The sequence below is a fragment of the Neofelis nebulosa genome, chromosome X (assembly GCF_028018385.1).
Source record: "Neofelis nebulosa isolate mNeoNeb1 chromosome X, mNeoNeb1.pri, whole genome shotgun sequence".
NCBI lineage: Eukaryota > Metazoa > Chordata > Mammalia > Carnivora > Felidae > Neofelis > Neofelis nebulosa.
Genome location: NC_080800.1, coordinates 96950710 through 97086692, shown reverse-complemented (window position 1 = coordinate 97086692; position 135983 = coordinate 96950710). Strand labels below are relative to the sequence as shown.

The 135983-nt window shown below is 40.4% G+C and overlaps 1 protein-coding gene across 3 annotated transcripts; it reads right to left on the bottom strand.

The window, feature by feature from the left end:
- Positions 1 to 14634: 14634 nt before the first annotated feature.
- On the bottom strand, positions 14635 to 95492 carry WDR44 (WD repeat domain 44). Of its 3 annotated transcripts, none has more exons than XM_058714239.1 (20): positions 94997 to 95492; positions 65394 to 65427; positions 59159 to 59233; positions 54150 to 54786; positions 53530 to 53660; positions 52097 to 52192; positions 49846 to 49982; positions 48427 to 48510; positions 44924 to 45030; positions 43800 to 43951; positions 41383 to 41521; positions 39973 to 40037; positions 30384 to 30497; positions 26451 to 26573; positions 21954 to 22145; positions 21670 to 21771; positions 21089 to 21204; positions 20107 to 20234; positions 18965 to 19099; positions 14635 to 15785 (listed from the first exon to the last, which is right to left on the bottom strand). In XM_058714239.1, exons 1-20 carry the CDS (start codon positions 95071 to 95073, stop codon positions 15691 to 15693), a joined length of 2739 nt encoding a protein of 912 aa, XP_058570222.1. In that variant the 5' UTR covers positions 95074 to 95492; the 3' UTR covers positions 14635 to 15690. The 3 variants fall into 3 exon arrangements, with proteins under 3 accessions (XP_058570222.1, XP_058570223.1, XP_058570221.1); XM_058714240.1 differs by having other exon boundaries at positions 19001 to 19099; XM_058714238.1 differs by lacking the exon at positions 14635 to 15785 and having other exon boundaries at positions 18785 to 19099.
- Between the last annotated feature and the right edge of the window lie 40491 nt (positions 95493 to 135983).

Genomic DNA, 135983 nt, shown 5'->3' with positions numbered 1-135983 from the left:
TGAGCTGTCAGCACAGAGCCTGACGCGGGGCTCGAACTCATGAACTATGAAATCATGACCTGAGCTGAAGTTGGATGCTTAACTGACTGAGCCACCCAGGCGCCCCTGGTTTACATTGCTTCTACTAAACCCTCGGTTTTGCAAATAACTTAGGTTAGTTTCATGGTTCCCTAAGATATACATGAAGTTTGTTTTGGCGTCCAGCAGACTAATGCCGTTCATCCCTGTGTTTCGGTTCCCTCCGTTTGGTCTGGTCCCAGGAGAAGCAAAGCACTGCCATCTGCCCTCTGCTGCGATATTCCTCCCCACCCCCCACCCCCAACTAGGGATGGTGAAAATCTAAGCCTTTGTGTTTGGGGAAAAAACATTAGGGAAAATGCTTCTGATTTGGAGCATCGTCAGTTCTAATTAGAAAACCTAAGGGTAGAACTCGGTCACCGATTGTGCCATTTTGGTGCCCCCGGTCAGAAGTTACAACGTCAGCATGAACATCAAGACACTAAGAACAAAAACCAGTGGATACACAAACCCAAAGCAGAGCCAGACCTATACATACAGAGAGCAAACTGATGGTTGCCAGACGGGGGTGGGGGTGGGGAGGGGTGGGGGGTGGGGGGGTGGAAAGGGTGAAAGCGAGCAGGAGATACAGGTTTCCGGTTATGGAATGAATAAATCACGGGAATAAAAGGCACAGCACAGGGAAGACAGTCAGTGATACTGTAATAGCGATGTAACGGGACAGATGGAAGCTACACTCGTGAACAGAGCATAAGGTACAAACTTGTCAAATCACTGTGTTGTACACCTGAAACTAATGTAATACTGTGTCAACTATACTCAAAAAAAAAAAAAAAGGCATTAACAGCACAAAGCCGGACCTGTCCTGGCAGCTGGGTGAGACAGGCGATGGGCTTTGGCGCAGATGGGATTCCTAGTTGCCATTCCCAGCTCCCACATCTGTTTCCTTTTCTTCCTTCTTGGTATCTTCCAACATTTTCCCAGCGCCCTATTTTTCTTTTTGCTCAACTAAACTAGTTAGTCCTTCCCAGGGTGAAACACCTTAAGACCCAGACAAACGAGGCTATGGAAGTATAACAGGCGGGGGAGTGATATCCCTGGATGAGGCGGCTGACCTCCTAGACATGTGGGGACAGGTGAGCCGATTCTGTCACCCACCCAACTTCTCCCATCAGTCAGTTCTGTTGCCAGGAATCCCATCTTGGGAAACGAGCTCCCAGGGGTGACTTCAACAGACTGTTCACATGGCTGTGACTTTACAGGGGACGTGAACTGTGAGTGCCTTGCATAGCAAAAGTCCTCCATCGTATCTGAGGAGTAAATAAATGAAGGTGGGTAAATCCTTAGGTACAATGCCTCTGATGGATGGAATGTGGACAAGTACATGGACCATTAGAGTTAGAAGGAATCTTAATAATCTAAATACCTCATTTTAGGGGCACCTGGGTGGCTCAGTCGGTTAAGCGGCTGACTCTTGGTTTTGGCTCAGGTCACGATCTGGCTGCTATGTGGGTTCAAGGCCCGAGTCGGGCTCTGTGCTGGCAGCACGGAGCCTGCTTGGGATTCTCTCTGCCCTCCCCTCTCTGCCCCTCCCCCACTTGTGCTCTGTATCTCTCAAAATAAATGAATAAAGCTGAAAAAAATTTAAACACCTCATTTTATTAGGCTCTCAGAGAATTATTGCATTTTTATTTGTTTCCCAAATTTTTATTTAACTTCTAGTTTAGTGAAGATATGGTGTAAAGTGTTTTCAGGAGACTCCGATACAACACCCAGTGCTCATCATAAGTGCCCTCCTCTATCACCCATCTAGCCCATCCCCCTGCCTACCTCTCTCCATCAACCCTCGGTTTGTTCTCTATCCTTAAGAGTCTCATGGTTTGGGGCCCCTGGGTGGCTCAGTCGGTTGAGTGTCCGACTTTGGCTCAGGTCATGATCTCGCCGTTGTGAGTTTGAGCCCTGCATCAGGCTCCCTGCCATCAGGGCAGAGTCCACTTCAGATCCTCTGTCCCCCTCGCTCTCTGCCCCTCCCCCACTCTCTCTCTCTCTCTCTCAAAAACAGATAAACATTAAAGAGAGAGAGAGAGAGAGAGAGAGAGAGAGAGAGAGACTCTCATGGTTTGCTTCCCTTGCTCTCAGAGAATTATCTGACTGTCCTGAAGTTACAAAGCTACCAGAACCAGAACTATAAACTGGGGCTCCCAATCTCTGTGCAGAAGATCGTTGTCATCTATGATACTGCTTATCCTTAAGAGTTCATGTTTTATGTTTTCATTGAAAACATCTACCATCTTAAGTCAATAATTAGAAATTCTGACAAAGATATTTACCTCCATATCTCCCATTGTTACTCATAGTGATAAAATACAGGTAAATCCTGGATGTTGGATAGATTGCTTAACCTGTGTTCGTATGATGGAACATTTACACACCAGGAAAAATGGAAACTGCCTATATGTAGCATGAATATTATTCAAATTATGGTGTATAACTGTATAAGCTCTTAAAAATATATATGCATCAAATTAAATACACCAAAATGTTAGTACTGGTTATCTCTGAATTACGGGATTACAGGTGATTATTTATACTCTTTGGAATAGGTCAGGTTTTCTGCGTTGAGCAAGCATTACAGTAAAATAAATAAAATTTTAAGTTAAAAGGGATTTCTCATAAATTTGTGTCAGCTTACAGATCTGGTATGCCAGCCAGCAGCTGAATCCTCTCTAACGTGTAAACCTGGCTGCTAGTCCCAGCCAGCAATCAGCATATAGACCCCAACTCTGCTCCCACGGACGCTGCTGCCCTGAGGGTAATTGTTTGCATGTAAATAAACCTTTTTTTTTTTTTTGAATTTATTTTTAAACTTTTTTTAAACGTTTATTTATTTTGAGAGAGAGAGAAAGAGCGGAAGAGAGAGAGCCAGTGAGCGAGAGAGAATGAGTGGGGGAGGGCAGAGAGAGAGGGGGACAGGATCAGAAGCAGGCTGGGGCTTGAACTCATGAACCATGAGATCATGACCTGAGCCAAAGTCAGACACTTAACTGACTGAGCCACCCAGGTGCCCCTGCATGTAAATAATCCTTAAGTCATGGCTTCTCTATAGATTTTTACCAAATCCTCCTAAGATTTAGGTTTCCCACAAAACTGAAAGTTGAGTAAATGTGTAACAGATCTTCACGCTGTTTATGCCCTTGCGTTAATCTGAAGAAGCTTTATTAACAATTCTAATAGTGGGAAAGCTTTGTATTAATGAAGGGTGTTCTGGCTGGGACTTTTGATGCCTTATTATCTTTCTATCCTTTACATTACCTAGTATAGTGGGAACTCGGAAACTATGCAGCAAAATGATTGAAGTCATAATTGTAACTCTTTCATGAGTTTCCAAGATCCAAAGTGTATATATTATAAATGGTTCAAGGCAACCCAGGTGATTATCTGAAAATTATTTGCTTTGAAATTTTCCTGTGTTGTTTTAGCCTCAACCAGCTGCTTCAAACTGGGTTCACACAGACTTTTGAAGTTCTGATGAGCCCTTCAGAAATACATCAAAAATATGTTTCGTCAGAGAAATTAGGATTACTTTTCCCATGAAATACCAAAAGTTTCTGCAGAAATCACCAAGCTGATCCTCAAATTTATATGGAAATGCAAGTGACCCAGAACAGCTAAGAGAACTTTGAAAGGGAGAAACAAAGATGGAGGTCTTATAGTTCCCAATTTCAAAAGTTATTACACAGGTGCAGTAATTATGACAGTTCGGTACTGGGAAGTCAAGTGACTTTCGCAAAGGATGTCAAAGCAATTCAATGGGGAAAGAATCTTTTTGGGAAATGATGCCACAACAAGTGGATATCCACATACTCAAGAATCAAATTGGACTCTTTCCTTATAACATACATAAAAATTAAGTGAAAGTGGATCAGAGACCTAAATGTAAGAGGTAAAAAACCGTAAGACTTTTGTAAGAAAACGTAGGAATAAATCTCCAATTGAATTAGATAGTAGTTTGCTAGAATTGGAGAAAATATTTGCAAATCATGTATCTGATAAGGGATTTGTATCCAGAATATATAAAGTACTCTTATGAGTCAATAACAAAAAGAAAAACAATTCAATTTAAAAATGGACAGAGGCGTCTGGGTGGCTCAGTCGGTTAAGAAATCGACTCTTGATTTTAGCTCAGGTCATGATAACTTGGTTGTGGGATTGAGCCCCGTGTCCGGCTGCACACTGAGCAGGGAGCCTGCTTGGGATTCTCTCTCCCTCTCTCTGCCCCTCCCCCGCTTGTGGTTTCTCTCTCTCAAAATAAATAAATAAACATTAAAAAAAAATAATAAAAATGGGCAAATGATTTGAATAGACAGTTTCCCAAAAATCTACAAATGCTGAGCAAGCACATGAAAAGATGCTCAACATGATTAGTCACTAGAGAAATGCAGATCAAAACCACAATGACAATGGACTTCACACCCACTAGAATAGCTATAATTAAAAAAATGGACAATAACCAGTGTTGAGGATGTGGAAAAATTGGAACCCATACACACTGCTAGTAGAAATGCAAACTGATGCAGCCATTGAAGAAAACAGCTTGGCAGTTCCTCAAAAATTAAAAAGAGTACCATATGACCTAGCAATTCTATTCCTAGGTATATATCCAAGAGAACTGAAAACAAATGTCCACACAAAAAGCTGTACACAAATGTTCAACACATTACTACTCATAGTAGCCAAAGATGGGAATGTCCATCAACTGATGCGTAAACTAAATGTAAATGGAATATTATTTAGAAATGGAACGGAGTACTGAAATATGATATAATATGGATGAAAATATTAAGTGAAAAGAGCCAGAGACAAAAGAACACACATTTTAGGATTCCACTTATATGATATGTCTAAAATAAGCAAATCCATGGAGACAGAACTAGATTAGTGGGGCTGAGGCTGTGTGAATGGAACTGGGAAGTGGGGAGCGACTGGTATGGGTACAGGATTTCTTCTGGGCGTGATGAAAATATTCTAAACTTGGTGGTGATGATTACACACCCAAGACTATTGAATTGTACACTAAGTGGGTTTTATGGTATGTGAATTATATACCAATAAAAATGTTTACAGGTGCATGAGAAGGAATGACTTTAGATTTTAGACATTTTAGTATCTGTATATGCGTAAACACCATACACACACACAGTTGACACTTGAACAATGTAGGGGTTAGAGGTGCCAAACCCCCATGTGGTCAAAGATCCACTTACAACTTTTGACTCCCTAACAATTAACTACTAATAGGTTACTATTGGCTGGAAGCCTTACTAATAACATAAATAGTTAATTAACACATATTTTCTAGGGGCACCTGGGTGGCCTAGTCGGTTGAGCATCCAATTCTTGATTTCAGCTCAGGTCATGATCCCAGGGTTGTGAGGTCCAGCTCCACACTGGGCTCCACGCTGGGCATGGAACCTAAACTGCTTGAGATTCTCTCTCTCTCTCTGCCCCTCCCCCCAGCTCACACATGCGCACTCTCTCTAAAACAACAAACAAAAAGGCATTCATAACACATATTTTCTATGTTACACATATTATATACTGTATTCTCTCAATGAAGTAAGCTACAAAAAAGAAAATGTTAAGAAAGTCATAAGGAAAATACATTTATCATACTATATTATATTTACCAAAACAAAACAAAACAAAACAAAAAGTCTGCTTCTATGGGTGCCTGGCTGGCTTGCTTGGTAGAACATGTGACTCTTGATCTCAGGGTTGTGAGTTCGAGCCCCACTTTGCGTGTAGAGGTTACTTAAAAAATTTTTTTTCTTAACGTTTATTATTGAGAGACAGAGAGAGACAAAGCATGAGCATGGGAGGGTCAGAGAGAGGAGGAGACCCAGAATCCGAAGCAGGCTCCAGGCTCTGAGCTGTCAGCACAGAGCCCGACATGGGACTCGAACCCACAAACTACTAGATCACGACCCGAGCTGAAGTCGGACGCTCAACCGACTGAGCCACCCAGGCACCCCTGTACAGATTACTTAAAAAAAAAAGAAAAAAACCTTTAAAGAAGAAAAATCTACTTATAAGTGGACATGCTCAGTTCAAACTTGTGTTCCCATGTTATTCAAGGGCCAACTGTGTGTGCATGTATATATATATACATATATATGTATATATATGTATACATATAAACACATAAGCCCTGATATTCTATTCGACACTGTCAATTTGCTTCATATTTGAGACTGTTTTAGATGGATTTCATGTATAACTCTAAACACAGGGCCTGGGGGCACCTGGGTGGCTCAGTCAGTTAAGCATTCGACTTCAGTTCAGGTCATGATCTTATTGTCCGCGAGTTCGAGCCCCATGTCGGGCTCTGTGCTGACAGTTCAGAGCCTGGAGCCTGCTTCCAATTCTGTGTCTCCCTCTCTCTCTGCCCCTTCCCTGATCACACTCTGGCTCTCTCTCTCTCTCTGAAAAAAAAAACAAACAAAAACAAACAAACAAACAAAAAAAACATTAAAAAATTTTTTTACATAAACACAGGGCCTGGAAAAACAGGCAAGGGCTGTAGTAGTTCTAATTTCCCTGTGTTTCCTCTTGTTACTACAGTTTTATCATTTTTAGATGCATTAAAAAAATTTTTTTTTTAACATTTATTTATTTTTTAGAGACAGAGAGAGACAGAGCATGAGCAGGGGAGGGGCAGAGAGAGAGGGAGACACAGAATCTGAAGCAGGCTCCAGGCTCTGAGCTGTCAGCACAGAGTCCGACGCGGGGCTCGAACTCACGGACCGCGAGATCGTGACCCGAGCCGAAGTTGGACACCTAACCGACTGAGCCACCCAGGCACCCCTAGATTCATTTTAAATAAAATGGCTGTTGTTAGGGCAGTGTTATGGACTGAATTATGTGGCCCCCAAATCTGTATATTGAAGCCCTATCCCCAATACCTTAGAATGTGACTCTATCTGGAGATAGGGCTTTTAAAGAAGTGATGAGGGGGCACTCAGGTGACTCAGTTAAGAGTCAACTCTTGATTTAAGCTCACGTCACGATCTCATGGCTGTTAAGATCGAGCCCCATGCTCTGTGCTGAGGCTGAGTGTGGAGCCTGCTTGGGATTATCTCTCTCTCTCTCTCAAAAATAAACAAATAAATAAAGAGGTGATTAAGTTGAAGTGAGGCCTTAAGGTGAGGCTTAATCCAATTTTACTGGGGTCCTTTTAAGAAGTGGAGATTAGGACATAAAGAGAGACGACAGGGACACATGTGCACAGAGAGATGACCGTGTGAAGAGGCAGCATGAGGGCGGCCATCTGCAAACCAAGGAGAGAGGCCTCAGAAGAAAACAAACCTGCCAACATCTTGACTTTGGACTTCTAGCCTCTAGAACTGTGAGAAAACAAATCTGTGTTGTTTAACGAATGTGTGTTAGGACAGACCTAGCAAATGAATGCAGGCAGAGTCCTTTGCAACTGAATTACGGGCTGTCAGGCTGGCCTCTATGAAGATGCACAGCAAGAATCCCAACAAACAATAGACTCAATTTTTAAAGTGTCCATTACAATGGCTACACTTCCATGTCTTTTCATCAAGAGAGAATGAAGGCATTCATAACTTAGAAAGGACTTTCTTTGAAAGAAAGGCTTTCCTATCTTCTAATGAATTACTAATTCTTCAAGATGACACTAAATTGTATACTGTCAAATGTTTGCTTTTTGATAACTCAGAATACTGCTTACATATATACAAGGTATAATCAATACCTGCTTGCATGTTGAATTAGAGAAGTGGGTTTCTACTTAACCTGACATTCTTTATATAAATGTATTCTTTACACAAAAATTACATATATACAAATATACATATATATATATATCCCCTCTCTCTCCATAAATGGTTTGGGATTGAGGTAAGAAAATCTGAAGATGACCCCTTTAATCATGTAAAGATAGCCTTAACGGAATTATCATTCTTGTCTGTTTCTCCTATTAGACTGCCTCAAGATCTTGACACAGACTAAGCACTCGATGTTTGCCGAATGAGTGAGAAACCCCAGTGCAGTAACAGGATGGAACTGTAAAACTGCTTTAGAAAATGCTAAGCATCTGAAAGCAAGCCAGGAAGTGGTCCACAGGAAAATGCCACTGCTCACTTACTAAGTAAGGATGGCTATGTACATCAACAAACCCCGATAGATTTTATTAGAGGGACAGATAATTTACTCTAATATTTCAAAGATACCGGGGGCGCCTGGGTGCCTGTTGTTGAAGCGTCCGACTTCGGCTCAGGTCATGATCTCGCCGTTCCCGAGTCCCAGCCCTGTGTTGGGCTCCGTGCTGACAGCTCGGAGCCTGGGGCCTCCTTCAGATTCTGTGTCTACCCCCTCTCTCTTTCTCAAAAATAAATAAACTTAAAAAACCAACAAACAAAAAAGATACTGGGGGTGGGGGAAAAAAGGCACTGACCTAAAGAACTTCGGAAAACAGTGTTGTGACCAGTAATTACGACACCAAAGATAAAGAACTATATGTAAAAACTGCACTTCCAGTTGGTAAAGTTGCTTCTCATGGGGCTATGGGCTAGCAATTCTCAAACTGTGGAATGTGTTATGCTGGGATTGAATAAGTAAATGGAGAGTAAATGGTGGGAACCAGGTTCCTCCCGGTTGGAGAAGATTATTGGTAAACAAGAAAACGACAATGATGCATGTATTAATGGATAAGTCAGAGACATCAATAAGAATTCGTATTTAATCAAATATTGACGGTGACACAGAAATATTTCTAGGTATTTGTATATACAGGTATTAGTACACATACATTTATTTCTTTGCTCTGCCAGCTGAGAAAGCCTAAGACAAATGACACCTCGTGGCACTGAGCAAACCTACCACCCAGATCTTGGTTTCTAATATCCCTCTCCAATAAAAGGAACGAGTGCTCCTTGAGAAATATACAAGATGAGCCCAGAGCATCTTGGAGTAACAGAAAGTGCTCAAAAAAAAAGAAAAAAAAAAAGGATGAGATATCAATGGGACACAGAAGCCACCTTGAAAGAATTCTTAATTGCTAAGGCTGGAAGAAGTGGAACAGCAAAATAATATACAGTACTGGTTTGCAACTCAAAGCTTAAATACCCACAAGCTCACGCTAACATAAATAAAGGGTTGGGTACTAAATAAATCGAGGGAGAAGAGACCTACCTCTCACACACAGCAGTGCCCCGTAAGTGGTATAGCTACTTGCCCCTCAAGGAGGTGGGCTTTAACTCCTCCCCACCCTTAGAGTTTGGCCTGTGCTTAGTGATTCATTTCCAAAGAGTAGATTTATAGAAAGAAAAAAAAATTAAGTTGATAGTGGAGAAACCTGCCAAACACTACCTCAGCCAGCTGGTAAGTCAGGCTGATAGTATGTATCCTTAAAGTGATGTAATGAAAATAGCAATTTACCTCCGTGATCTTCCTCCCCGGAAGTCCATACACCGGGTCGAATCAGGAGAAAAACATCGGACAAACCCAAACCCACGGACATTCAACAAAATACTTGACCGGTCCTTCTCAGAACTGTTGAGGTAATCAAAGGCATGAAGAATCTGAAAAACCGTAATAGCCAAGAGGAGCCTAAGAAGACCTGACAGAGACATGTAATATCATATCCTGGATGAGATCCCAGAACAGAAAAAGAACATGAGGTTAAAAACTAGTGAAATCTGGGGCGCCTGGGTGGCGCAGTCGGTTAAGCGTCCGACTTCAGCCAGGTCACGATCTCGCGGCCCGTGAGTTCGAGCCCCGCGTCAGGCTCTGGGCCGATGGCTCGGAGCCTGGAGCCTGTTTCCGATTCTGTGTCTCCCTCTCTCTCTGCCCCTCCCCCGTTCATGCTCTGTCTCTCTCTGTCCCAAAAATAAATAAAAAAAAAAAAACGTTGAAAAAAAAAAAAAACTAGTGAAATCTGAATACAGCATAGAGTTCACAGCATTGTACCAATGTTGGTTTTTTAACGCAAAAAATGCACCACAGTAATGTAAGACGTTGGCAATAGACAAAGTGGTGCAGGAGATACTTGAGAACTCTTGGCAAACTTTTTCTCAAAATCTAAAACTATTCTAATGTTAAACGTTTATTTAAATGAAGAAAGCATAATGTGCCTAAATGCACTATGATATTCTAGATTGGATCTTAGAACTGAAAAAGGACACAGTTACAGTGGAAACACTGTACAGGTTGAATAGTCTGGACTTCACAGTAATGTATGAGAATTGGTTTCTTAGCTTTGACTAACGCGCCATGGTAATTAAGGGAAGACGTTAACGTTAGGGGAAGCTGAGAAAGGAGTACATGGGGATTCTCTATTTTCCTTGCAACTTTTTTGTAAATCTAATTGTCTAGCACAGATGTTCTCATCCTGCCACATCAAGGCCATGATGAAATTTTCACAGGAGAAATTGGAAAAGAAGGGAATATGGTTATTTTTTTTTCAGAAGCTAGGTTTATTCACTTTAATAGATGGTTCACTTCTCCAAGATGAGCAGACTATACTTTAAAGTTATTCCACAATAAAAATTTTATTTAAAATAGTATAAAGGCACCTGGGTGGCTCAGTCAGTTAAGCGTCTGACTTCAGCTCGGGTCATGATCTCACAGTTTGTGGGTTCAAGCCCCACATTGGGTTCTGCACTGACAGAGTAGAGCCTGCTTGGGAGTCTCTTTCTCTCCCTCTCTCCCTCTGCCCCTTCCCTGTTCATGCTCTCTCTCAAAATAAATAAACAAACTTAAAAAAATATAACGCAGGGTAGCTGGAGGCATGAGCAAACTCTATCTGCTTGGACCACCCACTGCATGATGGTATTTGATTTGTTTGGGACTCTGCAATATATCTCTCCCTTCATGTCCCCACTCCTACCCCTCTTGACCCCCCCTTCCCACTGGCCCTGCTGTGTCAATCTGAATGTATTTCATATGCATGAATCTATAGCAGAAAAGTGGCTGTGGTTAACAAGGGGAGCCTGGGTTCCCCAGGAGCATAGATGACTCAAATCTGGACAACAAAACGGAACAAAACAAAACAAAACAGGCAAGGCTTCAGAACTGAAGGGAACAGGAGAGCAGTTGAGGAGAGGGGAGCTATTAAGCAGGAGTTAGCTCAAAGCAGAAGACAGTGAAGATGTCTTGGGAAATAACAGACAAAGATTTTAGGCTGGGAGGAGAGGACTAGAGGCCAGGAAAAATGATGCCATGGAAGTACTCCACTTCTCTGCCTCACCTATGGCTTACTTTTAAACTCTGTTACCCATATTCTCCTCACTGCTCGTAATATTAGGTGAACAAAGATTGGCCTGACATCAACTGGCTGCCACGAGTTACTAGGAGGGGGAGAACAGACAGGGGTTAGGATGAGAAGGGGCATTTCTAGGGCCATAGGCACAAGACACTTCCAAGCCTCTTACTTGTTTCTGTGGGCATCTTCTCCACCAGATCGTGAGCTCTTCTGGCACAGGAATGCTGCCTTATTCTTCTCTAGTCCCAGCAGTGCTCTGCATACAGTAGGTGCTCAGTAAACATCTGCTTAATGAATTAGTAAGTCAGAGAGCTAGAAACCGGCAAAACTGGGCATGTTTTTCTTTTGACAAGTTATGGAAACATTAAATCCCAAACATGTCTTTACCTTGAATCCCCATAGTAATTATTTAAAAATATTCCGATTGGGGCACCTGGGTGGCTCAGTTGGTTAAACGTCTGACACTTGATTCCGGCTCAGGTTATGATCTCACGGGTTCATGGGTTTGAGACCCGTGTTGGGCTCGGCGCTGACAGTGCAGAGCCTGCTTGGGATTCCGTCTCCCTTTCCCTCTTGCCTGCTTGCCTGCTCGCACTCTCTCCCTCTCTCTCAAAATAAATAAATAAATAAAAACTAATAAGATTCTGATGATTTGATTCTTTTTCACAAGTGGGAATATCTGGTCTCTGATTCTCAAAATCATACAACTGAAATTGGAATTTGAGGGATAATATATTAACGTTAAACATGCATTTCAAAGAATAAAAAGTCACTGCCCAGCTGTATAACTTGAAGATCGGAGAAAGTGGTATGCTAAATTATGTTGTCATTCATATTGGAATCCCAATTAAGGTAAACAAGAGAGAGAGAAAAAAAGCTCAATATGACTTTCAAAGAGCTTTTGATAAAATGTGCTTTTAAACTTGTTTGTCTAGCACAGATGTGCTCATTCTGCCACATCAAGGCCATGATGAAATTTTCACAGGAGAAATGGGAAAATAAGGGAATATGGTTGCTTCCTTCAGAAGCTAGGTTTATTCACTTTAAAAGATTGTTCACTGCTCCAAGAAGACTGTACTTAACTTTTTTCTTAGTATTAAAATGTTCTCTTTTCTGAAGAGGTGATGGTAGATGGCTTTTAAAAATGTCAACTTGGCAAAACAAAGAATGTTGGTACCTTATGTCAATCTCTCAAATGCTATGCATCCGTGAACTCTCAATGTTTAGAAAGCGTTTCTATATGCTGTTTTTGGGCCAAGGAGGGTCCAGAGGGCACCCAGGGATTTGGGAAAGACAGTGAGAAATATACATTTGTTGACTACATCTACTGGCTAGACACCAAGCTTTACACATACATGATTTCTCAGCAAATCTTACAATTTCAGTTAAGTGTTCTCATAGTACAGATAAGTAGAAATTAGTACAGGATAAATAACTTATTCAAGGAATGTACTAATAGAGGAAACCAAATCTAAGTTTATCTGAGTCTAGAATCTGTGCTCTTTCCATCTGACTTTGGCTCAGGTCATGATCTGGCAGTTCATGAGTTTGAGCCGCATGTCGCATTCAGTGCTGACAGCTTAGAGCCTGGAGCCTGCTTTGGATTCTGTGTCTCCCTCTCTCTCTCTCTCTCTGCCCTTTCCCCGCTTGTGCCCTGTCTGTCTCTCTCTCTCAAAAATAAACCTTAAAAAAAAATTTTTTTAAAAAGAATCTGTGCTCTTTCTTATACCACACCACTTATTACAGTGAGTTTCTTTTTTTTTTTTTTTTAAATTTTTTTTTTCAACGTTTTTTATTTATTTTTGGGACAGAGAGAGACAGAGCATGAGCGGGGGAGGGTCAGAGAGAGAGGGAGACACAGAATCAGAAACAGGCTCCGAGCCATCAGCCCAGAGCCCGACGCGGGGCTCGAACTCACAGACCGCAAGATCGTGACCTGGCTGAAGTCGGACGCTTAACCGACTGCGCCACCCAGGCAACCCTACAGTGAGTTTCTAATCCTCATTTTAGGGAAAAAGATCATTCAGTTTTTCTTTGTATACATCTTTTTCTTTAAACAAAAAATTTTTTACTGTTTATTTATTTATCTATCTATCTATTTATTTATTTATCTATCTATTGAGAGAGAGCGTGCACGTGAGCACGCACAAGCTGGGGAGGGGCAGAGAGAGGGAGACAGAATTCAAAGCAGCCTCCGCGTTCTGAGCTGTCAGCCCAGAGCCCAACATGGGGCTCGAACTCACGAACTGCGAGATGGTGACCTGAACTTAAGTCAGATGCTCAACAGACTGAGCCACCCAGGCGCCCTAAACAAAAAAATTTTTAAATTTTTATTTATTTTTCAGACAGAGACAGAGAGAGCAAGTGGAGAGGGGCAGAGAGAGAGGAAGACAAAGGATTTGTGCTGCCAAACCAAAGCCCGATGCAGGGCTCGAACTCAAAAACAGTGAGATTATGACCTTAGCCAAAACCAAGAGTCGGATGCTTAGCCAACTGAGCCTCCCAGGCACCCCTCTTTGTATATGTCTTGATTCTGTTTTCAATTTCACTTTGTGATTTGTAAACCTGCAGTGTATTTATGTAGTGATAGCAAACATTCTAAAAACTAAACTGAGCTATGTCAGTGTTACTCTCTCAAACTTGCATCCCAACTATTTTTTGCCTTTTTGCTTCAGAAACCACATAAAACCTACCCGGAAGTATTCATACGGCAACATCCCAATCATCTGCAGTTTTAACGATTAGCACCACAGTAGACTACAAGTCCTCAGGCAGAAGTCAGTGAAAGCCAAGCTGCCTTGAAGAGTTGAAGACATCAAGCTCTTTGAAACACTAGACCGTCCTACTGCCACCTAGATCTGGAGACTAAAGACACTGACTGGTTAGCAAGCCAGTGGGATAACAGCTCCATGTGTCAGGCAGAGTACAGAAGAGTGAGCAGAGAGGGCCGGGAGGGAGGAGAGAATAACTCCGGAAAGAGGAGGAAAGCAGCACGGGGGGCGGGGGGAGTGGAAACCAAGGCAAACTAGAATATCCAGAACACTCCAAGACCATGCTCATTGATAAGGATAGGATCATGGCTCCCTGGCTTCTCACGTAGATACCGAAAACAAATGCAATAACGAACACATAGACGTTCAGATGAACTCTTATTCAGAAATAGAAAAAAACTATTATGTTTCTTAAAGGTATGTAGCCAATGCATTATAACGGGGTCTAAAATCTGAACTTCTGCTTGCTAAAAATCAAAGCATAAAACAAGACCTTGTTTTTCTTACATTGCTCAGTTTGCCAAAGTCATCAGAAAATAAAGTCACATATTTAACAAGTGTTTGGCGACCAACTTTTAATATACATATTTAATTTTCAGAAACATATGCTAACCATCAACAACATGATCAGGGTTCCATTGCCCCAGATGTTATTTCATTGGTACATTATATCAATATTTACAAAGGCTTTCAAATTCAACAACACAAAACAGAACAGCTTAATTTTTAAAACTACAATGCTTTAAAAAAATGTAAACAGTTCATTTTTACATTATTGTAAAAAAGAAGACTCACTCCTTAATGCGGCTTAATTTTTTTAAGTGAGCAAAGCCTGGTGCTCATGGATAAAGAATGAAAAGAATCCTTTACATAGAAACATTGTGCTCCAGTGTGGCAAAAAAAAAAAAAAAAAAAAAAAAAGAAGAAGAAGAAAAAAAAAGAACAAAGAAAAAGAAAGAAAAAGGCAAAAAGAAAAAAAAAAGAAAAAAAGAGAAAGAAAAATTATGTATATATACATACAAAGAAAAGAACTCTAAGTCCACAATTTAGACCACAAAAAAAATCTTGTCTCCAAATTGAGAAATTTATAAAAACCATTTACACATGGTTGTTGACCTATTGAAAACCTGTATAACATTTTCAAAACAGTAACTCAGTCAATACCACTTCTCTGAAAAATGAAATTCTGTGCAAAAGAAATTGTTTAAGCTAGAAACAAGACTCCCCCCCTCCCTGTAAGGGGCCAAAAGGGCCACTGAAATAATTTAACTCTGTTAGATTTAGTGCATGTAACCAAAAGGCACACACATGTGATTAATATATTAATATATTTTCATGCAGAAACCTGTGCATGTTCACAATTATATAACAAAAACACAAATATAACAAAACATAAAGCCTAATGTTTGGCAATGTTATTCTAGCCACATTTCTTTCTAATCTATCAGTCCAGGGTTTAGAGCTCATTAACACTGCCTCTCAAAAAATATATTATATTTGAACAACTTCCAATAAAAATTAAAAAAAAAAATGTTAGCCTGAAACAGTATATTTTTTTCAGTTCTGATACATATAGAAACTTACTGATATGTTTATTTTAAATGTCATTTCAAATTAAGATACATTTTTCCTTTTGTTAATAAACACTTTGATAGCTCCAGTGAAGTCAGCAGAAAGAAGAACTTCTGTATTATCTGTCTTCAGAATACCTTAAAAGCATAAAAAAAAGTTTTTAGTTGATTTTAAAGGAATGTAGAGCCTGCCATTATAAGTGTCACATGCTCATGACCCCACACCTTTTCCCCACGTTTTGTCTTTTTTTTTTTTTCTTCAAGATTTTAAGTAATCTCTTCACCCAACATGGGGCTCGAACTCACAACCCCAAGGATCAAGAGTCACACGCTCTATTGACTAGACCAGCCAGGAGCCCCATGGTCTTTCTTTTCTAGCTCTCTCCTGTAGTCCTTTCACTCTCCTGTACCTCTCCTCCTCTGTGAGGCTCACCTCCCCTTACCATATCTTAGCTGGTCTTTCCCTGGCAGGGGATTACAGTTGCTAGGGGCTGGATGCCTGGACTTACTGCCAGGCAGCAGAGGCTTCGAAACTGCCCACTGCTTCACTTCAGGGCAAGAGGCTACTGTGTGATTCAGCCCCAGAAATGGAACGCTGGCAGCATGGGATCAGCTGGGCAAGTGTGTTGCTAACAGGGGTCTCTAATGAGGTTGACAGTGAGGTTCACTGTCAGGCAGACATACTGAAATCGCCATGAAATGAAGTACGTACGATCGCTCTGGGAATGCTGACAGAGACTTTTTGCCTCTATGGTTTGTACTGGAGAGCTAGGTAGCTATGCTGAATGGCAAAATGCTTACCTCTTATTTGCCGTAAAAAGCATTTAACAAACAAAATTCTCGACTCTACTATGCATAGGCAAAAACCGTAGATTTATGAAGTACTGATTAATAAGGAAGAAAATAATCTAAACTTTAATTGGAAAGTTGTGCACAGAACGAGTTAAGACCAAATGGCTTCATTTAGATTTGCTAAAAACACATCCTAAGCCTGTGAACATTCCTTACCACCCTTTGGCGTATCTCAAAGTTGTCCCATGCGGCAGTAGCAGCAGCAAAGGACTTGAGATATGAGACATGAGAAAGGCTAGAGAAAAAATAATTCGTCATGTACAGATAAATGCTTTATGAGATATGACAATAATGAAGATGACTGGTCTACGCACCAGGCATTTTGCTAGACACTTTATATATTATACATTCTTTTTCGTTTTTATTACAACCTTATAAACTAGGTATTGTCACTATTTTCTACATGAGGAAAAATGAAGTGTAAATTGCCAACTATGTCACAAATAGAGAGGGCAATCAGATCTATTTTATGATTTTATACCACGAGTTTCAGAGTTTATTCTTAGATTTTACCTCAATAGGTACAAAACGGCAAACAAAATCTGAGTATGACACATTAAAAGTTGTGCCTTTTTAGAAAGGACCCAGTGAGTTAACTGAACCTTGTTAATATGGTACAGGGTTTTTTTGGTTTTTTTTTTTAAAGTTGGCTTCATGCTCCCACAGAGCCCAATGCACAGCTTGAACTCATGAACCTGAGGTCAAGACCTGAGCTGAGATCAAGAGTAGGACACTTAAACCAACTGGGCCACCCGGGTGCCCCAATATGGTGCAGTTTTGAAAAGTTTTTTTAAAAACTTTTTCGGGATGCCTGGGTAGTTGCTCAGTCAGTGAAGTGTCAGGACTCTTGATGTGGGCTCAGGTCATGATCTCACGGTTCAGGAGTTTGAGCCCCGTATCAGGCTCTGCGCTGACAGTGCAGAGCCTGCTTGGGATTCTCTCTCTCTGCTCCTATCCTGCCCTCTCTCAACAAATAAACATTAAAAAAAAAAAAAAAAAGCCAGAAATTTCAGTGAAATGTATACAGGAGTTGTATGGAGTTTATATAAAAAGGTATTACTGGGAGAGAAAAAAAAAGAAGAAGAAAAAACCCCAAATGCCTTAAAAGAGAATGCCAGATCTGATTCAGAGAGAAAAAAAAAAGACAAAAGAAAAAGAAAAAAAATATTTTCAAACAGGCGGTTTAGTAAAGGTAATCCTGACTTGGTGTCTTTTTAAATCTTGTGACTGAAGGGAGTACTAGGCTGAAGTTGATCCCTGCTCTTACAGACAGAAGAAATACTGTATCCTGTGCAGTGTACCGTGCAATGACACCACAAGGGAAACCACCTGAGATTAAATGAAGTAAAAATACTTGAGAACTCTGAAGTATTCAAATACTTGAGGAAGCCCCGTTTGTGCACTGTATCTTCTGTTGTGTCTTTGAAAGTCTCTAAAAGGCCTAGTTGTAGGCCGTAGAACAACAAAGGGATTTAATAAACTATTCTGGAACTCGTCTTAATAATACAGATTTGTTAACAACTAGTCCAAATTTAAACGGTCTCACCATACACTTAAGGACTAGCAGGGACCATTTTTATTTAATGGGCACCTAATACTACTTGTTGGTGGTTTCTTTTCACTTCCTAATCTGATCATTTTATATAACTGGAATTACTCCTCATTTCTCTAGGCGTATGCTGCAAATCGCAGGAAAGCAAAGGCTTGTAAATAGCTATGTATCTGAGAAGTTACAAAGCTATAAATTTGTGGCAAGTAGAAAAAGCACTGCTTTCATTTTGGTTTAATTCATTTGTTCAACACGTGCTTATTAGGACCAAGTAGAAGCAGGCAAGCGCTGTGCTAGGCCCCGGCACTCCAACAACACACAGGACATAACAAGTCTCTGTTCTCAGAGAGGACAGTCTACTAGAAGAGGCAGATAATAAAGAAATTTTGTATTTGTATGTCTTGTTAGCATGTCTCCAAGGGAAACAACTGCCCGTAAAAAAAATTACGAACTTTCAAAATTTTCATTTTTAATTCCCAGATAAATTTAACTGAAGTAAAACTTGCAAGCAAGGGGCGCCTGGGTGGCGCAGTCGGTTAAGCGTCCGACTTCAGCCAGGTCACGATCTCGCGGTCCGTGAGTTCGAGCCCCGCGTCAGGCTCCGGGCTGATGGCTCGGAGCCTGGAGCCTGTTTCCGATTCTGTGTCTCCCTCTCTCTCTGCCCTTCCCCCGTTCATGCTCTGTCTCTCTCTGTCCCAAAAATAAAAAAAAAAAAAAAAAAAAAAAAATGTTGAAAAAAAAAAAAACTTGCAAGCAATAGGTTACTGAAATAGTCACAAAGGGATACGACCATCACGTTGTAAATAAGAAGTATTCTCTGTACTCATGAAAACCTCATAATACCCGATGTAGGTCAATGAGACTACTAAATGCTGGCTAGAGAAAACGTAGGACAAACAAAATAGGAGTAACCTACCAGAGGGCGTGGTATCCAAAGCTTCGGCGTCTTCACCTTTTTCGTTCCCTTCTGACTTTTCAGATTGCACATCCAAAGACAACATCAAACTTGGGTTTGGAGCAAAGATGGCCGACGTAACAACTGCATTATGTGCTGGGGAAAATAATTTACTTCAGATTAACTCATAAATTTGATTCTAAACATCAAGACAAAAAGTGTCATATGCAAAAAATATAATAGTGTATGTTTATGTTAATATCCTTTAAAATAAAATATCCCAAAAGTAGGGGTACCTGGGTGGCTCAGTCGGCTAAGCAGCTGACTCTTGATTTCGGATCAGGTCATGATCCCACAGTTCAAGGGATCAAGCCCTGCGTCAGATTCTGCACAGACAGTGTGGAGCCTACTTGGGATTCATTCTCTCCCCCCACCCCCGCCTCTCCCCGCTTGTGCGTGCATGCTCTCTTTCTCTCTCTCTCAAAATAAACATTGAAAAAACAAAACAAAAGGATATTCTAAAAAAAAAAACAAAACCTCATACAAGCGTACCTCAGAGATACTGCAGGTTTTGTTCCAGACGATTGTAATAAAGCAAATATCACAATAAAGCAAGTCAAATGATTTTTTTTGGCTTCCCAGTGCATATAAAAAAATATGTCTACATGTACTTAGTCTATTAACATACAACAGAATTAGGTTTACAAAAACACTGTACATACCTTAATTAAAAAATGCTTAATGCTAAAAAGTAGTAACCATTATCTGAGCTTTCAGTGAGTCATAATCACTGATCAGTTCACCATAGCAAATATAGCAAAAGTTTGAAATATTACAAGAATGACCACAATGTGACAGAGAGACACAAAGTGAGCAAATGCTGTTGAAAAAAACCTCCCAATTTATAAAAAACGCAGTATTGGCGAAGCACAAAAAAATGAGGTATGCCTGTACAAATTCTGAGATTCCATGACCTCCCAAATTTTAGACAAGTATAGGTTCTTCCTTGGTATGGAGAAATCAAACAAAGCCGAATACAAAGCAAAAGCGGTTATAACTGCCAAACTGTCTCTGAAACAATGCCTACACAAATTTACTCAGAGTACACCTCCACTTTAACCTTATTCGCTTAAGAAGTCACACAAAAGTAGGCATTTACTTACCTTTAATACCTTCCCAAAAGTCATTACGGTCTCTCCTGACTGAAGTAAACTTGCTGAGGTCATGGTAAGTACTCCAGATATAAACATACTTATCTTCTGAGCCACTGACAAGGTAGCTAAAATCATGGCTAGATTTGGGAAAGAAAGAAAAAAACCTCAGTTTGGATTTATTTTTTTTAAGTTTCCCTCTATGAGTGCTTCCTCCTTGAAAACACCTAAGCAAACACCCGAGAGAGCTTGTTGAAATATAGACTCCTAGTCTCACTCCAGAGGATCCGAACGTGTAGGTTTGACACGGAGGCCAGAGGCGTGAGGATTTTCGTTAAAGCTCTAGGTAACTGTGCTGCTAGCTAACCCACACTGGGAGAAACGCCCACGTGAGACAGGAAAGAGAGGAGAATGCTTTACCAGTTACATTTCCCGGTAATTACTGGGTAATTCAAGAAGAAAGGAGAACCGTGAAGAAAAGGGCTGAAAGAAAGAGGGCTCTAAGGAAGAAGAGGCAGTTCTTCCAGGAGAGTCTCCAGACCCCAAATTAAGAGTTCAAATAATACTGTCATGCAAAGGCGTAAATACAGGATACTGTACTTTAGGGTGTTAAAATGCTTTATTAGCCTCAGTACCTAAAAGGATAAAGACCATGGGTGGGTGGCAGATAAACTTCCTCTTAAAAAGCTTACATAATAAAGTACAGATGCACAAATTCCAGAGCTGGGAGTCTTCTAATCCTAGCGCTGCCACTAAGCAGTGACTTTAGACCAGTTACTTAATTTTCCGAGTCTGGGTTTCTTTGACAGCAGAATAGGGGCAATTCTAACTGTATCTACTAAACAGGTGGATAAGGTAAGTACTGAATGATAATAACAAGAGACAGCAGTTGTAAAAGTGTGAAGAAACTAAACATAAGGCACAGATCAAAGAAAATATGGGAGCAGGGGAGAAATAGTCTAGCTCTTTTGGGAATTTTTCATTGCCGATTTACCTGAAACTTGCTTTGATCTGGCTGCTACTGTTGACATAACCCTTATACTTCATGGACAGTGACAAATCTCTAAGATCATATAGTCTGATTCTGGAGTCATTTGAGGTTACCAGTATCTAAAAATAAATTAAAGAAAAAGTTAAAAATATCATCTTTTTTTTTTTTTTAAATTTTTTTTTTTTAACGTTTTATTTATTTTTGAGACAGAGAGAGACAGAACATGAACGGGGGAGGGGCAGAGAGAGAGGGAGACCCAGAATCGGAAGCAGGCTCCAGGCTCTGAGCCATCAGCCCAGAGCCCGACGCGGGGCTCGAACTCACGGACCGCGAGATCGTGACCTGAGCCGAAGTCGGACGCCCAACCGACTGAGCCACCCAGGCGCCCCAAAAATATCATCTTTTAATCTACGTTAAGGTATAACCAAACACGGTATTACGTACACATATATAGCGAGAATATACCTCACAACTACAAAATGCTGTATTTCACATGAGAGAAAAGATATTCTTAAGCCCAGGTAGTAAGAGTTTTCAGGAGTCTATATATAGTGTGAAGAGAGATGGTTTTGAATACTTATTACCTTATTTTCTCCGGGTAAAGGTTCAATGCCAGTAATTTTTCTTCCAACTTTGTTGCGTCCTCTGGTAGATCGGACATGTATTTGTGTGTGGTATTTCAAATGCTAAAAAGAAATCACAAATTTAAAACACGAGAATAAGAAGGAACCTCAAAGATCATCTGATCCAACTTGTAGACAGACATGGTGTTATTGGCCCCGATTTATAAAGCCCAGAGAGGATACACCAAGTTTATATAAAACCACTAAGTATTCCATTATGTAATTTATACAAGATAATCATTTACCTCGGTATCATAGAAAATACATCTGCCATCATATGTCCCAATTACTGCGTATTTGCCATTCTGACAGAAATTCGCAGCTGTAATCAATTTTGTTTGACCGTCTACTTCATTCCACAAAGCCACTTTTTTGTCAGGTATGTTCCAAAGGCGGAGCTTTCCATCCAATGACCCACTCAGAAAATACCTGTCATCCTAAAAATGTGGCAAAAGAAAAAGCTTTCGTTTTACCAGATCAAGAAAAATTCATTAGTGAATCAAAACATAAAGCCTATTAGGAAATAATGTTGAAAATATGTAGATCCTGAGGCGCCTGGGTGACTCAGTCGGTTGAGTGTCTGACTTCGTCTCAGGTCATGATCTCATGGTTCCTGAGTTCAAGCCTCGCGTTGGGCTCTCCATTGCCTGCACAGAGCCTGCTTTGGACTTTCTGTCCCCCTTCTCTCTCTGCCCCTCCCCTGCTTGTGCTGTCTCTCTCAAAAATAAATAAACATTAAAAAAAATTATTAAAAAAAATGTAGATCCCATTGAAAAAATATTATTCTTCAAGCATTATTATTATTATTTTAAGATTTTTAAGTAATCTCACTCAACGTAGAGCCTGAATTCAAACCCTGAGGAGATCAAGAGGGCTCGGTTGGTTGAGGGGCACCCAGGTGGCTCATTTGGTTGAGCATCTGACTCTTGATTTCGGCTCAGGTCATGATCTCACAGTTTGTGGGTTCGGGCCCTGCAATGGGTTCTGCGCTGACGGTGTGGAGCCTGCTTGGGATTCTCTCCCTCTCTGTCTCTCTGCCTCTCCCCTGCTCAGGCATGCTCTCTCTCTCTCAAAATAAATAAACTTAAAAAAAAAAAAAAAAAGAGGGCTCAGTTGGTTTGAGCATCCAACTTTTTTTTTTTTTTTTTAAATTTTTTTTTCAACGTTTTTTATTTATTTTTGGGACAGAGAGAGACAGAGCATGAACGGGGGAGGGGCAGAGAGAGAGGGAAACACAGAATCAGAAACAGGCTCCAGGCTCCGAGCCATCAGCCCAGAGCCCGACGCGGGGCTCGAACTCACAGACCGCGAGATCGTGACCTGGCTGAAGTCGGACGCTTAACCGACGGCGCCACCCAGGCGCCCCTAGCATCCAACTCTTGATATCAGCTCAGGTCACGATCCTAGGATTGTGGGATTGGGCTCAGCATGGAACCTGCTTCTCTCTCTCTCTCTTTCTCTCTCTCTCTCTCTCTCTCTCTCTCTCTCCCCCCTGCTTTTTCTCTAAAATTAAAAAAAAAAAAAAAAAGTCATACAGTCCACCGACTGAGACAGCCAGGCGCCCTCAAGCAAACATTATTTTATTCACTAAGAATAACAATTAGAGGGGCGCCTGGGTGGCTCAGTCGGTTAAGCGTCCAACTTCAGCTTGGGTCGTGATCTCGTGGTTCGTGAGTTGGAGCCCCACATCGGGCTCTGTGCTGCCAGCTCAGAGCCTGGAGCCTGCTTCGGATTCTGTGTCTCCCTCTCTCTCTGCCCTTCCCCTGCTCACACTCTGTCTCACTCTCTCTGTCAAAATGAATAGACATTAAAAAATTAAAAAAAAAACAAACCAATTAGAAACTTCAGTATTCGCTTTGGAAATAGGACTTTCTAATTGCTTTATCATATCCTCAAACTGCTTTTCCCAAGGTATGGATGTTAATGGATAATGTGTTTAGAGTGTATATTGTGTAGGAGAATGGTTCAAGTAAGTTTGAGACATTCTGGGTTCCAGAAAGTTAAAGAGGATTCTCAGTTAACATGCGTTCTCAGTCTCCAAAGGAGGGATAAAGTATGTAGTGTTCTCCAATTTATTTAACCAGGGACTTTCCTGGTGGGGGGTGGTGGTTGGGAGGGAGTCAGGCAGGAGCTTCAAGGAGCAGGCCTGGGTAAAAACTATCCTGTAATGATAGTTTGTTCACATCCTCCTCCTCCCTCTGGGATACATGTAAATACTTGGATAGAAGAGTAATGCCGGTTAGCCCACAGAACCAGTTATTTATGTGGGAACTTTGACAGGGTGTCAGTAGGAAATCACTTCAGTATTCAAATTCTCAGTCTCAAAGCAGGGGTTCTCAACAGGGGGCACTTTGGCTCCACAGGGGACAACAAGCAATGTCTGGAGACATTTCTGACTGTCACAACTTGGGGGTGGGGGGCTACTGGCATCTAGTGGGTAGAGGTTAAACATTCTGCGATGCACAGGACTTTCTTCCCTCTACAACAAAGAATTATCCAGCTCAAAATGTCAACAGTGCCGAGGGTGAGAAACCCTGCTCTAAACTAAACCAGGCCTACCACTAAACTAAACTGGTCTAATTTTTGATAACATAAGAATTAAGAGTAAAATAATTGGGATGCCAAAACAAGAAACCTTCCCTTCTCTGCTCAAGGCTATTATTCTTACCCACCCCAGGGCCTGTCAAGAACAATCTACGCAGATTGGACACCTTTATGGCTATGGTAGAGTAGGCTCTGCTCAATGTCTACCAGTAGAAGAGCAGAACAAGTAAAAATACTTCATCTTGGTCTTATAATTCAGAATTTTATTTACATACATGTGTATATGTGTGTGTGTGTGTGTGTGTGTGTGTACATGTGTGTGTGTACATGTGTGTGCATGTGTTATCTTCATTTTACTATTTCTTTTGTAATTCTGCTACCCTCCTTCCAGGTAACGTTACATAAGAGAGTCACATTTCCTAAGAAAATGTCAACACCACACCATCCTTCCCTAGCCCCTCTTAAAAATCCTTCAGATCTGTAGATTTTTAGAATTAGGGCTTTTTAGTTTCCAAAATAGAAACCAAATAAAAGAAGAGAAAAACTACTGGCTAGAGAGGAACCTTAATAAAAAGTACTACATAGATAACCATCACCACCCAATACCTCTCTCTTTCCATCCTGACACATTATAGTTAAAATAGAGGTGAGGGAAGGATTTTGCTCACGGTCGTGGACAGGAATAAAGCCATTCTTTTGTTGCACCTTGGATGACAGGATGGGGGTGTTATTCTGAAAGAAGCCTCAAAAAGCTTGATGGTCAAAACGGATAAGGTATCAACACAGATGAAATATTTTTAATTTGCCAAAGGTCTTAACCAAAGTCTTCTAAGGGTTCAAAATTATTACTGTCTCCATATCATAAACCCGCCCAGGGAGGGAAATTATACTGAGGAAGAAAAAAAGTCCTCTCCTAATCTGGGAAAAAAGGGGAAGAAATGTGAATATATAACCGAAACGTTGCATTAAAATGACAACGGGTGTTAAACATACAGAGATGAGGACGTGACTAGAAATGTTGATTCACACATCTGCGTAGGGGAGGGCAAGTCAGGTCGGCTCAAGGCCTCCATTTAGTTCGATCTAGCTAGTGGAGTGACACCACACAGGACTCCTCTTGTGCTTCTAGTTGCGAAGAGCAAAACGTAATTAAAGCCTTACTCATTTGGTGGCTCTATCCTACAAAAACATAAGATAGGTCAGCAATTCCATGATGAATTTTCCTCCTCTGGTTGAAATCGTACCAAATACTTCCTTTTCAGAGGAAAGATAGGGATTTTCTACACTGAAAATGAATAAGGATGGACCTCAAGATTAACAGTATTTTCAGGGGCGCCTGGGTGGCTCAGTCGGTTGAGCGTCCGACTTCGGCTCAGGTCATGGTCTCATGGTTTGCGAGTCCAAGCCCCACACTGGGCTCTGTGCTGATGGCTCAGAGCCTGGAGCCTACTTCAGTGTCTGTGTCTCCCTCTCTCTCTGCCCCTCCCCTGCTCCTGCTCTGTCTCTCGAAAATAAATAAATGTTAAAAAAAGAAATTTAAAAATAAATTAATTAAAAAAACGATTAACAATATTTCCAGGGAGCCTGGCTGGCTCAGTCGGTAGAGTAATGGGACTCTTGATCTCAGGGTGGTGAGTTCAAGCCCCACATTGGGCGTAGAGCTTACTAAAAAAATAAAAAAACAAAACAAAAAAACACACAAACCCCTCCTGCAAACACACACACACTGTATTTCCAGACATTACACAGGAATTCAGTATATCTTGTAATGAATTTTGGTCTTTGCCTCTTTCAACCTTTTCCTCTTTGTCTCTTCCCACCCTACCGCTCCCACTATTCTTGCCTATATGCTTCCCTCTTATTTATTCACCTGCTGTCTCCTCTTCTTCCTCCGTCTCTAATCTCTCTCACCTTTAATAGGATACTTTAGTTCTTTATTTATACCCTGCATGTCTTATTAAAGATTTGGGATGACTTTTCATTCTTATAGTTGGACCATAACACTTCCAGTTCTTCCAATACAGATTAACAAAATATTTCCTTTCTAAACAAAATGAAACACTAAATTAAGTTGTCCTTAACTATGTGGCTGTTAATAATTTTTTTTTTTCCCTATAGTCCAAATGTCCTCCAGAGAAGCCAGGTTCCCTCACCTTCCTTATAGTACAACAAAAAAAATACATAAAACAATTACTTACTCTTGGATGGAAAGCTATGGCAGTGACAAAATCTATATGTTGAAAACAGCAAAGGCATTCTCTTCTGGAAATGTGCCATAACCTGACTGTTTTATCCATCGAAGAAGAAAGCAGGAAGTAGTTCTATTGAGAAATTGACATTGATCATTTTATCACCCTATGAAAAAATACTACGTACACAATAATAAAAGCAAACTTTTGGTTTTATGTATCTCAATAGTTTTGTTATTGCTATATCTAGCATCAGAAAGAACAAAAAGATTACCCATTTCATTTGGAAGATCCCATTTTTTCCCAGTTAAATACCGTATTCTTTTGATTCTAAGACTTTTCTGTATTACCTGTTCTGAAATTAGAATCTTATGATCTAGGTGAAAAAAAATCTGCTAGGCACTAAGAGAGGATTAAGGTGTATCTTACTTATTATCGTCCGCATATATGGAAACTTAGCTATGAATACAAGGCATCTATTCATTTGATTGTCACTTCAGTTCAGTTACCCTGACATTGGCAACGCTGGCGAATTTTAACTCCCCAGAATTCCCTAATTGTCACTTAAAATGCCTTCAAAAAGATTACCCTATAATGCAGCATGCAAATGAAAAATTACTGTGCACCTGTCACACCACAGGCAAGAAAATGAGAGAAGAGAAATCGTCAAACGTCTCAGAATAGATCACAGAATTTTCAAAGGTAAAAGAGGGTAGTGTAACTGCTTTAGGCATTGTGATGGCCCCATCACCCAGGAACCAAACATTTATCTATCAAATGCTTCAGCTGGCAGAAATTCTTTAACTTTTCAACATAATCTATTTAAGGAGAGAACTATGAGTTATACTGAACGAGGAAACTCAAATGAGACACTATTCTTTGGTATGCCTAAAGGTGCTAAACAAACCAAAGTAATGGTGACATTTATTGAATACTTGCAATGTGCTAAAGACTGTTCTTAACACTATATTATGAGGTAGGTATATGATTATCCCCTTTTACAAATGAGAACACTGAGGCACAGATGCTAAATAATTTGTCGAAGACTACATAGCTCATTGGTGGCAAAACTGAGATTTAAACCTACGTAGTCTGCCCTTAGGTCCAGACTCTAACCACTACACTCTTCTGCAGAGTGCTTAAGTAGAACACATGTTTAAACAAAAAGCCATAAGATGCTTTGTCATCTACTAAAAGTAATAAACAATCTTTAATCTTTGAATGTAAAAAGACTAAGTGCAAATACTGATTTAGATATGTACTGCAATGATAAATAAATGCTATTTGGGGCTAGTTTTAAAAGTGTACACTTTGTGTGATATGCCTGTTTTTAAATAGATCATGAAACATACAATTAAAAAATTGAACTTCGAGGGGTGCCAGTTGGGTAAGCGTCTGACTATTTTGGTTCAGGTCATGATCTCATGGTTCTTAAAAGTTCGAGTCCCGCATCAAGCTCCATGCTGACAGTGCAGAGCCTGCTTAGGATTCTCTCTCTCCCTCTCTCTCTGCCCCTCTGCTGTTCGTGCATGTTCTCTCTCTCAAAATAAATAAATAAACTTTAAAAAAAAGCCCTGGGGCACCTGGGTGGCTCAGTCGATAAAGTGTCCGACATCGGCTCAGGTCGTGATCTCACGGTTCTTGGGTTTGAGCCCTGCGTCGGGCTCTGTGCTGACAGCTCGGAGCCTGAAGCCTGCTTCAGATTGTGCCCCTCCCCTGCTCGTGCTCTCTCTCTCTCAAGAATAAATGAAATATTAAAAAAAAAAATTCCCTAAATCTATGGTTTGCTCATTAAGTTGATTTTATTTGATTCTTGCAATAGTCCATTGCTTTAAGCATATGAAAGAAATATGAAAACATCCCTAAAAGTGAAGACACTAGAGACATGCTAAGACGTGTTTCACTATGCCAAGTTCTGTTCAGTAAATACTTATTGAATAAGTGAAATTAAATAATGTTCTTGAATTTCATGATCTTCAGAAGTCAAAGAAATTAGATTCAAACCTAAGTTCTACCTATAACTAGTTTTGTGGTGTCAGATGGGTCAGAGACCCAGCCTCCTCAACTACAAAATGAAGTACCATAGGGGCACCTGGGTGGCTCAGTCAGTTAAGCGTCTGACTTCAGCTCAGGTCATGATCTCACAGTCTGTGAGTTCGAGCCCTGCATCGGGCTCTGTGCTGATAGCTCAGAGCTTGGAGCCTGCTTCGGATTCTGTGTCTCCCTCTCTCTGCCTCTCCCTCACTCACACTCTGTCTCTCTCTCTCTCTCAAAAATAAACGTGAAAAAAAATTTTTTAAGCAAAATGAAATACCATCTACCTCACAGGTTACTGTAAGAATTAACAAGGTAATTCTCATTACCTGGCACAAAGTAAGTCTTCAACACGTAGAAAACCCACTATAAATACTGATTACGCTAGATCCTGAAGAGAAACAACAGTAAAATAAAATCTGGTCCCTACTCTGGACTGTCTTACAATCCTGTTGTAAATAATACCTAGAAATGTGCATGAGTAAACAGGTAAAAAAGAAAGTTAAAGAGAAGAACATCCAGACAGACAGATGAAGGCCTTAAGAACAAAAAAGTTCCCTGGAAAAGAAATTCTGCCTTATGATCCCAGAGTGACTCCTGCTGAATTTCTAGCCTGCCAGACTGCCCTACAGATTTCAACTTGGCTACACCCACAACTGAGCGATCCAATTCCCTAAAATAAATCTCCTTATGCATATATGTTCTCTTGGGTGTGTGACTCTGGAGAACGCTGACGGATAAGTGGTCAACGGAGATCTAATTTCTTCCAGTCAGCATTACACCCGTACAAAATATTGGGTTGCTTTAAGAAAATAAAAGGAGTGCAAGGTTCCCAATTATGTGCTTTGTACTTCTTATCCCAGATGAATGTGATTATCAGATTAAGGACACTTTAGATTTCCATCTCTGACAACTCAGATTTCACACAGGGTTGGGGAGGAGTATAAAGACACAATCAGGGCTCAGTTTAAAACCAGACTACCAGGTGAGGTCTAAGCTTCTTCTGAGTTAGAGAAAGACATTATGACAGATGGTTTTTGAAAAGCATCCAGAACATGTAAACAAGTATGGCAGGAGTAGCAATTCATAAATGGAGTGATTCAAAGCTGGAGCTCTGAGAAAGCCTGACTTGCCTAAGGAAACCAGCAGTAACTTTGTGGTACGTGAGGTTCTCCTGACACAGTGAAAATATATGGGCAACACTGGTATCTCTAATAGTATTCCGTTTACTCCGTTGACTTTTCTCAGTTTAAGGCTTTTCAATATTCTAAATATATTTTAGATCCTGATTACTGACAAATTTTAATACGAAGGAAGGGTAAGGTATTACGCAAAAATTCAAAACACTGTTTCATGCTTTAAACATGTTCAATAAAATTTGAAGTATCTTTAAATTTTTGCAAAACTGCTCAGATATTTGTTCCGTGGCAAAATAGGCCCTCTACTTCTGAAATACTTTTGCTCTAAGGAAAAAAGAAAACATAAAACGATGCCTTATCAAAGATTCATATATTTGCAAACTTAATGATTTAACAAATATAGCAGATTAGCCAAAGCAGTCCTGATTAGATAAATCAGACTTCACCTTTGCAGCGGAAGTCGAAAAGTCGTATCCATTTTGCAGAGAATACTTTGCAAAATTACTTTGTAAAAGAAGCAAAAAGTACAAGTGTGTAGACAGATCCAGACAGAAACTGTTAAGTAATATAAACATTTTCTTATTTGCCTAATATGATGTTTCTTTCTTTCTTTTTTTTTTTTTTATGTTTCTCCTCTTTTAATCGATAACTTCCAGGAAGTAAATACAATCACTCGACAGTGTGACAATCATACAGATAAAACATTTGTTTTTATCCTAAAGTCATAGTTACATAGGATTCATACACACTTCGACTAAGAATTTCTTACTTTGGACCATGAAAGATCAAGGAGATCAGCAGTGTGTCCTTTGTATTTGCAAAACGGCCGCTGCCGAAATGGTGCATTTTTGTCATCAGGGTCTTCGTCGGCTCCACCGCACACCTATTTAGACACAAAGACAAATGTTATAAGTGGAGAAACAGAGGCTTCGTACTCGTCCCACCCCATCCGTTCTCTCGGCATTCTGTATGCTGCCTGACTGAAATCTCGATCTACCGAAAACAAACTCCCCTTTACGATGAACCTCCTACTGATCGCTTATTCGCCTCCCTGTCCTAATGAAACAGGATCGTCCCTGAAGACACTGTGCTGTCACCATCTTTCCCTCCCTAACAGAGCCCCTGCCTTGTCCTTTTCTGAGCATCTGTTCCCTCAGGAGAGGTGGGAGCCAGCCCCAGGGTGTGAATCATGCTTGGTCTGAGCTAATCACGATGAGCTCATTCCCTTTCCCAGTGAAGACCGGTTTGGGCATGGGCATGCGCTACCATTTTTGTCAATTAGGCAGGAGGGCAAGTTTATTGAGGGGAGTGAGGGGGAAGATAGGGGGACGTTTCTAGAAAGATGTCCTCACTCTTAAAAAGGGCCACACTAAAGGGACGCTCCTGCCTCTGAACACTGCTGTCCGTGTGACACCTGAGACTGTAGTTGCCATCTTACCACCATGAGGGGAACAGACCCAAGAAAGGCAGACCAAGAGCAAAGCAGGAGGACGGTAGAACCCTGGCGACATTACTGAGCTGTGGAATTAGCCAACCCTGGAACCGCCTTACCTCCAGACTTGCTTCCTCATTGTTTAAGCCATTTTCAGTTGGATTTCTGTTATTTGAAGTCAAAAGCATCCTGACAGAGGTAGGTAGAAAATAATGCCATACATGTGTGCCACGCATTTAGTTTACAACATGCTTTTGTATTCATTACCTGAATGAATCCTAATGACTCTGTCAAGGAGGTATATTAACATTATGAAGATGAAGAAATTAAGAAAAAAACCCTGAGGCTCAGAGAGGTCAGGATAACATATTAGAGGACACACAGCCACCTGTAAACAGCAGAACCAAAGCAGAAATACAACTATAAGTTCAGAGATCGCCCCTCAAATGTTGTCGAGGATGTAGCCTGAGCCAAAACATGGAGCTCTTAGCGATAAGCTGTGCGTATTTACGGAAGCGGGCGGGATGACGGGGACGGAGGAAGAGCGTGTGCAGACACGGCGTGGGACTAGAGCGGACAGGTACTCTGGGAACAGACTGTAAAGAGCCTCGGATTTGCGGCTGAAAAGTTCAAACATTCTAAGGCGATGGGGAGAGCCAGCACAGGTTTCTGAAAAGAAAAAAAATCACACGAGGTGACTGGCGCTTCAGAAAGAAGAAGCTGGGCAAGAAGGTAACAGATGGTACGGAGAAAGAGCGGAGGCAGGAAGGGCCGTCGGTAAAGTGTACCTAACACAATGAGGGCTTAAACTAGGACGGTGGCCATGAGAACAGATAAAAACTACCGCTACTGTGTGTCTAGAACTTTACGGTGTATAATAAAAACCTCCTCCTATCCTCTGTGGAGGCAGAGCGGCCGCAACCCCTGCCCTGACCTTCCGCCAGGCACTCCCACTCCTGCAGGACTCCAGCCGCGCCCTCGAACTGTGCTGCCGGCCTAGCGAGCGCGCCTCGAATACAGAACACCCAACGGGCCTGCCCTCTTGCATAAAATTCGGCATTCTGCTTAAGAATCACTTCCATTTCAGGAACTTCTCGGCAGAATCCCTCTAGCAGTGATTCCAGATCTTATTTTTCTCCTCAAATGTCCCTTTTCTTCTCCTTATATTCTGTATGTCTTTCCAAATGACTTAAATAAATTCTTTGACTGTAAATACATGCCCAATAGAGACTGCTGAGAAAGCACGGGAAGTAGAGAAACTAAAATTAAAACAACAATCTGCTAACATTTTGATTGCCTTCATCTTTCCGTTGTAAACAAACACTCACTGAAATCACTGTGCACAAGATTCACTGTCTTCTTTTTATTATACCACGAGCATCCTAGGTATTTCACTCTCTGAAAACATTTACTAGCTGCATATGCATGTGCCATAATTTAATCACGCTCCGACTGGTTGGTCATTTAGACATCTCCAACTTTTCGCTAGCATAAACGGCAATTCAGTGAACTTCCTGGAACATAAACCTTTACCCCGATTTTATTATTTATCTTAATACAAAAGGTATTATGGTCAAAAGGTTTAAACCTGAGACTTTAACAGCATCTTCTGTTATTTGTTTTAATAAAAGCGGGCCTATTTACTAAACAGAATTTTAGAAATACAGAGAAGTATAAGGAATCAAATAAAAATGACCTAAAATCCTACCACCTAGAGATGACTACTAGTAATAATTTAGCATTTTTTTCCCAAAGATTTTATTTTTAAGTAATCTCTACACCTAATGTGGGGCTTGAACTCACAACCCCCAGATCAAGAGTCCTATGTTCTACCGACTAAGTCAGCCACGTACCCCTATCTGGTGATTTCTTTCTGATAGGTTTTTAAAGGTAAAATTATTAATGGTAGAATCACCAAGTAAAATGTATTTTATCTATCTATCTATCTATCTATCTATCTATCTATCTATCTATATCTCTATAGATATCTACACCTAGAGAGAGATTTAGACCTTCTAAATCACCATATATTTATATCTCCATATAAACATATATAAAACTTTATTATGGCCATTTCAAACATACACCGAAACAGAATAATGTAATAAATGGTATAACAAACCCATACATACATCACCTGCTTTAATGATTATCAGTATCTTACTCATGTTGTTTTAGCACTCTCCCACTTTTAAGTTTTGTTTATTTTTGCTGCAACACTTAAAGCAAGACCTAAACACTGTTGTTACCAGTAAATGCTCATGGGCTTTATGTATTTCCAACTAATAAGCGCTCTTTTAAATATAACTACCATGCCATTATCACACCTAAAAAATATCATTCGTATCATCTAATGTCTAATCCATATTCAAATATCCTGGTTATCTAAAAATGTCATTTTAAAGCTGGACTGCTATGAAAACTTGTAAGCCTTTTGATATTTATTACACTGACTATATACCAGATAACTGTGTTAATTATCTGAGATAACAAAATAAGACACTTCTCACCTTCTTATAATCTAGTCTCAGTACTTAAAAGCCAGAAGGAACCTTTTACAATATATCAGATTATGTCATATTCTCTGTTCAAAGACCCTTCACTGGCTTCCATCTTTCTCAGAGTAAAAGACACAGTCTTTGCATTGGCTTGCAAATCGACTGCCCCTCCACACCTCTTGTGACTTCATTTTTTCTTTTCTTTTAATTAAAAAATACATTTTTTAATGTCTATTTTTGAGAGAGATAGAGAGACAGAGTGTGAGCTGGGGAGGGGCAGAGAGAGAAGGAGACACAGAATCCAAAGCAGACTCCAGGCTCTGAGCTGTCAGCACAGAGTGCGATGCGGGGCTAGAACTCACCAAGCTCGAGATCATGACCTGAGCTGAAGTCAGCCGCTCAACCAACTGAGCCACCCAGGCACCCCTGTGACTTCACTTTCTACTACCTTCCCCCCTTGCTCACTAGCTCTGGCTACTCAGGCCTCAATGCTCTTGATGGTTTTTTGTTTTTTTTTTGGCTTAAGTTTTTATTTTAATTCCAGTTAGTTAACATACCGTGTTATATTAGTTTCAGGTGTACAATAATTCAACAGTTCCATACATCACTCGGTGCTCATCACAACAAGTGCACTCCTTTATCCCCATCACCTATTTCACCCATCCCCCATCCCCCCAATAATGCTGTTTCTGGAACACAACAGAACTCATTTGCCATTCCCTCTACCTGGAATGCAAGACAGCCACATGATCACTCCCTCACTTCTTTCAGATTCTGCTCAAATGACCACCTCTGGGTGAAGCTTTGCTCACCCACCTTATTTATTCCCTGTTACCTCACTTTATCTGCTTTATTTTCATCTACGAAACTTACCACTTTCTAATAATCACAAAACTATGTATTTTGTTTCTCTGTCTCCCACCACTAAAATTTAAGCTTCACAAAAGATATTTTTGTCTCTTTTGCTCACTACTATATATCCTCGATTTCCTACAACACTGATGAATACATAGTAAGCCCTCAATAAATATTTATGGACTAAATGAAGACACAGTGCTAGACCTTACAATGACAATCAGTGGAGCATAATGGTTAACAGCATAAGTTTTTCCCAAGACAGGTCAGAGATGGGTTCTAACTCTGACGCGATATACCAACTGTGTGAAACCGGTGAGTTCCTTAACATCTCTCAGCCTTCCTCATCTGTAAAACAGGACTCTTAACAGTACCTCACAACAGTACCAGGGCTATTGTGAGGTTAAACGAGATAAGATATCAACTGCACTTAGCAAAGTGCATGGCACAGAATAAGGGCTCATAAAATGTTAGCTGTTGTTACATAAATTGATGTATTATATAGTGAGTGCCTTTAAAAGAAATATGAGCAAAGTATCATGAGGACAGTGAGGGAGTATATGAATAATTATGCACTGGGCAAAGCAAGAAATGCTCAAGCGAGGAGACTTGACTCTTAAACGAATTGGCCAGGCAAAGGTGAATAGTAAATATACGCAATCAACAAAGGGTTTGACATTTTTGTTGGGGCAACAATGAACAACCGAGTGAGTTCAGAACATAAGGTTTGCGAGAGGGAAGGGTGAAAAATAACAATGACAGCTGAGGTCAGGCTGATCTCTGAAAGACTGAGCCAAACTAAGGAATTTGGACTTAAATCTGTAGGAAAAAAAGAGAGAACTAAAAGCAGTACTTAAACAGGAAAGGAACATGATCAGATGTGTTTTATAGGAAAGTAATTCTGTTAGCAATGAGGATGAAAGACTGGAATCTGGGAGAATAACTATCATGGTCCAAGTAAGAGATAAAGGCCCAGACTATAACAGTGGAAATGAAAGGAATGGCCAGATTCCAAAGACATTTCAGAGATCAAGTGGGCGGGATTTGATGAATGAGCAAACGTTGAAGGGAGAGAAGACTAAACAGTGAACACAGTTTCTAACTCGGGGAAGATACGGGTGTTAATTAACTGACATCAAGTATACTATCAAAGGAGGGGCTATCTAGGGAAAATGATACTTAATTCTGCTTTGGACATATATTATCACCATTGATACCGGTTTTTTGCCACACAGAGCTCCTTGACAGGAACTGTCCATGGCTCCTTTATATTTTCAGTGCCTAACACGCTGTAGAAATGTAATAATTGTTGTTGACTGAACCAAAGCTAAACCAATGCATATTTTTAATAAAGTGCTATACATGTACAATTTCACAAAAATTACCTCTCACCCCCCCTTAATCCAAGTTTTATGTCCAAATAATCTTGAAGGAGATCAGATTGTGTGACCTCAAATATTCCCTTTGCATAAAGATTATTTTGAGCTGAAGGCAACTGAAAAGAAACAGACACAAGAAAAGGTATCTGCTCTCCCCGCTTCTACCTGAAAGCAGAGCATGAAATTCTCTTTGTGACGGTATCTCCCCTTCACCTCTTCTTTGCCAGGAATGGGAGAATAAAGCTTACCTCTGGAGACAGTACTAAATAATCTTCATCTTCCATTAGTGTCCCCCAAGATTTTTACCTGGTCACAATTTACTATACCTAAAGCCCAACCCCTCACCTCCTTTGTGTTGTCACTTCTCCACAAACTTACTGCTTTTGTCAAAATGATGTATGAGCCCCTGGGTCTAATTGCTTCTTTAGGTATTCACTATTCTTCTATGAGGGCCTCCATATGCATGTATAATAAACTGTTTCTCCTACGAATCTGTCTTTTGTCAGGTTATTCACGGATCCTAGCTGCAAAATCCTGGCTGCAGAACCTCAGAGAGTAGAGCGAACTTTTTCCTCCCCTACAATCTCTGAAAAATTCAAAGCAGCAGTTAAATGCTAGAACACCCATACTAATGTTCCACTAATCAAGCACACCAAACATAGATTTAACCCAAGAAAAGCACCCATTTCTAGGTAAACTGCATAGTTACAACACCTAGTGTCGAGGAGAAATTTTACAAAATCTCTAGCATAATGGAGCAAACGAGGCATGCCTTCTTCCTTTCTTCCTTACTTCAACGGAGCTACTTTTGAAAATCAACAGGAATGGACAGCATAAGAGGCAGAATTCTAGGCATGGCATGACCAATGAGCAGGTCCGTGATCTTGGGTGTGCTGGTCTGTATGCCCAACTGTACAATAGGTACTTTTAGGTATTCTATTTTACATGAATGCTAACGAAAATGAGGATGCAGGTGGAAAAATAAATATATCACTATCACGAGAAAAGAGGAAAGAACACACACATCAGGAAAATAAATAAATGAATAAGCTACGCCGTGTATACTGCCCCTCACTGCAGCTAACGCTAGGTTCAAAGATAATAGCAGATACCACACTCCAAAGGCATATGAAGTAGAGGATCCTTCTAACGGTCTCCAAATAGAATGACCAAAGTGAAGGAGCACCAATCTTTTCCTGAAGACAACAGATACAAATGCTACTCCACTACCACAGGAAAAAAGCACAGTACTCCAGGGGTCACTACTTTGGTGTCAAAGAAATACTACACTCCTTATTTAAAAGGACTGTTTTCAAACAAGATCGGGAGTTTACTTAGGTCTTTTGGGGGATGGGGTGCGGTGGATGGACATAGTTAAGGAAGTCTGTCGGTAGGGTTGTTGAAATAAGCATAACACAAGGTGGTGCAAATAGTTCCCGTTTTTAGTGGTCGTCGACGTCTGGAAACCTTATGGGGAATTAAACTAATAAAAGCAAACCCTTTTCCCTAAAGCAAAGTGGTTAAAATCTGTACCGCTACATTAGTCAGGGAAAGCTTCATGAAGGAAGTAGGCCTTGAAGACTGGACAAGCTTTGAATAGAAAGAAGGGAGCACCGCAGGCATCCAGATAAAGGAGGACAGGAACGAAGCACAGAAGCAGGAATCCAACACCGATTCGGACCCACCACAGTAAGGCACCAGGTCAGGTTCCAAGGACACTAAAATCTGGGAAGTACACTTTTTTGCCTTAAATCAGCCTAGAGTCTAACCAGTGACACAAACTGGTAAGTAATAACAGTGTCAAAGGACCTGTAATGTTCTGTCAGAACACAAATCAGGACAATTTTGCCTGCTTGATTCAAGGAAGATAATAAGAGAAGAAGAGAAGAGATTTGAACTGAATCCTTGTGTGTGTGTGTGTGTGTGTGTGTTTGAACTGAATCCCGAAGGATGAGCCGGGCTCAGCCCCATGAGGAAAGGGGGCAGGGAGGGCGCTGCCGGCAAAGCAGACACCAAAGACGAAGGCACGGGAGTGATAGATACCGTAGGGTAAGGACAGACCCACGTTCGGTAAGGCAAGTAGGATACATAGGCACCAGGGAATTAGAGCGGAGTTAAAAAGGTAAGATGAGGCAAGATCAGGAAGGACCTTATCCTGCAGGTGACAAGGAGCCACTGGAAGATTTTAAACCACAAAATGGCATCAGATCTATTATTTTGACAAAAAGCTGGGGACGGCAGAGAAAATGAACTGGGTACAGACCAGAAAAGCAATTAGGAGGCTACAGCAAACATTTAAATGGGTATTCAGGACCTAGATAACGTGAGTGACAATGGGGAACGAGGGGACGGATTCCGTGGGCATTTGTAGGTGGAGGAAGCGTGGATAGAAATTTATAACTAATTTCATATGTGGGTAAGGAAAAAAATAAGTAATGGAGTATTTTCTGACTGAGTTAGAAAAGGAACTTATGGATGGTAATGCCATTAAAGAAGGCTCACAAAGGGCACCTGCGTGGCTCAGTTGGTTAACTGTCTGATTTTGACTCAGGTCATGATCTCACAGTTCGTGGGTTCGAGCCCCATGTTGGGCTCAGTGCTGACAGTGCAGAGCCTGCTTGGGATTCTTTCTCTCTGTCCCTCCCCTGCTTGCTCTCTCTCTCTCAAGAATAAATAAATAAACTTAAAAAGAAAAAAAAAAAGAGATGAAAAACTGAAAAAAAAAAAAAAAAGGCGGCTCAAAAGAGAGAGGCAGGGTTGTGGGTAGGTGATACAAATATCTCCATAAGTGACCATTCAACACCTAGCCAGTTACCCAATCCGGACAGCTGACACTCATCCTCGGCTACCGTCTGCCTCCCCACCTAGTCGGCCACCTAGTGCCAGAGGTCCGACTTCTTTCACATCTCTCAAATTCGGCTCATCTTTATGGTTTCTAGACCCACTGCTTCATAATCGAAGTACTGTTTCTCTCCTGGGTTGGTAACCTCTTAGGTGGTCTCCCTGTCTCTAGCCTGGAGCCCCGATCTAATCAATCCTTTCCAGCGCTACCAGAATGCTCTTTCTGAAACAAAAATCTGAACATTAAAAAAAATTTTTTCAGTGTTTATCTTTGAGAGACAGAGAGCGAGCGAGCGAGCATGGGGGAGGGGCAGAGAGAGAGAGGGAGACACAGAATCCCAAGCAGGCTCCAGGCTCTGAGCTGTCAGCACAGAGCCCGATGCAGGGCTTGAACTCACAACGTGAGATCATGACCTGAGCCGAAGTCGGACGCTTAACCGACTGAGCCACCCAGGCGCCCCAAGATTCTCTATATATTGTTATGTGAAAAGGGCAGCATGCCCAATAAGATCTCATCCTTGTTTAAAAACCATACAGCTATTAAAAGGAAACAGGAATTATGAAGGTAAAGCCAGTTCAGGACTGGAGGCAATGAATGAATATGTCAAATGAGGATGGCCAAGGACACAACCCTGAGAAACAGCAACATTTAAGTGGGAGGAAGAGGAAGAGACAGCATGCATATAGGAAGAGAACGAGGGAAAACAGAACCATAGAAAGCTGAGAAGAGTAAGTTTAGAGTGGGGAATAGTGTCAAATACTACAGAGCCAATGAGACCCCAGGAAAATACTGCTGAGCAGGTGGACATTTTAGGTTCTTTGTTTGTATCATTCCTGTGTAGATCAATACACACGAAGCACAGGGAAGAGCTCAGAATAATAATCCTTCCATTCTGCTTTTTAGGTTTAAAATTGGTTATATTTGACCTTCCAGCTCTGAGACCAAATGAAAATCAAGATATTTTAAAGTACCTGAAAGTGTGATAAAGCATTTATTAAACCAAAAAGGTAGAAGAATCTAAATAGTTTAGTATCTTTTTTTCTTTCCTTAATCGCCCCTTACTCAGTATCCATTATTTTTTTAAATTCTAACATGGATTTGAGGGGAGGGGATTTTGTTTTATTTAAGTTAACATTGGTAGTTTGGTAGCTTGAGTAGTATCATTCACTGTATGACAACTTTTCAATATCACAAATTTTCATTTACTAATTCTAATAGAAAAAAACTTTTGTTTCTAACATATCTTAATTTTACATTAAGTGCTTTCATGAACTACAATTGCTAATAGACGATAAGGTACTTCATGGGAAACAAATCAAATTATATTAGTAACTATTAAATAAAGAACATACCCCTGTATCTGTATCAGACTTTGATGAGTTCAGACTTTCCTGAGAAGGTGATGGAGACACACGTCCTAAAAACAACATAATTATAAAAAGGCATATGTGTATACACACACACACACACACACACACACACAAAACATCAATCAGAAATAATGACGTAGTAACACCTAATTAATAGTTGTAGAATGTAACATTCTGAAAAAACACATTTTTTAAAAATAGGCTCCATGCCTAATGTGGGGCTCGAACTCTCGACCCTGAGATCAAGAGTTGCAGGCTCTACTGACTGAGCCAGCCAGGTGCTCTGAGAAAATACATTTTCAAAATAAATGAAGCATTGACTCGTTAGACACCGAAATATTGTTTTTATCACTTTCAATCAAAAAATCTTTATAAGCCATATTCCCACTTTAATAAAATACTGTTAAATCCTCATTATTCGTAGCGAATACAAAGATGAACAATAAAGGGGCACAAAGGGTCTAGGTTAGTAGAAGTCTCGAGGGCCACTTAGTCTTTCTGTTCCAGGCAGGGCAATAAAAGAAATGTATCGTAAACATAGCTTAACTTTTTGCCAACCCGTTATCATCTTCAATTATGTATCATAACATAATGCAAGCAATACCCACAGGGCTACTAAAGTGTACAGGGCCTCGTTTGCCAGTTTAGTGGATCTCCCTGGGTTTCTATGTTCCTCAAATTGGTGCTTCAAATATACTCTATACTCCAGCCCATGGCCACTGATTCTCCTTTCTCCCATCCCTTAATTTCTTGTTGCAGCCTTAGTTGACTGGGGAAGGGACAGGTTTGTGGAGAAAATGTATTGGAGTTATGTAATTATGAGAAAAGAATCCCATAAACATAAAGCTTCTATTTACATTGATTCAACATACCTTCCTGATAAGTTACCAATATACAGAAAGATTTCACAGTTGTAATCATTGTGTACATACATCACTCTCTGAGGTTTCTCTTTTCCATTTAACCTTTTATCATATACCCTTCGATGTACGACAAATCACATTTACTTTTCATGGCTATGTCTCCTTTATCTTTATTATTGGATGGATATTATTATTGTCATTCTTTTTCTAGAGTTATCAGGTCTTTCATTTTAATCCAGGATAGAACTAAAGGTTGCCAGGGGACACCAAGTAACCTTGTTCCCAATGGTTGATGAAATAAACCCTGCGCTACACCTCAAAAGGGATCAAGTCCAAAACTTTGTGGTAGCGTTTTTCAGGGGATTTAGATGATTTTTCGGTGTTGACTTCTGTCTACTTTTGGGTTTGTGGCTATTATGAAAAGTAGTGATTGCTGCAAATGGTTGCCAGATAAAAGAGCATTATACCTAAAATGTAAAAATACCAGATGTCTCTAGAGTTTTAAAGCCCACAAATAAGTGAAAAATACCTTCAGTATTGTATTTCATTCGCATATTGTTGAAATAGTCAAAAGCATTTTTTAAGGCCCATATTCTCACTACATTGTCTTGTCCAGCTGAGGCAAGTAATCGGCCACAGTGAGAAAATTTCATGGTCCAAACGGCTCCCTATGAAAAGAAAGGAAGGCTCAAAGTTATTACTTTAAAAGTTGAAACGTTATTTTCTTTCAGATTTTATTATTTTTTTTAAGTTTATTTATTTTGGGGGGGGGGGGCAGAGAGAAGAGGGAGACAGAGAATCCCAAGCAGGTTCCACATAGTCAGCACACAGCCAGATGTGGGGCTCAATCCCAAGACCTGATCATGGGTCTCACTCATTCATGGAGTGAGATCACGACCTGAGCCAAAACGAAGAGTTGGGACACTTAACCGAATGAGACACCCAGGCACCCCTCAGGTTTTATTTTTAAGTAATCTCTACACCCAACATAGGGCTTGAACTTACAAACCCGAGATCAAGTTGCATGCTCTACTGACTGAGCCATCCACATGCCCCTAAGAGCTGAAACATTATTTTTAAGCCAAAGTAAGGAATTATGCTAAATTATACATACTAAGGTAAGGCTCACATTACTAACACCATTTAAGGCCAATAGTCCACTGATGCTACAACAGCACAAAGAGGAACTTTTAGGAGAAAGGCGGGATAAAATAGTAATTTACCATAACCTAAACTAACAACTTCAAAGCCCCAAGCCATATCCACATATTAATGGAAATGGAGTTGTGAGGTGGCCACGAATCACTGTAAAAACAAATCCTGGGACGCCTGGGTAGCTCAGTCGGTTAAGCGTCTGACTCTTGATTTTGGCTCAGGTCATGATCTCATGGTTCATAAGATCGAGCCCCATGTTGGGCTCTGGGCTCTCAACGTGGACCCCATGTGGGATATTCTTTCTCTCTCGAAATAAATAAATAAACATTAAAAAAACCCCACAGGTCTTAGTTTGGGATCTCAGTCTCCTAGCTGAACATAAGGGGGAAGTGGGATCGGAAGAGGCAGAGCCCTCAGGCTAGCACTAGCACTCCTGCTCAAGGCTGAGGGAAATGGAAGGGCCACCTTAGCAGGGACCCTCATGGCATTGGGCATTTATAAGTATTGGAATGCTGTGGTCTCATTCCTGTTTTTTTCCCCCCAGAAACAAGGTTTCAGAGTATATGGCTAGAATTCCCTGATACTGCTAACAATAGGGGAGTGTGTGTGAGTGTGTGTGAGTGTGTGTGTGTGTGTGTGTGTGTGTGTGTGTGTGTGTTTGTGTGTTGGGGGGTGGTTAACGAATATAAACCCTTAAATTGGAAAAGCCAAACGCTATTACAAGAAATACTGTTATGTCTACTATTACAACACATACCTATGCAGAACAAAAAGATTATCCAAGTTATGGGGTGCCTGGCTGACTCAGTTGGGAGAGCATGCGACTCTTGGTCTCAGGATTGTGAGTTAGAGCCCCGTGTTGGGTATAAAGATCACTTAATAAATAAACTTAAAAAAAAAAAAAAAAAAGATACTCCTCCCTTTAAAAAAAAAAAAAAAGATTTTCCAAGTTAGAGGCAACAGCTCATTTACTGGAACAACACTGATTTCCACAAAATTCAAGTATATTAAAAAATTTGTAAAAAAAAAAAATTCGTTACTTGGAACCTACTACAATGAGATTTTACTTAAAACTGGAAGTAATGAAAGTGAATTAAAACAGTACAAAAAAATTCATCAGTTCCTTAAGGACATGACTATAATCAAGTCAAACATTTCATATGTAGATTATAAGCACCAAACTTTAAATTCCAATCTGGCTGCCATCTGATAGGTTTATGGTTGCTTCCTTCCAATTAAGCCAAATTTTAGATTTAAAATCTAAATAGATACATAGATTCCCTGATCAAGGAGCCATAGCATCATCTGTCCAATTCTGAGTTCAGTACCACCTTCCCTGTGTTCCTAGCATTTTTAAGGGGTAACTGCAATATCATTGGTACATTTTAACTGATAGAAAACTTGTACCTCTCTCTCCTGGTTTTAGCCGCCATCTTACAAAATACATCAAACTACTGAAATATTTGTTAATTATTTAAAATATACCCAGGGAACATTTTAAATGTCTTCCAAAGTGTGATAGACCACCTTGTAAATTTAACTCTTTCAAATTTGGTACCTTTACATAGCTTTCTTAAAGATACGAGCTTAGAGTTGACTTATTCAATAACGTTCACTTCTTGAACAGTAATTCGGAGAGAGACTCTGAAGTCATCAAATCATGTTAATATCAATTTATTCTTCTTGAGTCAGTTTAGAAAAATTACATATGTAACAAAGGATTGCCTTTATAGAAGCCAAAGTACTCCTCTCAATGAAAACAGAGTCCTGAAAAATATAAACGTTTCTTACCATATGCTCACCACTAAGATCTTGCACCACTTTGATCTGATCAAAATCATAAGGTCCTTTGAAACCATGCGCTGCTTTGAATTTGACTGGTCTCGTGTATGGCATTCCTTCATCATCACTCGATGAAGGATCATCTTGATCAGTATGAAACACTGAATAGAAAAGCAATATAAAAATCATCACTAGCTTACATAGATATATAGTTACTATCATATTTTCATATCCATTGTTTACTAAGAAAATTCATTAAATGGGAAAGCAAAATCTATTACTAAATAGCATATTAGTTAAGAGCATGGAATCTGGTGCCAGATTGTCTAGGTCCAAATCCAGCTTTGTCATTTATCATCTGTATGACCACAGCTATAGCACTAGACCTTTTTGTGCCTCGGTTTTCTCATCTATAAAAGGGGGTAATAACAGTACTTACCTCTTAGGGCTTTTATGAAGATTAAATGAGTTAATATAGGTGAAAATGCTTAGAACACTGGCACAAAATAACTACTATGTTAGTGCTTATTAAATAAAGCAAATGAGTACAACAAAGGCACAGGAAGTTAAGATCTGTGCAATTTAGAAAATTTACCTAATTTTGAAAATGTTTACAAAAACTAAATAGCCTTGGGGCACCTGGGTAGCTCAGTCAGTTGAGCATCTGACTTCAGCTCAGGTAATTATCTCGCGGTTCATGAGTTCGAGCCCCGTATCGGGCTCTGTGCTGATAGCTCAGAGCCTGGAGCCTGCTTTGGATTCTGTGTCTCCCTCTCTCTGCCCCACCCCCGCTCATGCCTCTATCTCTCTTTCACCCTGTCTCAAAAGTAAATAAACATTAAAAAAAATTAAATAGCCTCACATAACTAGTTTACAACTGATTATTACAACTCTTCCAGGTTGCCACAAAGTACGTACAAATTCATGTTTAAGATGCACAAATTTCTTTTTCTTCCTGTTCATAAAATTAAGTGATAGATATCTAGAGTAACATGACTTACTGAAATGCTAAGGTGTTAGCTATAAAGGCTTATTACTTTCAACAAAATAGAATGTTTCTTATAAACTACAGGCTAAATTTGGACAATTACAAATCATTTAAATATTCAGTTGCAATGTTCTATTTCACTTACCTTCGTCTCTAACGCTTTTAACTTTATTTACAGCACGTTCACCATATTCCTCTGCAAGGTGCTTTGCTCTCTTTACTGATTTTCCTAAGAACTTCTTTAGTTGAGTCCTTACCAAAATTACAAAAACAACAAAATTATTTCTTATTAACTAACTGTAAAAATTCAACAATTCACAGATAATCTCATTAGCTGTGACAAGTATGTATTTTGAAATAACTTCTTTTTAACGTAAATAGTAGGTCTTTGAGTTCCTCTATCCCTTGTCTATGGAATAAATATATAGAAGCCAATATGACTACAAAGAAAATACAGACACTTCTTCCCAACGTACAATATCATACTCTAAGAGCACTGGCTTTTCAATGGTGAATAATGAATTGGTGGGGATGGAGTGGGAGGAGAGTGTTTAAAGTGCATGAACTTCAGATCCATCTGTAGATCATCTGATTTAGAGGGTCTGGGGTGAGGCCATGAATCTGCAATGAGAATTGCTTTGAGAAGACAGCTTTAAAGCGTAATCCTTAAAAACACATTTTATCAATAAAAATAAGCTATAAAGAGGTATTTATTTACAGAATAGGATGTTTGGTACCCTCTGATGGCCCTTTGTCTCTTCTCTTTCAGTTTGGGTGTTTGAAAGCAATACAGTCAGGCTGAGCTTTCCCAGGAGGTATTCCCAAACACAATGTAATGCAAGTATGCATCTCACACTTCCATAAATAGGACTTATTTATTGCTTTTTAAATAATCTTGGTCTCAAATTTCATACATTAAGATTATAAAAAACAAAGCACAGTACATAAATGATATCTAAAACCAAAGCAAAATTTACAGGAGTAAATTTTTACCAATTCATGGGAGCTCAGGATATTAAGGACAGTATCTGAAAGACTTGCTAAGCTACATATACAAAGATGTTCACTACAGCATTATTAACAAAGTGTAGAAAGTAGAGATTTCTCACAAAAGCCCTCCTTGACTCTTTAGAGCAGGTTTTCCTGTTTTATACTCCCAGAGTACCCCATACATTTTTTTACTGCAATTACTACAAATGTAGTTAGATTTATCTGTGTAATTATATTTAGTATCTATTTCTCTTATTTAACTGGAAGCTCTATGAGGGCAGAGACTAAGATTGTCTTCTTAACGATGGTGTCTGCAGCACTGAACCCCCATATCTGGCTGATAAAAAGAATACAATAAATTTACGATTGGTACTGATATGAAGATATGTCCATTACATATTAGAGATTTTAAAAAAGCAAGCCAACAGGGGTGCTTGGCTGGCTCAGTCAGTAGCGCATCTCAGGGTCGTGAGTTCAAGCCCCACATTGGGCATGGAGCCTACTTAAAAAAGGGGGGGGGGCAAAAGAAGCAAGCCGACAAACCATACGCACAGTATTATTTCCACTTTTGTGAGGGGAAACATTCTATGGAGAATACACCTAATTATTAACACAGATTATTTCTGGGGGTAAAAGTATGAAAGGCTTTCATTTTCCATTTTCCTCTATTTATTTTTTGAAATGTTTATTTATTTTGAGAGAGAGAGCACAAGCAGGGAAGGGGCAGAGAGAAAGAGAGGAAGAGAGAGAATCCTAAGCAGGCTCCACGCTGCCAGCACAGAGCCTGATGCGGGGCTCAATCTCACTAACTATGAGATCGTGACCTGAGCCAAAATCAGGCATTTAACAGACTGAGCCACCCAGGTACTCCTTGCAATCAAAATACGACCTGACATTCTTTTTTTTTTTTTTTTTTAATGTTTATTTTTGAGAGAGAGAGAGAGAGAGAGAGGCAGAGCACGAGCAGGGGAGGAACAGAGAGAGAGGGAGACACAGAATCCGAAGCAGGCTTCAGGCTCCGAGCTGTCAGCACAGAGTCCTATGTCGGGCTCGAACCCACGAACCGTGAGATCATGACCTGAGCTGAAGTCGGATGCTTAACCGACTGAGCCACCCAGGGACCCCATGACCTGACATTCTTATGTGTCGACTTACCTGCTGTCACAGTTTGCTACTTTTATTTTGCCGGGAGCTCAGACGAACCAGATAACCAGATATTAAAAAATTATGTAAAAAGTAAGTACAGTGGCTTTGAATAAACCTAAGGAGCTTTTCTTTTGGAAAACTAATGAGCTTTGGGGCACTTCTCTCTCAAATAAATAAACATTTTTTAAAAATTAAAAAAAAAAAAGCAAAAAGAAAAATAATGAGCTTAAATGAATGGAGTAAGTGACAGCTCTCCTGGATGTTTACCTATCTCCTTCATAATTCCTAATTTTTCCTATTCCTGTTAGTTGCCATTGCTGACAACCAAGTTCCAGACACCTGAGCTTTCATCCTATCCCTGCACTGTGGGTAAATCTTTTCGAAGAATTCTCAATGCTTTCTTTCCACACTAGGAAAAGATCAGACTAGAGTGGAGAATTTGCTTTGGACCATAGACTGAATTATTGTCAAATAAGTGACTGGTGTATAATGAAGCAAAATCTACATGTCCACCATTGCCTTGACGTTTGCGAGGGAAACAGAGGGATGGCATGATCACAATCCTTTTGCAACATATGATTTAGTTATTTAGCCCCCATTTATCTCGTTTTTTAAAATTAGAAAACAATTTAAAATAAAATAAAGGGGAAATGTAAGTTACGTAGACCGTAGGTGCCACTGAAATTGAGACAAGCAAATTTACTATGAACTGGAGAAGTTAGGAAAAATTGTGTTAGTTGGGTTTAGAAAAACAAATAGGATTTGAGAGCAACTTCAAGGACAATCATGTCCCTCTACGAACACTTCTCATATCTACTGTCAGAAAAATAATCCAGGCATGATGCAAAATTTATTGATCATTTAGCATTTCTCAGATACTATAGAAATGACCAATAATACAGCCCCAAGTAATTCGTCATCCATTGGCTGGGGGTAGGAAGTGGTGGTGGTAGACAGACATATACACTAGATGGAACATAGACTGAAAGCAGTAGGGCAGGGGCGCCCGGGTGGCTCCGTCGGTTAAGTGTCCGACCCTTGATTTCGGCTCAGGTCACGATCTCACAGTTGGGGATGGAGCCCGGTCAGGCTTTGCTCTGTCTGACAGGGAAGAGTCTGCTTGGGATTCTTTCTCTCCCTCTTTCTCTGTCCCTCCCCCCGCTCACGTGTACTCACTCACTCACTCAATAAATAAGCATGGCGATTCTCATAATTTTTATTCTTTTTTTTTTTTTAATTTTTTTTTAAGGTTTTTTATTTATTTTTGAGACAGAGAGAGACAGAGCATGAACGGGGGAGGGGCAGAGAGAGAGAGGGAGACACAGAATCGGAAGCAGGCTCCAGGCTCTGAGCCATCAGCCCAGAGCCCGACGCGGGGCTCGAACTCACGGACCGCGAGATTGTTATCTGAGCCGAAGTCGGACGCTTAACCGACTGAGCCACCCAGGCGCCCCATCTCATAATTTTTAAATAAAAGCTTGGAATAAAGAAAAAGGATGCACTGTAACTCACGTTTTCTGTTTTAACCTTCCACCATCAGTATCTGTTGTTTGAGACTGCAACTTCTCTTCATCATCTGACTGTGCTGCGTCATTACTACAAGAAGGGGAAGAAATCATTGTAAGAGAAGACATTTCCCCATCACCTCAAACGTCTTATGGATACTTACTATATACTCAGATACTCGGAATAAGAAGAAAAAAAAAAAAGACTATGTTAACATACTTTTTGTAAGTTTCATTTAAATGATGATCCTGAGAAGTTAGACTTGAGAGATCAAATAGAATCTTTAAGCATGGTACAATGTACAAAATGCAAGTGAAAGCAATTTAGGAACTCATGGAAAACTTACTACCAATGAGCCCTTTTGCTGGACAAAACCTGCTGCACAGAAATGACAAATTAACTTTCTCCTAACTCTTCAGGCACATCATGTATTACACTTTATTAAGATTTGCTTTCAAAATAATTATTCCTTCGATCTACATATATCGCACAGTAAAGTCAATCCCCTTACTCTGAAGCCATTTTCTGACCTACAAAGATAATACAATTACTTTTATTTTATTTTATTTTATTTTTTTAATTTTTTTTTCAACGTTTTTTATTTATTTTTGGGACAGAGACAGAGACAGACATAGCATGAACGGGGGAGGGGCAGAGAGAGAGGGAGACACAGAATCGGAAACAGGCTCCAGGCTCCGAGCCATCAGCCCAGAGCCTGACGCGGGGCTCGAACTCACGGACCGCGAGATCGTGACCTGGCTGAAGTCGGACGCTTAACCGACTGCGCCACCCAGGCGCCCCAATACAATTACTTTTAAAATCTGTGGCCCTTAAAGCAAGGTTTCAGAACACCAGGTGTTCATTCTGCATGGCTTTTTACCTTCAACATGTTTCAATAATGTCTCTAGTATTATGTACATCATTTTAAAAGAGAAACCAAAAAAATAAAATAAAATAAAATAAAAGAGAAACCAAGGAGCGCCCGAGTGGCTCAGTCAGTTAAGCATCCAACTTGATTTCGGCTCAGGTCACGATCTCACAGTTAGTGAGTTCGAGCCCTGTGTCTGGCTCTGCACTGACAGCACAAAGCCTGCTTGGGATTCTGCGTCTCCTTCTCTCTCTGCCTCTCTCCTGCTGGCGCATGCGCTCTGTCTCTCTCAAAAATAAATAAATCAACATTTAAAAAAATACATAAGAGAAACCAAATACTATGAGATTTAAGATACATACTATTGTCTCTAAATAACTGTATGGTCTTAAGAGAGAACAATGTTGAAGAATACATACATCAACTAACTCTATTTTAATTCCAAATTAAAAAAAAGAAGATTGAATGAAACCACATTAGGGTCTGTTAGAGTTCATAAACAGAGAAATCTTCACCACTCCGAAATACTATGAATAAATAATAACAATAGCCCATACCTTACATATTCCTTAGTTCTTCTCATGATGTGCAGAGTGAGGGGATTAATACCTGTTGGCAGTTTCTCTTCCGCAAGACTCAAAGGGATTTCTTCGCCAGTATCCAGGTTTTTAATCATGACACTGGCTAAAATTTCCTGAGGTAAAGAAGAACACCAAGAGGACCTATAATTTAATTATCTTTTTGAGTCTACGAAATCCTCAAACATTTAAGCTAAGGACTTTCTGGATACCTTCAGTACCGTGTACAATACTTTTCAACTTTTTCAGTGAGATACAATTCACACACTGCAAAACGCACTCATTTAAAGTATATACAGTTCAATGATTCTGAGTAAAATCGGAGTTGTGCAACCATCACCATTATTTAAGTTTAGAGCATTTCCACTACCTCAAAAAGAAACCCCATGCCCATTAGACAGCATACCTCATTCCCCTCTCCTCCCAGCCCCTGGAAACCACCAATCTGATTTTGTCTCCGTGGTTTGCCTATTCCGGACACTTCATATAAATCAAAACATACAGTACGTGGTCTTCTGTGACGGGCTTCTTTCACTTAGGACCATATTTTTAAGGTTCATCCACACTGCAGCATGCTTCAGAACTTCACTCTTTTTAATTGCCAAAAAGAAGTGCCACGTGCCCTTGTTGGGATGAGCACTGGGTGCTACATGTAGGGGATGAATCAATGACTGGATTCTCCTGAGATCATCATCGCACTAGATGCTAACTGACTTGGATGATAATTTTAAAAAAATTAAAAGAAAATAGTCCACATGGATAGGATATACCACATTTTACTTATCCATTCATGAGCGATGAACGTTTGTGTTGCTTCCACACTTTGGCTATTATGAATTTTGTGTGTGGACACAGGTTTTCATTTCTCTTTGGTGTATACAGAGGACTGGAATTGCTGGGTCACGGTAACTCAATGTCTAATATTTTGACCAACTGCCAAACTGCTTTCCAAAGTACAATAGGTTTTTAAAATGTGTTTAAATGAAACGAAAACTGGAGCACCTGGCCGGCTCAGTCAGTGGAGCATGTGGCTCTTGATCTCAGGCTTGTGAGTCTGAGCCCCACGCTGGGTGTAGAGACTACTTAAACTTAAAAATTAAAAAATAAAATCTTCAAAAAGAAGAAAAGAGGGGCGCCTGGGTAGCTCAGTTGGTTAAGCATCTGACTCCTGATTTTAGCTCAGGTCACGATCTCGCGGTTTGTGAATTCGAGCCCCGCATCAGGCGCTGCACTGACAGCAAGGAGCCTGCTTGGGATTCTCTTCCTCGCTGTCTGCCCCCTCCCCCGCACTCTCTCTCTTTCTCAACATAAATAAACCTGAAAAGAAAAGACACACAGACACTAAGATTTTGCTTCAAAACTTCATTCGGAATAAATTGGCCAATAGATGTATACTAAATTTTAATGGTAAGAAGCACTGAGTCTGTACTGTATATTACCTAACAAGTATAAAAACATATAACTATAATTAACATCAAGTTCTTTTTAAGCCCACTTGCTATAAAACTTGAGCCTTGTTTTCAACACATTTATTCTATCATAATTATATAAAAAGGCAAGTTTAAGTTACAGTTGCAAACCCTAGCATATTAAAGAAACAAAAAGGGGGCACCAGTCAGTAGAGGATGTGACTCTTGATCTTGGGGTTGTGAGTTTGAGCCCTATGTTGGGTGTAGAGTTCACTTAAAAATAAACACATCAATAAATAATCTTGTAAACTAAGAAAATCATCATGGGGCGCCTGGGTGGCTCAGTCGGTTAAGCGTCCGACTTCAGCTCAGGTCACGATCTCACAGTTTGTGAGTTTGAGCCCCGCGTCGGGCTCTGTGCCGACAGCTCAGAGCCTGGAGCCTGCTTCGGATTCTGGGTCTGTCCCTCTCCCTCTACCCCTCCTCCCCCCATGCTCTGTCTCTCTGTCTGCCTCAAAAAGAAATAAACATTAACCTAAGAAAATCATCAATTTTCATTTTTTCTTCTACATATGTTTTTGCTTAACGGCAATAAACTTAAAAAAAATTTTAATCCTGGTAAAATACACACAATATAAAATTTAACCATTTTAACCATCGTTGTATAGTCATATAGTTCGCTGTATAGTTCAGTAGCATTAAGCACATTCACAATGCTGTGCAACCATCACCACCATTCATCTCAAGAACTTCTTCAACTTCTCATTATGATTTTTGTATTTTATGTTTTTAAAAACAACAACAAAAAAATCTAATTATACCTCATCAGTAAGCTCTCTCCCAGAGTTGGATCTAGGTCTCTGAGGGCCCATCACTTCACCTGCTATGGTCTGCCCATCAGGTGCTTTTCCATTTTCCTAAAATTATAATTTCATAAATAGAAAGTAGATGGAGTCAATTTCTATAAATACTCAATTATTCATTACCACACACAGTTCTAAAGAATTCCATAATTCAGATAATGGAGGCTACTGAAAATTTAAATGAAACACTCCATTTCAGTCCTTTATTATTCCCAGCATGCTGAAAAACATTAGGTATCAAAACCATTGCTGCCCATGAAATAATGTCTTAGTAGTCTTGAAAGCAAATAGATGTTCTATTTGAACCTGACCCAAAAGCAGTTCTCTACTAGCAGAATGCCAGCACTAACAATGCCATTAATCAGGGCTATCCGTGCGCATATCTCAAAGGCGGGGGCTGGCAAACTTTTTCTGTAAAGAGCCAGATAGTAAATATTTTAGGCTTTTTGCTTCATATGTAGTTTCTGTCACGTATTCTTTTTTTTTTTTTTTTTTTTTTTTTAAACAGCTCTTTAAAAATGTAAAGACTGGAGTCAGTTGAACGTCTGACTCTTGGTTTTGGCTCGTCATGATATCATGGTTTGTGGGTTCGAGCCCCTCGTCGGGCTCCACGCTGTCAGTATGGAGCCTACTTAGAATTCTCTCTCTCCCTCTCTCTCTCTGCCCCTCCTCTGCTCACTCTGTCTCTCTCGAAGTAAATAAACTTAAAAACAAAATGTAAAGACCATTCTCAGTTTGGGGACCCTATTAAAAACAGACGATTGCCAGTCTTTGCTCTAAGGCTACGGCAAGACCGGAGTGCTGTATCTCTGAGTCTGCTAACCTGCCCCAACCACAGCTACCACGTAAGTAAGCCCTGAGTCCCAGAAACCGGCCATGGTAATATACATGCCATCAGGTCCTTTCTATTGCCTCACATATGGATATATAGCCTAGTACATGAAGGTTTTGTTCATGATTATATAAAGGCAATTGTAATTTGACCACAATTATCAATAACTTTGACCACCATAGGTCAGGTAAATGAAGACTGTAGTTGATGGTTATTAGTATTACAGTAATATCACAAAATGCAGCATTCTTTCGTTATTTTAATTGTCTGCTGAATGCCAGGTGCTTGGCCCACATTAGCTCATTTCATCCTTTAAGACACCTTCAGGGAAGGTTTTCCCCTCATCCTATCCATGGGCCATCTGAAACTCAGATGTTAATATAGCTTTGCTAGAATCACCGAGCTATGCAGTAGCAGAGCTGGCAAAGGGACAGAAGAAAGCCAGGTTTAGGGACAAGGAAATAATTTTGCCTGAAGAAAGAAGGCCCAACAAGCAACAAACCAGCCAGCTGCAGAAAGTTGTTAACGCTTATATCAAATACAACATGAATTCACCAACCTGGGCAGTAACTATTTTATCTCCACTGGTAGCACTCGCCAAATCAAGAGAAGGCTGAGAATCCTTGACTGTATTCTCTGAAGCCATGTTCGTACTTAGGAGAGTATCAGATGTAATATTCTCTTTGGGAACTGCAATGATGATGATGATAATAATGATGATGATGACAATGGCAACAACTAGTATTTATACAGGACCTTATATATAGCTTGAAAAGTGCTTTAACCTTTGTCCGATTCTTACGACAATCCCACGAGGAAAGTGGTTTTATAATTCTCATCTTATATATGGGGACACCAGAGTTCAAACAAGTTATTTAAATTCTTCAAAGCTATACAACTTATACATGAAGAGATCTAAGTCTTGAATGCAAATCTTAAGCCCCCAATGGAAACGGATTTCAAAGTTTGAAGTCTGCTGAAATGTTCTGTTCGAGTATAGTAATGTAACTTATGACCAATGTAAAACACTGTCACTTTTAATTACTGAAATAACTTTTAGAACTTGGTCATGGTCATCAACATGGCTGTATATAGTATAAACTGAAATAAAATTGGAAAGTTAAATAGTTTCAACTCCAAAATCTCCCCACCAAAAGTTATTTCTCAGTTAATACTTGCCATCTAGATCAGGTGTTTTAAGGGCCTCAAACTCCAATTCGCTTTTCTTTTTTCTTGGTGGCGGAGCAGGTCGAGATGGAGGTGGGGGTCTAGGAGGTGGGAAATTAGTTGGAGGGGGAGGGCGTGCCGGAACAGGCTTCTTTGTACTAGCCACTATATCGGGTTCCGGAGTAAGTTGTCTTGGGGGTTTGGCAGGAGCCACTTCTTCCATGGCAGCAAAATCTTTAGTAGATAAAGAGTTTGAGGACACAGGTTCTAGAACATCACTTCCTTTGACTTCCACGGCTTCCTTGTTCAATACTTCTGCTTCGCTTTCAGGCACGTTATGCTGCTCAGCTGAACTTATTTCAGTTAACTTCGTGATTTCATCTATTGACTTCTCACAGGTATCATCAGAAGGAAAACATCTATTCGATTCTAATTCAGTTTCTTCTATGGCATTTTGACTGTCTGCCTTTTTGGAATCTTCCTGCAGGACTTGATCTATGGCTAACAGTCCAGGTATGTTGCTAAGATCTGATCCAGCTCCAACAGGACTGGCAGTAGCCTGATCAGAGTGTCCTTTTCCTTTGGAATCCGAAGAGTCATCTTCAAGCTGTAGTACTTTCTGACTCTCCTCAATAATACTTTCAATAATCTGGTGAAAGGTTCAAAAGCAGCTTTTGAAAAATGAAGCTATTTATAAGAACATAATAACAGCTAATCATTTACATAGTACTTAGTATGTGCCAGGGCATGTTCTTAACACTTTACACATTTCAATCTTCACAATAACCATATGAGATAGCACTCTTAATGTCATTATACAAATGAAGGAACAGAGCATAGAGGGATCAAGTGACTTGTCTGGGGTCACAGAGCTAGTAAAGTGATGAAGCTGGCAAAACTCCAGGGACTACAAAAAGGGTTCACACACTCAGCTCACCTTGCTTTTTTCCCTTTTATTTCTTGCCTGTAGCTGAAAAATACAGACAGGGTTTTTATATCTTCTAACATTTGGAAAAAAAGATGTTCTCTATCCAGCCCTGTCATTATTACCACTTAAAAACTCCCAGTCCACTTATCTTTCTACCAGGCCCAACCATGGATGACGTCCGCTTTCTCAATTCCTTGGCTCCGGAAAGTTAACAGAACGTGTCACAGAACCATCCTGATGTGGCGTACCACAAATTCACGCTGACTTCAGCTGGATATGACTGCTGCTCAACAATATTCCTCCCTGATTTCCCAGCACGGTCCACACATTAGTTGGTCTCAACCTTCACATTTTTATCCTCATCTTACCACACTTTTACCAGAGGGATATTAACTAGAGTCCACCTACTTTGTCAATTAGGGGGTTACTGAGCGCTGAGTACCCTAGTGATAACAGAAGCCAGCGGGTTGAAGAAAGAAGAAGAGGTGACAACACAGAGATAGCCAGCACGATGTAGGTTTTCCCAAAGCTTGGCTGTAAGCGGAAGAAGCTGCAAGAAAGTGACCCAGCACTTTTATAAGCTGAGTGGAAGGAGCCAATGGAAAGTAAGATAACAAAGTTCTGGAGAAGAAGGGAAAGAGGGTCTCTTGTGTATTAGACCAGTACACGTATTTTCCATTTAATCATCACATAGGCCTTGACGTAGCTGGATTATCTCCCTTCTACGGAAACAAGAAATAAGAATCTGAGGTAAAGCCATTAAGAATTTTGTCCAACGTCCCACAGCTAGTAAACTACAAAGTCAAAACTGAAATCCAGGTTTTTCTCAAAAATCTAGTGGGTTTTTTTTTTTTAATGTTTATTTTTGAGAGAGAGAGAGAGAGAGAAAAAAAGAGCAAGCACGGGAGGGGCAGAGAGAGAGAGACACACACACAGAATGTGAAGCAGGCTCCGAGCTGTCAGCACAGAGCCCGACGCGGGGCTCGAACTCATGAGCCGTGAGATCATGACCTGAGCCGAAGTCAGACACTTAACCTACTGAGCCACCCAGGCGCCCCCAGGCTTCTCAGTCTCTAATGTGTACATGAAGCAGCTTATCTGCTGAAAGTGAGAAGGATATAAGTGGGCACAGTGAATGTGAGATGACTGTAAAGGTCTGAAATAATCACTATGCATAATGGAAAGACTGACACCAGAAGAGGGGTTAAAACAAGGTTAAAAATCACAGGTCTTCTCTGATCCCTTATATGAGAACAATTTCTCCCTTGACTGAACTCTACCCTTCTTACCGTTCACTACAGTGTGAACTATAATATAAACACAAGGTGGTACATGGGTTAGCTCTATATAAAGACTTTCTCCATGGCAGATAAATAGCTCTTGAAAAATAAAGCCCGTGTTGTCTTCCTCCTGATATGCCCCCATAGCACCTACTACCAGTCCCAAGCTCTGCTTCAGGAGGTAGCAAATAGGGGAAAGACCCAGAGAACAGTGGGGATTAAGACCAACAATGGAGATGATCGTGCTAAGGCAACTGTTGGCTTCCTATCACCTCCCTGCTTCAAAAAACTCACTGCTTTTCCAGTGACTGTACAATAGAAACCAGATGTGTTAGTATGACCTAAGAGGCATTCCCATAATTTGGCCGGAACCTTGGTCTCTATTCTCATCTGCAAACATGCTGCACGTTTCTCCATGCCTTTGGTTATGCCTTTCAACTCCCATCTTTGCCTGCCCAAATCTTATCCATTCATCGAGAACCAGCTCAGATGTTACTTCCTCCATGAAGTCTTCCTCATTCCTATCCTCGAGCAGGAAGTAAGGTCTCCCTTTCTGTTCTTATAATAGTTTGTAAGTCTACTTGAACACTTTTTACATTCAGTTTTGTGTTTATCTAATTTCCTCTACTAAAATGTAAACTACGGGGGACAGGGATTGTGTCGTGCCTGGTGCAGTGTATATCCCACAGCCTTTATCATTCATTTGTGATACCTAAATTGATCGAAAAAACTAGAGCTTAAAAAGTGAGACCGAGTCTTGAGCCTCACTCAACTGCTCCAGTGTTTACTATGTTTTTCAGTTTCTAAACTACTTAAAAATCATTTTTTGGCCACTATTAGTTACCCATTTGCATCCTAAGAAAAAATTCTTAAAAAGGAAAGGAAAAACTCTAGTGGAAAACACAGAAATGTTCCAAGTTTTCAACAATAAAAATGGGCTAGATACATTGTAATATATTTGCTTGATAGAAACTGACACATGAAATAAAAACTGAGTATTGAGACTGTGTGATGAAATATGATGAAAAGTAGTAATGGCAAGAGGAAAAGGTAAAATATAAAATTCTATCTACACTACAATTAGGTAAAAAAAAAAAAAAGGCATGCAAATGGGTGAGAACCAGAAAGGAATGCTGAAAAATTAAGATGGCTGTTTGTTACAATGTAGAACTGTGGACAATTTCTGATTTAAACAGAAAAAAAAGGGTATTGCTCATATCTTACTTATGCTGATACACAATACGTTTCTCCCAAAAAAATTCCTTTTAAGGGGGGAAGTATGATCACTATTGAAATATGGAGTCCATTAAATGTATAAATTCCGTAAGGGTAGAACAATGGAACTTCATTGGGGGGTGATTTTGCCCCCACACTCCTCCCCAGACATTTGGTGATGTCTGTAAGACATTTTTAATTGTTGTGATGGAGTGGGGGTAGGGAGGAATCTATTGATATCTAGTGGGTAGAAGCCAGGAATGCTGCTAAATATCCTACAACGCATAGAATAGTCTCCCCTTCCCTCTGCAACAAAGAATTATTCAGCCTAGGGGCACCTGGGTGGCTTAGGCAGTTAAGCATCTTGATCTCAGCTCAGGTCTTGATCTCAAGGTTGTGAGTTCAAGCCCTGTGTTGGGCTCCACGCTGGGTGTGAAGCCTACTAAAAAAAAAAAAAAAAAATTATTCAGCCCAAAGTGTCACTGTTGAGAAACTCTGGGATAGAGAATGTGTCATTTTGCTGGTCTCCAGAAACCCACTGGCTAGAACGGGGCCAGGGGCACAGAAAATACTCAAAGTAACATAACTGAACAAACACACAGCATCCTTTCTCCTTGGGTTTTATCCTGATACTGTGAACTGCCCGTGGTCAAAACTTTTATCTTGTGTTCTGTCCCTTCTAGTAAACCAAACTCTGAAGCTTTTCTTTTCTTTTCTTTTCTTTTTTTTTTTTTTACTGTTTATTTATTTATGGGAGAGAGACAGAGTACAAGCAGGGAAGGGTAGAGAGAGAGGGAGACACAGAATTGGAAGCAGGCTCCAGCCTGAGCTGTCAGCACAAAGCCTGATGTGGGGCTTGAACTCACAGACTGTGAGATAATGACCTGAGCTGAAGCAAGATGCTCAAGCGACTGAGCCACCCAGGCGCCCCCAAACTCTGAAGCTTTAAAGCATCAATTCTATAAAAGGTATTGAAGGCACTATCAGAGTAATGATTTCTTATAACCTCTAACTCATAAAGACATCAGGATTTGTTGCACTGAGCGTTTCAATACCTTTAACTCTTGGTAGTAACCTCAAGAAGAGCTGTTCTGGGGCGCCTGGGGGGCTCAGTCAGTTAAGCGTCCAACTCTTGATCTCGGCTCAGGTCACGATCTCATGCTTTGTGAGATGGAGCCCTGCGTTGGGCTCTGTGCTGACAGCGCGGGTTCTCTCTCTACCTCACCCTCTGCCCCTCCCCCGATCTCTCTCTCTCTCTCAAAATAAATAAACTTAAAAAAAAAAAAAAGAATAGTTGTTCTGATAATGGCCTCTAAGAACAGCTTATTCTAATACAAATACAAGCATAAAAAATAAAAACACATTACATTTTTCTAAATACTGTTTCAAGGAAAAATTATTGATTAGTTCGATTATCAAATGACCTCTAAAAAGCCTGATGTGTCTTCAATCAGAAACTCAAGATTCAAAGAACATTTACTGAACATCCAGCAAGTACACAGCACTATACTAAAAGAATACAGAAAACTTTTCCACTTTAAATATATCATATAAATAGAATATCTGTTAAACTAATACTGATATTATATCTTACTAACCTTTTTAGACACATCTTGTTTCAATTCTTGTACAGGAGACTCATTTCCAATTTTGTATGCAGTGTTCTCAGTTTCCTATATTAAAAAGAAAAAGCAGAGACCAAATGATGACTTCCTTTCTTTAAAATTCTGTTTAAGGGGCGCCTGAGTGGCTCAGTTGGTTAAGCGGCCAACTTCAGCTCAGGTCATAATCTCACAGTGTGTGGGTTCAAGCCCCACATCGGGCTCTCTGTTCTTTAGCGTGGAGCCCACTTCGGATCGTCTGTCTCCCTCCCTCTCTCTCTCCCTCAAAAATAAATTTAAAAACATTAAAATTCTTTTTAAGATGGGTACAAATTAGAAAATACAGCATTGATAAAGCAAAGGCCCATAGAGCTTAGATGTTTGTATACTGAAGACGGCCGAGATTTTATGTCAACTGGGACAATCTGATTTGTGTAAGGTTACCAATCAGCAATTTTCTATTTTTGTACAGCAATCAGATATTTTCCTTTAAAAGTGCCCCTCTTTTTAACATTAAAAACCATACCGGAAGATAAGAACTACCAAGTACCTCTGTAGCTTAAAAAGATTCAGGATTTAAACAAAGGGTTGAGTCAGAATTGTTCTTTTTCCCAGAGTATTGCTCCATAAATATGCATAAATATAAAAATACATAATGCAGAAAACCACATTCAGAGAATAGTTTTCTTAAAAGCTCTACATGTTTTAGATGAAAGCAATCAAGACAAGAAGTTAAATCAAGTCCCCCCAAACAGTAAGAGATGAAAAACATTAAACCCACCAAAAATACATATATATCTACGTATACATTCATATACACATACGTACATATATATATATATTTGGGAGGTCAGAGACGGTAGAAATGGATACAGTTTTTCTGCTGGAAAAAAATTCTGGTAAAACAAGACAATCGCACATTTGCAAATGTAGCACAGTATTTATCTCCATCCTAAATTGTCACTACATTTACTAAAGTATAGCAATTTGAGTGCTACTAACAACACTAAGAAAAAAAACTTTTCATCGTTTTTATACACAACATAGAGTTAAAAAAGGTCACTATAACTATTTTTGACAGATAAGCAACCTAAGGCACATAAGGATGTGTGTAAGTATCAAGGTAGCACTTATACAAGTATTAGGATATGATCATGATCGGTGCCGTGATAAAATTACTCCAGATCAATATAATGCTGAAGATTTAATGTGCTAGAGAAATTTATGTAGAACTTCTGATATCTTCAAGCTTAAAAGCTGTTTCATGGAATTTTAAGTGTCAGGTAAAACCCAAACTACCACAACCTATGAGGGCCTACATCTTTGCCATCTGTATTTCTCACCTCCCTTGTCCACCACAACCTCACAATTACATTTTGGCCAACTGGATGGTTCTTTACCATCCTTAGAGCGATAGCTCAAGTGCTTTTAGAAAAGGGTGCCTGGGTGGCTCAGTTGGTTAAGCATCTGTCTGACTCTTGATCTCATCTCAGGTCTTGATCTCAGGGTCATGAGTTCAAGCCTTACAGAGGACTCTCTGCGCTGGGTCTGAAGCCTACATTAAAACAAACAAACAAACAAATAAACAAACAAACAAAAAACGCTTTCCCTAACCACCTTAAAATAGCCTTACCTGCTTAACTTTCTATCACATTATCATATTTTCTGTTTCTTCATTGCAGTTATCACCATCTGAAACAACCTTGCTTACTTGTTTATTTATTTTTTTGTCTCTTCCCTGCCCCACTAAAACGTAAGCTGTATGAGAACAGAGACTTTTTCTGTCTACCACTGCACAGCCAGTACCTAAAAGAGTGCTGGGCAAAAGTAACCATTTGCTAAATGAATGCTGAATAACACATGCCTCTGGCTTTTCCTCAGTAAATACACATATCTTAAGTTTACATATCCTTTAATCAAATCCTGGTTTTAAACAAAAAAAGAACAACTCTAATCAAAACCAATTAGTAAGATAATCTTGACAAGACCAGGGAGAGAGAATACTTGAAAGCTGATGGTCATTAAGAACAGTTAATGAATATTAGAGAAACACCTTCAGCTGTCGTATGAATTAAGTATATTTATCCAATTATCCTCCAATAATTGTTCATTAATAGGAAAATCAGAAGCACTGCACAACATAATCCCATGGGTATGTTTCCTAAGTTAACCAAAGCAAAAATACACACTCATAATTCCTGTACCTCGATTTAATTTGTTTTAATTAAGTATTTACAAGGGTCACAGATTAACATTCTCACACTGATCAAAACTGCCAAGCAGTGGGGCACCTGGGTGGCTCAGTTGGTTACGTGTCCGACTTTGGCTCAGGTCATGATCTCAGGTCATGAGTTCTAGTCCTGCATTGGGCTCTCTCCTGTCAATACAGAGCCTGCTTTGGATCCTCTGTCCCCCTCTCTCTCTCTGCTCCACCCCACTCCCAAAAATAAACATAAAAAAAAAAAAAAACTGCCAAGCTAAGCAGCGACTGCACTTCTATCTTACTTGGCTTTAACAAAACTCTCCTGGACTTTGAACCTTTGAAAGGTATCAACCTCTATAAGGTAAACTGTGATTAAGTCACAAGTTTAATGGAGTGATATGGCGCCTACCAGAGGATCTAATCTCCAGAGAAGTTAATCAGAAGATTTCTCAGTAAAACTTAATTTGGGGTTTATATAGTCATCTATGACTCTCAGTGGTGTGTAAGGTCCAGGTCCTTCCCCTAGCATCTTGATCAGGCTTGGGAGATGAAACCATGGAAGCCAAAAATGTGTCTGCAGACAACCAACACCAGCTTAGACTTCACACACTCCTCACTTATCACCTCCTTCTGGAGATGGGCCTGCCCCATTACTAAAGCACAGGGCCTACTAAATCCCAGCTTCCCACCATTAGGCCGTTTCTTGAACCCCTGCCGATCACCTCAGAAACACACGTCCTTAAAAGGTATGGTAGATCATTCAATTTCTAGTCATTCACACCACGGTTTCCCTCCACGTCTGTTGGATATTAGAGAGCTGCGTGGACCCTCCTCACAGTATTCAGTTCTATGACTAGAGCTTTTAATTTTAATAAGCACATCCAACAAAAGACTAATCATTTTCACAAATCATTTGTACAAAAGTAATCTACGCTCAAGGAAATCTTCATTATTATTTACTAAAGAAGAGTAAGCTAAAAATGTTAGTTATTGAGGCATCTGGCTGGCTTAGTTGGTGGAGCATGCAACTCTTGATCTCAGGGCTGTGAGTTCAAGCCCCGTGTTGGGTGTAGAGAATGTTTAAACAAACTTACAAAAATTCTTTAAAAAATAAAATAAAATAAAAATGCTAGTTATTAAAAAATTCAGGTCACTTCTAGTTTTTAGTAGCGAGGAATGGGAAGGTATTAACAGTGACTAAAGTGAAATTTTATTTATTTTTAAAAATTTATTTATTGCCCTTTTTTTTTTTTTTTTTTTTAGTAATTTCTACCCTCAACGTGGGGCTCAACTCAAACTCAAGACCCTGAGATCAAGAGTCCCATGCTCTTCCGACTGAGCCAGCCAGGTGCCCCAAAAATGAAATTTTAAAAAAACGTTTTAGAGATGTGATCTCTACTCTTTTTTGCTGAGAAAAGTTAAAAAACAAAAACAAAAACAAACAAAAAAACAAGAAACAACTCTTAAATAGTGGTCATGTCCATCCACTGATTCCTATCAATGTGATCCCTTTGTCCAAGTCTCAAGTCTTGACATTCTAACTGCCTCTTAACAGCTCTCTGCACTTAGTCTCTTCCCTCCAAACTGTCTCCCACCCTTCCACCACTTATCTTTGCATTAATTCCTCCATAAAAAAAACAAAACAAAAAACAAAACAAAACTCTGAAGAGCACAACTGTAAGACGTATAAAACCTGACTTTTAAAATGTCTTGCTTCAAAATTTTAAAGCCCAGAGTTCTTAACCTGACATTCAAGGTTGATCGAAATCTGGCCCCACTTTACTTCTCCATCATTTTACCACGGAAACGTTTACATGGGTCACGCCAGTCTTTCAATGCTCCCAGCAAATTCTATACCTTTGCATCGTAATGAGCTCATGCTACTGCCTAACATACAATGCTTTCCCAGTTTTTCTCTGCCTATGCAGATTTCTCCCAATTTTCAAAGCCAGGCACAAGTTCTACCTCTTCCCTGAAACTTTTCCCTGATACACCAGGTACCTGTGCTCTCGGGATTGTTCTATCTTCCCTTCCCCTTCCAAACTCGTTGTGGCACTTCAAGTCTATTCTATTCTACAAATCATCAAAAATCATCTATTTTGATTCTACAAATCATCAAAATTTTCTTTGGATTGCTTAAAATATCAATAGGTATGCTGCTATACATGATATGCATTCAATAGTCGGAGAACATTCACACCACAGACTACCATTTAACAATACAAAGGAATAAACCGTTGATAACACGCAACGACTTGGATCTCAATCCTTTGAGCCAATCTCAAAAAGTCACACACTATATGACTGAAGTTATAGGACATTCTCAAATGACAACATTACAGAAATGGAAAAGAGCTTACGGGCTGCCTGAGGTTAGGGATGATTTGAGGTAGATGGCGGGTGTGACTTTTATAAAAGGGTACATAGCTCAAGGGAGAGCTTTGCGGTGATGAAAAAGACCTCCATTCTGTGGTGGTAGTTACACAAATACACATATGTAATAAACTGAAGCAGAACTATACACTCATATTGTACCAATGTCAAATTTCTGGTTTTGATATTGTACTATAATTGAGATATTGTACTATAATTAAGATATAACCACTGGGTGAAATGGGTGAAAGATACACAGGAGTTCTCTGTACTATGTTTGCAGCTTCTTGTATCTATAATTATTTCAAAATGAAAAGTAAAAACGAACACTATCCAACTGCATGTTTATCTCCTAAATATGTATATTTTCTAACTTTATTCAAGTTAAGCACAATCTATAATTACTGAGATAAAGTAAATTTCCCAAACCTGTTTGTTACAACCTAAAAACATCTTAGAGCTAAGTGGCTCTTAAAACCTACAAGCATAAACAGCAATTGTCTCTGGATATGGGGATTGGGAGGTGGATGAGGAATGGGAGGGAAGCTACATTTTCAACCATCTACTTTTTGTACTAGACAAATTTTCACCATGTCCACGCATTATTTTTAAAAATTGTTTTTATCAAATACAAGTAAATTTGTATAAAATAGAAGAACTAACTCTCCTTAAGCATTCAGTTTAAGAAAAAGAACATTACCATTAGCTTCCAATCTCTTAAATACCCTTCTCCATCTTCATTACATTCTCTCTCCCTGAGAGATGACTGATACCTTCAAACTTTGTTTTTATTATTCCCTTGCTGTTCTTTATAGTTTTACTATGTTTGTATCTTTAAGGAATATATTCTTTAATTTTACATGGTTTTGAACTTAATATAAATGGAGTATTACTGTATGTATCTTACTGTGACTTGTTCTTTTCCCCCACTCAACGCTATGGTGCTGAATTCATCCATGGCATTGTACGTAATGAATTCATTCATATCTACTGCTGTAGAGGATGCCACATGAACATGCCACAATTTATCAAAAAGATCGGTAACCAATGTGTATAAATAGAAGGTAAGAATACTGGTAGTAAAAAAAAAAAAATTCGGCACATTTGAGATTATATATACATTCTATACAGACATACACAAACATACACAAACAGTATGTACTCTATTTGACGTAAATAGTTCTGTTGGGTGATGTTCTTGGCCTTAAAATGGCTCTCATTGGCACAGTATCTCATAATGTCTCAACACCAAACTTCTTTGCTTGAATATAAGGCTGGGATTGCTTTTTATATATAATGATGATACCAATGCATGTGCCCATAAGAAGTATCAAAGTGTTTTGGTTATTCCACATTTTTGTCATGCAAGTATTACTTTTTCAATTAACACACACGTATTTTATAGTATTCGTTTATTCTGAACATTATAAAACAAATGGAAATTAGTGGAAATCTAAAAAACGTACAATCCTTTTCCTCATAGCACAATATTTGTCATTTCTAGAGCACCCAACCACACCTAGTAAGATACAGTGACAATACTATTTAACAAAAATAATAAGCAACAGAAAAGCAAGAAAATTTACATAAAATAGAAAAATGAGTGAAAAGTATACACAATTTGTAGAAATAGAATTCTCAGAAAACACAGCTTACCTTTAATGTTGAAATCCCAACCTTTCCTGGAGACCTGTACAGAAATAAAAGGAAGGAGGTATTGAATAGTGGAGGCAAGAAGGGAAATACATCTACACACTTATTAAAGACAAGCCCACATTTTAAAACACTTATATACTTTGTGATTGAAAAAAGTCTTCTGTGCACATAGAAAATGTAGAAAACATAAAAAAGAGAGAAGAAAATTAAAGTGACCTATAATCCTATGATCTAGGGATTTGAGTATGTACCTTTTGTCTTCCCATATACATATGATGTATAATACTATAATAAACATTCTTGTAAATAAAATTGGGGCACCTGGGTGGCTCAGTCGGTTAAGCGTCTCTTGGTTTTGGCTCAGGTAATGATCTTGTGGTTCGTGAGTTCGAGCCCTACATCCAGCTCTGCACAGAGCCCACTTTTGGGATTCTCTCCCTCCCTCCTTCTCTTTCAAAATAAATAAATAAACTTTAAAATAAGCATCCTTCATAAATAAAATTGTGTGCTCTTCCATGATAGTTTTTTTTAAGTGTATTTATTTTGAGAGAGAGAGAATCCCAAGCAGGCTCTATGCCGTCAGCACTGAGCCTGATGATCCCACAGAACTGTGAGATCATGACTGGAGTCGAAATCAAGAGCTGGATGCTTAACCGACTGAGCCACCCAGGTGCCCCCATGATAAATTTCCTTAAAATAAATTTTCTAAAAGTGGAATTGCAGGCCAAAAGTATACATATTTTTCAGCATTTTGAGAAACTTTCAAAGTGCCCTTCAGAACAGTTGTACCAGTTTATACTCTCACTGCTCTGAGTGCCTGTTTCTTAATACCCCCGCCAAAAATGAGTGTTATTTTGAAAACCTTTACAAATTTGACAAGGAAAGTATCTCATTATTATCTTAATTGCAGTTCTTTGATTTGTAGTGTAGATGGAAAGTTTGATACGCATTAGACAGTTACTCTGCTTTTGAAGAGAGGTACCCATTTTTGTTTGTAGCTCATTTATCTACTAGAGCAAAACTATTCCTTTTTTTCAAAAAATTTTTTTAGTGTTTATTTTCGAGAGAGAGACAGAGTGTGAGTGGGGGAGGGGCAGAGAGAGAAGGAGACACAGAATCTGAAGCAGGCTCCAGGCTCTGAGCTGTCAGCACAGAGCCGGATGCGGGGTGAACTTGGGAAGGGCAAGATCATGACCTAGGCCAAAGTCAGACTCTTAACCAACTGAGCCACCCAGGTGCCCCAGTAAGAAACACTTTTAAATGAATATTAATACGTCATTTCTAAAACTTTTTTGTAAAATGTAATGATTACAGATGATACTTTATTTTGAAAGGCATCTTCAACATTATCAAATCAGATCGCCTCTTTTTACAGATAAACAGAGGTGCCCAGAGGTTAAATGAGTTTCCCCAAAGTCATATATTTAGGGGATAAACCAAGAGAAGCATCAAGTTCAACGACCGTGCTCTTCAAATGGCAAACTGAGTAATCCATATTTGCTGTAGCAATCTTGAACTTCTAATCAAAACTTAGTGTGATAAAAAAATTATTTTGGTCACTTAACAGAACATCAACCCCTTTATTCAACAAACACTTATGGAATATCTACTATGTACCAGGGACTACAGATATGAAGATGAATAAAACATAATTCTAGTTTAGGAGGTTTTTAAAGCTCGTTTAAAAAACAAAAAGGTAGTAGGGGCACCTGGGCTGCACAGTCGGTTGAGCATCTGACTCTTTTTTTTTAAAATTTTTTTTTTTCAACGTTTTTTATTTATTTTTGGGACAGAGAGAGACAGAGCATGAACGGGGGAGGGGCAGAGAGAGAGGGAGACACAGAATCGGAAACAGGCTCCAGGCTCCGAGCCATCGGCCCAGAGCCTGACGCGGGGCTCGAACTCACGGACCGCGAGATCGTGACCTGGCTGAAGTCGGACGCTTAACCGACTGCGCCACCCAGGCGCCCCTTCTTTTTTTTTTTTTTTTTTAAATTTTTTTTTTTTTTCAACGTTTTTTATTTAGAGCATCTGACTCTTGATTTCGGCTCAAGTTATAATCCCAGGGTCATGGGATCGAACCCCACATCGAGAGCATAGAGCCTGCTTAAGACTCTTTCACCCTCTGCCCCTCTCCCTGGCTCATGTTCTCTCTAAAACAAAACAAAACAAAACAAAACAAAACAAAACAAAACAAAAAAAAGGTAGCTATAGAAAATAGTGCTGACCATTTAACCGTAGTGCCCAAACAATATAATTTCATGTTGACAAAGGACAATTTGCAGAAATGAAAAATATATTCCCCATTATTTGGCTTCCCTGACATACCTATACAGTACCGCCATGTAACAAAATCCTCTTTATCCAGGGGTGATTAGGACCAAAGCTACTCTGATTTAAAAAAAGAAAAGAAAAAAAAAAAGTGTTTGACTCTTGATTTTGGCTCAGGTCATGATCTCATTTTTTGAGTCTGAGCTCCAGCACTGGGCTCTGCGCCGAAGGTGTGGAGCTGGCTTGAGAGTCTTTCTCTCCCCCTCCCCTGCTCTCTCTCAAAATAAATAAACTTAAAAAAAAAAGAAAAAAAAGAGGGGTGCTTGGGTGGCTCAGTGGGTTGTTTTCAGCTCTTGGTTTAGGCTCAGGTTGTGATATCGCTGTTTATAAGTTCAAGCCCCGCATTGGGCTCTGTGCTGATAGCGCAGAGTCTGCTTTGGATTCTCTTCTCCCGGGCTCACTGCCCCTCTCTCTCCCTCCCTCTCCTTCTCTCTCTTTGGCGCGTGCACACGCACTATCTCTCAAAACTAAGTTAGCATTAAAAAAACTAAAAAAAAGAGAAAAGATTCTACACAAAGGATGTCTAAATGTAAGTGGAAATCAAAAGAACAAAAATAAAAACAAAAAACCTCGAAGGTTATCGAATTTCTACATGGCACATGTTCTGACTGCCAATTAGAAAACACAAATCATCTGCCTCAGAGGTGTAACAGCAAATGGAAATAAGATTAAAAAAACCTTAAGCCCCAGGGCACCTGGGTGGCTCAGTTGGTTAAGCATCTGACTTTGGCTCAGGTCATGATCTTGAGGCTTCTGGGTTCAAGCCCTGCATTGGGCTCTGTTCTGACAGCTTGGAGCCTGCTTAAGAGTCCGTGTCTCCCTCTCTCTCTCTGCCCTTCCCCTGCTTGCACTCTCTCTCAAAAATAAACATTAAAAAAAAAGGGTTTTTTTTAAATGCCTTAAGCCCCATATGAAGTAGACAGTAGAAGAAAAAGAAAATCTGCCTTCCCATGACCCTCATCACTTCAAGAAATCTGACCAGGTTTTTAATTTTTTTTTTAAGTTTATTTATTTATTTTGAGAGAGAGAGAGAGAGAGCACAAGCAGGGAAGGGGCAGAGAGGGAGAGAGAATCCCAAGCAGGTTCCACGCTGTCAGCACAGAGCCTGATGTAGGGCTTGAACTCACGAACCATGAGATCATGACTTGAGCAGAAATCAAGAGTCAGATGCTTGGGGCGCCTGGGTGGCTCAGTCGGTTCAGTGTCCGACTTCGGCCCAGGTCATAATCTCACAGTTCGTGAGTTTGAGCCCAGCGTCAGGCTCTGTGCTGACAGCTTAGAGCCTGGAGCCTGTTCCGGATTTTGTGTCTCCCTCTCTCTCTGTCCCTCCCCTGCTAGCTCTCTGTCAAAATAAAGAAACATTTAAAACTTTAAAAAAAAGAAAAAAGACGCTTAATCAACTGAGCCACTCAGGCGCCCCTAACCAGTTTTTTTTTAGCTGTCAAAAAAAGAAAAACACACACAGAATGGGGAACTACATTTATCTCTTGTATGTAACATTTAATAAAGGGCACTTTTTGGCTATTGATTCACAGGGTCTAAATTATGGACTAATTGTTGACACACATGGAAATATTCCAGATTGGTGCTAACAGGGCTTTACCTATGCGTGTACCAACTATAAAATTTATTATTTTTGAGAGCTAAGGGAACATAGTGAAAAGAGCAAGAGCTTTCAAGCATATGGCCCCCGCTTAAATTAAATATTCTTCCTACCATTTACTCTATGTGTGATCTTGATGAAATCACTTAATTTTTCCAAGCCTCAATCTCCTCTGTAAAACAGGGTAAAAGCACTCTACTTCATAGACCTTTCTGTAAGCATTAAATGAGAGCACATGGGGCACACACAGTAAGTGGTAGTTTCTTCAGCAGCTTCGAATTGCTTCATCGAAATTCACAAATGAGGACCTTCAGCAAGTTTCTCTACGGTACTTTGGCAGTCTGTTGGTAGTGGGGAGACTGAGACCAATTTCTTAAACACAGAAAAGATACCCTACAGGCTGTCAAATTCCAGTCCACCTACCAACAGGGAATACGAGAAAAACCAGATTATATTGAGCTGGTGATTAAAATGGGATCCGGCTTACATTTTGTGATGGCATTAAACAAAAAACTAATAACAAAAGACAGTCATGTTTGAGACATATTTTAAATGTTACAAAGTTGTTATGATCTTGATAGGCAGTAAAACAGCTTCTTCTAGGCTAATCAAGCCTAAAATTGTCTTTAATAGGGGTAGCCTATATGACCAGGATTCTTTTGTGATACATTTTTTTGATCCATTTATAGAACACTGGCATCTAGTAAAAAGTGAAAGCATATTTATAATTTGTAAAGTTGGCTAAAACAACGTGTATGATTTGTATCATGTACCAAGATGAGAAAGGAACAATGCGTTTCACCCTAAGAAACGGTAAATCATAATTTAGTATTCCCACAGGAAGTATTCCTAATGGGGCATTATAATAATAACGAAACAATGGCCATCTTTTATTAAGCATGTGCCCAAAACCTTGCTAAGACTTGACTTAGTTTTAACTTCTTTTGTCCTCACAACTTTCCTATGAGGTAGTGTTATTACGTTCCCTATTATACACAACAAAACGTTTGAGGCTTGGGTCAGATTAGGTCACCTAAACTGCACTGCTAGTAAATTGTAGGGCCAGAATCTGACCCCAGGCAGTCTGACTCTAAGAGCCCACTCTCTCAAATACTTTGCAATATTGCCTCGTTTCCGGGCAAGGTCTTAAAAGATGATGATTATGAAAATACTATAATTGGCACTATGAACACCGAAGTAAAGGCAATTAGTGCTGCTTCTTGGGTTGGACTAGACTAAGTCAAAGGCTCTGAATCCTGATCTGCCTTTAACAACTACAATTAACACCTAATTGATTTGGCACTGCTAGGGAATAAAATAATGAAATGCTCCATATATAAAAGTTCAAGAGTGATGAAGCTTCTCTTTTAGTGCCAAACTTCTGAAAGTATTTTAATTATTTTTGAATTTCCATTTCAAAAGCAGCTTGTAAATAAGTACATTATAGGCTAGGCCTTGCCCTTCCAGTAATCTTTCCCTTGCAAATACCTTCTTAAACAAAGGATATACAATTTTCCCTTTCTTACTGACCTGGAGTAATTATGCTCAAATACCACACTATGTTTTAATATAGTAATGCCCTCCAGAGACATTTATTTGTAGGGAATTTATTTGCCTTCACACTACAGGACCCCAGGCTATTATGCCTGGAATGTCTGTGTTTTACAGTTTTGCATCACTTTCCTCAATTTAAGTGGTCACTTTAATTGGTCACTTCTTCCAGTTGGCCATGTGCCTGTCTTTAAAAGCTTCCCTCCCTTTCTAATTTTTGCTTCTAATCTGCGTTGAGCTGGGAAACCAGGTTTTTAAAAATGGAATTGTACAGTAAAGGAAGAATCCAGAGATTCTCAGTAAAAGTCTCCCGTGAAAAAATTTTTACGCGACTTTACTGTGGACTTCATGGCGCATTGTTTGATTGGTCAGGGGCTGTTTAAGTGATTATTTCTTATTTTCAGCTGTACTGGAGAATCTATTACCAAAGAAGTGGCTGTCAGGTAAGCAAGGTGTCACTAATCTTTGGTATCCCTGGACAACCACTCAAGTCTTCTCTGTTTCTCAGTCTCTGACTTCAAAGTAGAGATAAGAACATTATGCTATTTCAAGGTGATTATGTGCCTAAAGAAAACAACTATTCATGTTCAAGTTTGGAGACAGGAGAAATGGGCATCTAGAGGTCAAGAAAATTAAGTTCTATTCTAGGTTTTCCCAACCAACTAGCTACATGACCTTTAAGCATGAGTTTTTAGACTTCCCATAATTTTGGAAAATTTTAAGACCCTTCATTAGTTTGAGAGTGAAGGTGTTAATTTATACCATGATTAATGATCTAAATTTTATATCCTCTGATATCCCTTAAAATTGAGAAAAATTGTAGGAAACACTGACATAATCCAACACACATACATCCTGAAATGCCCAGTAATACTTTGATACATCTAGTTAAGTAGAAAAATAGTCCTTCAAGATTTCTGTAGATACTAATTATAGCAAATTAGAGCTCCATGTTAAGGTATAGAGCCTACTTTAAAAAAAAAAAAAAAAGAGGAAGAAAAGAAAAGAAACTCTGAAGTAACAGGTAGACATATTTAAGTATTGGTGGTATACCCCACTTAAATAAAACTTAAGAAACCAAAATGAGAGCTTCAAAAGTTCATTTTTTCATTTGAAAAGTTTTTATTGTAGGGTATTTTTAAATGAAATATTTTCAACACATTTAAATATCTGACAAAGCTTAATTCAAATAATAAACGTGCTTCTTATGAAGTTGAGCAAAAATGTAAAGGGCTAAACTTCCTTGATTACCTAATAGTGTAAGAAAAACTTCCAACATATGAATACTAGTTACAAACACAGAAAATCTTTGATTTTTGCAGCAGTTTCTGAAACTGAAAACATGTCTACCAATTGTACTATTAAATTTAAACATGAAAAACAAGCAATTTCTAAAACAGCTTCAAAATACAATCTGCTTTAAAAAAGTATCGGTATTCTGCTAAAAAAAAAAAAAAAAACACCCTATACGGCTTACAGATCAAATATTAAAATTATTTTTAGTGTGGTTTCCACTCAGGTTTTGAATATAAAAGTAATTTTCAAATTTGTACTTCAGTAACTTACAATACAGATAGAATATCTTAATTCATTATACCTTAGTTTCTAAAAGAGTTATTTTCATGTACCCGTTATGTTGAGTTTATACTAACAAAGCTCATGTTTGAATATAAAATAATGTGTGACAGATGCTTTCTCAGAGTCCCTATCCATTTAGCATTTTAATTACAGTTTTCCTTTTGCAGCTAGGGTATTTGTGTTTAGAACCAATTCATTTTAATGTCTGCACAACATTCATTATTTTTAAAATTTACGTGGCTTCAAAACATTGCTTTGTGGATTTTGCAAGACAGTATAGGAATTGTTTTTCTTTTATACACTCTGACCTGATCCAGCGATAGCCTTCACATACCTCAAGCAAAATTTCATTAGAATAATAAATTCACTAATCCAAAGGTAGGTCCTGGATTTGGATCTGATGACAAAAACTGCAACTTACCTAAAAGGTTGCCCACCAAGTTTCCACAGGAAGCACAAAACTCTGACAAAATAATACTGCATTCAATACAATTTCAGTGAACACTAACAAATATGCAAGCCAACACGTTTTATTAACCCTCTTAGCTTGACTTTGGAACTTGCTAAACCTGACTCTCTGGTAATGTCGAGAACAGTACTCATTTACTTTAAAAAAAACAAACTCAATCTCACAGAAAATGCATAGCACTAGGCTATTTTCAAGAGATCTGGATGCACCATAACTGTGGGGTTTTCTGTCACAGGTGTTAGAAGTGAGTATCCTATCTATTGATGTTACCTAGCACCAAAAAAATTTACAGTAATCCCTCTCAAAATTCTAAAAGGACTTTAAAAAATCAGTCAGAAAGGAAAAATAATTTTTTTAAGTGTTTGAAGGAAGCTTAAGAACCATTTAGACCGGGGCACCTGGCTGGCTCAGTGGGTAGAGCATGCGACTCTTGATCTCAGGGTTGTGTAAGTTCAAGTCCCACATTGGGTGTAGAGATTACTTAAAAATAAAATCTTAAAAACAAAAAACCAACCAACCAACCATTTAGACCAACAATCTCATTTCACATGTGAGGAAAAGAAGCTAAATAAGGTTAAATGAATGGTTAAATGAATCCATTCATTTAACCTTTACCTACTGCTTACCATGTACCAGCATTGTGCTAGGCACTACGTGTAATAAAACAGTGAACAAGGCCGACAGGATCCCCACCCTCCTAGAGCTTAAGCTAAGATCAAAGGCCTACTTAGGACTTGGACTCAAGTCTCTTCGGATTTTAACAACTCATGCAGCCTGAGAACTCACCCTAATAATTCTAAAAACCCTTCATGGTTTCACATGGGTAGGTAGCCAATCAAGTAAAACTGGCCATTTATTAAAGCCTTGATTACCTAAAATACCACCACAAATTTCCCAGGGAAGATTTGGGGATCCCAGAGACTGAAAGGGCAACATGACATCAATTTGGAAGTAGAAGGACTATTAAGCTTAGCTACATAGTAAAAAAAAAACCAAACAAAAAAACAAAACAAAACAAAAAAACAAAACAAAACAAAAAAACAAACCAACAACAAAAACTGAGAGCTGGAATCAGGAGATCTGTGTTTTAGTCCTGAATCTGCTAGTAACAAGGACTGTGGCCATAAAAATATATTCTGGGGGAGTTTTTCCAACTTTTAATTGTGGCCATTTCAAACATACACAAAATTGGGAGAATAATATTATGAACCCACATGTACAACATATCAGCCATGTTCAATAATGATCAATATCAATACTCTTCCCTCCACACCCCTGCCATATTATTTTGAAGCAAATCCCAGAAATTGTTTTATTTTTACCCATAAAAATGTCATACATATCTAAAAAAGATATTTTTTAAATTTTTTTAACGTTTATTTATTTTTGAGACAGAGAGAGACAGAGCATGAACGGGGGAGGGTCAGAGAGAGAGAGGGAGACACAGAATTTGAAACAGGCTCCAGGCTCTGAGCTGTCAGCCCAGAGCCCGACGCGGGGCTCGAACCCATGAACCAGGAGATCATGACCTGAGCCGAAGTCGGACGCTTAACTGACTGAGCCACCCAGGCGCCCCTCTAAAAAAGATATTTTTTAAGACATAACCACAACACTATTACCAATTTAACAATACCTTATTATACACAGTCATGATTCATACTTTGATACACAATTCATACTGCCCAGATTGTCTCAAGTATTTTTTACAGTTGGTTCATTTCAATTAATATCCAAATAAGGTTCACATGTTACAATCAGTTGCCACGTCTCTCTCAATCAGTAGGTTCCCCTTCAATCTCTTTTATTTCTTGCTATTCATGTGTTGAAGAACTAGTTTATTCATCCTGAAGAGGATTTTTAGGGCAGTGAAACTATTCAGTATGATACTGTAATGGGGGATACCCGTCATACATTTGTCCAAACCAGTAGAATGTACAACACCAAGTGTGAACCCTATGGCAAACTACGGACTATGTATGGGTGATTATGATGCGTCAATGTAGACTCTTGAATGGGTAACAAGTGTACCACTCTGGCAGAGGATGCTGGTAATGTGGGAGGCTCTGCATGTGTGCATGGGAGGAGGTAAATGGGGAATCTCTGTACCTTCCTTTCAATTTGGCTGCGAACCTGTAACTGCTTTAAAAATAGAGTCTTTAAAAAAACACCCAAACAAACAACAGCAAACAAAGAAATAAGGTCGTCCATCCTGTAGAAATTCTCACGGTCTGAATTTTGTTGGTTGCATCTCCACCATGTCACATCATAAAAAATATTTTAAAGGAAAACCTTCACAAGAGGCTGGAGGGATGGAATGTGCACATACCCAAAGAAAACTGCAAACACCTATAAGAACAATATCAGAAAGACTGGTGCTTAGAATGTGCTCGGATTAAAAAAAATTCCAGACACAGCTTTCCTTTATTTTAATTTATATTCAGAACAAGAACAACAAAAGGTGCGGGTCTGTTTACATGTAGACAAAGAGTATAATATAAAAGGCTGCTCCAATTCTTTTTTTTCTAGTGAAGATTACCGATAGTCAAACCAGAAAAGGAAAAACAAATTGTAATGAGGAAACTGAATCCCAAAGCATTCAAGGAGATAAAAGTACCTAGATAATCTAAATGAGTTCAGTTCTCCCGTCCCAGACAAATTATATCCCAGCATACCCTAAGAATGTACACAGCTTCCTCCCTATCTAAAGCTTTTAAAGAATCAGGTAGGATAGAAGAGGAAAATGAGAAAAACACTCAATAGTCAATAATGGAAAGCAGGTAAATGCTAAAAACTATAAGCAGATTTGCTTGATGTCAATCCCAAGCAAAAAAAAATTTTTTTTTTTTAATGTTTGTTTATTTTTGAGAGAGAGAGACAGACAGAACGTGAGCAGGGTAGGGGCTGAGAGAGAGAGGGAGATGGAGACACAGAATTGGAAGCAGGCTCCAGGTTGTGAGCAGTCAGCACAGAGCCTGATGTGTGGCTTGAACTCACAAACTGCGAGATCATGACCTGAGCCGAAGTTGCACACTTAACAGACTAAGCCACCCAGGCACCCCATTTCCAAGCAAAATTCTTAAGCACACTGTTAAATGGTTTAAGGGCCCTAGGCATGGGTAAGATAATCATTAAGAGTCAGTAAGCATTCAGGACACCTTAGGTGGCTAAGTGGGTTAAGTGTCCACACTCTGGATTTCAGCTCAGGTCATGATCTCACAGTTTCTGAGATCAAGCTCTGTCTCCTTCTCTCCTGCTTGCATATGTGCTCTCTCCCTCAAAATAAATAATAAACAAACCTAAAAAAGAAACAAAAACAAAAACCTAGTTTTAAAAAAAGAGTCAGTAAGCATTCACAGAAAGCCTGTCATACAAGATTAACCTAATTGCCTTTTTTGATAGGGTAACTGGCTTAGAATATAAAGAGAATACTATACACACGTGAAAAAAATTTGGATTTAAGCACTCAATTTTATAATATTCTCACCGATATCCTCTTTAAAAAAGATTTCATATTTATTTATGTATTTATTTATGTATTTATTTATGTATTTATTTTTATTTGTGAGAGAGAGGCAGAGCGTGAGCAGGGGAGGGGCAGAGAGAGAGGGAGACACAGAATCTGAAGTAGGCTCCAGGCTCTGAGCTGTCGGTATGGCGCCCAACACGGGGCTCGAACCCACAAACCGCGAGATCATGACCTGAGCCGAAGTCAAATATTTAACCAATTGAGCCACCCAGGCACCCCAAAGATTTTATTTTTAAGTCATCTCTACACCCAAGTGAGCCTCGAGCTCACAACTTTGAGATCAAGAGTCACATGCTCCACTGACTGAGCCAGCCAGGTCCCTCACAAAAATATCCTTTTAGACAAGGATATTAACAAGGAGATGTTAAGCTAGAATACACTTAGATGGGTTCATAACTGATTGAACATTACTCAAAGTATGCTGATTAATGCATCAATAAAAAACCATAAGGAACTATCAAATAATTTCTACTGTACTCTATCCTACTTATTTTTTTAAGATTTTTTTTTATTTTTTATTTTTAAGTAATCTCTACACCCAATGTGAGGCTCGAACTTATAACTCCAAGATCAAGAGTCACACCCTCTATGACTGAGCCAGTCAGGTGCCCCTATCCTACTTATTCTTATTAATGTCTTGAATGTGGACACTGCTGGCATATCTACCTAATTGGCAGATGACACAAAGTTGGGAAGCATAGAGAATATACTAGCTGACAGCACCCACAAATATTTTAAGAGTTTACAACAATAAGCCAGTCTTAACAGAATGCAATGGAGTGGGGATAAATATAAAATGAATGATTGGGGATATACAACTTAACAGCAAACCATGTAAAAACATTTAGGTATTTCTGCTGATTGCTCAGACACAGCAAAGGCTGTGATATGGCTGCTGAAATAGCTGGTGTAATCTGAGGAACTATTATGGCCAGGGCAAGGGGAGTGGTTCGATTCTGCTCTACTTCTCACCGATAAGAACACATTTGAAGAGGAACACTGATGAAAGAGAACATATCTGCAAGAGAAAAACCAATTTGGTGAATGTTCTAGAAACCAAGTAGAATGATATACAGAACTAAGGATGCTAACCTGATGAAGACAAGGAAGAAATGAATACCTCTTTATTTGGGGGATCTGGGATTTATTTTGGTAAGTACAGGCAGTGAAACTTTGCAGGTAGTCTGATGTTTTCATTGCAACCTATATTTTAACTCTTAAACTGATATTTTATATTTGATATGCAGCACATACATGTAACTATGAAGCATAACAAACAAAATGAACTGTGATTCACCATCTTACCTGACAATGAGAATAGCACGAAGACTAGGACAGCTACTGTGTTGCCCTATTCCATCTGCTGCCTTTCTCTTAAAGGGAACCGGTAGCCCAGATTTGATTTATTGTTCCCTTACTTTATCATTTTAAAAAGATAAGGTATCCCTGAACAATGTATTGTTAAGTTTTGTTATTTCTGAGCTTTGTTTTCACTGATGCACTTCCAAAGAAAAAAGTGTTGGACCCTAAAATAAACATTGCACTCAAAAATCTTAGTATTCCTGTCAGAGTAAAGGCTACCTTTTATCACTGCACACTCCAGTTGTATTTAAGTCTCCTAAGTGTGCCCATACCCACCAGTCTTCTGCTTCTCCCCCACCAAGGGATGCCAGATTTAGCAACCAGAAGTACAGGCTGCCCAGTTAAATTCCAATTTCAGATAAACAACAAATACACTTTCAATATTAAATGTTTATCTAAAACTGGAATTTCACTGGGAGTCCTGTATTTTATCAGGCAACCCTAACCCACACCCAAGTTAATTAAGTGGACAATTAATCCTATGATCTGTTGCTATGTGATAAAGGGACAAAGCGGGAAGAACTGCATGGCCAATGTCATTGTATAAACATTCATCTAAGTATTCAACAGTGTTCACTGACCAGAAAAAAAATAATTTGCACATGTGTGAATTCAAAGCTTTCCCAGACAGTGCGTTCAGTGTGTATGCCCAAATGCAAATACCACTGTATATATGCAGTTAAGTACATTTTTCAAAAACACTCAGTGAAGAATAGGAAGGTATATTAATAGCTTAATTATGTTGGCTTGGATTGCCCCCTCTCCAAAAAACCAAATTCTCTAGATATGTAAATTGACTTATAACCATTATGTAAACATATTCGTATCATTTGTAAGCTGTCCTCAGTATGTTCAAAATGAGGTTAACCTATATAGGTTAAATAAACATCAAGCCAACTTTCTAGATAAATATCAATTAAAACGATGTTGTCATTAAAAAGGGATTCAAGGGGCACCTGGGTAGCTCGGTGGGTGGAGCATGTGATTCTTGATCTAGGGGTCATGAGTTTGAGCCCCATGTTGGGTGCAGAGATTACTTTAAAAAATAAAACCTTTCAAAATACATAAAGAGGGGGGCGCCTGGGTGGCGCAGTCGGTTAAGCGTCCGACTTCAGCCAGGTCACGATCTCACGGTCCGTGAGTTCGAGCCCCGCGTCAGGCTCTGGGCTGATGGCTCGGAGCCTGGAGCCTGTTTCCGATTCTGTGTCTCCCTCTCTCTCTGCCCCTCCCCCGTTCATGCTCTGTCTCTCTCTGTCCCAAAAATAAATTTAAAAAAAAAAAAAAAAGGAAAAAATACATAAAGAGGGGCATTTGGGTAGTTCAGTCGGTTAAGCGTCCCAGTTTGGTTCAGGTCATGATCTAACGGTTTGTGAGTTCAGCCCCGCATCGGGCTCCCTGCTGTCAGCACAGAGCCTGCTTCAGATCCTCATTCTCGCTCTCTCCCTCTCCAAGATAAACATTCAAAAATGTCTTTTAAATAAATAAAGGGATTCAGTTACCATATACACAAAACCACTTTCGGACACGCTTCACTTTACAAAAAGGGATACCAGAAATATTTCAGATGCAATCAATACAGGTGCGTATTAAGAACGTACATGGATTAGATTCCCCAAACGGAAGCTAGTAACATGCACTCTTTTGCCTGGCTTACTAACCACAAAGCTCATCTTTTGGAACCAGGTATTGAAATGTCTGACTGTATAGGAGTCTTGGTTTATCAGAGCTGCAGCAAGTGGTTTCTCTCCAATCACTGGATCACCTTTTCCAATTTTCAACTTAAATCTTCATCACTCATGTGCTATGGCGTTAGGGTAATCAGGCCTTAAAATCACGTAGCAAGGGCTTAAGTCTACTTTAGAAAAGAACACCGCGTTTGTATGGTTTCAAAGAGCCAGATCCCATAAACCATCGTACCTCTAGTGTCTCACCCTTTAGCTACAGACAGATCCTTCTGCCGTTTGGGCTTGGTGTTTCTTTACCTCTTACCTGAGGGTTATCCGAAAAACAAATAAACACAATCTGTAAGCCTTCTGAGAGCAGGCAGGAAGAAGAGGGCAAACTAAACCTACATCTGCCACCTGCTTCACGGTCAACTGAACAACGAGGAGCTCAAAGACCCACCTCCTAAAGTACACAAAGTATTAAAAGCAATCTCACACTTCACATTCGTGTTTCCAGACTTCTTACTGTACTGGGTGAAAAGAATATACCCAAACAATTTGGCGGCACACAGAAAAACAGACGAACAAAGTATTTTTCTGTCAGTAAGAGGACGCACCTTTTTTTAGGCTCTGAGAAAAAAAAGGTGGTTGGCTCTGAAGAAGCCTCTTGTCAGGTTGCAAAATTCCTGACAGGCTCCTAAAGGGTAAAAAGAGGCAACGACATAGAAGGAGGGAGTAGAGTCAGTCAGCTGGAATAAAGCTGGTAGCCTGGAAAACACTGTTCTTCTAGGAAGGTGACTACCAGGGGCCAACAGAGAATTACTCTATAGCTTGATTTTGTTTTTATCCTCCTCTTTTGTTTTTTTTTTTTTTTCCGCCTTTGCCATCAGGAAAACGAAAAAGATGAGCCTCAACAGTTTGTCAAGAAACTGAATCCACAGAACAGAGAACGGCTTTCCTGTACAAAGAAGGTGCTGGAGAATCTAAGGCCCTTGAGGTGAACAGGATATGAGCATAGATAAGGCCTTAGCCAGTCATTAGAGTAAGCAGGTAATCAGAAGAGTTTTGCTTTCTAAAGCCCAGTCAACTGAATAGGAAATAGTTTGCTTAGGGGAAACTGAGATCAACACGAAAGTGCTAAATCTAAATTATGAATCAGAAGGGTTCTGGTGATTAAAACACCCTGACATAAAGATTTTCTACCCACTAAGGCCAGGCAGAAAAACAACATCAAACACAAAGCCAAAAACTACAACAAAACCCAAACCCCAGGTTGAACAAAAATTGAAAACAGTTCAAATTTAGATAAGATACTGTTTTATTTAAAAAAAAATTGTTAACGTTGTTATTTATTTTTGAGACAGAGAGAGACAGAGCATGAACGGGGAGGGGCAGAGAGAGAGGGAGACACAGAATCGGAAGCAGGCTCCAGGCTCTGAGCCGTCAGCCCAGAGCCCGACGCGGGGCTCGAACTCACGGACCGCGAGATCGTGACCTGAGCTGAAGTCGGTCGCTTAACCGACTGAGCCACCCAGGCGCCCCCTGTTTTATTTTTTAAATCTTGCTCTAAGTGCATAGTTTTTAAAATTTGGTATGCAATACTGTTCGTTGGTATTGAAGTGTATTTACGGATTTTATTAGTTACATTCTTATGGGACATTTTATTAATCATATGTGAAGTAATAAAGTCACCCATAGAAAGTGGAAGTCAAGTAACACCTTCAACTAACAACAGTCCTCAAATTAAAGAAATGGGATCTAAGAGAGAATCATTTGCTAGCTTTTCAAAATCAAATCATTTATGAAAGTATCACATCCATTCTCAGAGCTCTATTTTAAGTTGGCTACTACCAAAAGTGACAATCCCAACTAAACCTGAAAAGCCTAGGAATAGCAGGGAAAACATAAGTGCTAGGCAATCACAAACAAGTCTTATTTTCCTAGTATAACCTATCATGTCATGTTTTCACTAGGCAGTTGAAAATAGGACTCATTCATATTTCCCTAGATACATGGTAATACTGACTTATTAACAAGATTAATAAAAAGCCAAGAACATACTTATAATTATCAAATAAGGAATTAACTGAATCCCTCAAGATGTGAATTACTACTTCTAGTATTCTTTGAAAGGCTATTTTATGTTTTAAATACTATGAAAGCCAAGAACAATGTATCTAAAATACCTAATAAGTATTTTGTCAATGACATTAATGGGAATAGATGGTGAAAAATTTGGCACAATGGCTGTTTTTTGAAAGCAGGTTTTGTGGCAATATTTATAAGTGATCTTTAATAAAATAAAACCTCATGAAGAAATATAAATCTAGTCACATATAAAGTAATTACAAACTTTAAAAATAGACTCTTAAGCAACTGTGTGTATTTTGTCTAAAACGACAACTTGATTTTTCAAAATTGATTTACATAATTTATGTAGTTTTATGCCATATTCCTGAAGGAATATCTTGATAATCTATTTACTGACAAAAATAACAGAAAAGCATATCCATTCCCTGGGCCCGCTCAAAAATTCTAAACTAAAAACATTCTACTTTGCACATTTACAGCCATTCAATAAATACCCACATTGAAACAATATCTCCAGAAGAAGACATCTATTTCACAGTGTTCCAATTTGTTAAAGGGGGTTAGTTAAAAATCATATCTATTAATGACTTAAAGTAATTTGTAAAGGGTGCTTGGGTGGCTCAGTCGGTTAAGCATCTGACTCTTGATTTTGGCTCAGATCATGATCTTGCAGTTGTGAGATCAAGCCCTGTGTCAGGCTCCCTCACTGAGTGTGGACCCTGCTTGAAATTCTCTCTCTCTCTGCTTCTGCCCCCCTCCCTTGCTCTCTCTAAATTAAACTAGGAAAAAAAAATAATTTTTAGGGGCGCCTGGGTGGCTTAGTCTGTTAAGCGTCTGACTCTTGATCTCAGCTCATGTCTTGATCTCAGGGTTGTGAGTTCATGCGCTGTGATGGGCTCTATGCCCAGCGTGGAGGCTGCTTAAAAAAAAAAGTAATTTTTAGTAAAATCATAACAGAAACAGGTAACTAAATTTATGACTGCCTGGAGAAGTCAATACTAATGCAGTCATGCTAAATCACTTTTAACTTATTTTTTAAAAAGTAAACAAGAGGTTGGACTACAGGCTGTATCAGAAGTGTTATCAAGTTAATGTGCTAATATGATTCTGTAAATTATCTAAAACACCCTATAGTGTACTAATCTTAAAAAGTAAATGCCCCGGGTGCCTGGCTGGCTCAGTAGGTGGAGCATGGGACTCTTGATCTTGGGGTCATGAGATTGAGTCCCACCTGACTGACTTACTTGGTAGAGCATGTGACTCTTGATCTTGGGGTCATGAGTTCAAGTTGAATGGTGGGCATAGAGCTTACTTAAAAAAAAAAAGTAAATGCCAATAACTTCTAAGGTCACCCTATATAAAAATTAGAGCTCTGAAGAATCTGTCACAACCCCCTCTTTAAAAATTTTACATAAGGGGCGCCTGGGTGGCTCAGTCGGTTGAGCGTCCGACTTCGGCTCAGGTCATGATCTCATGGTCTGTGAGTTCGAGCCCCGCGTCGGGCTCTGGGCTGACAGCTCAGAGCCTGGAGCCTGCTTCAGATTCTGTGTCTCCCTCTCTCTCTGACCCTCCCCCATTCATGCTCTGTCTCTCTCTGTCTCAAAAATAAATAATAAAACATTAAAAAAAATTAAAAAAAACCTTTACATAAATAAATTCTATAATCAGTGAACTGATTACTCAGACTTTGAGATCCTTTGCTTTTCTCCTTCTGAGTTTACTGCTCAACACCAAAGATGGGCAGAGGAACAAAACAAACAAACAAAAAAAATCAAAGCAAACCATTTATTTTTAAAATTAAAAAAAAAATTTACTGCTGTGATAAAAGGTTTGATGGGAAAGGAAGTTGTAAACTAATGACTGAACTGAGGTTTTGGTATAAGTGGTAGCTTTTAATTATTCATGTTCTCCCTCCATATCATGAATAGAAAAATGAACATATTTCTGTACATTTAATATTAAGCATTTTATTTAAAAAATTTTTTTAACATTTATTCACTTTTGAGAGACAGAGAGAGACAGGGTGTGAGTGGGGGAGGGGCAGAGAGAAAGACACAGAATCCAAAGCTGTCAGCAAGCACAGAGCCTGACTTGGGGCTCGAACCCAAGAACCGTGAGATCATGACCTGAGCTGAAGTTGGACGCTTAACCGACTGAGCCAGCCAGGCATCCCAAGCATTTTATTTTATAAATTTGATTACCATGCTTTATGTATCTGAATTTCTACTTCTGCATTCTTTAATGAAATATGTATTAGATACTTGATAAACACTCTAGAAAAATCTCAAATTACCTAGAATGCTTACCTACGTAAAACATTCTGAGTGGCAAGTTTATTATTGATTATAAAAAAGGCTATTCAATCTTATTTATAGCCTAAATAGTAATTACTGACAATGTAGGTTTTGTAATTACTTAGCTACTATGAATGCATTTTTCCCATTAATTTGACAGCCAGAAGAGGTTTGATTAGGTGGAAAATATTAATAACTACCACATGCATTCATTGTGACTGCTAAAACACACCTTTGAAGGGGAAGAAAAACAAAACAAAACATGGTGTTTCCAATTAGTGGCTTGTAGCCAAAACTATGAATCAGTTATACTAAAAAAAAAAAAGGAGAAGAAGAAAAAGAAAGAAAGAAAAGAAAGAAAGCCACAAAACCGTGGCCTAAATAAACAACTGACAACAATCTACAAAACAAATACAGGGAAAAAAAATCCAGGATCAAGACGTTTTGATGAGGCACAGAACACAGAAGCCCCCCATCAGCACTGGCTCACATCTTGAGGGGTTTTCCCTTAGGAACAAAGAACATACCCTTTGAAATGCAGTAGCAGTATCTGGGATTCCAGCGCTTTCAGTAGCAAGGTCATTTTCTGACCTAGCTACTGTACCATAATCAATTCCATCAGCGCTTAAAAAGAACATTAAAAATACTGCTTTTTGGGGCGCCTGGGTGGCTCAGTTGCTTAAGCGTTCGACTCTTGATTTCGGTTCAGGTCATGATCTCCCAATTCATGAGATTGAGCCCCGAGTCAGGCTCTGGGCTGAGCATGGAGCCTGTTTGGGATTCTCTCTCTCCCTGCCCCTCCCATACTGGCTCTTTCTCTCTTTCAAAATAAACAAGTAAACTTAAAATATATATATTGCTTTTGGGGGGACGCCTAGGTGGCTCAGTCAGTTAAGCCTCTAACTCTTGATTTCGGCTCAGGTCATGATTTCCCAGGTGGTGGGATCAAGCTCTGCAGCAGTCTACCTTCTGAGCATGGAGCCTGCTTCAGAGTCTCTCTCTCTGCCCCTCCCCTACTCACACTGGCTCTGTCTCTCTCAAAATAAATAAACATTAAAAATATACTTTGTAGTGGCGCCGGGGTGGCTCAGTCGGTTAAGCATCTGACTTTGGCTCAGGTCGTGGTTTCTGAGTTCGAGGCCCCATCGGGCTCTATGCCTAGGGCTCAGAGCCTGGAGCCTGCTTCTGATTCCGTGTCTCCCTCCCTTTCTGCCCCTCCTCCACTCACACTCTATCTCTCTCAAAAGTAAATAAACATTTAAAAAAATTATATATATACTTTTCATTGTTTTAAATGAATTATACATACCCAAACAGCAGAAGAGTTAGTCTCATCATTCTAATAATTCACATTTAAAACTTAACATCACAAATGTTTATAGTTTAGAAAAGAAAAGTAGGGCAAAACCTAATGTTTTAATATCTTCATTCAAAACCATCATCTTAATTACCACAAAGTGGTAAAGCTCCACTTTTGCTGGCTGGCCCTTATCTACCCAGAGATGAGTTTTATTTGCAAAATTAGGGTAATAATTGTCCTACCTGTCTCACAAAAATTGTCCTTCTGTTTCACAGAACTGCAGGATAATCAGAAGAGATAATGTAACCAAGAGTACTTTGAAAACTAATGCCCAACATTGGTAGAGAGTATGGCATTACCATTCTTTACAAGTAACAGCATAATACTTCTTTCTTGCTGTGAACACATTCATCCCTGGAAGAAACAGTTGGTAACAAGGAATTGATATGGCTATGGGATAACTGGAAACACCTCCCAAGGCTTCACTGTTAACAATTAATATTTGCTGAGTACAGGGCGTCCTCAAGTTACAAGGGTTCCATAAATCCAAACCACTGTCCTTGCCTCAGCCCCCTCCATTTCCTCCCTCTTTGCTCTTAATAGGAACTGGTGTGGGGGTGGGAGTACAGATTTGAGAGAACCAGGAAGTTCAAAAGTAGAAGAAAATGTGAAGAGAAGTGGAACACCACAGAGCATGCCTACTCACCATCCCTATCACCATCTAGACCTTTCTTTCACTACTACACATCAGCTGTGGACATCTCTCTATGCTGGGAAATAAGGCAAAGGTTAGAAGTCAATAGCTAAGAGCTATGACGTGGAACAAAAGAGGGATAGTAAAGTTCACTTAAAGGAAAAACAACTGATCTCAGTCATTAGCCATAATCTCTAAAGCCAATCCAAGAAAGTCAAAATACCAATTGCAAAATATTGACAAACCTACTCGCTTTCACTCACAAAGGTGTTAGTGGGGTTTTTTTTGGTTTATTATTATTATTTTTTAGTAATCTCTACACCCAATGTGGGGCTCAAACTCAGAACCTCAAGATCAAGAGTCGTATGCTCCTCCGACTGAGCCAGCCGGGCACCCCACAAAGGTACTAGTTTTCTCAAGCTACCTATTTATTCATTCTGCTCACCTACCTTCCACTAACCCAATGAACTACCCTCACCTGCGATGCTAACCAATCCCACTTACCAATGTATTTACAATATCCAATTTAACCAACCTTTCCCTTGCTTGTTCTCAAAGATCCACCCATTATATTTCAGCCATCATGGTCCCTTCTCAGTTTTAAGGGACAGACAATAAGTTATTGAATCTCTGTACTGATGACATTGGGTAATCGAGGAAGGAGACAGCTGGGAATAAGTGGAGTAGAATTGAGCCCGCAGAAATGTTCAAACAACCTGCCGTTTCAGTTTGACAGGAGTAGATAAGTGTATTTTAAAGGAGATTTTTTAAAAAACACACAAATTGTTAATAGTACTGCTAATAACCAGAAAGAGGATTCCCTCAGTCTCCCTGAGGATTCTCCTCAGTCAATTTAAACAGACTTTCAGGAACAAATTTAAAAGAGAACTATGGATATTAAGTTCATCCATGGCTAGTTTTTCCAGTTCAAGAGCAATGCCAGAAAAAACACTCCCACCTCTTCTTTTGAGCCTATTTAGTAACCAGTGGGTTTGAATACAGCTCTACATTCTATTTACTGGTTCTCTAGAAAGTCTGACCTGTAAGAATGCCTACAGTTCAATGAATTTGTACTGGAATAGTCTGTGACAATTAGCAGTGGTCAAGTAGGTTTTATACAGGTATGGCTTGCTCTGTACAGGCTGCCTACTGGAAAATATTGTTAAAATTTTCTGTCAGAACCTTCCAAAAATTTTATGCTTCATGCTTGGCCTTTTTAAAAAAAAAACAAAAAAAACAAAACACATTTTCTCTCCCCCCTGCCCACCTCCTTCTTTCTAAAAATGTTAAGGATTGGGGCCCCGTGGACAAAGTAAACCTTTTACTGCCCCTAAATCTATTTGTGCAACTAAAATAAAGTTCTCCTTGGAGCATTAGCAGAATTTAACCACAGTTTTGATTAGGATACACAAGTCTTAAAATGAAACTGTTCTAATCACAATTTCAATAAAAATTCAAACCAGGAAGATTTAATCATTTCATAAACTTACAGTCTTACAAAATAATCTTTTATTTAACAAGATAAACACTTGGGACGTCTGGGTGGCTCAGTAGGTTGAGCGTCCAACTCTTGATTTTGGCTCAGGTCATGATCCCAGGATCATGGGATTGAGCCCAGTGTTGCCTGCTTAAGATTTTCTCTCTCCTCCTCCGTGCACACACACACGCACGCGCACTCTCTCTAAAAAAAAAATAAAAAGATAAACACACTTTGAAAAGTAAAAAAAAAAAAATCTTTTTAAATTAAAAAAAAATTTTTTTTAATGTTTATTTATTTTTGAGACGGAGGGAGAGAGAGAGAGAGAGAGAGAACGCATGAGCGGGGAAGGGGCAGAGAGAGAGGGAGAAATAGAATCCGAAGCAGGCTCCAGGCTCTGACAGAGCCTGACACAGGGCTCGAACTCACTATCTGTGAGACCATGACCTGAGCCAAAGTCGTACACTCAACTGACTGAGCCACCCAGGAGCCACCCCCGCAAAAAAAAAAAAAAAATCTTAAGACTAAAATTCTACTTTGATTTTTAAAAGATTATTTATCGTTATGTATGGAAATGGATACTATTTACTAAATCATAGTGATTATGTCACTTAATGTCAGAGATTAATTGTGCATATTTAGAAGTCACTACTACACCCTACAATATTAACAAGCATGAGCACCAAAGACAAACACTAACACAAATACCAGCAGTTTATATATCCTAAATATTTGTTCAATATATTTTTTTGTTTGTTTATTTTTGTTTTAAGTAGGCTCCATACCCAGCATTGAACCCAGCTCGGGGCTTGAACTCACAACCCTGAGATCAAAACCTGAGCTGAGATCCAGAGTCGGTCGCTCCCCTGACTGAGTCAGCCAGGCACACCCCTCCCCGCTGCTTCTTCTTCTTTTTCAAAGTAAACTCTATGCCCAATGTGGGGCTGGAACTCACGACCCCAAGATTAAGAGTTGCATGCTCTATTGACTGAGCCAACCAGGTGCCCCTTCAATATCCTTATTTTTAGCAAGACAAGTAAAGTCTTATGGTTCAAAACTATTTTATTTTCATGAATTCTGAGGTTTTTAAGAGATAAAAAATGTACTTGTCAAGTAAATATGAAGACTTCTATTATAAAGACCCATATAATAATTCAGTTTTTACCTTTCAGAATTTTCCTGTTTATTCCAAGGCTGCAAAGGAAAGATAACCCTTCCTATTAAATTTCTAAACAATTTTTCTCAAATTAGAATGAATTAATCTAAGGGCTAAACATTCTTTCTACAACGTACAGAAATCATTTTTGTTAGAAGCCAGATTACTTATTTGGTAGCTGCTGATAAATCAAGGTGCTTTTGGGTCACTTCATTTAGTGTGTGATGATACCAAGTCTAAAATCACATTTACAAATACATTTCTTAAATGGTCACTCTTGATCTTGAAATTTATTCTAGCTTGTATCACAAAAGGATGGCCATCGGATGTCAGTTGTGCAATGTACTCAATCTTCAAGACAATGACTAACAATGGAACTGAGAACAGGAGTATGAGGAACGGTTCCCTAAACGCATTCTTGTTAAATTCTGTATGCTTAAAATGTTTGGAGACAAAAAGGTTTTGTGGACTTAAAACTAATTGACCCTGATGGAATGCCAAACTGTAAACTGCCAGACAGCTGCAGCTGGTAATAAAATGCTAAGACCTGAAGAGCTTTAGCAGAACCTGATTATATGGTAATCCTAGTAGCTGAGAGAAGGCAAAAGAGCTAGAAGAATAACTGATAGGCTGGTTGCTATGGTAATCAAGATAAATTTGTATACTGACTGGGGAAAACATTGGGATTGCCATCAGGTATGAGGCCCACACTATGTCTCACGTGCTTTTTCTTCAATTTTGAATCACGAGATGACAAACTAACACAAAGACCGCTCAGTTTGAAGAATAGGCTTCTGCTCTGAAGAGTAAGGAAAGCACCCAATTAAAGGTTTAGCTGTTTAGCTGCATAATTTGACAGACAGCTAGAGGGGAACAGACTTTGTGAACGTTTGTAGAAATCAGTTTAACTCTGGGTAGAAAACAGAAATGTAGGTTATTTATCAGTTCAATTTAGACGTCAGGAGGATATCATAAAGTACCTACAATTTTTGTTACTTTAAATTTTGTTTGAGGTTATTTCTTATGGGATATTAATCTTTTACAAAAAGGATTATTTAATTCCCACTATGTAGGTGTGAATGTAAAACAATAGTAACTGGTGTGCTTTGTTTTATCTCAGTTATCTATACTCCAGGAAGCAGCCTTTTAACTTGGGTCTCTCTTCACCACCTCTACCTCAATCACCACTACCCCCATCAACCAAACCCTTCCTCCACCTACACTACCCCGGAAGTAATTACCAGAATTGTGGGCAGAGTATGAGGAGGAAACAAACAGTGTCTTCAAGGGGCTTTCCTAGCAAATTCACTCGACTTTATCTAAAGTTAAAACAATGAAGAGAACACATGGATGGTTGTGGAGTGTACAGGTGACACACTTAGGTCTCAAATACCAATAATTAGAAATCATTTTCTGTTCTGTAGGGCTACAACTGAATTGTCACCATCCTACAAGTATGTAGGCTTTCAAGATTTTAAAAATCAAATTTTATCTACCCTATTTTATGCAGTTATCACAAGAACGGAGTAAAGTTTTCAGTTAATAGGAGTTTGTACAGATTCAAATTGAGTCCCCAAATTGCCATACTAATACAGACTGTTCTACCTCCATGAGTCACCAATTGATAGTTGGAGGCCACTAAATTTAGAGCCTGAATTTACCTTATATGTAGGTCCCTCTCCCCACCTCCATATAATGTTACGTGGGTGTGATAAACAGCATTTACAAATATATTTCTATCAATCCACAAAGTCAAAAGCAATCAAATATAATCCATGATTTATAAATATAATCTGATTAAATGCCAACCCATGAACAGCCATTTTTAAGGAATCTTTCCTAAAGTAACCCATACTGCACAAATTTTTTTATTGAAACTTGTATCAATTTTCTCTCAGAAAGAAATGTTTCTGATGCTTAAGTAAAGTGAGAAGCTGCGTTTCAACAAAGGCAGCTATGCAACTTGTTGCTTTTAGACTGAACTATTCTTCAGGACAGTTTGATCTCAGTTCTCATCATTTAAAAATCAAGATTTCACCATTACTTCAATCTAAAATGATAGACTGGTGGGGCTCCTGCCTGGTTCAGCTGGTAGAGCATGTAACTCTTGATCCCAGGGTTGTGAGTTCAAGCCCCACATTGGGCAAGGAGCCTACTTTAAAAAAAAAAAAAAAAAAAAAAAAAAAAAAAAGAGGGTCACCTGGGTGGCTCAATTGGTTGAGTGTCCAACTCTTGATTTTGACACAGGTCATGATCCCAGGGTCCTGGGATAGAGCTCTGCATCGGACTCCGAGCTGAGTGTGGAGCCTGCTTAAGATTCTCGCTCTCTCGCTCTCCCCCTCTCCCCTTCACTCTCTCTCTCTCTCTTAAAAAAAAAAAAAAAGAAAAGAAAAAAGATAGACTGGGGTTAATACTAACTAGACTCCTTTTTTTTTTTTCTTTCTTCCTAACTAGACTCCTGAAACTGAACTAAATAACAACCACTGTTCTTAGATCAACCTTTCTGCCACCTGTTTTCATCCTGATTTGGAGAAAATTAGTGGGCAAAAGTTAGAATCCTAGACAGAACAGTCAATATCCTCTGACAGCAGGGCATGAAAAAACAGAATCAAGGTAGACAGACCATCTTAAGATCCCACTAACAGGGTAAGGGCCAGTAACCTAGAGCAGGGATAGCTAGCAGTATTTTCCCTCCTTCCACAGACAAGGCAACATGGTATAAATGAGGAATGAGGAGACTTGGGTTCTAGTTTCAAGTCTGCTACTAATCAGCAATGTGTTGCCTTCCCTCACTGAGCCTCGTTTTCTCTTTCACAGTTAAATGGGAGGGCTGGACTGAATGATCTCTGATCCTTTCCTATTCTAAAAATGTCAACCATTCTATCCTTCCTTCCAAGGCCTCAAAAATATTTTGGTTGCCATTAAAAAAATAAAGAAAGAAAGAATGCTCAAAAGGTCACATTTATTTTCATAACATGTTCTCACTGCCAGCCTTTAGTATGTGTATGTATGTATAATCCACACAAACTAGCAGGAGCATTCATCTTATATATAATTTACCCAGTAAACATTTAACTTAAAATCAATGGGTCTTGAATCATGTACCAAATATCATCAAGTCTGCTAAACTAAAAACTTTTTTAAAAAATCATGGAAAGATTTCCCAAGAACAAAAGCTTATCAATAAAAGCACACTATTAAACCTCAACACGATGACAGACTTTTAGAGTTGGAGGAGTTCTCAGAGTGTAATCTCAATTTAAAGATGAGGAAATGAAATGACTCAGAGTCCAGGGCTTTTTTTCTACTATACCTCACTTCCTCCTCCCTTTCCTGCTTTATCAAAAGACAGCATAGTAGCAAAAAGAACGCTAGACTGTGGGACTGACCTGGATTCCAGTCCTCATTGACATTAATTTGCTGTGGCACCTTGGACAAGTCATTTCCCCTCTTTAGGCTTTGGTTTTCACAATATTTTATATGTAGAAAGTTAACTGTATGCCCCTTCTACCTGTAACATGCTAGGATCTTATTAAATTCTTATCTGATACAACAAAATACACATTCCTGAAAGAGAAAGTGGAAATTTCTAGTCAAGAGAACCAAAAAGCAGGCTGCTGCTTTTAAACAGATGCATCAGTTCAATTTAGCAAGCTGGTCCTAAAGCAATTTACTCCAGAATCTCTTGGAAGAAGATATCCCTGCCCCACCCCTGCCTCTAGACAGACACACACACACACACACACACAATGTGAGGCAGCTATGATATACTGCAAAAAAAAAAAAAAAAAAAAAAAATACTGGACTAGGAGTCTGAAGAACTGGCTTCAAATCCTAGCTGTCACTTACAAAGCTGTGTGTCTCATAGGCCAATTCATTAACCTCTCTGAAGCCTAAGGTTCCTCATATATAAAAACGGAGAGAACAAGGAAATCTGAGCTAAAATATCACTCAAAAGAAAGCTTTACAAATGTGGTGCATATTGCAAAGCTGGGCAAGTGGAGATGATCTGCCACTATGGAAAAGTAGGCTGGACTAGAATGAAGTCTGTCTATTAAAAAGCAGGGCTGATTTTTAACTTACTAAATTTGCTTTCCAAGACTAGAACAACAAAGTTGAAGATACCACTGGAGGGGAACAGAAGAAATAAATCAATTTTAGGAAACGGACTGTGTATTTGGATTCTGATTAACAAAACATATGAGATAACTCTCGACTGTCTAATCAGTTCACTAAATTTCATGAAATGGTCTGTGTACTGTGGCACACCCAACAGCAAGGAACACTTCTTAGTTTGCAAACTCAGTCTGTTAACCTCTTAGAGTTTGCACGGTGTGCCACTCCAATTCCTATCAAGGGACAGAAGGCATTTCTGATAACCAGATATCCAGTGACACCATCTGTTTCCACAAATCAAGATTTCTCACTGCATTTCTAGGTTGTTAGTTACCCGGCCAAATCTCTTCACAGTACGTTATGCAAAAGACAAAACCTGTCACAAAGGGTAGAGGAAATGTTAATGATGCCAACCTTTTTCAGTCCTCCCAGTACTGCTAGTTCTTTTCAGATTCAATTCTCCAGATGAGTCTAATTCTCTTCCAAATTTCCCCCACGAATACAGAATGAAACCGTGAAATTCACAGACTGACACCATAGTTTTATCCATACAGCTCAACACGTTGAATATCTGGACAGGTTATAGAGTCAAAATTAGAAGGGTGGATCCCAAAAGACGTTTTTACTTTTCACCTACTACAGAAGGATCAAAGTGCTTGAGAAGCTCTATTATCCCAAGAGGCAAAAGTGATTCTATTAATTCTATCAAGATGACTCACTGGGTTCAAATAAGTTAAATAGCTCCAAGTTCTGCATACTTCCTCCCAAAGTAAGCACCGTGTGAAGTTAAATTTGTTAACTCCAAGAAAGGAAGAAGGGAATGGACATTTGAGTTCTTCCTCTGTGCCAGGTACTAAGCTAGATAATATACACTCCTGATATAACTGTCCTTCAAAATTAAATGTTTCGTTCATTGAAAAGAAACAATACTCACATATTTCTAAATTGATTACAATCATATACATAGATTGTTATTTCCTCCCCCCACTCCACACACATTCAAAAGGTCTGTCATTTAACCTAAATCAACAGTTCCTTACTTTGAGGGGAAAAGCACAAAAACAGAATTTTGAGGGTATCCAATGTATTTGGAAATCCAAAAGTATTTTCAATCCTCCACCGTCTAGCGATGAGCTTGTTTCAGATACTGAACTGAAGGAGACTCCGTGCCATCTCAAGATTGGCCACTGCCACCCAAAAATCTTTTAATAGTGATAGGAAGGTTGGTGGAAACACATCTGCGACCTACCAATGAACATTTCTGATTTTCGTGCTGTAACTCTTTGGGTATATATCATATATAATATATATTAGGCTTTCGAATGTCTTCTAGAAAGTACAAATAACTTGATTTGCAGCAAACATGATATTTCTTCCATGGGGGTAAGCTTGAGAATTGAAGGCAGATCAACGCCTGTAACCATACAGCGTCTACTGACACTAACATACGAAGTTCACCAATTCTCAAGTTCTTACAGCACGAAAATACATTTCCCTGCCTCTACTTCCACACAAGCCCGCAGAAGAGTTCGGCGAAATAGCTTTAAATCCCGTTTCAACTTTGAGAAGAGGAGGAGTGGGGTAAGAACAAGTCCCAGGCAAGCGGAGCATTCCAACTACTGCACTTCCTTACTCAGAATCTCCCATACTAATCATCACTAAAACATCTTGCAGAATTAGATAAATAACACAAAGCTGTGGCTCTCCTTCCAACCACCAGATTACTCAGCACTTGTTTGTATCTCTGTAGCCGGTTGTGTACAATTGCGTCCGGCTCCCCTTTTAAGACAGCGTCCTCCCGAATGGGAAGGACCTCGTCTTCGATTTCCTTTGCCTCGCCGTAAGGTGCTATTTTAATAAAACACTGTTGATCTAGAGTACATCAGCTAGAGGACTCCCCGAAGTAAATACCCAACCTTCCCCCCCGCTCCTTCTCTTTCTGGGCAACGAAAAGAGGACGGCGAACAGTTACGGCCACCTCTGAAACGAACAGGCAAGTTAGCGGCACCAGAAAAAAACAAACGAGAAATGCAATTTCTCCTTTAATCCGTGGTCCCCAAGGCCAAAACGGATGTTTCAAAGGTAAAGCGCGGAACCCCACCAATACAGATCGCCGGCTCTCGGGCACGTAAACTGTCCCACCTCGAAGAAAGCCGGACGAGACGAGAAAGGGGCTCCGTAGCCCCAGGGACCGCTCGCCCAGGGAATGGAGGGGGTTTGGCCGAGGTGGGCGATTCCCCCTCCCCCGAGTCCCTCTGAAGTGCCCGAGCGAGACACCGAGGAGCAGCGGTGGCGGACACAGCGGGACCCGGGAGGGGTGCGGTGGGGAGGCACGGGGGAAGCCGGGGGACTGGAGCGCCCGGCTTCTGGGCCGTAGCTCCAGTGACTTACCCCACAGGGTCGCCGCCCCCTAGGTGCACATCTTCGGGGGCATCAAAGAATTCCTCGGTGTCGCTTTCCGACGCCATTTATAGGACACACCCGCGGGTGAGGGGGCCGACGCCGCCTGGAGGGAGGGTGACTTTCGTCTCCTCCTCGTCGTCCTCCACCCCGGCGAGACCGTGGGGAGGTGGGTCCCGGGCGAGGACAGGGACGGAGCGGACTATCTAGAGTGAGGAGCCGGTGAGGGGCAAGGGGCCGCCGTCAGCTGCCGGGCTGCGAGGATGACCGGCCGAGCGGCAGCCTGAGTAGGCGGCGGTGGGTCCAGGGACTGTTGCTGCCGCCGCTCCCGGCGATAGGTGTACAAGGAGAGCGAGAGAAGAGGCGGTGGCTCTCTGTGGGGGAGGGCGGGCTCGCCGACGACAGCAGCTCCAATTTCTCCCGCAGCAGCAATTACAGCAGCTGGGAGAGCCAGTTGCCCGCAAAATACGGACGCGCACCTAACCTCGCGAGATTTCGGGAGGGGCCGGTGAAAGCGTGGGCGGGGCGAAGAGAAGGCGGGGGCGGTTCCAGAGCGGCGGCGCTCAGATTTCTTCCACGCGAGAGGCCTATCAAAACGGCGCAAGCGCGTTGAGCGCGTTCGGCGAGGGCCGGAAGTAGCGGAGGGGGGCGGAGAAGAGCCTCCTGAAGGGAGGAGCCGAGAACCTGCGCAGGGGCGGCGTGGTGCCTCGGTTCTGAGAGAGAGCGCCCGGCGTGGGTGGGGTCGTACAGATCGACTCGTCCCCTAACTCGGCAGATGCAAAGACGGGCATCTTCAGAGGGGTGGTGTTGAGTCCTTTTTTTCCCTTGTGAGGAAATGCTGTCGGGAGACGCTGGCATTGTGTCATCAGCATTTACGTCGTCTTAAGGTATCCAAGCCCAGGATATCCCACCACCTCTAGGACATAGGCAAGTCCATCACCTCTAGCGTTTCGGAAATAACCTGCCCTAGGTACTACAAGATTTCTAATTGAGATCCCTAGATACGACCCTGCCGGCCAGAGGGTGGGGTCCATGAGAGCTACTTGGGGAGTGTGCCAGTTTCATGGAGTAATGATGGATTTGTTGCTGGAGCTGCGCCGACGTAAGGCCTCCAGTTACTCTTTCTCTCCGAATATTTGTTGCCACCCACACTTAACGTGAGGGAAATTCTTACAGACTGGCCGAGGTGTGCATCAGTCAAGTGGTAAATCTATATTGAACAGATACCGTTGCAAAGCTAAGAGCTAGTAGCTCCATTCTGACCCTCGATTGCCCAATGTCCAGCGATGAAAATAGAAAAGTATTTTTTCAAAGACCAAGGTGGTCTTTCTTAACGGGTCATTGACCACCAAAGTGAAAACATTGACTTTCTTCTCTAAGAGCGCTGAAACACATTTGTTTCCCATTGATGTCACGACAGGAAGGCTCTCAGACCTGTTAGCACAGGCTCAGCTAACTGCTCAAGATGGCACCCGGGAAAGACCGGATTGGGTCTGGGTGCATGCCCTTAGAGGCTAGAATGGGGTTCTAAATTTCTGTTTGTAATGCAACCAGGAAAAGACCTGGCGTTGCCTGCCTTACTTGAGTAAAACCGAATGCCATACACTGTCACTTCTGTAACGTCCCAGGGAGTTCGGGGGGAACGCTGCATATTCAAATACTGTAATATTTTTTGCCGCAAGCCACGTGATTATTGATACGGGGTAAAGGAATACCGGTAAATAGCCTCATTCAGTTCAGGTCAGATACTACGGCCAAATAAGTTTAGGTTAGATCAATTAGACTATCAAATAAGTTACTAAAACTACAAAACAAAATTTTTAGTTTCCAGAGCTTTTTGGATTTCAGAATTGCAGACAAGGGATTTCTGGGTCCTTGTGAGGATGTGACTTTTGTCACGACCTAGTAATTATTAGCTTTTATGTGTTTTAAACATGTTAATTTCCCGGATAGAAAACTGTATCTCCGAATACTTTTTCTTTTGTTGCTCACTAGGAAAGATACGCTTTTTTCCTTATGGAGTTTGGAAAGATAAAAGTAAATAAACTACCTGAATTTATTCTCTTCCTAGTCATCTAATAGTGAATTTATGTTTGCCTTAAAAATTAAGTTTGGGGGCGCCTGGGTGGCGCAGTCGGTTAAGCGGCCGACTTCAGCCAGGTCACGATCTCGCGGTCTGTGAGTTCGAGCCCCGCGTCGGGCTCTGTGCTGACAGCTCGGAGCCTGGAGCCTGTTTCCAAATCTGTGTCTCCCTTTCTCTCTGCCCCTCCCCCGTTCATGCTCTGTGTCTCTCTGTCCCAAAAATAAATAAAAAACGTTGAAAAAAAAAAAATTAAAAAAAAAAAAAAATTAAGTTTGGCGTTGGGGTGCCTGGTTGGCTCTGTCGGTAGACCATGTGGCTCTTGATCTCAGGGTCATGACTTTGAGCCCCACCTTGGGTGCAGAGATTACTTTAAAAAAAAAAAAAAAGATGACAATTTAGTTCCTGTCTTCCAGGAGCTCACAATCTAGCAAAGGATCCAAATATGGATTCCTAATTTGGTATCTTTTTTCACCACACCGTATTACCATATCACCTCTCTTGGACCTTCTTTTTCTCTCTCTCTCTCTTGGACCTTTTAAGGTACCTTAACATTATACTTAGAAAAAGTCAAGAGTGGAGAAATGATTAGGTGATAACATTCTTAGAGCTATTAAAGTTGTCGGTTTAAATGCTTTTTATCAGTTATGTGAGAAAGTGAATTTCTGGTAACACGAAAACACATGTGTACTGCATGTCACAATATTTTTATAAGATTTGAAGCAATTTCTACACCCAGCTGGGGGCTCCAACTCACCACCTTGAGATCAAGAGTCACACCCTCCACCAACTGAGCCAGCCAAGCCCCTCCCCTCCCCCCCCCCAGCCCCACGTGTCATAATTTTAAGAGATGTTTTGGCTGAATCATCTAAAGTTTTAAAGCAGCAGATTTTAGGTCTAGTACAAGGCAGTAGTTTTAAAGCTTTTCTCCTTATTAGAACTGAAACTTATTTTTTTTTAAGTTTATTTATCCATTTTGGTAGGGGTGGAGGGGCAGAGAGAGAGAGAGAGAGAGGGAGAGAATCCCAAGCAGGCTCTGCTGTCCGCACGAAGCCCAACATGGAACTCCATGTCACAAACCATGAGCTTATGACCTGAGTCGAAATCAAGAGTTGGGCTCTCAACTGACTGAGCCACCCAGGCACTCCTAGAAATGAAACTTTTTCATCAAACTTAATTCCATGCAAAAGTGTACTTCTCATAAAAATAATAACTGCTCCAGTTGAAGCAAGAGTAGTCCAGGTCCCTGCCTGCATGGCCTTCTCTGAGGTGCCAGAGACTGCCCCAAGGAGCCGTTAAAAAAAACTGAAGGCTGTTGGTCCAAAGCAGGAGTTGGCAAATTATGGTACACTGGACAAATCTGTCCCACCGTCTGTTTTTGCAAACACAGCAATTCCCCCTTATCATTATTTCGCTTTCTGCAGCTTCAGTTGCCCGAGATCAACTGTGGTTCAGAAGCAGATGGTCCTCCTGACGTATCTTCTCACGGTACATCAGAATACCTACATCATTTACCTCACTCTATTTCATCACACAGGCATTTTGTCATTTCATGTCACCACAAAAAGGGGTGAGTACAGTACAACAGCATATTTTGAGATAGACCATATTCACATAAGTTTTATTACAGTATGTTGTTACAATTATCCTATTTTATTATTAGTTATTGTTAATATTTTACTGTGCCTAATTTATACTTTTTTAAAGTTTATTTTTACTTATTTTGAGAGAGAGAGAGAGAGAGAGAGCAGGCAGAGGGGAAGCAGAGAGAGAGAGAGAGAGAGAGAGAGAGAGAGAATCCCAAGTAGGCTCCATGCTGTCAGCACAGAGCCTGACATGGGGCTTGAACTCATGATCCGTAAGATCGTGACCTGAGCTGAAATCAAGAGCCAGATGCTTGAGCCACTCAGGTGCCCCTATAAATTGTACTTTTCATAGGCTATGTATGGATAGGGAAAAACATAGTATATATAGGGTTTGGGACTATGTGTAGCTTCAGGCACGGCAGGGTCCAGTTTCACTGGGGGTCTTAGAACATAGCCCCCATGGATAAAGGGGGACTACTGTAAAGTTTTATTGGAACACAGCCAGGCTTATTTGTCTCTGTACTGTCTGTCTGCTTTTAGGGTGGAGTTGAGTAATTGGGACAGAGACTGTATGGCCTACAAAGCCTAAAATATTTCCGATTAGGCTCTTTGCAGAAAATTTTGCCCACCTTTGGTCCATGGGATACTATTTTCTAAGGTACCTCAGAACTGAAAACACACGCATATTAAATGGTTATTTAAATTCGTTTCACGACGGAATTGTATAATGCCACAAAATCGTATATACAGATAAGAATGAGGATAAAACCTTTTCCCACCTGGCTCGTTCCTAGTGACTTTAAAAACTACACAGGCCTAGTGGAAACTTTTCATGCCTCCTTTTCTGTACAGCATAAACTCTACTTAGGAGTTCCAGAGGTGAGAGTTCCAAAACCATTGTATGGAGCACTTTGTCTGTGGGATGCTTACTCTCTTCTCTTGGCAAGAATAATACAAACTGGCAGTGTACTTGGGGCCAATTTTTCTGCAACCTCAAGGGTAATCACTGGGAACATCAGTAACCAGACTGTCATGGGCATAGACTTTTGTTACAAACAAGAGCTAAAGTGATAACTCAGGGAAAAACTTTTTTCCTTTAATTTTTTTTAACATTTCTTTATTATTTTTTAATTAAAAAAATATTGTAATGTTTATTTATTTTTGAGGTTGGGGGGAGACGGAGTGGGGGGGGGGGCAGAGAGAGAGAGAGAGAGAGAGAGAGAGAGACAGATTCTGAAGCAGGCTCCAGGCTCTGAGCTGTCACCACAGAGCCCAACGCGAGACTCAAACCCACAACCAGTTAGCTCATAACCTGAGCTGAAGTCAGATGCTCAACCGACTGAGCCACGCGGGAGCCCCAGGGAAAAACCTTTTATATACAGGGTTAGATGATTTATATACAGGGTTAGATGATTTGAGAAACAATATTGATGTGAACTGATTTAATATTATAATCTCCATGAGAGTTTTTATGGATTTTGAAGTGTCAGAATCCATAAAAGAAAATCATTCTGAAACTGGCCAAAATTTCTCAGGGGCAAGATGAAATTCTGTAATCATCAACCTTCAATTATGTTTGAAAGGTCAACTGTGTTCCAGATTACGATGGTAAATATTAAAAAAAAATTCTATTTGGCTTTGGAATCTTTATATATTTTTTAGGTCCATACCACCTTCTTCATAATGTTTTGTTTGTCTTAATATTAAAATGAATTTTTGACCTCTGAGCACACAAGAACTGAAAGTAGAGAAAGCTGGTCTGAAATTTGTTAAGAGATGCAGAAAAGCCCGTTCGGGATTTAAATTGTGTTATTATTGGGATGCCTGGGTGGCTCAGTCGGTTAAGTGTCCGACTTCGGCTCAGGTCATGATCTCATAGTCCGTGAGTTCGAGCCCCGCGTTGGGCTCTGTGCTGACAGCTCAGAGCCTGGAGCCGGCTTCGGATTCTGTGTCTCCCCCTCTCTCTGACCCTCCCCCGTTCATGCTCTGTCTCTCTCTGTCTCAAAAATAAATAAACATTAAAAAAAAATTAAAAAAAAAAAAATAAATTGTGTTATTATCATGTAATAGAATACTAAGTAGCCATGCATGTATTACTGTTCGGGACGCTGGAATAAAACTAACTGGGGTTATCTGAAACACAAAAAGGGAATTTATTCATTTGCACAATCAAATACAGACTGCTCTTCCACTTGTCTGTTCCTTTGCGATTAATATAGTAGAGAGCAATTTGAGCATAAGGTGAATTTTGCATTTCCTTACGTGTGATTCTGCCAGCCAGAAGCACTAGGCGAAAGCAGAAAACTACACCCAGCTGAATCAAGTCACACAGGAATGCACAAAATACACACACGCATACCTCAGACAACTACCATCTGTTTCGGTTCATCGTATGTGTTTGAGTCCCACCCATCCCTGTCTAAGTGTTATGACTTTCTGTCAGAGTCTGATGTCAGATCACTCTCCTATCACTTCACAAGAACTCACAAGCCCCAACCCATTTCCACACGAAGCAAACTTCAGGCCTTTTTTATTTATTTTATTTTATTATTTTTTTTTAATGTTTATTTATTTTTGAGACAGAGAGAGACAGAGCATGAACGGGGGAGGGGCAGAGAGAGAGGGAGACACAGAATCGGAAGCAGGCTCCAGGCTCTGAGCCGTCGGCCCAGAGCCCGACGCGGGGCTCGAACTCACGGACCGCGAGATCGTGACCTGAGCCGAAGTCGGACGCTCAACCGACTGAGCCACCCAGGCGCCCCTCTTGGTATGGTTTTTAAAAAATTTTTTTGTTTGAATACAGTTGACATACAGTGCTGTGTTAGTTTCAGGTGTACAATATAGTAATTTAACATCTCTATATCTAAAGTTTTTGAATGTTGTGCTCCTAGCCTCATTTTCCACGTAAACCCTGGGGTTTTTATTGAACAACTTTGTGCAGTAAGTGATTGTGAGGAAAGCATATGTCACCGCCTAGCAGCACTAACTAGTCCAGATGAAGTAGCTTTAGGCGTGGCTGGATCCAGGGTCCAATATATCACTTCTCTGTTACGTCCATCTCTCATCTTTGCTGATCTCTGCTGCTTTTTGTGCACTGGCTTCAACTTTCCTGTCGCAGACAGCTTCCTTCTTGAAGCCAGTGAAGAGGGCTGCAGGCAGCTTTGGTTTATAATGTCTTAATAATTGTCAATCCCAAAGGAAGCGAGACTTTCTTTTCCCCTGTGGTCCTGTATTAAATCCGAGAGATGATGTTGATTGGCCTCAGGAGATTCCTCTAGCTAAGGACAAAGAGAACTCTTCTTTGTGAGGCCTGGGTCAGCCAATTCCCTGCTACACACCAAGTGGGGAGAGACTACTGTGAGTATTCCAGGAGACCACATAGAATATGCCATGGTTGTTTTTGTCCAAAAGAGAGTTACCAGCAGACAGGAACAATGTGCTAACCCCAGTTGTTAATGGTTCAGCCTCTGTACTCTTCGACATGACAAAAGCTCACGATGTGTTAAATGAAAACAGATGTTATGAAATACTGCATGTGGAATAATCCCATTTATGTGAAGTCATTTATCTGTGTATATGTGTATATAAGCACAGAATTCTGGAAGAATGTTCACAAATGATTGATGGTGATTGTGTTTGGCTGCTGATTAAAATAATGAGATGTGTGCCTTATTTGTACCTTCATATGATGATTGAGTTTTCTACAGTGAATATGTACTACTTTTTTGTAATTTTTTTATTTTTTTAGATTTTATTTACAAAAAATTTAATGTTTATTTTTGAGAGAGAGACAGAGTGTGAGCGGGAGAGGGGCAGAGAGAGAGGGAGACACAGAATCAGAAGTAGGCTCCAGGCTCTGAGCTGTCAGCACAGAGCCAGACTCAGGGCTCGAACTCACAGACAGTGAGATCATGACCTAAACTGAAGTTGGATGCTTAACCAACTGAGCCACCCAGGTGCCCCTAGATTTTATTTTTAACTAATCTCTATACCCAAAGGGGGGCTTGAACTCACAATCCTGAGATCCAGAGTCACATGCTCCACCAGCTGAGCCAGCCAGGCATCCCATATTACTTTTTAAATGAGAGAGAATAGTAAAAGAAAATATATAACCAATCATATACAAGGTAGACTTAAATACAAAATAAAGACCTGAGATTCATTCCCTATATGGTACATGAGTACGAGTCCTGGGCCTTATTGTTAGCTTCTGGAACATTTCAGTAAGTACCACTAAGGAGCTGAACTTGGACAAAATACCCACAAAGCAAATCTTGAAATGTAGTTAATCTACCAATAAAAAGTACTATTTTTTTGCACTGCAGGCCTGACACACAGAGAATGGTAATGGGAATTTCCAAAGCAACTATGAAATGATGGCCTGATGTGAAGCTTCTAGAGGAAAGGATAATATTAGAGGTTCACTTATGAACTAACCGTGATTTTGTTTTGCAAAACAATAAGCAATATATATGGCCTGATCTAAACAGGGATAAATAAAGACATATGAACTTTATGCTTCAAAAAATTATTTCAGGTCAAAAACTAGAGATATTTTTGTTTTTCTCCTGTGACATTACTTATATTTAAAAAAATTTTTTTAACGTTTATTTTTGAGAGAGACAGAGCATGAGGAGGGAGGGGCAGAGAGAGACACACACACACAGAATCCAAAGCAGGCTCCAGGCTCTGAGCTGTCAGCACAGAGCCCGACTCAGGGCTCGAACTCATGAACCATGAGATCATGAACTGAGCTGAAGTCAGACGCTTAACCAACTGAGCCACCCAGGTGCTCCTTTTACATATATTTTTAATTGCTAACACTGAATTGAATGGCAAACATTTGTATAACAATATCAGTCATCAGGCTAATACACACGTGTGCATGTGCACACACACACTCAACAGCAACAACTAAAATTTCATGGACTCTTATAATTAGAAGGGACTTTAAAGATCATGAGTCCAAACTGCACTTCTGATATATGAATTCCTTTTAGAAGTTTCCCTGATAAATGGTCATTCAGGGACCTGGCGCTTACTATTTACCTGATACGCTTTTTTTTTTTTTTAACTATTGTTTTTACTTTATTTTATTAACTAATCTCTACTGAACATGAGGCTCAAACTCATGACCCCAAGATCAAGAGTTGTACGTTCTACTGACTGAGCTGGCCAGGCACCCCTACCTCATCCGCTTTTTGATGAATGTTAACAAATTTCTTCATTGTATTTAGCCCAAATCTGCATCTGCATTTCTTTTTTTTTTTTTAAGTTTTATTTATTTGAGTAATCTTTATACTCAGCGTGGGGCTCGAACTCACAACCCTGAGATCAAGAGTCGCATGCTCTTCTGACTCAGCCAGCCAGGCGCCCCCCACCCCCACCCCAAATCTGCGTTTGTAATTTACATCCACTGATTATAATTCTGGCTACTAAATCCATATACAACCTTTTAATCTATTTAAAGATGGTTATCAGTCCTCTTTATATTTTTTATTTTGAGAATAGACACTGATGTATTTACACTAAATGTGTTCAGAGACAAAAACAAATGGGAATTTCTTTTTTTTTTTTTTTTTTTTTTTAATTTTTTTTTTTTTTTTTTCTTCAACATTTTTAATTTATTTTTGGGACAGAGAGAGACAGAGCATGAACGGGGGAGGGGCAGAGAGAGAGGGAGACACAGAATCGGAAACAGGCTCCAGGCTCCGAGCCATCAGCCCAGAGCCTGACGCGGGGCTCGAACTCACGGACCGCGAGATCGTGACCTGGCTGAAGTCGGACGCTTAACCGACTGCGCCACCCAGGCGCCCCCAAATGGGAATTTCAAATGCACAAATGTATGTTAATTAAATATGGGATAATAGGTATACATACTAAACATGTCCACCTATATATGGAACACTTGTCTAACGGTATGCTCTTTGTGTGTGTACCTAGTAATAATATATTACATTAGAATAGCTCTTCATACTTTCTGAGACAGCTTCACATCTCTTATATCATTCAATGATAATAAAATAACAATAATTGCTATCATTAAGTTACTGCTAGGTACCTTATTAAGGGCTTTGAATATATTATTTCACTTAATCATTATAATATATGAGGAATATACTATTTTCTAAGCATGGAAACAGGTTTAGACGAGTTGAGCAACTTGCCCAACGTTTCACAGCTCACATTTAGTGCTCAAGATTTGAGTCTAAGGTCACACTTTTATTTTATTCATTATCTCCCCAGAGTTTGCTGTAGTTTTACTACCCTGTAGCAACTGAGCCATGTTAAAGAGTGAAGTGTCTGAAACCATAATATGGCAACAAAAAAATTAAAGCAATTGGTTGACATTTCTTTTCTTTTCTTTTTTTTTTCATTTTGTAATGCTATTCTTAATCGAAATGAGTACGTCTCAACATTGGGAGTTGTAGTAGGCAGAAGTTTAAGATAGACCCGAAGATTTCCTAGCTTCTAGTGTACTCACCGTCCCTCCCAGTTACTCAGTTCAACACTAATCTAGGTGCCGCTGGGAAGGGATTTGGCAGATGTCATTAAAGTCCAAAATCAGTTGACCCTAAGATAGGGGGGATTATACAGGTGGATTTGACCTAATCACATGAGCCCTGTAAAGGCAGAGTTTTCTCTGGCTGGTGGGGAAGAGGAAGTCAGAGAAAGGCACTCGGGCTGCCTGGAGGAAGGCAAACAGGCTGTGAACTGCGTATGAGGTGTGGAATGTGGCCTCTAGGAACTGAGAATGGTCCCCTGCTGATAGTCCGTGAGGAATCCGAGACCTCGGTCTTGTGGTGCAGGGAACTGAACTCTGCCAACAACCGGAATTTGTATTTTTTAAAGCCACTAATTTGTGGGTAATTTGTTATGAAGTAATAAAAACTATCACAGGGAAGGGGCGCCTGGCTGGCTCAGTCGGTGGGGCATGTGACTCGATTTTGGTTGTAAGTTTGAGCCCCACGATTGGGTGTAGAGGTCACTTGAAAATAATATCTTTTTTTTTTTTTTAGTGTTTTTATTTATTTTTGAAGGAGAGAGAGAGAGCATGAGCAGGGGAGGAGCAGAGAGAGAGGGAGACACAGAATTCGAAGCAGGCTCCAGGCTCTGAGCTGTCAGCACAGAGCCCGACGCGGGGCTCGAACTCACAAACTGTGAGATCATGACCTGAGCCGAAGCTGGATGCTCAACTGACTGAGCCACCCAGGCGCCTGAAAATAATATCTTAAAAAAAAAAAAAAAAGGACAGATCTAAGTAGGTCATGGTAAAACAAGTGTAATTCATCAACAGGTGCTTGTTTGCTTTCTGAAAGGCTTGAGTGTACTTGGGAATAAATGTAACACTGGAATGAACATTAAGGTATAATTTAACAGAAGAGAAAAACAGTGAATTTAGAAAAAGTAACTTAACATGCATTTAAAATATGAAAGAAATATCTTGCTTCACATACACTCACAGACAGACCACACCCCAGATTCAACTCCATTTGCAAAATATCCAGAGCCTAGTAATCCTGCTACCCATGTGGCGTTAGGGACTGTCTGATCCCCTGCTTCTCTGGTCTTTTACCATCGCACGAACCTGCTTGCATTCAGAATTTGGGCTTAGTTTCAATGTTACTCTTACTACTGACCTCCCAGTATTGTTATCAGACTTCACTGTGGTTGCTTGATCATCCATTCATTCACTCAACAAGTATTTATTAAGGGCTTACTGTGCACCAGGCATTGTGCCATGTAGTGGGTTAACAATGGTATGGCCTAGTCCTTCTGGGTTGGGCTATTCATCCTGTCATCTACGCTCTTGATCTGAGCTCTGACTTATAGCTTCAGTACCCTGCTCCTGGAATCTGGCATATGTGACCTAGGTCATCTGGGAATGGGGCTTCCCCTGGTCATTGCTCAGCCTCTGAATAACTAAATCTCTAGCTTTTCATTTACGGCTTTTGCTTATGTTCCTTATCTTTGAAGCCTAAACTTCTGGACATCAGTCTTTCCTAGTTTTGGAGAAGCCTTGACCACAGTCTTCCTATGTTCCCTGACTAGTGCTAAGTTATGGACTTCAAGTCTAGCTTGCCCTGCCACATCCTTTCGCCTACTTCAGTTCTCCTGTCCACCTGAGTCTCATTGGCTGGCTGTTCTGGTTTGTCATTATCTCTTCAATCCTTAGACCCAGTTTGCCCACATAGATGTTTAGGTTGAGAAACAGTAGATATAATTTTAGCTTTTCAAATTTTCTAACAAAGTTTTATACCCCAAAAGATCATTTTGTCAAGAGTAGATAATTTTAAACAGGTTATCTGTGGAGCATGCAACTCTTGATCTGAGGGTTGTGAGTGGAAGCTCTATGTTGGGGGTAGAGCTTACATTTAAAAAAAGAAAGAAAAAAAGTAAAAAAAAAAAAAAAAAAAAAAAAAAAAAAAAGACCCACAAAAACTAATCTTTGATCTGGCCTCAGTCTTGGGTAAAAAGTTTGAAAGTCATGACCTAAGAAGAGAAATGGGGGATGAAAAGAGAATAGTCATTTGTTCTGTACCAATATTCTGGCTAGCATTTAACATTTTATCTCAATCATTCAATTTTCCAACCTCCCCACCCACTGTGCTTTTATTTTTATTTTATAGGTGGAGACCTGAAGCACAGTAGCAGGGTCAGAATTTGAACTTAGGTGAAGCTGGCTTTTTTTTTTAAGTTTATTTATTTTTGAGAGAGAGAAAGAGAGAGAGAGTGCACAGGAGGAGCAGAGAGAGGGAGAGAAAGAATCCCAAGCAGGCTCCATGCTGTCACTTTGGAGCCCCGATGCGGGGCTGGAATCTAAGAACTGTGAGATCATGACTTGAGCCTAAATCAAGAGTCGAACACCTAACCGACTGAGCCACCCAGGCACCCCTGAACCTGGCTTTTCAATGTATGCTTTCGCTAGTATATCTCACCAAAATACATACTTTTATTTCTGCTTTTCCTTTTGGAAATTGCAGAGTTAGAATTAACAGAGCTCACCTACCAGATACCACTTCGGACTCTGAAGGAACAGTCACGTTGACTATACATAATCTCAGTTCTAGCATTCTGAAAAAAAGAAAAAACCACAAACACAAACAAACAAACAAAAACACATGAGGCTTATTCAAGCAACTCCACTAATTGTCCTTTGCTCCTTTTGGGGATGAGACATGACTGGGTACCTCACATAGGTAAATGAAGGGTTGGCCTTATCCTATTCAGTTTGGTAGACAGAGGAAGGTTGCTACGTAAATGTGGCCTAAATCTGAGGGTTTGTTTATTTCACTAATTGTGGAATGTGCTCAGCCATTACCTATTATATATTGTCTCTCTTCTGCTTTTTTTTAATCTTTAAAAAATAATCTAAAAAAAAATCTCTATACCCAACGTGGGCCTGAACTCACAACCCCAAGGTCAAGAGTCACATGTTCTACCCACTGAGCAATTCAGGCACACCCTCTCTCTTATTTTCTAATATTTCCTTCTAGGACTCCCATTAGATGCATTTTGGCCCTTCTCGTTATATCCTTTATTTTTTTAAGTCATTTATTTATTTATTTTGAGAGAGACAGAGACAGCATAAGGAAGGGAGGGGAAGAGAGAGAGAGAGAGAGAGAGAAAATCCTAAGGAGGCTCCACACTGTTAGTGCAGAGCCTGACATGGGGCTTGAACTCGGGAACCGTGAGATCATGACCTGAGTTGAAATCAAGAGTCGGACACTTAACCGACTGAGTCACCAAGGCGCCCCTCTCACTATATCCTTTATATGTTTTAACGTGTCCTTCATTTTTGTCCTTGTGTGTATGTGATATTTATTTGTGAGCACACCTTTATTGTAACCTTCTCTTTGGAGATTCTTTGAGATCTGGGTTTGAAGTGAATTCTTCCAGAAAAGAGGTGCACTTACTCCTACTAGTAACTTGGAAATCCATTTGGCCCTTGAACAACGTGGGGGTTAGGGATGCCAACCCCCTCTGCGGTCAAAAATCTGTATGACTTTTGACTCCCCAAAAAGTGAACTAATAACTTGCTGTCAAACAGAAGTCTTACTGATACCATAAACAGCTGATTAACACATATCTCGTATGTTACATGTCTCATATACTGTATTTTACAGTCAAGTAAGGTAGAGAAAAGAAAATGTTAAGGAAATCAGAAGAGAAGCACCTGCCTGGCTCAGTAGGTCGAGCATGTGACTCTTGATCTTGGGGTTGTGAATTCAAGTCCCACATTGGGCATAGAGCTTGCAAAAAGAAAAAAAAAAAAAAAGAAAAAGAAAATCATAAGGAAGAAAAGTACATTTATAGTACTGTACTGTATTTATTGAAGAAATCTGCATGTAAGTGGACCCATGCAATTAACGTTTATTTATTTTGGGGAGAGAGGGAGACAGAGTATGAGCAGGGGAGGGCCAGAGAGAGAGAAGGAGACACAGAACCTGAAGCAGGCTCCAGACTCTCACCTGTCAGTACAGAGCCCAACGCGGGGCTCGAACTCACGGACCATGAGATCATGACCTGAGCTGAAGTCGGTCACTTAACTGAGCCACCCAGGTGCCCCAAGGACCCATGGAATTAAAACCTGTGTTGTTCAAGGGTCAACCATACTGCCAATACAGACCTATTTTAAGCTAAATTTTTTTTTCTTTTTTTAACGTTTATTTATTTTTGAGACAGAGAGAGACAGCGCGTGAACAGGGGAGGGGCAGAGAGAGAGGGAGACACAGAATCCGAAACAGGCTCCAGGCTCCGAGCTGTCAGCACAGAGCCCGACGCGGGGCTCAAACTCACAGACCGCGAGTTCATGACCTGAGCCGAAGTCAGACACTTAACCGACCGAGCCACCCAGGCGCCCCTAAGCTAAATTTTTGGTATGAGGTGTTTTGGCCATATAGGTAATGTGAATTCTGGACCCAAGCATGCCTGAGTACAGGTTTGAGGTTATGATGTCTAAAGGGAATTTCTCTCTCTCTCTCTCTTTTTCTTCTTCTCCTTTTTCTTCTTCGTCTTCTCCTCCTCCTCCTCCCCGTCCCCCTCCCTCTCCCCCTCCCCTCCCCCTCCCCCTCCCCCTCCCCCTTCTCCTTCTTCTTCTCTTTCTTCTTCTCCTTCTCTACCCAGAGCACAAACCAAGACAAGCACATATCTCTATCATCTGCCTCTGGGTAGTGTTTTTTTGGTTTTTTTGTTTTTTGTTTTTTGGTTTTTTTGGCCCTGTTCATCCATTAAAGGCGTCATCTTTAGGGATGTGACTTTGAGCAGAGAAGGAGGGAGATGCTGTGTACCTGATTCAACTTATAACCTAGCCTCGACCCCTGGATTTGTTTCTTTTGTTCCTTGCCCTTGATTGGCCCATTAAAACGATTCCCTAGTGTTGCTAAGAACCAGTAGCTATCCCAAGGTAAATGCCAGCTTTAGAACTTCCTTTTTTTCCCTCCGGATTAGCACTGACATATTCCTACTGGCTCTTGTTTTCCCACCATCTCAACCATCAGCCCTGCATTTAAAAGGAAATTGTCTATCTGTCCCCTCTCTCTTTCTCTCTGTCTCTCTCTCATCTATCATTTTAAATTTTTTTTTTTTTTTTAACATTTTTTATTTATTTTTGGGACAGAGAGAGACAGAGCATGAACGGGGGAGGGGCAGAGAGAGAGGGAGACACAGAATCGGAAACGGGCTCCAGGCTCCGGGCCATCGGCCCAGAGCCTGACGCGGGGCTCGAACTCACGGACCGCGAGATCGTGACCTGGCTGAAGTCGGACGCTTAACCGACTGCGCCACCCAGGCGCCCCTCATCTATCATTTTAAGATGTGCTATACTGGAAGTATTTCTTAGGTCATCTCTGCTGCTATGATACCTCAGTTCAATTCTGCTGCACAGAAAGACAGCGATTTGATGAGGCGCCCGGCTGGCTTTGTCAGTGGAGCACGTGACTCTGGATCTCAGGGTTGTGAGTTCGAGCCCCACTTGGGTGAAGAGATTACTTTAAAAAAATAAATTAAAAAAATTAAAAAAAGAAAGATAGGGATTTGGCTAGGTGGATTAAGTTCTGGTAGAATTGTCATGGAGGCAGTCTTTCAGGCAAAGAGTAAAACTGTACAGGAGCTTTGCCTTTGGGTTTATATTGATAAGGCTATTATATAGTTGTTGCGGTGAATGTGTTGTTACCAGACTTATAGTGTCTTTTTTTTTTAAGTTTATTTATTTATTTTAAGAGAGAGAGTGTGTCAGCAGGGGAGGGGCAGAAAGGGAGAGAGAGAATCCCAAGCAGGCTTCGCACTGTCAGTGCAGGACCTGACGCCAGGCTCGATCCCACAAACCGTGAGATCAGGACCTGAGCAAAAATCAAGAGTGAGACGCTTCACTGACTGAGCTACCCGGGCACCCCCCAGATTTAGAGTGTCTTTGAAAAAAATAAGGATGTTTGAGGTCCTGAATCGGGTAGTGTGTTGTAACTATTACCAACGACAGGTCCTGAAGAGGACGCTTTCTGGACTGGAGAATTCCAGAAAGGGGATCAATCACTGTTTGGGTGGAAAGTGAGCATCCATTCTCCCTGCCTAGCAAGTATGGAGGTTCGATCTGATTGAAACTGATTTTAAAAATAAAAATTTCAGGGGCCCCTTGGTGGCTCAGTCGGTTGAGCGTCCAACTTCGGCTCAGGTCATGATCTTGCGGCCCGCGGGTTCGGGCCCCGCACCGGGCTCTGTGCTGACAGCTCGGAGCCTGGAGCCTGCTTCAGATTCTGTGTCTCCTTCTCTCTCCGCCCCTTCCCTTCTCATGCTCTGTCTCTGTCTCTCTCTCTGCCTCTCAAATATAAATAAAACTTTTTAAAAAATTTAAAAAAAAAAGCTGAGTATAGAATATATGATGGAAACTGGATGGCACAGCAACCAGGGAGTCAGCCTGGAAAGAGAAAACAGACAGAAACTGCAGACCATTTAGGATGCTATAATCCTGAGCTCAGGGATTGGAACAATGTGGGATCAGGGCCTCTGTCACAAGCAGGGAGGAGGAGATAGAAACAGGACATCCTGGGAGCAGCCAGAAGGAAACTAAGCCCTGTGGGTGTTGAAAGGTGGTCAGGAAGTTAGTGCTGTTTCACTCCCAAAGCCCAAAACCATGTCTGTTGAAGGCCAGATAACAAAGGACTTTGCTTCTCAAAACACCAAAGAGCTTATATTGTAATCTGAGATTGGGAGGTGAAAGTAGGGAAAATTAATTAGAAAAACTAGACTGCAAGGTCAGGGTCTACTGACTATTGTGAATCCTCTGGACTCTAGGGAATGTTACCATGACTACTGGAAGGACCTAGTCAGTAGCTCAAGCTGTTGCAAAGTTGAGCAATACTTTTCCATCACTACAAATGTAAATCGCTTTCCCCCTGATCTTCCTCTTAGTGCTTTAAGTTTACTTGTGTCTGGAATAGACCAAGGGAGCTGGTCAGTAGAGAAAGGAGGACCCCAGCTAGAGGGCATCCGGGTGCATTTCATCCCATCAGCAACCCCAGTAGACCTTTCGGTTGAAGAACAAGATGCTCACCCTTTAAGTCCTGAGAAGAGGAAGAATGTTTGCCATTTTTGTCTCCAAGCAGTCCTCCTGAGACTAGAGCTGAAGCAACAATGAGCCTCCAGGCCGTCGGTTGCTTTAGATTATGCTTCTGCGTATATGATGGCCTTATCAAATATTCAGGTCCCTGTTCGCTCGGAAAGGGATAATGGTCCTGGTCCACTAATACCCTATGTATGTCAGGTAAGGTGAAAGGAGTTGAGAGGGCCCTTTAATAGGACACCCCTGTCAATGCAGGGTGCAGATTAAGACCCAGCTCACGTCAGACCTTCACATTTCCCCTTGGCCAGAGACCTCCAAATCATGAGTAGGCACTCCTACCTGGGGTAAAGGCCCAAGTTTTCTGGTATCTTCTTTGTTGTGGAATGACATCAACAGATGTCTTCTATTTCCATGGTCTCTCAACTATCTTCTAATCCCAGAAATATCTTCAGGTTCTTTGGGCTGGGTTGGCTGAGCTGTCCTCGGGACTTTTTAGCTCAGCAGCTGTTGATAAGAATGTGATGGCGTAGTGAAGGCATCTAGGGAAGCTGCTCTGGGGATAAATTGTCCTTGGTCCCAGGATCAAGTTCTATCTAAAAAAGAAAATTTTAGGTGGCTTCATTGCACTCTGTGTCTTGGAATGTTGCTGCATATGCCAGTAGTAAATCTATCCCCACAAAATAGGACTAGCTAGAATTATAAATATCCTCTGAAGAGATTTATTAATTTACCTACAATGGTTTTATAATACATTATTCCAGGGAGCTAGAGTTATTATGGCTCTATCTTTCAGCAGGTTGAGGTAGTTTTTAGTGAGGACAATCACATTCTTTACGCAAGTAACAGTAGTTAGTCCACATCGGCAAGACAATTCTTGCACTCTTACAAGGTAATGTTGCAACATATTTTAAATATATATTTTTAAGTTTGTTTATTTTTGAGAGAGAGAGAGAGCATGAGCAGGGGAAGGGCAGAGAGAGAGAGAGAGGGAGACAGAGAATCCCAAGCAGGCTCTGCACCATCAACGCAGAGCCCAATGTGGGGGTTGGTCCCACAAACCTTGAGATCATGACCTGAGCCAAAGTCAAGAGTTGGACACCTAAGCGACTGAGCCACCCAGGCGCCCCTGCATCATATTTTTACAAAAGAGAACCGTATGTGGTTATAACAAAAATATTAATGGAGGGGATTGGTAGAGCATGCAACTCTATTTTTTTTAATTTTTTATGTTTATTTAGTTTTTGAGAGAGAGAGAGAGAGAGCGAGTGAGCAAGTCGGGGAGGGGCAGAGAGAGAGGGAGAAAGAAATCCCAAGCAGGCTCTGTGAGCCTGACATGGGGCTTGAACTCACAAACCCTGAGATCATGACCTGAGCTGAAACCAAGAGTCGGACGCTCAACCAGCTGAGCCACCCAGGCGCCCCTAGGGCATGTAACTCTTGAACTCAGGGTCATGAGTTCAAGCCCCACGTTGGGAGAGACGCCTACTTAAACAAAAACATTAATGGAAACTTGTGTTTTTACATTCCTGATAAGGCTTATTCACTCATTCATTTATTCTCCATAGGATTAAATTGAGTAAGACATGGTTTATTCCCTCAAAGACCTTAGAGTTTAGAAAGGAGGACAAATACGCAAAAAACTGGTTGAAACACAGAGTAGTGTTAGAGATATCTGGTAGAAGTGGTTCGCAACCTTGGATACAGATCAGAATCACCCGGAGAACCGTGAACAATTCTGATGTCCAGATACCCGGAAAAGAGAGGAAACTCTGTAGCTGAATTTTGAAGAATGAGTAGTTCACCAGGTTGGAAAGAAGAGGAAGGCCTTATAGGCAGAGAAAACAGCACTTGCCAAGGCACAGATAGGGGACCTGCAAGGTTGGAGACGTCAGATCTTAGTGTGTAGAGAAGGGGCTACGAAGGATGTGTTTGAAAAAGGAGGCAAGCACCAGGTCTTAAGAGGCCCTCAAGAGATATTTATTATCCACGGAGCCACTGAAGGGTTTTAAGCAGGGGACTGTCATGATCGTGGTCAGCTTTTTGGTTTTATTATTTTTATTATTATCATTTTTTTTAAATTTATTCATTTATCCTGAGAGAGACTGAGACAGTGCTAATGGGGGAGGGGCAGAAAGAAAGGGGGACAGAGGATCCCAAGCGGGCTCTGTGCTGATATCAGAGAGCCCAATGCGGGGCTCGAACTCACAAACTGCAAGATCATGACCTGATCTGAAACCCAGAGTTGGACGCTTAACTGACTGAGCCACCCAGATGCCCTGCACACACTACATTTTTAAAAAGTGTGTCCAAAAAAAATAAATAAATAAATAAATAAATAAAAAGTGTGTCGCTTCAGGGGTACCTGGGTGGCTCAGTCGGTTAAGCGTCCGACTTCAGCTCAGGTCACGATCTCACGGTCCGTGAGTTCGAGCCCCGCGTCAGGCTCTGGGCTGATGGCTCGGAGCCTGGAGCCTGCTTCCGATTCTGTGTCTCCCTCTCTCTCTGCCCCTCCCCCATTCATGCTCTGTCTCTCTCTGTCCCAAAAATAAATAAACGTCAAAAAAAGTGTGTCGCTTCAATTAATGTGATCGTGAAATGGATATTCAGAACCCTGGTTTGCTCAAAATATTCTCGTAGGAAGATTCCAGTATTAGTGCCTGGTGGTACATCTATGCAGCAAGGGTCTCAGATGGAGCCTGAAGTTATTTGCCCTAATTTGGAAAGAGTCAAAGGACTTGTGGTTTCCTACCAGGAACCTATTTAGATGAGAAATCAGAGGGTCCTCCATGAAAGAATTTATTTTTTATTTTTTTAGTGTTTTTATTTATTTCAGAGAGAGAGAGAGACAGAGCATGAGTGGGAGAGGGGCAGAGAGAGAGGGAGACACAGAATCCAAAGCAGACTCCAGGCTCTGAGCTGTCAGCACAGAGCCCGATGCAGGGCTCGAACCGGTGAACTGCGAGATGATGACCTGAGCCCAAGTCAGACGCTTAACCAACCGAGCCACCCAGGCACCGCGAAATAATTTATTCTACAGCAGCGGTTGTCACCTTTGGCTGCACATCAGAATCACTTGGAGTGCTTAAAAAACAATTCTGATGCCCACGATGCATCCCAGACCAATTAATCAGAAACTGAGGGTGACACCCGGACAGGCGTTGATATTTATTAAACTTCCTCGGGTAATTCTTCATGCAGCCAAGATTGAGAAGTGCTGCCCTGGAGGATGAGAGCATATTGATACACAGGGTTGAGTCAAGAATCTCGGCTGAAGCAGGAGAGGAGGAGCGGTTCTGGGTGCTGGATGCCACATGGGTCTACCAATCAAATTGCCCCTGGGTTCAGCCCCCAGGGAGTCCTACCTATGGCCACGTCTGAATCGCCATACTGGAGACCTGGGTCTAAGGAGCTACAAAAGAGTAAAAGCTAAAATAATAGTGTCCTCTAAAACTCAGTAGGATAGGGGGCACCTGGCTGGTCAGTTGGTAGAGCATGCAACGCTTGATCTTGAGGTTGTAAGTTCGAGCCCCACGTTGGGTGTAGAGAGTACGTAAAAAAATAAAATCTTAGAAAAAAAAAAAAACTCCGTAGGATAGTAAGAACGTGAGGAATTAACAGCTTTGGCACTGGCAACGCCACTGGCAGTACTGGCGATCGTAATTCCTCCAGCAAAATTTTATTGAGAGCCTGTACTAGGAACTAGACACTAGTCTAGGTGCCACGGAAACCGTGGTGAACAGGACTGACAAGGTTCTTTCTCTCTGGGATCATGGATTCTAGTAGTTTTGTCGGTGGGGATGGATTAACAAAATGTCAGGTGGTGAGAAGCACTATGCAAGATATTAAAATAGAGTGGTATAATAGAGAATGAGTGTCTATTTGAGTTGGTAGGTCAGGGAGGTTGCTCTTTGCAGAGGGGACATTTAAAGTAATGTGTGAATGACAAGAAGGAGGCAGCCATATGAAATGCAGGGAGAAGAACATTCTAGGCAGGGGCAATGGCAACTATAATGACCCGAAGGCAGGAGAAGCTTGGCATGTTTGAGGAACAGAAAGGAGGCAGTGTGGCTGGACCAGATTGACTGAGGGCAAGAGTGGCACAAGATGAGGTTCTAATGATAGTCGGGAGCCAGATCATGTACAGTCTAGTCAGCCATAGTAAAGTCTGAATTTTTTTGTTTGTTATTGTTAAGTCTGAATATTTTCTTAAGTTTATTTACTTATTTTGAGAGAGAGAGAGAGAGAGAGGGAGAGAATCCCAAGCTGATCGCACGGAGACCGATGTAGGGCTTGAACTCATGAACCATGAGACCATGACCTGAACAGAAATCAAGAGTTGGACGCTTACGTGGATGGAACTGGAGAGTGTGATGCTAAGTGAAATAAGCCATACAGAGAAAGACAGATACCATATGGTTTCACTCTTATGTGGATCCTGAGAAACTTAACAGAAACCCATGGGGGAGGGGAAGAAAAAAAAAAAAGAGGTTAGAGTGGGAGAGAGCCAAAGCATAAGAGACTCTTAAAAACTGAGAACAAACTGAAGGTTGATGGGGGGTGGGAGGGAGGGGAGGGTGGGTGATGGGTATTGAGGAGGGCCCCTTTTGGGATGAGCACTGGGTGTTGTATGGAAACCAATTTGACAATAAATTTCATATATTGAAGAAAAAAAAAAAAGAGTTGGACGCTTAACCGACTAAGCCACCCAGGTGCCCCTTAAGTCTGAATTTTAATCTAAGCATGATGGAAAGTCACTGAATGGTTATGAGCAAGGAATTGATAAAACCTAACATATATTGTTGTTTTTTTAAAAAATTTATTTATTTTTGAGAGACAGAGCGTAAGCAGAGGAGGGGCAGAGAGAGAGGGGGACACAGAATCTGAAGCAGGTTCGAGGCTCTGAACCGTCAGCCCAGAGCCCAACGTGGGGCTCGAACCCACAAAGCAAGATCATCACCTGAGCTGAAGTCGGATGCTTAACCAGCTGAGCCACCCAGGTGCCCCATAAACCTAATTTATATTTTAAAGGATCATTCTTACTACAGTTGTGGAAAATATGTTGGATTGGCATAAGAATGGAAACAGGGAGACCAGTCAGTAGGGTATTTGCAATAACAGAAATAAAGATACGGTGGTGGCCTGAGTCAGGATAATAATAGTGGACCTGGAAAAAAAAGCCGGCATATTTGAGATTATGTCTTAGAGGTTGAATCCGTATGACTTCTAGACAAATGGGACATAGGGGTGAGGGCAAGAGATGTATCGAGATGATGGCGACGGTGCCAGCGGCATTGGCAGTGACATTCCTGAGGACGGGAGCTCTTTTGGCAACGGTACCGTCAGTGTCTTTGACAACCAGCATAGGGGCCTCCAGCTCAGACATCAACTCATCAGCTCAGACATCAGCCTTCGTGGGCATTCTGAGCACACAAGCCGCTCTTGGGCACGGAAGAAACAGGAGACATCGTTACTGGACAAAAATGGCAGCCACATGGCAGCAAAGCAGACTCATTTACAGAGCATATGTGACATGGCCTCTGGGGATGTACTGCCAGAAGTATCTGGGAAGAACTTAAGAAGGGTTATTTATAACTTCTGCAGAGCAGAGGAAGTGGAGTCAGAGATAATACCATTTTGTGACTGTGAGCCCATGTTATCCACAATCCGCTTTGACAAAACGAATCTGGATTACTCTTGAAAGAGGTCCCGGTCAAAGCTATACTAAATGAAGCATTATCAGATATATGTTTTTGGTAAAAATTTCCCCACCAGCTATGCACACATGAACATTTTATATCACAACTATGCAAGATATCTTCAGATACATGCTTATGAAGATTCAAATCATGCGGAAGTCAAATGTTATAATTGTTAGCCTTCCTCCAGCTGTTCCCTGGTCACCTGCCCCAACAAGAGGGAACCACAACAGTTTACAGTTTCCTTCAAAACAGTTTTATATATGTGTACGTATTTTATTATTATACGTGTACACATAGATGGTTTTTTAATATGTTTTTAGTACCTAAATGCATATATCATATATATGTATTTTATCTTTATACATATATAAAAGCATATAGAAAAGCATATTATTTGTACCTATAGATAAAAGCATAGGAAAATATTTTGAAGGAAAAACATATAGAAAAAAAGCATATGAAAAAGCACCATATATAGGGGGGTGCCCGTGTGGCTCAGTTGGTTAATCATCCGACTGAGATTCAGGTCCTGATCTCACGGTTCGTGGGTTCCAGCCCTGCATCAGGCTCCAAGCTGACACTGCAGAGCCTGCTTGGGATTCTCTCTCTCTCCCTCTCTCCCTGCCCGTCCCCTGCTTGTACTCCCTCTCTCAAAAAAACAAAAAACAAAAAATAAAAAACGGAAAACAATTTAATAAAAGCATACAGAGGGACACCAGGGTGGCTCAGTCAGTTATGCATCCAACTTCGGCTCAGCTCATGATCTCACCCTTCATGAGTCTGAGCCCCGCATATGGCTCTCTGCTGCTAGCAGGGAGCGCACTTGGGATCCTCTGTCTCCCCCTCTCTCTGCCTCTTCCCTGCATGCTCTTTCTTTTTCTCTCTCTCTCAAAAATAAATATTCAAAAAACCATATATTTAACATTTATATACATGTTATTTATTTCTGTCTATAAACAAACATATAGTTTTTAAATTTTTATTTCTTAAGATTTTATTCTTTTAATTGTTTTGTAACGTTTATTTACTTTTGAGAGAGAGAGACACACACACAGAACATGATGAGGGAGGGGCAAAGAGGGAGACAGAATTGGAAGCAGGCACCAGGCTCTGAGCTGTCAGCACAGAGCCTGATGTGGGGCTCGAGCCCACAAATCTCGAGATCATGACCTGAGCCAAAGTTGGACGTTTAACCAACTCAGCCACCCAGGCACCCAGTCTTGAGATTTTATTTTTAAGGAAAAAAATTTTTTAAACTAAAAAAAATAATTACAAAGATTTTATTTTTTGGTAATCTGTACACACAACAAGGGGCTCAAACTCACAACCCCAAGGTCAAGAGTCTCATGCTCTACTGACTGAGCCAGCCAGGTGCCCCTATTTTTTTTAAAATAAATAAAGTCATAGCATTTTTAGTATAATATATGTGCTACTGAAGTGAGCACAAAACCATACCAAAAATACCGTCTGCATGTTGGTTTCTTTTTTTCTTTTTCTTTTCTTTCTTTCTTTCTTTTTTTTTTTTTTTTTAAGATGTTTAGGCTTCAGATCCTCTGTCCCCCTCTCTCTGCCCTTTCCCTGCTTGGGTATGTGCTTTCTCTCTCTCAAAATAAATAAATAAACTTCAAAATAAAAGAGTCCATTTCTCCACACCCTCATCTGTACCACTGAATATTAACAAGCATTTGATTGTTTTCTTTCTTTTCTTTTTTCTTTTTAAAATTTTATTTTCTTTTTTTTTGTTTAATGTTTGTTTATTTTTGAGAAAGAGAAACAGAGCATAAGCAGGGGAGGGACAGAGAGAGAGAGGGAGACACAGAATCCGTAGCAGGCTCCAGGCTCTGAGCTGTCAGCACAGAGCCCGACTCAGGGCTCGAACTCATGAACCACGAGATCATGAACTGAGCTGAAGTTGGATGCTTAACCGACTGAGCCACCCAGGTGCCCCCAAATTTGTTTATTTTCTTTTTTCAAGTTTATTTATTTTGAGAGAGAGAGAGTGAGGAGGAGCAGAAAGAGAGAGAGAGAGAGAGAGAGAGAGAATCCCAATCAGTCTCTGTGCTGTCTAGACAGAGTCCCAGGTGGGGCTTCAAGTCACAAATGGTAAGATCATGGCCTCAGCCAAAATCAAGAGTCAGATGCTTAACTGACTGAGCCACCCAGGTGCCCCTTTTTTGTTTCTTTTTATTCTTTTTAATTTTTTGTAGAGGGAGAGGGCAACTGGGGGACAGGGGCAGAGGGAGAGAGAGAGAATATTAAGTAGGTTCCATGGCCAGCTTGGAGCCCCACGTGGGGCTCAATCTCATGACCTTGAGATCATGACCTGAGCTGAAATCAAGTGTCAGACACTTAACTGATTGAGGCACCCAGGCACCCATTCTCATCTTTGAATTACCTGTTTGACTATTTTCTCTTGGATGATCTTTTCCTATTGCTTTGAGGAAAATATTTTTTAAGTATTTTAATCCTTTAATTTGTAAATATATTTTCTCCCATTTGCATTTATTAGTTTTTTTAATAACAATACTTGATTTTTGTTTATTCTGTCATTTCTTGTAGAATTTTAAATTTGTTTGCAGTCAGACTTATTTAAAAAAACATTTTCTAAATGTAATTTTGACACCCAATGTGGTGCTCAAACTCATGATCCTGAGATCAAGAGCCATATGCTCTACCAACTGACTTACCCAAGAGCCACTATAGGGTTTTTTTGTTGTTGTTGTTCACTTTATAGCCCCTTTGTTAGTTGCATTAGAAAGCTTTTCCTATTTCTCTTTTTTTAATTTAAAAAAACATTTTTTTAACATTTATTCATTTTTGAAAGGCAGAGAGAGACAGAACGTGAATGGGGGAGGGGCAGAGAGAGAGGGAGACACAGAAACAGAAGCAGGCTTCAGGCTCTCTCTGAGCTGTCAGCACAGATCCCGACGTGGGGCTCGAACTCATGGACCGTGAGATCGTGACCTGAGCCGAAGTCGGCCGCTTAAGGGACTGAGCCACCCAGGTGCCCTTTCTTAAAAATTTTTTAATGTTTATTTATATTTGAGAGAGACAGAGAGAGAGAGAGAGAGAGAGAGAGAGAACATGAGCAGGGGAGGGGCAGAAAGACAGAGACAGAATCTGAAGCAGGCACCAGGCTCTGAGCTGTCAGCACAGAGCCGGACATGGGGCTCAAACCCACCAACTGTGAGATCATGACCTGAACCGAAGTCAGATGCTTAACCAACTGAGCTATCCAGGTGCCCCTTTATGGTTTTCTTGATATCTGTGTTGCACAGTTTTTCTAAGCATTTTATAGTTTTGTTATTGTTAGGAATATGTTTTTTCATTGCATTTTCTAGTTGGTTATTATTATACTGAAAGAAATTGATTTTTGTGTATTCATCTTTTATCTTGACTCCTGAAATTTTATTAGTTTTTATGTTGTACTTTTCAAGTTAGGTCATCATATTGTCAACAAATAAGTTGTCTCTTTCTAATATTTAGCACTAATCTTTTTCCTTCTTTTAATTTTTTATTAAGATAAGTGGGGTGGAAATGGATATTTTTTTTCCTTGTCACTTAGTCCTGTTAAGCTTGCATCTCTTGCATTTTATTTTTAAATTATTTTTCTTTATTTAAAAGTATTGAAAATTAATTAGAAATAATAAATTCATAGATTATTATTTATTTATTTACTATAATTTATTGTCAAGTTGGCTAACATACAGCATGTACAGCATGCTCTTGTTTTTGGGGTAGATTCCTGTGGTTCATCGCTTCCATACAACACCCAGTGCTCGTCCCAACAAGTGCCCGCCTCAATGCCCATCACCCATTTCCCCCCTCCCCGCCCCCCCTCCCCATCAGCCTTCAGTTTGTTCTCTGCATTCAAGAGTCTCTTATGGTTTGCCTCCCTCCCTTTCTGTTTGAAACTATTTTTTCCCCTTCCCTTCCCCCATGGTCTTCTGTTCAGTTTCTCAAGATCCACATATGAGTGAAAACATAGGATATCTGTCCTTCTCTGACTAGCTTATTTCACTCAGCATAATACCTTCCGGTTCCATCCACGTTGCTGCAAATGGCCAGATTTCATTCTTTCTCATTGCCAAGTAGTATTCCAATGTATATATAAGCCACATCTTCTTTATCCATTCATCAGTTGATGGACATTTAGGCTCTTTCCATAATTTGGCTACTGTCGAAAGTGCTGCTATAAACATTGGGGTACATGTGCCCCTATGCATCAGCACTCCTGTATCCTTTGGATAAATTCCTAGTAGTGCTATTGCTGGGTTGTAGGGAAGTCCTATTTTTAATTTTTTGAGGTATTTTTATTATTTTTAAATAAATATTTATTTTGAGAGAGAGAGAGAGAGAGAGCACAAGTCAGTGGGAGAGAGGGACAGAGAGAGAGGAGAGAGAAAGAATCCCAAGCAGGCTCCATGCTATCAGTGTGGAGACCGACGTGGGGCTCGATCTCACAAACTGTGTGATCATGACCTCAGCTGAAATCCAGAGTCAGATATTTAACCAACTGAGCCACCCAGATGCCCCTAGTATTATTTTTAAGTAAGCTCTATGCCCATCATGGGCCCTGAGATCAAGTCAGATGCTTAACCACCTGAGCCACCCAGGTGCCCTGGATATTTCCTGGAACCTTGAGCTTAGCATGTCCAAAATCAAAGTACATCCTGATTGCCCAAACCTGCCCAAACCCATCCCTAGCACTCTTTTCTTTATTTCTGTTATTTGGGTTCAAATGACTCAAGTGTTCTAGCCATTCAGGTTCAAAACCTTAATCATCCTCGATTTTCTGCAAACTCCTTTCTTCCCTCTCACTACTTTTGTTCAGAAATTTCTCTTGATTTGGTCTTTACCCATTGTTACAACACATACCTCCTCCTTTCTATTCTTACTGTTATCCCTCCCTTCAATCTAATTTAACAAACTATTGATTAGGGTCTTCAATATTTAGGTATCTAATTGGAGATACAGATGCAAATAAGATGAAGTTCCTGCTCTTGAGGAATTCACAAATAGTGGGTAATGGTTCTTAAATTCAACCAACGACGGTACCATGTAGTAGATGCTATAAGAATGATATGTACAGAGGTGCCTGGCTGACTCAGAGGTGCCAGGCACTCAGTGTATGTGACTCTTGATCTGGGGGTCGTGGGTTCGAGTCCAACGTTGGGGGTAGAGATTACTAAAAACAAGAAATAAACTTAAAATCTTTTTAGATGTTTTTCTTTATTCTTTAGAGAGAGAGAGAGAGAGAGAGAGAGAGAGAGAGACAGAGCATGAGTTGGTGAGGGGCAGAGAGAGAGAGAGGGAGACCCAGAATCTGAAGCAGGCTCCAGGCTCGGAACTGTCAGCACAGAGCCTGATGTGGGGCTTGGACTCGTGAACCATGAGATCATGACCTGAGCCGAAGTTGGACACTTAACCGACTGAGCCATCCAGGCGCCCCAAGAAATAAACTTTAAATAAAAGAACTATATGTACTAAGAAATACGGTAGCTCGGAGGAGGAACTGATTATGTCTGCTTTATGCTGAGTCAGAAAGGTTGACATTTGAGCTAAACTCTGAAGTACAGGTCTAATTTTTTTAGATGGAAAAGGAGAGGGAGAAGAGACATTTCTGGTAGAGGAAACAGCATGAATGTATGTCTTATATATTTATTCAACAAGCATTTATTGAGTGCTTACCATTTGTCAAGCATTTTACTAGGTGTGGAGGCTTAAGCAGCTCAGTCTTGTGGGAGACACAGATACATGAACAGGTAATCACAGTAAGACATTATATAAAATTATGTGATTCTTTTTTTAATATTTATATTTATTTTGAGAGAGAGAGAAGGAGCATGAGGAGGGGTGGGGCAGAGAGAGAGAGACAGAGAGAGAGAGAGAGAGAGAGAGAGAGAATCTCAAGCAGGCTCTGTGCCTGACATGGGGCTCAATCCCAGGAACCAGGAGATCATGACCTGAACCGAAATCCAGAGTCAGCCGCTTCACTGAGCCACCCAGGCACCCCAAGTGATTCTTTATTAGAACAGTCACTTCACTCAGTGAAGATGTCCTTTTGGCCAAATATTTGGGTATAGAAGCTACACATACGCAGTGCCAGAGAGTCTTAACCAAATCTGACAGATTCTTCAAAATGTGTTTGTGACTGAGTTTGTGGCAGATTTTTCCCCTCCCCCAAGGCATTTCTTCAGTGTTAGGTTGGGGCAAGGAGATTGGTTTAGCAAGCAACTGATAGGACATAGTCCATTTCCTTGTTAATTTAATCAGCAAGCGTTTATTGTGCCTATTGTGTACGATATATTGTTAGACTTTGGGGATACGCAGAGGTTAATAACGAGTCCCTCCCTTGAGAGAAAAGTATGACCCAACGGGTTCATTGGCACACAAAAATATAATTAGGATACAATGAACTAAAAACTGTGATGGAGGGGCGCCTGGGTGGCGCAGTCGGTTAAGCGTCCGACTTCAGCCAGGTCACGATCTCGCGGTCCGTGAGTTCGAGCCCCGCATCAGGCTCTGGGCTGACGGCTCGGAGCCTGGAGCCTGCTTCCGATTCTGTGTCTCCCTCTCTCTCTGCCCCTCCCCCGTTCATGCTCTGTCTCTCTCTGTCCCAAAAATAAATAAAAAACGTTGGAAAAAAAAAAAAATTTTAAAAACTGTGATGGAAATTTACATTCTGTGTTAGAGGAGGCTGTATGAGAGGTGCTCGTGTGGAGGTACCAGGGAAGATTTCCGGGAGGTAATGGTATCTGAGCTGAGTCTTAGAGAGCCTGTAGGAATTAGGCCGAGGAAGGGGCTGGGGCTGCCTGCGGCGTTCTTAGGAGAAAAAAAGCACCCGCAAGTCAGAGCGAAAAGTGCAAGTGACAAACTATAGGCAGTTTGGATTGCCAGAGCATGAAATACAAGGCAGAGAGTGGTGAGGAATTTGATTAGAGAAGTCAGAGGAGGCTGGATCATGGATGGCCTTGTGTGCCATGTTCAAGACTGAATGTTATCCTGCAGGTGAACGGGAGCCAGCCGGTGCACATGTAGTCATTATGTTCAGTGTGTTGAGGGTAGAGTTCAATGGAAAAATTAAAACAGTTACACCAACAATAAAAAATTCCCGCCAACAAGATTGGATTGGCATGGAACCTAAAAGTACATGGTATTGAAGGGGTGCTGGATGAGTCACCCCAGAATGTGCCACTTTGGCATAAAGATTATTTTGAGTTAAAAGTAATCAGGGGTACCTGGGTGGCTCAGTCGGTTGAGCATCAGACTCTTGATTTCTGCTCAGGTCATGATCTCACGGTTCGCACACGTGTGCAGGAGCGTGCACACATTCTCTCTCTCTCTCACACTCTCTCTCTCCCACAAAAAAAAAAAAAAAAAAAAAAAAAAAAAAAAAAGAGTAATCAAAGCCCAGACGGTGCAGGAAAAACTCTCTGCCTCCCCCTCAACTGCCTAAATTTACATTGGAAAGGAAAGCCTTACCGGGAAGACTGCTGTTAACTGAGACTGCCCTTTACCTAAGGAGCTTATCTGCATAATAGAGCAACCTTTGTTTGTCCAAATATTTCCTGTCCCCTTATTGCTATCCTCAGGGCCTTACCCCTCTCCTTAGGTCTTGTAAGCTTCGTGTTGCTTAAGTGTCTTACGAATTTCCCTGTCTGTGTGGATTCCCCGTCTGCACGCCTATTAAATTTGATTTTCTCCTATTACTCTGTCTCACGTCAACATGATTCTAAGTCCAGCTAGAAGGACCATAGGGCAGAGGAAGGTCTTCCTCCCTGACAGTATCTTTGGGGAGTAGTTGAGTGGGGGCTAGAGTTATGCATTGGGAGAGATCTGGTGGTAAATGGCAGAATCTGAAAACAAAATAGATTGTGGCCAAATTGTGAAGGACGTTGGTTGTCAAGCTAACCACGGAGCTTGATTTATTTAGTAGGCACCAACAAACTTGAAAAAAATTTGTATCATGATCAGATTTGTGTTTTAGGAAGATGATTCTGCTAACAGCAAGATGAATCATAGCTTTAGGGAGAGCTATGTGATATTACCAATAGAGAGAATTTTCTGGAGCATTTGGAAATTAAGAATAAGTAGGGGAGGGGTGCCTGAGTGGCTCAGTGGGTTAAGTGTCCAACTTCGGCTCAGGTCATGATCTCGCAGTTTGTGAGTTCAAGCCCCACATCAGGTTCTGTGTTGACAGCTCAGAGCCTGGAGCCTGCTTGGGATTCTGTGTCTCCCTCTCTCTCTGCCCCTCCCCTGCTCACAGTCTGTTTCTTTTTCTTTCAAAAATAAATAAGCATTAAAAAACTTAAAAAAAAAAAAAAGAATCTGGACTTGTAATTGGCATCCTGAGTTGGTGGGGGGGTTTGTTGAAACCTCCCAATTTGTATCCTCTTGGTCAGAAGCACAGGGAACAACCTGGGCTCATGGCTGATGTGTGTGTGTGTGTGTGTGTGTGTGTGTGTGTGTGTGTGGTGCAGTCTTGTGGGACTGAACCCTTAACCTGTGAGATCTGATGTCTTCTCCAGATAGACAGTGTCAGAATTGAATTGGCTTGTAGGACATCCAGCTGATGTCCGGAGAATGGCTTCTTGGTGGTGTCGAGGAACACCCCCACCCCCACACACATTAAAATTGGGAGCAGATGGGGCGCCTGGGTGGTTCAGTCGGTTGAGCGTCCTACTTCAGCTCAGGTCATGATCTCACAGCTCATGAGTTCGAGCCCCGCGTCGGGCTCTGTGCTGACAGCTCTGAGCCTGGAGCCTGCTTCCGATTCTGTGTCTCCCTCCCTCTCCGCCCCTCCCCCGCTCATGCTCTGTCTCTCTCTCTCTCTCTCTCTCTCTCTCTCTGTCAAAAATAAATAAACATTAAAAAATTTTTTTTTAATGGGAGCAGAACCCTAAATAGGGCATTTGGGCTTTATGGGTTTATCTTTGTGAATCACAGTAGTATGTCTATAGCGAGAAGAACAGAAATAGTGTTTCCGTACTTCTATTCTTCAGTGAAAGCTAGATTCCTTAAGGTGTAGGTACAGGAATAAGGTAATATATTTTGGAGGAAACATGTGATTAATGCAGCTCTCCATAAAATTGAGGTTGGTTTTATTTTTTATTTTTTGATGTTTATTTTTTTTTTAAGTGATCTCTCCATGTGATGTGGGGCTTGAACTCATGACCCCAAGATCAAGAATCGCATGCTCTTCCAACTGAGCCAGCCAGGTACCCCGAGTTGGAGGTTGGTTTTAATAACTTAGGAGTGTGTTGGGGCAGGTAGGGGAGGCAAGGGTAGACGAGGAGGTAAACAGGGATTTCAGTTGCTGGCATGTTGTGACCGTGGCCAAGGATTAGGTAAAAGCTTTTGTCCTTAAGAAGGTGTGTTAGTGGGGTTACTAGGGTGGTGGTGGAAAACTGGGGGAATTCCTGTAATTGGTTGATGTCCTGAAGAGTTTAGGGGCTTTTCCACTCAGAAGATAATGATACATTGTCTAGCATGCTGAAGATAACTCAGCCCAAAAGAACTTGTCCTTTGCATGTCTCAGCCTTCTAAAATAAGCATCTCTGGATTGGCTCAGGAATGATACGTTGTGACAGCAGAGATACAGGGAGTTCTTCAAGACTATTGAAACTCTGGGCAGGACATCGTGAGGAATCCCAGTGATTGGTCTTTGGAGAATGGTCAGGGTGTGACACAGCAGGGCAGAGGGCATTATCAGATATTGTAGCTCCCCAAGGTATATCTGGAAGGTCCCTTTCTGTTTACCACACTCACTCAAGTCCAGATGTGTAAGTGCCTTAGGAGATTGAGCTGAGGTTAGAGCTAGGTGCCTCAGAGTGGGTGTCATGTCAGAAGATAAGTTTATGGTGGTCACTTACACTTACTCCATTGAAGACACGGTGCCTTGGGAGATCAAGAGCCCTAGATTTTTCTTCTTTACAAAGAACACCAGGACATTATGACAACTCGTTAATCGTTTGGTGAAATAAAGAGCCTTACCGTACATCTTGCACCAAAAGACATTGTGTCCTTAAATGAAAACAGTAAAATACATATTCATATAATATAGATGCAGATTCATATAATCCATGTGCAGAGGCCCTTCGAAACATGAAGACAAAGTAAATATAAAAGGAATAAGATGGTAGAGATTTGACTTCATAAAATTTTTTAAAATTCTGAGAGGCAAAACATACCATGAATAAAATTAAAAGACACATGGCCAACTCGTTAGTATTTTTTTTTTTTAATTTTTTTTTCAACGTTTTTTATTTATTTTTGGGACAGAGAGAGACAGAGCATGAACGGGGGAGGGGCAGAGAGAGAGGGAGACACAGAATCGGAAACAGGCTCCGGGCTCCGAGCCGTCGGCCCAGAGCCCGACGCGGGGCTCGAACTCACGGACCGCGAGATCGTGACCTGGCTGAAGTCGGACGCTTAACCGACTGCGCCACCCAGGCGCCCCTCGTTAGTAGTTTTATATCTAAGCGTAAGCGAACCAACACGAGCTTTGCTCCTTGGTGAGACAGAAAGTACACCCGGTTGTGTTGTCCCACAGAGAAAACTTTCAGTCGAAGCAAAGGAGGAGATCGTGGGAAATGGTTTCCAAAGCCGTGACTCCTGAGAGAGGGCGGGTGGGTTCCTTTGTTTAGGGTTAGGGTTAATATTTAAATAGGGAAGCCTTGTCATCCTATATAGAGGTGGGCATAAGTCACACATGCGCTTTAAGGAAACGTGTCTATACATACATCGTATGTTATGTAAATGAGGCCTGTGCTCCTCCTGGGGCAGAGATTTTAGTATTATAATGAGGTAAAGGTAATTGTGGGTCATTCCAGAGGTCGCTTCGTAGAGGTTTAGCTCAAGAGGCCTGGGTGGTCTGGGCTAGTGGGAGGTCTTCTCAGGGCACTGGCCGCCATCACCTGGAGGGTGGTTTGGGGTTTCATTTGCCCGAGTCCAGAGGAAAGCCAGAAGGAAGAGCTCAGAGGAAAATGTAAGACAAAGGTTAGTGAGTACAAGCAAGCAGGCAGTAAAGGCCAGGTCTTGGGGTCTAGCTGGTGACATCAGGAGCTCTCAAAAATCAATAAGAAAAATATAAAAAGATGAGTAAAATAATGGGCAAAGATCTTAAGCCAGAAATTCACAAAAGAACAAATAAACATGACAGAAATGGTCAACCTCACTAATACTTGAAGAAATGCAAACTAAATAAGATTTTTACACAACGTTTTGGGCAAGTTTAGTGTCCACTGTTGGAGGATCACGAGAAAGGGCATGTCCTATATTGCTACCGGGAGTTTAAATGGGTTCTAAATTTTGTAGGGTATTTGGTAACAAGTATTAAGGTCCTAAAATGTATGTCACATGGATAATTTTTCACATGCCTGTCTGTGTGTTTCCTTTTAATAGTAATCTGACTGCTTTCCATCATTAAGTCCCTAGGGAATGGAAAGAGTGAATGCCACCTTGAGAAGGAGGGGACATTTTGTCTTGTCCAGAGAGGAAGAAGTCAAATATAATCCTTTCTAGTTCCTATAAGGGGTGGGCTGGGAAGGAGAATGGAGTGATATCAAATAAGTCTGAAGGATTCTTAGAGCAGCAGAGCCCATTTTTTTTGCATCCCAAGTGCAGGCTGGGGAAATGGTAAGCTTCCTTGGAGAAGTATCATGTCCAACATGATGCTCCCCAGATAAAAGGTTAAAAAGGGCATGATGGTACAGTGAGTTGGAAGAAAGAAACAATCATCCCCTACTTTCCCGTGACACTAAGATTGGCAGAGCTGAGACTTGGAGAAGGCTCTGGAAAGTTACTGGAACATGGGCCAGCTGACTCTCCAAATGACACTAGAAGGAGATGTTAAAGTATTAAAGTGTATTTATCTCTGTATCTCAGGATTTGCAATGAGTTTGTATATTTTTCTTTTTTTCAATTTTTTTAAATGTTTATTTATTTTTGAGAGACAGAGTGTGAGTAGGGGAAGGGCAGAGAGAGAGAGGGAGACATAGAATGTGAAGTAGGCTCCAGGCTCCGAGCTGTCAGCACAGAGCCCCATGTGTGGCTTGAACTCATGAACCGTGAGATCATGACCTGAGCTGAACCCGGCCACTTAACCAACTGAGCCACCCAGGCGCCCCTGTATGTTTTTCTTTTTTGATGAAATGTATTTTCTAATTTTCTTCTAATAAATGTGTTTTGTGAAATGAAGGTGGCGGGGAGAACAAAATATTATCAAATCCCGGGTTCCTTGAGGCAGAGCTAGAGTGCCTCAGTGTCCTCGAGGCAGTCATTGGAGTGTCTTGCCGGGAAAATGTGGTGGCCGTGCAGGACTGGCTCCCTAATTGGCCAAGCCCAGCGCAAAATGAAAATGCTTTTATCAAAAGCAAGAACAAAATTGCCATTCAAGGTACTAAATATAAAGCTTTTTTCTTCTACATGATCTTGGTTCATGTGCATGATCCATGGTCTCCTGGATCACAAGGGGAAGAAGCCTGGCTCTGGATACCATTGGCCAGAGGCACTTGTGAAACAATGGCAGCGTCTCTTCCCACAAGTTGCAGAACAATTTGGAGTGGCGTATTTAGTTGGAATTCACATCAGGCCTCTCTGCTCTGGTGTGCAAAGCTGATAACTTGCCAAATTGTGTATCTGGAATCCACTTCAACCTATTCTGACTTCTACGCAGGACCAGTATTTGTTAGCAGCACAGTGTTGAGGTGACCAGTTGTCTCTCTTTCTCTTTTTCAAAAAATTTTTATTTTAATTTTTTTAGAGAGAGAGGGGTGGGGGGAGCGGGGCAGACAGAGAGGGAGAAAGAGAATCCCAAGCAGGCTCCCCGCTCAGCGTGGAGCCCAATGTGGGGCTTGATCCCCTGACCCTGAGACTGTGACCTGTGCCGAAACCAAAAGCTGGACGGTCAACCAGCGGAGCCACCCAGGTGCCCTCAACCAATTGTCTCTTTGTTTGTGGGCTACCTGTTTCCTCACAGTGACTGTGGTTGTGTTTTGGACAGAAAAAAAAAGGGGCCTGTCCTCCCAATGTTTAGTGAGAACTTGACCCAAATCTGTCAACATTTTCCTCCCCCCGTTTGGAGATAGTTCCTAAGCTTTGACTTCAGCCTCATGCAAAAGTATGTTCCCCAAACCTTGCTACCTTGCTAACTCAGCACTCCTTACCCTAGTTCTAGAACAGTCCATGCCAATCCCTGACAGGCAGGATTGCAAATTCTCCAAGTCCAAGCAGCTAGTGGCAGCTTCCCCGGTCCACGGTTCTGTCTCAATAAGATGAATGCAGGCTGGGGGTGCCTGGGTGGCTCAGTCGGTTAAGCATCTGAACGGCATCTCGCCGTTGGTGAGTTCAAGCCTCATGTTGAGCTGTGTGCTGACAGTTCAGGGCCTGCAGCCTACTTCGGATTCTGTGTCTCTCTCTCTGCCCTTCCCCGGCTTGCACTCTGTCTCTCTCTCTCAAAAATAAATAAACATAAAAAATTAAAAAAAAAATAGATGAATGCATGCTGAATTAGGGATGGGAGGTAGACATGACAGGTTCCTGAGTTGAGGACCCCTAGGGTGAGGATTCTGTAGAAAGCAGTGGAGTGGAGATAATAGAAAGGTGAGGAATTAGAACAAAGTTTGGAGAAACGGAAAGGTAGTTGCAAAGGGATGTGTGAAGAGGAGCAGGGACTCTCAGGTAGAGAGAAGCATGGCCAATTTTATTCCTGGGGATATATTAAAAAAAATCAATGTTGGGGGCGCATGGGTGGCTCAGTCGGTTAAGCATCCGACTTCAGCTCAGGTCACGATCTCGCGGTCCGTGAGTTCGAGCCCTGCGTCGGGCTCTGGGCCGATGGCTCAGAGCCTGGAGCCTGCTTCCGATTCTGTGTGTCTCCCTCTCTCTGCCCCTCCCCCGTTCATGCTCTGTCTCTCTCTGTCTCAAAAAATGAATAAACGTTAAAATAAATAAATAAATAAATAAATAAATAAATAAATAAATAAATAAAATAAAAAAAAATCAATGTTGGATGAGGGTTAAAATTGTGGTATATTTCCAGTGTATACATTTAACAGATTAATGTTTTTTCTTAATACGGGCCATACTGTGCAGTATAATTGTTCAGAATAATCGCTGGGTTTGTATAAAATAAAGATTTGTGGTATATACACTATATAGGCAGTTACTAGAAATGAGGGCAAAAAGGTTGAAAGTTATATGAAATATATATATTTACAATTTTTTTTTAAGTAATCTCTAGACCCAATGTGGGGCTTGAACTCATAATTCCAAGATCAAGAGTTGCATGCTCTACCGACTGAACCAGCCAGGCGCCCCTAAAATGTTTTTAATTTAAATATGCAGCGGTGCCTGGGTGGCTCAGTTGGTTGAGTACCCAGCTTCGGCTCAGGTCATGATCCCACGGTTCGCGAGTTCCAGCCCCACGTCAGGCTCTGCTGTCAGTGCAGAGCCTGCTTCGGGTCCTCTCTCTCCCTCTTTCTCTGCCCCTCTCCTGCTCGAGCTCTCTCTTCCTCTCTCAGAAATAAACATTAAAATAAATTAAAAATCAATAAAATAAAAAATAAAAACAAAATAAAATATGCATAACAAAAATTTACTACTGTAACCAATTTTAAGCATACAGTTCAGGAATGTTAAGTACATTCACATTGTTGTGCGACCAGTCTTCCCAACTCATTTCATCCAGGGGTGCCCGGGTGTCTCAGCCGGTCAAGCCTCTGACTCTTGATCTTGTCTCAGGTCATGATTTCACAACTTGTGGGATCAAGCCCCAAGTTGGGCTCCACGATGTCAGCTTGGAGCCCGCTTGGGATTCTCTCTCCTCTCCTCTCCTCTCCTCTCCTCTCCTCTCCTCTCCTCTCCTCTCCTCTCCTCTCCTCTCCTCCCCTGAGAGGAGAGGAGAGAGAGCTCCTCTCTTCCCCTTCCTCGCTCTCTCTCTCAAAATAAATAAATAAACAGTAAAAAAAGAAAGAACTCATTTCATCTTGCAAAGCTGAAATTCTGTACCCATGAAACAACTCCCCATTTACCCCTTCCCACTAGTCTCTGGTTAACCACCATCGTACGTTGTGTTTCTATGAACTTGACTATCCTTATACCTTATATAAGCGGAATCCTACAATATTTGTTTTGTAACTGGCATATTTTATTTAGCATAATGTCCTTAGGGTTCGTCTGTATTGTAGCATGTGACAGGATTTCCTTCCTTTTTTTAAAGATGGAATAATACGCCATTGTATGTCTTTATCACATTTTGTTTATTCATTTGTCCATCGATGGACATTTGGGTTGCTTCCATCTCTTGACTGTTATGAATAATGCTATGAACATGGGTATGAAAATATTTCTTTTTAGATCTGCTTTCAGTTCTTTTGGCTATATACCCAGAAATGGGATTGCCAGACCATTTGGTAGTTTTATTTTCAGTGTTTTGAGGAAACTCCACACTGTTTTCCATAGTGGTTGCTCCATTTTACATTATCCAAAACAGTGCACAGTGGTTCCAATTTCTCTACATCTTCACCAACACTTGTTCTTCTGTTCTCTTTCTTTCTTTCTTTCTTTTTTTTTCATAGTGGCCACTACCATGGATGTGAGGTGACGTTTATTCCACTAAACAGTTTGTTTAGCCATCCATCTGTTGAAGGACATATGGGTTATTTCCAGTGTTTGACTGTTATGACAAAAACTGCTATAAACACACATGTGTGGGTTTTTGTATGTTTTCATTTTTCTGGGATAGATGCCCAGGAGTGCAATTGCTGGGTCATATGTTAGTTTCATGTTTAGTTTTTTTAAGAAATTGCCAAACTGTTTTCCAGCGTGGCTATACCATTTTATATCCCTACCAGCAACGTGTGAGTGATACAGTTTCTATACATCCTCATCAGTATTTGAAATTTGCCATAATTTTTTTATTTTAGCCCTTCTGATAGGTGAGTAGTAATATCTCATTGTGGTTTTGATTGCCCTCTTGGTGGCTAGTGTTGTTAAATATCTTCATGTGCTTCTTTGTCATCTGTATAGCCTCTTCAGTCAAATGTCTCTTCATGTATTTTGCCCATTTTCTAATGGATTGTTTGTATTTTACTGTTGCACTTTGAGAGTTCTTTATATAGTCCATTTATTAGTCCTCTGTCATTCATGTGGTTTGCAAATATTTTCTCCCATTCTGTAGCTTGCCTTTATGTTCCTTCACAGAGCAATAGTTCGTTCGTTCGTTCTTTCTTTCTTTCTTTCTTTCTTTCTTTCTTTCTTTCTTTTTTAAAGATTTTATTTTTAAGTAATCTCTACACCCAACATAGGGCTCAAACTCATAACCCCAAGATCAAGAGTTGCATGTTCCACCCACTGAGGGACCCAGGAGCCCCAATATAGTTTCATTTTGATGAAGTCCGACTCAACGCTTTTTCCTTTTATGGATCTACTTTTGGTTCCAAATCTAAGAACTCTTTCTTTGCTTACCCTAGATCCTAGGGTAAGATTTTTTTGCTTAGATTTTTTTCTGAAAAGTTTTATAGTTTTAAACTTCTCATCCATTTTGAGGTAGTATTCATATAAGGCATGCGACGTAGATTGTTTGATTTGTTGTTGTTGTTGTTGTTGTTGTTGTTGTTGTTGAGGGATGACCAGTTGCTGCAGCATCATTTATTGAAAAGGCTATCTTTCTTCCATCACACCTTTGTCACATTGGGCATATTTGTGTGGGTCTAGTTCTGGACTCTTTTAATTTGTTTCATTGATCTATGTTTCTGTTCCTCCAGCAGTATCACACAATCCTGATGACTGTAGCTATGCAGTAAGTTTTGATATCAGGTAGACCAATTCATCCCACGTTATTTTTTTTAATTGTTTTAACTGTTCTAGTTACTTTGTCTTTCTATGTAAATTATGGAATAATTTTATCTATATATATAAAGAAATCTTGCTTGGATTTTGACAGCAATTGCATTAAACCTGTATATCTATTTGAGAGAGGATTGACTTCTTTACTATGTTGGATCTTTCAATCCATGAACGAAGTGTGTCTTTCCATTTATTTAGATCTTTGATTTCTTTAATCAGCATTTTGTAATTTTCAGCATGCAAGTCCTGTACATGTTTTGTTATATTTGCACCTAAGCATTTAATTCTTTTCTGAATGATTGTAAGTGGTATCATAGTTTTTATTTTGGTGTCCATATGTTCAATGGTAGTATATAGAAATACGATACATTTTCATGTGATTATCTTCTATCCTGACACTTTCCTGAACTCAATAGTTCTAAGAGTTTTTTTGTAGACTACTTGGGATTTTCTGCATAGACGATCATGTCCTCTGCAAATAGGGACTGTTTTATTTCCTCTTTTCCTATCTGTATGCCTTTACTTTAAAAACTTCTTCTATTTGACACACACAAAATTTTTTTTCTATTTGAGTTTAGTTGACACACAATGTTACATTAGTTTCAGGTGTACAGCATAGGGATTCAACATCTCTATACACTGTGCTATGCTCACCGAAAGTGTAGCTAGCATCTGTCCCCATACAATGTTTTTCTTTCTTTCTTTCTTTCTTTCTTTCTTTCTTTCTTTCTTTCTTTCTTTCTTTCTTTCTTCCCTTCTTCCTTCCTTCCTTCCTTCCTTCCTTCCTTCCTTCCTTCCTTCCTTCCTTTCTTTTGGCCTTATTGCACTGACTAAAATTTTCAGCACTATGATGTATAAGAGTGGTAAGAGCAGATATCCTTGCCTTCTTCCTGATCATAGGAAGTAAGCATCTAGTTTTTCACCATTAAGTACGATGTTAGCTGTAGGGTTTCTGTAGATGTTCCTTATCAAGTTGAGGAAGTTCCACTCTATTCCTATTTTTCTGAGTTTTTTTTTCTTATGAATGAGTGTTGGATTTTATCAAATGCTTTTTCTGTGTGTACTGATGTGATTGTGTGATTTTTCTTTAACTTGTTAACATGGAAGATTGCGTTGCTTGATTTTCAAATACTGAAGCAGCATTGCATTCCTGGAATAAACTCTGCTCATGGTGTGTGTGTGTGTGTGTGTGTGTGTCTGTGTG

Coding starts and splice junctions, on each gene's coding strand:
- WDR44 (XM_058714238.1), bottom strand. CDS start 95,073: ATGGCGTCGGAAAGCGACACCGAGGAATTCTTTGATGCCCCCGAAGAT. Junction 59,234..65,393: donor TTGGGATTTCAACATTAAAG/GTAAGCTGTGTT, acceptor TTTTTAATATAG/GAAACTGAGAACACTGCATA. Junction 41,522..43,799: donor ATCTTAGTGGTGAGCATATG/GTAAGAAACGTT, acceptor TTCTTTTCATAG/GGAGCCGTTTGGACCATGAA.